This window comes from Ips typographus, linkage group LG1 (assembly GCF_016097725.1).
Source record: "Ips typographus isolate SLU linkage group LG1, UJ_Ityp_2.0, whole genome shotgun sequence".
Classification (NCBI taxonomy): Eukaryota; Metazoa; Arthropoda; class Insecta; order Coleoptera; family Curculionidae; genus Ips; species Ips typographus.
In genome coordinates, this window is record NC_138422.1 from 20,418,043 (window position 1) to 20,526,030 (window position 107,988).

The 107,988-nt window shown below is 34.0% G+C and overlaps 6 protein-coding genes and 1 long non-coding RNA gene across 9 annotated transcripts; 4 read left to right on the forward strand and 3 right to left on the reverse strand.

Moving 5' to 3' along the window:
• The first annotated feature begins 3,229 nt into the window (after positions 1–3,229).
• On the forward strand, positions 3,230–4,504 carry LOC145738655 (uncharacterized). Its single transcript, XR_014180833.1, has 2 exons — positions 3,230–3,670; positions 3,730–4,504. It is a non-coding gene; the product is annotated as an uncharacterized LOC145738655 (long non-coding RNA).
• Positions 4,505–6,935: 2,431 nt separating this feature from the next.
• Positions 6,936–8,706, forward strand: LOC145738641 (transcription initiation factor TFIID subunit 9B-like). The gene is made up of 2 exons (XM_081993548.1): positions 6,936–8,193; positions 8,250–8,706. Exons 1-2 carry the CDS (start codon positions 7,746–7,748, stop codon positions 8,498–8,500), a joined length of 699 nt encoding a protein of 232 aa, XP_081849674.1. The 5' UTR covers positions 6,936–7,745; the 3' UTR covers positions 8,501–8,706.
• A 310-nt stretch (positions 8,707–9,016) lies between these two features.
• Nthl1 (Nth-like DNA glycosylase 1) lies at positions 9,017–10,287 on the forward strand. Its single transcript, XM_081993536.1, has 4 exons — positions 9,017–9,516; positions 9,569–9,739; positions 9,791–9,950; positions 10,004–10,287. Exons 1-4 carry the CDS (start codon positions 9,070–9,072, stop codon positions 10,243–10,245), a joined length of 1,020 nt encoding a protein of 339 aa, XP_081849662.1. The 5' UTR covers positions 9,017–9,069; the 3' UTR covers positions 10,246–10,287.
• Positions 10,288–13,492: 3,205 nt separating this feature from the next.
• vito (nucleolar protein viriato) lies at positions 13,493–14,427 on the reverse strand. The gene is made up of 2 exons (XM_081993562.1): positions 14,259–14,427; positions 13,493–14,161 (listed from the first exon to the last, which is right to left on the reverse strand). Exons 1-2 carry the CDS (start codon positions 14,342–14,344, stop codon positions 13,567–13,569), a joined length of 681 nt encoding a protein of 226 aa, XP_081849688.1. The 5' UTR covers positions 14,345–14,427; the 3' UTR covers positions 13,493–13,566.
• A 234-nt stretch (positions 14,428–14,661) lies between these two features.
• Positions 14,662–103,197, forward strand: Hel89B (histone acetyltransferase 1). Of its 2 annotated transcripts, XM_081993493.1 has the most exons (23): positions 14,662–14,819; positions 23,390–23,488; positions 23,547–23,791; positions 44,754–44,897; positions 44,955–45,127; positions 45,181–45,373; positions 45,441–45,613; positions 59,789–60,110; positions 60,165–60,265; positions 60,323–60,646; positions 73,770–73,998; positions 74,053–74,265; positions 74,320–74,700; positions 78,168–78,548; positions 82,073–82,515; positions 84,809–85,154; positions 85,211–85,438; positions 85,498–85,963; positions 90,074–90,227; positions 90,495–90,928; positions 95,644–95,865; positions 95,923–96,180; positions 101,069–103,197. In XM_081993493.1, exons 2-22 carry the CDS (start codon positions 23,475–23,477, stop codon positions 96,173–96,175), a joined length of 5,439 nt encoding a protein of 1,812 aa, XP_081849619.1. In that variant the 5' UTR covers positions 14,662–14,819; positions 23,390–23,474; the 3' UTR covers positions 96,176–96,180; positions 101,069–103,197. The 2 variants fall into 2 exon arrangements, with proteins under 2 accessions (XP_081849619.1, XP_081849629.1); XM_081993503.1 differs by lacking the exons at positions 14,662–14,819; positions 23,390–23,488; positions 23,547–23,791; ... (2 more) ...; positions 45,181–45,373; positions 45,441–45,613 and adding an exon at positions 50,946–51,198.
• LOC145738625 (uncharacterized) lies at positions 25,022–33,065 on the reverse strand. 2 transcript variants are annotated; one of them, XM_081993523.1, is made up of 7 exons: positions 27,419–33,065; positions 27,184–27,364; positions 26,798–27,122; positions 26,302–26,622; positions 26,085–26,243; positions 25,872–26,031; positions 25,022–25,818 (listed from the first exon to the last, which is right to left on the reverse strand). In XM_081993523.1, exons 1-6 carry the CDS (start codon positions 27,536–27,538, stop codon positions 25,899–25,901), a joined length of 1,239 nt encoding a protein of 412 aa, XP_081849649.1. In that variant the 5' UTR covers positions 27,539–33,065; the 3' UTR covers positions 25,022–25,818; positions 25,872–25,898. The 2 variants fall into 2 exon arrangements, with proteins under 2 accessions (XP_081849649.1, XP_081849641.1); XM_081993515.1 differs by having other exon boundaries at positions 25,022–26,031; positions 27,419–33,062.
• LOC145738650 (uncharacterized) lies at positions 49,082–52,081 on the reverse strand. Its single transcript, XM_081993576.1, has 3 exons — positions 51,553–52,081; positions 49,391–49,446; positions 49,082–49,329 (listed from the first exon to the last, which is right to left on the reverse strand). Exons 1-3 carry the CDS (start codon positions 51,856–51,858, stop codon positions 49,308–49,310), a joined length of 384 nt encoding a protein of 127 aa, XP_081849702.1. The 5' UTR covers positions 51,859–52,081; the 3' UTR covers positions 49,082–49,307.
• Positions 103,198–107,988: the final 4,791 nt, after the last annotated feature.

Sequence of the window (107,988 nt, forward strand, 5' to 3'; positions counted from 1 at the left end):
CTTTTAAATTATGTTTAATCTTTGTGGTTATTACCCAGCTCTCCCAACCATACCTGACAACTTGCAATATACACTCGTTGTAGACTTTTGTCAAGTCATTGAGATATTCATGCTGAAGATGTTCTTTAATCTGCCGTAGGTCGCTCATCTCAGTCTAATTCTCCTATCAATCTCCATTTCTTGGTTTTGTTTGCCCGGTGTTATAGCTTGACCAGGGTATAAATGTATGTTTCCGTTTCTTTTATTGTGCTGTCATAAATCGGTATTGTTTCTTCTGCATCTGGTGTAATTGTAATAAACTGAATCTTTGTGTAATTCATGTGGAATCCTACTTTTGCAGGTGCTCCTCTTTTGGTGTTTATTTTGTTGGATGATTCATAAAGTCTTATCGACATTGAAGGCCTATAGATGTTTTCAATAAGGTTTATATAACGTTAATCCACTCCAGCGTTTTACAATGATTTTATTATTATATAAGTAAAAGTGAATATATTGGAGACATGGATAAAACTTTGAAAACATGTACAGGGTGAGAGTCAAATAATATTGATTATTTCCTTCCTATCAATTTTGACCAATCGCTATCAAGAATTAGTATAACAAATGTAAATTTTAAGTGGAAAAATCACTTGACAACTGTCAACTTAGCTGTCAGCAGTTTTTCCGGAAAAAAAAATCGAAAAAATTTCACACTCCTCACAGCAACATAAAGAAGAGTGTTACCCTTTATAGCTTGAAAGTTATTGTTCTTATTAATTATTGTTCTTATTGTTTTAATTAAAATGAAATGTTTATTTAACTCAGGAAATAATCTTACCAAATATCCTTCGTGCATCTAATTTTTCCTGTGGAAAAATTGGAATACTCGTTTCTAAGTAATTTGTTTTAACAAATAGCATGAGCGAGAGTGGTTTTAAAAATCATCCGAGTCGAAGACGAGAAAAATTTCCGGAAAAATTAAATGCACTAGGGATATTACCCCCGAAAAATTCCGATTACTCGGTTGATCAATCATAAAATAAAGATCAATTATAAAAAAGCTCTGTGCTTCAGTGGTAAAGACTATCTTATACAAACTTATTCTTCTTTACGTGCCGTTTCTAGAAGGTTGGCTATCATCATGGCGATTGACATTCTATTAAAGTACAGTGATGATACCAGATTGTCACGTTAAGGGGTAGCTCAGAGGGATGATGAATACACAAAGATCCACAGAAACCCAATTTATTTAGATTAAGTGTATACAGCTACAATGTTCCTCACTCCAACCATGGAAAGGATCATGACGGAGGCGGTTTGTAGGGTATCTGATATGTGCACGGAAAGCGTACGTTTTATTGGGGATGAATGTAACCCTAGACTTGTGTCCCAGGGCATTCACCACACTGAATAAAGCGTTATGTTTACTGAAAAAAGAGAGATAAGTCGATGCGGCTGCTTTTGCTGCACGCCCGTGCTATTTCCTTTTTTCAGGTTGATTCCCGGGTTGCTGCACTTGGTCACCAACTGCTCCACGTTTCGTTACACAGAAGGCATACCCAGACTAACCCAGAGATCAGTGATTTAGGCGAGCTACGGCGCATCTTTTATACTCGTCAGCAACCTCATTATGCTAACCTTGCTAACTATGGTGGTTACTGAGTGTGAACCGTAACTACTAACACGGGTGTGACAATAATGTCATACACATATGACGTGTGTACAACTTAACCATGTATGGAATATCTTCAGTTTAAAATTAGTAGATAATTTTGTCGGAAAACCCTCAAACACGACAATTGTTATATTGTAGACTGTGCTTCTTATAAATAAGCTACGATCATAAACTTAAGATTTTCAAATTAAAAAACGTTTACTTTTTATTTCATTTTTGAATTTTGATTTGACTTTTAGGTAGCTTTCATGTATCCTCAATACCTAGTTGTCGAGAAAGAGAAGAGAGTAATTCATTACAAGAAATGCTCAAACTGACCATCTTCAGTAATAATACAGAAGAGATTTTTGGGGATATTTGCGTAATTTCTTTTCTGGAGCATTACATATCTCTTCAAGATTGGGAGATCGACTTCTGTACGCTTTGCTCTTTAAAGTAACCCCATAAAAAATCCAGCATACTTAAGCCCGGGGATCTGGACTATCATATATCGATCCTCTCCTCCCAATCCATTTATACCTGAAAGAACGTAAAGTTGCAACGGCTATAATTGCCGTTTGATACAGTTTAGTGCGCACTCTATGAAGAGGTGTTGGTGGTCGATAGGTTCAAGCAACCAGGGCATTATAAATATAATCAATAATCGCATTATAAACCCGTTAATCGTGGACGGGGCTGAAATCAAACAAAAGAAAGTTGCAAAATACCTAGGTGTGAGGCTGGACGATCGACTTTCATTCCAGAACCACATCTCATACACTCTCAGTCGCACATTTTCCGCTCAACAAAAATTATACCCCTTAACCTGCCCAAAGTCTCATCTATCACCATTTAACAAACTGTTAATTTATTAAACTATAATTAGACCAGCTCTAACTTACGGAGCACCTATTTGGTGTTCAATATCTGACACGCAAAGAAAACGCTTGCAAGTTTTTCAAAATAGAATTCTTCGTGGCCTTTTGTCCGCCGGAAGATACAAGACACGCGAATACAAGACCTCCATGAGTTCACCGGAGTAGAATACATTTCTCAATACATTGACAGTTTATCGGAAACATTTTATAGATATGGAATAACTGGCTCCCGTCTAACGACAAATTTGACTGGAGTAAGGTTCAACCCGCAAAAACCTATTACGCATGGTCCACCATAAGACTTTCCTTATTCTACGAGCCTTGGCATCCACCATAAGGATTGTTAACTCACAAATGCAAAACAACCTAATAAAATTCGGAAGTTCATATATAAATATTTCAATATCTGTATAAACTTTTTGCATTCCTCGCTACTACCTTAGTTAACCGACCTTTCTCATAATCAACTTTTCTTTAACCAATCGAATTTTATGAAACGCGTGCTGCTGTACCTGATAACTTTTTAGCTGGTTTTTTGTATTTAATTTTCCAGCAATGAATAAAATCAAGATTTATACTCAATTAACTCATGTCAGTCAATACTCATAACGCATTAGTGATTCGAAATACCTCAAATGTCTGCATAAGGGTTGAAGACTTTTCCGCTCAGCGCTCTCTGAATGTATTGTATGCTTTTACTCTGGTCCAAAACATCGACCATCATGACTTAGTCATGAAGTGTTAGTAACTATAGTGCGCTCGGCGTATCACGTTACTTTAATTACACTATTGTACAAATAGCATAGATACATCTATAGTGCAATGTAACATCTGTAATTTGTAAATAAATATTTTTGAGTTGAGTTGAGTTGAGCAACCAGGGCGGATACGCCGAAGTTGATGAACAGATTGATGATGCCCTGGTTCGATTCTCGGTGCCAACCAACCTTTTTTTTATTTTATTTTATTGCAATCCTAACGTTTTGGTATGCGGTACGAGTTTAAGCAAAAAATAATCTAAACCCGAAATGCCTTGTCGGAAAACGTGTGAATTCGATCTTTTAAGCTAGAAGTTTGAACGACAATGGGTGTAATTTAAAGTGTGATTCCTACGCAGAATATTAGAAGGCTGAACAAAAGGACATTGTCGCTGTTTCAGGTTGAATTTACTTTATTAATTAATTTTAAGTATGTAGGGAAATGATGTGGGTATTTTAGCCAGCCGGTGTTAAGGCTAAATACTTAAGAGGACCTGATATCGATCGCCATTACTAAGAGGTACGCCGGATTGGCAAAATCCAGCACCCGTACTAAGGCAGCCGTTAGCTAATCCCTCTGACGACCTGCATCATTAGTCGTGAGGATATAAGGAAGGAGTAATATCGATAGATTGGCTGTTGATTAAGAAGCCCTAGAAACCCACTAATTTAAGTTAAGTGTACGTCTAAGGTTTTAAATTATATAGTACCCGTTGGTACGTGGACAATTACGTAAGTTGCTGTGATCTTGTAAGGGACTATAGGATAAGTAATTTTAGTGTCAGTGGTGAGTGTTAACTGTTTTTTTAAATAACACCTAGCCAATACATTTATATATACAGGGTGTCCCACGACAAAACACATCGATTGATATTGGAAAAAGTATAAATAGAACAGTTTTGAAAATTTGGCAGGATACTGATGTGGGCATGCCCAATCTAACTAAAATATTTTCAAGATGGTTGCACTTCCGTTTATACCGGAAGTCGATCACAACTCTCTTATTTTAAATAGAACACCCTATATATTATTACATATTTGGATTCCTCATAAAATTCTGACCAACTTTTGTGTATAATGCCCTATGCCTATCTCTAGCCGTTTTCGAAATATTTGATGTTTTTCCAAAAAAGTGACAGTTGAAACCCTCAACATATTTTTGTACTCTGTCAAAACCGTAATTCATTTTGCAATGAAACTTTGGGTTATTGTAAATAAAGGATCGTTTTATTAAACTGATGGTGCGTAATTTGTATACAGGGTCGTCAAAAAAAATCATAAACTTGCCACTAAAAAAAATGAAAAATTTTAAGTTTTTTAAATAGAACCCCACATTTTTTATGACGGAATCATTTTGAGCATTAAAAATTACTATACGTTTCAATTTACTTGCCTATACCTAAATCCAACCCATTTCGTTTTATTTGAGAATAAACATTTTTTAATTTTGCTGCACGGTTGGGATTATGTGGTGTTCTAGTTGGTCCTGCTTTTAACACACGGTGATATTGGAGACCTGCAGGGCATGTTAATAACACTAGTTTTGAGTGTTTTGACAACTGGAAATACGCCGTCGCGGTTACGTTATTCAAACCAAGATTACTTAAATCTGTTTATTATTTACGGAGAATGTGATAAAGTTGTGAGTAGAACAGGTGAGGTATTTGCCGCTCGTTATCCAGAAAAACGAAAGCCATCACCAAAAGCTGTCAAGCAAATAATTGAAAATTTTGAGAATACCGGATCTGTGAAGAGAAAAGCTATTAAAACAAAACCAATCCTTAATAATACAAATGTAGAAATTGCAATTTTGGGCTATTTTGTTGCAAATCCAACTTCGTCAATAAGACAAGTTTCCGTAGAATCAGGCATATCCAAAAGTTCAATTCAAAGGATCCTAAAGAAACATAAATTTCACCCTTTTTCATTTAAATTAGTGCAACACTTAAAAGAGGTTGAATTTCCAAAGAGAGTGGTTTTTAGTGAGTTTTTGCTGACTAGTCACTATGGAGAAGAATTGTTTTTGAATAATATTATTTAGAGCGACGAGGCCAAATTAGAGAGAGAAATTTTCAAGAAATCTGGAGTTTTTATAATAAAAAATGTTAATTCTCAAATAAAACGAAATGGGATGGATTTAGGTATAGGCAAGTAAATTGAAACGTATAGTAATTTTTAATGCTCAAAATGATTCCGTCATAAAAAATGTGGGTTTCTATTTAAAAAACTTGAAATTTTTTTTTTAAGATCCTTTATTTACAATAACCCAAAGTTTCATTGCAAAATGAATTACGGTTTTGGCAGAGTACAAAAATATGTTGAGTGTTGAAACTGTCACTTTTTTGGAAAAACATCAAATATTTCGAAAACGGCTAGAGATAGGCATAGGGCATTGTACACAAAAGTTGGTCAGAATTCTCATGTCGATTATATAATGAGAAAATTCGTAAAAAAGTTGGATTCTTAACAAGGATTGGGAAAAATTTGTCAATGAGTACAAAATTAATGTTGTATAATGCCATTGCGGTTCCACATTTGCAATTCTGCTCAACATTGCTGTTCAATTTACCCCAATACAAGATAAATCAATTGGAAATAATCCAAAACAGAGCAATGAGACTGCTTTTAAAATGTAATCATTATACTCCTGTGAAGTCTATGTTGAGTGTCCTAAATATGCTGTCTGTCAACCAAAGAATTATGTTTAGAGTTTATTTGTTTATTTTTAAATTAAAGAAACGTTTTTTACCTGACTATATCTGCGATAAGTTAACAGTTTTTGAAGATGTACACAATTATGGTACAAGAAATCGTACAGATTTTATACTGACAAACAGATGTAACACGAATCAGTTGCTCAACTCTGTGCTGTATAAAGGCTTAATAGAATTTAATAAACTACCTGTGATTATTAAAACCTGCGATAATTTGACACAGTTCAGGAGGCTTTTAAAAAAATTTATTATAGATAGGTTGTAGGATTTGTTCATTTTATTTAGTTTTAATTTGTGAGTGTGTGTTTTATTTTATTTTTACATTGCTTGTTTAGTTTTAGACATTAGTGTTCCCATTTAGATAAGACTCAAAACTTTTAGTTTATTCTTATAGTTAAGTGACCTTTTAATAACATGTATCTTTTGTAGCATTGATGCTAAATAAATACTTACTTACTTAAAAAGAATCCAAATATGTAATAATATATAGGGTGTTCTATTTAAAATAAGAAAGTTGTGATCGACTTCCGGTATAAACGGAAGTGCAACCATCTTGAAAATATTTTAGTTAGATTGGGCATGCCCACATCAGTATCCTGCCAAATTTTCAAAACTCTCCTATTTATACTTTTTCCAATATCAATCGATGTCTTTCGTCGTGGGACACCCTGTATATTTATATTTATATTTAATAAACTATTTAAATAAAAACGTTACAAAGTATTTAAGTAGGATCTTACAGCAACGCAGTAGCGTGGAGGTGTCCTATTCTGCTGGAACTATAAATCGTTTCAATTTGAAAATTGTTGATTCAGTTGTGGTGGAAGAAAATTTTGAAGAGATTACATTATTTACATTTGTATAAAACATATATCGTTTTAACAGAACAAATGAAAATGAGACACACTCTGTAAACATCTTATATTAAACAAAACACTAACGCCAAAATTCGTCTAAAGTATTTTATTAAGAGGTTATGGCACCGTCGTCCTTAAATCAAGCTTTTAAGTTAAGCGTAGTTCAGACTATGACTTTTTCACTCGTTTTTTCACATTCAAAACCAAACTCAACTTAAACCCAGCGTAAAATACGCCGATGCAAATGGAGGTTAGATAACTTAGAATTCCGGGTTATATACAAGTTTGGTAAAGGAAAAACCGAACATAAGAAAACCGTGTAACGGACAGAAAAACATTGATAATTGCATGCTTGAGACAAAGACAGGAAAACGAAAAAAAAACAAGTAAGGGAAAATTTTACTGCGATGTTGTCAAACGTTTCTTACGGTAATCAGTAATTGCGTGACTTTTGTCTTTAATAAGTAGTTTAAATAAATAAATTTGATTAATTGGTTTGATCTTAATCTTTTTAATAAAAACTATATTTTAGTTTGTAAAGTAAAATCGGTTAATCTTACATGATTTACTGATGTTTCGGTAGGTATGGCAACGTTGAGCTGAAAATGACACTATTGACACTTGACTTGACGTGCTTTGTTCCTTTGTTCTATAAAACGGCTGTCGACTTGAGATTTGAATCATTTTGTGTGAGCATGTGGTGTGGAGAACGTGTTTGTTTATTTTTACATTGTTCTGTGTTGATGTGCTTGCTTGTTGAGTTGTTGTATTAATCAATTATTTGTGTGATATATTAGTTTAAGGAGTTCATAAATTACTTAAATTTGTAACAAACCACATAAAGAACATCAGGTTCTTGAAGTTACTGTTAGTACACTCTAAAATTAGAATCAGCAAAAGAAACAATGGAAAACGCCGCCAATCAGTCCCAATCAAAGAATTTACCAAAAGACGGCCAGATCGTCCTGGCAATCATGAAAGAAATGGGTATAACCCAGTATGAACCAGAAACTGTAGTTCAACTCACAGAGTTTATGTACCGCTATGCCACTTCCATAATGCAAGAAGCCCGAATGTACGCCAACAACAACACGGATGACACCACTAAGAAGAGTTTAGGAGTAAACGAGATCAAATTGGCAATACAGCTCACAGCCGAATCAACTTTCACCACACCACCTCCAAGAGAAATAGTTTTTGAGTGTGCCTCAGTTAAAAACTCTTCAGCCCTGCCTACAGCAGAGCCCCACTTTGGGTTGAGGTTACCAGCAGCCCGTTACTGTTTATCGTCATGCAACTTTACACTTAAAAATGCTGCAAAAATGCCACCACCAAAACCAAGTTTCACGTCTGGTAAGTTTTTCATTTTATTTACAAATACAAGTTTTAATAGTATTTTTATTTTTTAGGTTCTGCTTTGAAAATGTCGACTAAATCAAATATCACTTTTGTCAGGAAGCAGACTCCAGTAGGAAGGCAGAATGTTGTAATACCGAAACCTAGAATGAAAATAGTTTCAAGGGCTGCACCCACAGTTTTAAAACCTAAAATTCAGATTACTCAAAATATTCAGTTGGTTTCTGTTTCCTCTGCTAGGCAAATGGGCCAGAACTTGAAGCGAAAAAGAAACGATGACGTTTATATGATGGATATTCATTAGTTTTAATTATTAATAATTTAATTTAGTTTTTTTTATGACTATATTTTATTTTTGGGATGTACATACAGTAATTTTGATTTTTTTAGTTAGTAGTATGATGTCTTTGTTTTCTTTCTTTTTGATATTGTTTCATACCTTTTGCTAGGGTCTTTAGTGATTTGTACGACTTGTACTGAATTAAACAAAATTAAATTTTTCAATCTATCTATATTTGTGCGTAAAAAATCTAAGATACAAAGGTTTTCTGCCAGGACAGAAGACGCAGATGCAACTCTGGAAAATTCTTGGACTTGTAACGACTTTCTCTTCCAGACCTATCCTTTTGGTCTACAGCGATGGGAGGGTAAAAAGCAGTAGTCTTGCTTGACCCATCTGTCTGAGGCCGTATTCCCTACCAAAGAATATTGGCGCGGTATTAACAGCACAACTCCAGCAGAAGTGAAGTAAATTGTAAAATGAATGAAAGGAAGAGAAGAAGAATCAATATTACGATTAATTCACGTATGACAAATGACAGATGGAAAAAGGGCGGGAACGCCGAGATCCCAGAACTTGTTGGTAGAAATGAAATGATTTGTTTATTACATAAATATACATTTAAATGTTTTGCCATGAGTAGAAATACAAGAAGCAGTACAAAGTCTGCCAAAACAGATTTTATTGATCCTAATAAAAATAAAAAGGAAGTCAAAACGTCAAAAATAGATATATCAAAATTTACAGCTGAAACCAAAAAGGTTTTGAAATCAACTAATCCCAAATCAAAGATTAAACAAGATCTCAGTGAAGACAGTCTAGAGCAAAGCACCGAGAAATGTAATAAAAGACCACATTTAAAAGTACAACATGAAGAAACAAGTTCCAAGTCAACTGAAGGTGCAGAAAAAAAATCAAAGCATTTACCCAACAATTTTGAGGAGGTTTTAAACAATTTGAGAGAAATGCGTAGCAAGTTTGATGCTCCAGTAGATGTTATGGGGTGTCATAAATGTTGTGATGAAACTGCTAGTCCAGAAGTAATTAATAAGGAATATTTTTATGTGTATGAATAATGCAACTAATATGTAGGTGAGAAGATATCAAACCTTGCTTGCTTTAATGTTAAGTAGTCAAACAAAAGACCAAGTTAACCATGCAGCAATGTTACGACTACGCGAACATGGCTGTACTATTGAAAACATTCTTTCCACCTCTGATGAAGATTTGGGCAAACTAATCATTCCAGTTAGCTTTTGGAAGGTTTGCTAAATGTCTGTTAGGTGAGTATTTATACTTGAAAGTTTGTTTTAGAGTAAGGTGAAGTATATTAAGAAAACCTCCCAGATACTACAAAATGTCTATAATGGTGATATACCTCACAGTGTTGAGGATTTATGTAAACTTCCAGGAGTTGGTCCTAAAATGGCCCATATTTGTATGAAGGTGGCTTGGGGTGAAGTGTCAGGCATTGGTAAAAGTTAAACTATTGTTTTAACCATATTTTTTTTTAAATTGGTTATCTAGGAGTGGACACACATGTTCATCGAATTTCAAACAGACTCGGGTGGGTAAAGACAAAAACACCTGAAGAAACCAGGAAGGCATTGGAAGAAGTGCTTCCATTTGAGTTGTGGAGTGAGCTGAATCTCCTACTTGTAGGTTTTGGGCAACAGATTTGTTTGGCAACTAAACCACAGTGCAAATCTTGTTTAAATAACAAATTATGCCCAGTTGGTATCAGTATTACTAAGTCAAATAAGTTGTAAACTTACTATTTTATCTTGAATATATTATTTTCTTATGTGGAATTTTATTATTTTCAAGCAGGTAAAACTAAATGTTTATTTAATCCATTTGTTTGAAACCTAGATTACAATATAGCACAGAGCGAATTTGACATTAACAAGACGTAATTTTGACAGTTGGTCAAAGTTTTAACAAAAATTGTATTGTCTGTTAATATTTAATTAATTTTTTTAATTAGGATTAATATGTGCTATATTTTAAAAATATTTTTTCTTTTTCTTCTCTTCTGGTGTAACCCAAAACTAGACGACCCCATGCACCAAACTGTTTTTTGTTAAGTCCAATTCAACTGAGGTAAACTCCCTTATTTGAGAACCTACAAAAAAGTATAACTAAGGAAAATTGTATAAAATTTCTTTTGCATTTATGAACCTGCTTAAGGAGTTACAAGGCAAAAAGTGACAGGTTGCACCAACCTGATTTTTTACTGAGAAGTAAGCTGTGTTACTTGAGGACCTACAAAGATGTGTAAATAACGAAAGTTGTAGAAAATGTCATTGTCTACGTGATTGTATTAAGGTGTTTTTTGCCCATATAAGAGCCTTCTTAATGAGACACAGGGCAAAAATGACAGAGGGTGCACCAAACTGTTTTTTTTTTTAACTAACTTCATTTCAACTGAGGTAAGCTGCGTTATTTGAAGTGCTACAAAAATGTGTAATAAAGTTGTAGGAAATTTCATCCTCTACAAGATTGTATTAAGGCATTTTTTGGCTCCTTAGAGCCTTCTTCAGGAGTTACAAGGCAAAAAGTGCACCAAACTGCTTTTTTAAAACTAACTCCAATTTTGCGTTATTTGGGGAGCTACAAAAATGTGTAAATAAGGAAATTTCATCCTCTACAGGACTGTACTAAGGTGTTTTGCCTTTATATAAGAGCTTAAGGAGTTACAAGGCAAAAAGTGGCAGAGGGTGCTTTTTTTTAAATAACCATTTCAACTGAAGTAAGCTGCATATTTGAGGAGCTACAAAAATGTGTAAAAAAGGAAAGTTGTAGGAAATTTCATCCTCTACAAGATTGTATTAAGGCATTTATGACCTTTAACGCCTTCTTCAGGAGTTACAAGGCAAAAAGTGACAGAGGGTGCACCAAACTGCTTTTTTTAAACTTACTTCATTTCAACTGAGGTGAGCTGCGTTATTTGAGGACCCACAAAAATGTGTAAATAAGGCAAGTTGTAGGAAATTTTATCCTCTACTAGACTGTATTAAGGTGTTTTTGCATTTAAGGGCTTTCCTAAGGAGTTACAAGGCAAAAAATGACAAAGTGCAGCAAAACTGCTTTTTTTAAACTAACTCCAATTTTGCATTATTTGGGCAACTACAAAAATGTGTAAATAAGGAAAGTTGAGGGAAATTTCATCCTCTACAAGATTGTGTTAAGGCATTTTTGCTCTTTAGAGCCTTCTTCAGGAGTTACAAAGCGAAAAGTGACAGAGGTTGCACCAAACTGTTTTTTTTAAACTATGTAACTTCATTTCAATAACTAAGGTAAGCTGCGTTTATTTAAGGTGCTACAAAAAATTGTAATAATAAAATGTTGTAGAAAGGTTCATCCTCTGCAAGATTGCGTTAGTGTTTTTGCATTTAAGGGCTTTCCTAAGGAGTTACAAGGCAAAAAGTAACAAAGTGCATCAAAACTGCTTTTTTTAAACTAACCAATTTTGCATTATTTGGGGAACTACAAAAATGTGTAAATAAGGAAAGTTGTGGGAAATTTCATCCTCTACAAGATTGTGTTAAGGCATTTTTGCTCTTTAGAGCCTTCTTCAGGAGTTACAAAGCGAAAAGTGACAGAGGGTGCACCAAACTGCTTCTTTTAAACTAGGTAACTTCTTTTCAATAACTGAGGTAAGCTGCGTTTATTTAAGGTGCTACAAAAAATTGTAAAAATAAAATGTTGTAGAAAGGTTCATCCTCTGCAAGATTGCGTTAGTGTTTTTGCATTTAAGGGCTTTCCTAAGGAGTTACAAGGCAAAAAGTAACAAAGTGCATCAAAACTGCTTTTTTTAAACTAACTCCAATTTTGCATTATTTGGGGAGCTACAAAAATGTGTAAATAAGAAAAGTTGTGGGAAATTTCATCCTCTACAAGATTGTGTTAAGGCATTTTTGCTCTTTAGAGACTTCTTCAGGAGTTACAAAGCGAAAAGTGACAGAGGGTGCACCAAATTGCTTCTTTTAAACTAGGTAACTCCTTTTCAATAACTGAGGTAAGCTGCGTTTATTCAAGGTGCTACAAAAAATTGTAAAAATAAAATGTTGTAGAAAGGTTCATCCTCTGCAAGATTGCGTTAGTGTTTTTGCATTTAAGGGCTTTCCTAAGGAGTTACAAGAAAAAAAGTGACAAAGTGCAGAAAAACTGCGTTTTTTAAACTAACTCCAATTTTGCGTTATTTGGGGAGCTACAAAAATGTGTAAATCAGAAAAGTTGTGGGAAATTTCATCCTCTACAAGATTGTGTTAAGGCATTTTTGCTCTTTAGAGCCTTCTTCAGGAGTTACAAAGCGAAAAGTGACAAAGGGTGCACCAAACTGCTTCTTTTAAACTAGGTAACTTCTTTTCAATAACTGAGGTAAGCTGCGTTTATTTAAGGTGCTACAAAAAATTGTAAATAAGGAATGTTGTAGAAAATTTCATCCTCTGCAAGATTGCGTTAGTGTTTTTGCATTTAAAAACTTTCTTAAGGAGTTACAAGGCAAAAAGTAACAAAGTGCATCAAAACTGCTTTTTTTAAACTAACTCAAACTTTGCATTATTTGGGGAGCTAAAAAAATGTGTAAATAAGGAAAGCTGTAGAAAACTTCATCTTCTACTCTACCGCTATATAATTCAAAAGACAAAATAATGACAACAAATTGGACAACCTTTTTTAAGAGAAAGAAGCTTTTATTTATTTTTACATTAGTGTTTTGCTGGTAAAACCAGGATTTTTCTTGCATACCTATTTGAGAAATGGTGCAAAATATAGCAACCTGTAAGAATATTAGAAATATGGATACATACAGGGTTTTTCATTGGAAATTCAAAAGGTGTGGTACTTATTATTATTTTTGGTTGATTTTGCAAATTTAAAAATATTTTAAAATCAGAGTTTTGATAACCTAACCTAGGCTACCTTGGATATTAATAAAAAAAGTGGACTGAACCCTTATCTAGATAGGTACTTCTATAGTATACCATCACCCTGTAAAATAGAAAAAATCTGTACAAATAAATGGTATTTTAATTAATATTTACATCATACACTCACATAACACAAGTAAAACTACTTTGTACTGCTTATTTACGAGTTTTATTAAAATGACCCTTTTTACTGAACTTTTGTTTAACAACTTCAATTTGCTTCTTGGCTCTCAATGATTTTTTCTTCTGTTTTTGCTGCTCAATTTTATTTTTCTTTTGAAACACTTTACTCTTTTGCATATTTTTTGTAGCACGTTTTTTCAGTTCCTTTTTCAGTTGTTTTTCAGATTCAAACTTTTTCACGATTTTTTTCTCAGTTTTCACTAAAGGCTTTCTCTTCAATTCCATTCCTGGCACCTCCTCTTGCTCTTCCCCCTCATTGCTGCTTTCATAATCTTCGGGTGGTTCTTCATACTTTGGCTGATTCGCTCCTATCCAGTTATTGTCTCTAGCTATAGCGTTGGCTGATAATTCAGTAACTTTCACAGTTACATCGTCTTCTTCATATTCATTGCTTGGTAGATACTTTTCCAATTCGGGAATGTCTCTATGGGATACAACTAGGTTTTTGTATGATTCCTTCGCTTCGGCTTTCAGGCGTTTACGTTCCTCTTTCAGTTCCTTCTCTAATTTTTCTTGAGCTTGCTTTTTGCGCTGGAGTTTTCTTTTGCGAAATCCAGTTAAGAAATCCCTGTTAAACAAAAAGTGAGGTTAAGGTTTCGGTTTGCTTTAAATCTCAGTTGAAATATACTTTTATGTAAACTAACAACAAACTATTGCATTTTTACCTTCGTTTAGCTTCATCAAACACCAAATTGATCTTATTAGAACGATTTTTTGATTTCCTAGCTTTTTTGACATTTGTAAACGCCATGCTTTTCTGTTCTGCTTTTGTTTACAAATTTAGCCACGTAGTTTGAAGCTAAAAGGCTTGTATTCATAAAGCAACTTTCACCCCAATAAAACCGTTCTAAAAAAATATTTTAAATTTTTTTATAAAAGGTTCATTAATAATTTATTCGGAAGTGAGTTTTTTTTTAAATTTTCTGCACGTTTAGTTGAAAATACTAGCCATTTACAAATTTTATGATCGCGAACGATCTTTTGACTTGTGACGTTTTCCCCGTCACAAATTAATTTCGACCAATCACAATTAGATGCTCGCATAAAGTCGGACTCAACGACATCATGGCTGTCAGTATAAATTTGTCCATTGCAAGATGAGCTTTCCCTCTGTGAAAAGTGAAATTAGAAGGGTTTGTTTATCAAATTCTATATTCGGAAGGGTGCGAATCAAAATCAAGCGATATAGAATGTTGCGTGACATTAATTAGGATCTATTACACAAGGTAAGTTTGTATTTGGACCTGAAATCTCTTGTATTTAATGTAAAAAACCTTCATTCAAATCTTAGTTTGGCAGGTTACGTATATACAACCATATTTTTATTAAATATGTTCAGATTATTTAATCATAGTACTAGCAGATAAGCACAGAATACATAAAGGTTTTTCCCCCTGGAATGGCAATTTTAGGAAGTCCCATTTTTGCTAAATTACAGAGATCAGAAATTTTAACTTCAAAAGTCAACATTTGTATACTTTTGTGGTGTATTTTGGTTAGCAAATAGGTATGATTGTTTTATATAAATTGGGGTCATTGGAATCCATCAATCTCAACCATATGTTCAGTTTCTTTACTGGCAACACAGTTTAAAAAACATGTACTTTATTTATTTCTCAGAATATTCACTACTTTGATTTCATATGTATCTACCACTACAACTTGAAAGGAAATTTAAGTAAAAGCACCTATTACTGCCCTACTTAGCTACTTTGGATTCTGTTTAATTATATTAGTCAATTAATTGCACTGAATACTTCTAATCCTTAATTAAACATTTGTTTCTTTCAAAGTTAATTAACCCAACAGCTTGCAAGTTGTTAAAAATTATTTTATTTAAAATAATACTTGAAAGTTATTGATATCTTAATTGAAATCAATAATCATCTGCTCCATCTAGAAGTTTTCTTGAAAGTTTTGTTAGAATGTGTCAGAAGAAACTAACAATGGAAGGTTTCTGTCACATTCTGTCTGTATACTTTTCTCTTGGTACTATCTATATACTCCCTTGGTTCATTTCAAGAATATGCACCCTGATGAAAAAGAAAACACTTTCTTTATCTTTATTTTTTTCTTAAAAAGCATGTGATATGATGATTTGAAGTTTTCTTGAAAGTTTTGTTAGAATGCGTCAGAAGAAGTTGACAATGGCAGGTTTCTGTCACATTCTGTATACTTTTCTCTTGGTACTGTCTATATAGGGTGGTTCAACTTGATTGTAGGATAATTCAAGAGTGGAAAATACATTAAAAATAAACTCCAAAGTGTCATATAAACTGTAGTCACAAAGTGCCCTCTAGTGGAGTTAGAGCACCTTAAAGCTGAGCCACTAAAACATCAAGTACATCATTGAAAAGGATTTTTTAAGCGCTTTCCAAAAATGCAAAAATTCAAGATGGCGGCCATAAGAATTTACAAAGTTATCATCCATATCTTGGAAACCAATGACGATAGATTTTTTCTAATTACGTCATCGTGTTTTACGTAAAAAAGTGTCTTAATAATGTCTTAGTTTCAAAACTCTCTTTGGCTTTGTTAAAGAGTTGTAAGCAATTGTTTAAAATGCAACCTCTGACGTTTTCCCAATTTTCCAGAACACGGAGAAAGATAATTTAATTTGGAAACCGGAAATAAGTTTCACATAAAATTCTCTAAAACTTTCCCCATTTGACTCTGTAGCTCTTACGGTTACCGAGATTCCAATACATGTAGAACCAATTTCGGACACACTGTTCAAAAACTCAAAAGTGGCTCATGTTTACAAAAACAAGGAGAGCAAAACACAAAGTCGCTGCCACTAATTTAATAGGTATATAACCCGTTTTAGCCTAATCCATCATCAGACCTAAAATATACAATACTGTTAACCAGGAACGGCTGCATTGACACAAAAAGGAACACTTAAAAACAAATTATGAAATAAAATAATTTTGTGGTAAGTCAACATAAAATGGTAAACAACTAAATTAAAATTAAGATTACAAGAGTAAATTAAATAAAAGACGTCCATTAATATTTTTTTTTACAGTAAATAAAACCTACCAATGTCGCAGACAAGACAATCACACAGTGTGGGAACGGATCCTATCAGACCGAACCGTCGACGAAAAACCAGGATTCCACAACAATAAATATACAAGTAGTGTAGTACAAGAGTATTAAAACATTTTAGCTGCTTGGCTGATAAATGCCTGAAGAAGTTGTGGGTTGATTCAGTAACAAAGGCGTGTGGTAATCATCTGTTAGGGATGACAGCATTTTGTTGAAGTTAAAAACAGCTTGATTATTTAAGCTGTTGTAATTCAGGCTTTTAACTGTTTTATTTATTTCTAAAGACTCCGAAAGGTCTTTTTGTTTGCCCTTATATGTGGAGGGGTTTGATGTTGTTATCCACTGAGAACTGATGGTTGGATTTGAGGATATGATTGGACAAATGTGATGCTGTATTATAAACTCTGTGGTCCTTGTACTTATCGATAAGTTTAGTGTGATCTTTCAACCGAACTTCAAAGCTGCGGCCAGTCTACCCTACGTAAATGTAGTCAACACAAGAGAGACAATAAACTCCTGCAGTGAAACTATGTAAGGGAATAGAATTTCTTTCTTCATCTCACTTTGACTTGCATGTCCTACTATAAGTCTGCCTTGTTTAAATCTCTGTTTCTATCTCTATCAAGTTACATAGTCTTCATTATAGAAACCTAATCTTTTGTTCTGCAAAGATGAGAAGCCAAATTGTTGTCACTTCTGAATGAAATTGTTAAGTTTAAAACAGAGAGAAGCCAGGAGTTTTTTGTCTCTCTTGTGTTGACTGCAATTCCATTTACATAGGACAGACTGGCCACAGCTTTGAAGTTCGGTTGAAAGCTCACACTAAACTTATCGATAAGTACAAGGACAAGGTTTTAAATACAGTATCACATTTTGCCAATCATATCCTCGAATTGAACCATCGGTTCTCGGTGGTTCTCAGTCATACCAACTTTAAACCCCTACACATATGCAATAAGGGCAAACGATTAAACCTTTTGGAGTCTTTAGAGATAAATAAAGCAGTTAAAAGCCTGAATTACAACTGCTCAAATAATCAAACTATTTTTAACTTCAACAAAATGCTGTCATCCCTAATTGATGATTACCACACGCCTTTGTTATTGAATCAACCCACAACTTCTTCAGATATTTATAAGCCAAGCACCTAAAATGTTTTAATACTCTGTATATTTATTGTTCTGGAATCCTGGTTTTCTGATAGGTCCCACACTGGGTATTTGTCTGCGACATTGGTAGGTTTTATTTAATGTAAAAACTAAAAAAAAAATATTAATGGACGTCTTTTATGATTGCAAATTTACTTAATTTACTCTTGTAAGATTTTTCACCATTATATGTTGACTTACCACACAATTATTTTAGTTTATAATTTGTTTTTTTTTAAGTGTTCCTTTTTGTGTCAATGCAGCACTTCCTGGTTAACACTATTGTATATTTTAGGTCTGATGATGGTTTAGGCCAAAACCTGTTATTAAATTATAGTGGCATGGACTTTGTGTTTGCTCTCCTAGGGTGTACAAACTGTAGGAATTAGTGGGCATTCCGGGGAATTAGTTAGCATTACTGAGCATTAAATTAGTATTTTGAAAACTATTAATAGAGTTGGGAATGTCTAAATAATATTATAAATAAAAAATTTATTATAAAATAATCTTTTTTATACATCCATCATTCAAATTTAAACATAAAGAAAATAAATAATGTTTGGTAATTTCAATGAAGTCAGTTGGTAAACAACAAAAAATTATAAATTTTGTAATTTTACTTACTAATTTACTTTACTTTTATACGTCAATAGAAAGCTCATTTTATTAACTATCCATTGACATATAAACGTTTCTACAAAGTGTTACAAATAATCTAGTTATTGATGATTGAAGGAAAAAATGAGTTAACTTTGACGCCCTCTAGCGGCTAAACCGTCATACTTATCAACCCCGTGTGGGATAGTTTTAGAAACCTAATTTCATTGGCTATCCATTGACGTATAAAACTCTACCAGAAAGGACAATTAGGCGGACCTGCTAGGTCTACTGTAATGCTTGGAAATTTCTTGAAAAACTGTTTTTGCAAGTGACAATTTTTGTAAGGGTCAAATTTGCCTGAAACACCGCCACTATCCTAACGGGTTTTGTGTTAAGTAAGTATAATAATAATAATAATATCGTTTATTTAGCTAGTCAAGCTATATACAAAAACGACAAAAGCAGTCACAATTATTACACCAACTGACTTCGCAAGCCAATAATAACAATATGTCCTTATACAATCAAGTCAATGTCAATACTTTAATAATACATATTCTCTTAAATGTTGTTTAAATTTATCTAGGTTTTCGCAAATTTTAATATTAACAGGTAGACAATTAAACTCATACAGACCTCTGCATAAAACAGTGCTGGCTAATGATTCCGTATTACATTTGTTAGTTAAAACAAAATCGTTTTTGTTCCTTGTGTTATAATTATGCACGTCACTAAAGTTAGTTGCTTTGCCACACAGGTAAGATGGTAATAATTTGTTTTTAATTTTATAAATAAACACAAATGTATTAAATACGGTTTTTTGTTTTACCGTTAAGAAATCTAACACATTTAACATGATTTTAATCGGCGTGTACCGGTTGCTTTTAAGAATTATACGCATTGCTCTATTTTGTATGGTCTGTAAATCATTTAAAATATATGCCGGCAAATTGTAAAAAAGTGTACTACAGAACTCTAAGTGTGGCGCCGCTATGCTGTTATACAATAATAACTTAGTGCTTACAGATAAATTTCTCCCAACCCTTGCTATAAAATTAACCTTTTTTGAAAATTTTCTTGTTATGTACAGTGCATGTTCGTAAAATGTCAAATTGGCGTCAAAGATCACTCCTAAATACTTAATTTGCTTATCATACGATATTTGTTGATTTCTTAAACTAATATGTACATTACTTATGTCTAGTTTAGACAGTAAATGTTGTTTTCCAAAAACACAAAATTTAGTTTTATTTACATTTACACTTAGACTATTACTACAAAGCCATTTGCTTAAACTGTTAATGTCATAATTTATATAATCTTGCAACTGACTTATGTTTGGTCCACAGATGTAAATCATGGTATCATCTGCAAATAGTTCGATTTTCGTGTACTTTACTGTCTTAACAATATCATTTATATATAAAAGAAAGAGAAATGGACCGAGAACAGTACCTTGTGGTACACCATTATTTATTACAATGCAATCAGATGTGCTATTTTTAAATTTTACAGTTTGTGTTCTATTATGCAGGTAAGATTGAAACCATTTTAATACAGTGCCTTTGAAACCCATTTTATTCATTTTCTTAATCAAAGTATCTCTATTTATCGTTTCAAATGCCCTTTTGAAATCCAAAAACACTGCTAGTACATAATTATTTTTGTCAATGCTCTTACGGAATTCGTCACAAATATTTATAATTACTGTCTCACATGAATGTCCCTGGCGAAAGCCTGATTGATTACTTACAAGTATGTTATTTTCACTAAAAAAGTTTTGGACTTGTTCTTTTACTACCATTTCTAATAGTTTTTCGTACACTGGTACTTTATTTATAGGTCTAAAATCAGAGCATAAATTCGAGTTTGTCACTTTGGGAATCGGCACAATTGTTGAGCATTTCCATAACTCCGGAAACACCCCACTTGAAAGTGATGCATTTATCACATCTAAAATCCTATTTGCAGCTACGTCCATGACATCCTTAAATACTTTGGTTGATATTCCATTTTCATCTCCTCCGACTTGTTTCATAAGTTTAATATGCTTTTTTAGGTCTGCCATAGAAATTTGTTTAAACACATCAATAGATGATTTATTTCCAGAAACAATCTCGGTTACATCTTCTAAATGTGCATTTGATGGGATTCCATTAATTATATCTGCAACACTGTTCACAAAGTATTTGTTAAATTGATTTGCTATACATGACCTATCTACAATTGCACCTCCCTCAAATTTTATTAAGTCTGGCAAAGACGGATTTTTTTCTGGAAGTAGAGTCTTCAAATGTTTCCAAAGTTCATACGCATTATGTTTATTGTTATCTATCTTGTTTATATAGAATTTGTTTTTTTCAATATTAATTTGTTTGATAATTTTATTTCTGATGAATTTATATTCATTCCAAGTATTGTTGCTTTTGCTTAAGATTGCTCTTTTATACAAAACGTCTCTATCTCTCATCATACTTTTAATATCATTAGTAGTAGTAAAGTAATGTACCTATAAAGTAAAGTAATGTAAAGTAATATACCTATTTCATATTTGTTAAATAAAGATATAATAAAAAGAAACTTTGTCAATATGGACATAACAGGCTATGTAGGTACCATACCACATTTATAATGTTTGTACAAAATGTTACACTGGCTATATACATTGTTAAAATCATATTACCCTAAATGAAAGTTGTAAAGTTTAGGTATTTTTACATATCCATGTAGTCATCCAGAGTAGGTATATGGTTCTAGGTTAATAAGTAATTTTCTCGGTAATTTTTTAGTTTTTTTGTTGCATTATGTTGGCCACTTAGTGCAAGCGGAAATCGACCTTAATGATTTTATTTCTACAGTTATGCTTTGGCTCTAGATTTGACAATCACTGTGCTAGGTTTGTGGTAAATATAAGGGCCGAACCTGATAAATTAAAAAAAAACTAAAAAAAAAATTGCGTAGTAACAGTCAAAGAAAACAGTAAGTTAGCTTTGGAAAAATTATTTTTTTAGTAAGTAATCTAATACAAACTTATCTTAATGTTGAACAGAGAATCAAAGTTATAAGAATAAGGAGTGTTTCATTTGAAAAACTAGACTTTCATCTGTCCTTTTTTAGAACTGATTCTTTGAGTCCATTTTTTGATTACCCTGTATCATATATTTTGACATTTTTCGGCACCCAACTCTTGGAACAAACTTTGTTTAACACGACAAAACACAAAAGCCAAGAAAAAAGTTTTCCACTACTAACATTATAAACATACCATTATTGATTGATTAGTAACTTGAGAAATAAGTTTTCTCTACCTTAAAATGGTCATTGTTGTTGACCTAGGACAAAAATAGAGTCTAATCTTTAGTTCTAGTCTGGCACACCCACAACAAAAAAGGAAATATTATTGACCTAGGTAAATAATAATGTCAATGTTTATTAAGACATATAAAATATACTTGACTTGACAGAGCATTCAGAAGCCCACAGAGGGTGCTGTACGCAGGTGTATTTACATCAAGGTATCTTTGAGGTTGCAGAAAACCAAACAAAATTGTGTAAACAAATCTAAGGTATAGTAACTGGAGGCAAACTCCGTAACGATGTAGGAAATAGAAAACGCATCGAGAGAGACAAGAAAGAAAAGGTTTTTCTACTGTTTTCTATCACATTCGGCTAAGTTCGTCAACAGAAAATGGGAAAATTATATGTCCCAAAAACATCGACTAATTTTTAGTAATAAATCTAGGGCTTTTACTGGTTTTGTCCTATTAAGGGTTAATGACAAGTATCAATGGCATTAATTTGAATAATTCTACGTTTTTTACTTTCTTTCTCAGTAATTAATCCTGGATTTCAAAGTATGTTTATGCCAGACTATAAAGGCTTTCAGGGCCGGTCAAAACTGAAATATGAAAGTTATCCGGGCTTATAAGCCGTGGTCCTTTGATAATCTCCGCCAACGTCAATTCCATTGAACCACAGCTTATAAGCCCGGATAACTATCATATTTCAGTTATGTTTATGTCATTATGAAATAGTTTGTTTCCTTGCCATTATTGTTGTTGGTTTTATTTATTATAGTTGTCTTTTCAATTTTTTGTTTTCTATTTACTATTAGGTTTCTTATTTTCTTGTTAGACCATTAATTTTGTTCTGTTGTAAACATGCTACCAATTTTTATGCATTTTGTTAAGCAAATAGAAGATAATCTTGACATACGGTCAATAAAAGCTTTTGTCCAAACCTTGGTTAATAATATACTATTGATATTAAATTTATTGGATTCAATTTACAATGTTACCATCGATTTACCACGTAAAACATGGTCCACGTTTAACAGAATCAGAACTCAACATGGCAGATGTGCCTACTCTTTACACAAATGGGGCAAGGAACCATCTCTTTGTGATTGCGGAGAAATCCAGACCATTAGATATATCACAGAAGAATGTACCATACGATCATATAATGGTAGACCAGAAGACTTCCTGATGGAAACCCCCAAGTCGATAGACTACATAAGTAGACTAGATGTTCGTTTGTAACCTTTGATAACACGTTTAATACTATTTTATGTTCTATGTTGTATTGAAATTCTATATTCTAGTAATGTTTTACATTTTTGAATGTGTCTAATAGCCATAAGATAAATAAATAAATAAATATATTAAATTAAAATTGTTTAGGAGACTGAAAATGTCAAATTTTACATAAAACGGTAAATATCACCTTACAAGTTTCAATGTGATATTTCTATTTGTTATCACATCGAAACTTATAAGGTGATATTTACCATTTTATGTTAAACGTATAAGGTAAGCTAATTTTTGTGGTGAGTCTTAGTTTTTTTTTGTCTCTGATTGGCCATCACTGCCAAAGTGACAAATAAAGAAGCAAAGGTCATATTTAAAACCTTTACCTGTTTGCAATTTTGCATATACAGGTTTTTTTAAAGGACTATAAATTAAAATACTGAAAACAAAATATTTTTCTTGTTTTAGTAATGTTCACATAACTCAAAAGCATGCTGCATCCGCTATTCATCAAATACATTGGGATTATAAAAGTTAGAGGAATTTATACGCAATGACTTCAAGCAGGTAAACTATTCATGAAACTAAAACTACTAGTTTAATGGAAATAAAACTAACATTGTAGATTAGATCGTTTGTTTGTTCTTCTTGAAACTGGAAGTTCGTCAGTCACTAGATCGGCAGCGGCAAAACAACTAGGCGAAGTACAACGGTTACATCCCCATGAACTCAATACTTTGCTGTCTCGCACAGCGACTTATCTGAAATCCACCAATTGGGAGACTAGAATTGCTGCCAGTGAAGCTGTTAGAGCAATTGTTAGTAATGTACCACCTTGGAATCCCACTGGAATACCTGACGTCAAGAAAGGTAAGTTGTTTGTTTCGCATGAAATGAATACAAAAACCCTTTGTTTAGAATGTTTTTTGACATTCTAATAATTTAGGTCGTATTTTTTTAAATAAAAAAATACTGCGGCGTTTAAATTTTAATACTCGGTAATCTGCGACTTTATCTACGTGCTTAATCAAACATTTTTACCACACAGAATGTTTGTATGTGAAGAATGTGGGATTTTTTATTTAAATAATGCATCAGATTTCAAAAATGTATGCTAGGTATTGTTTGCTAACAAATATTTTAAACGGTATTTTTTATGTTCTATGCAGTCTACAGTAATTATGGTTTTAAAGGAGTATAATTTCACTTGTTTGGTTGCCATACTAATTTTGCATAATGTAGAGGTTTTTATTTTGTATACCATTTGGTAACCCGATCTTCTAATAGTCTGACCTGTTGCATTTGCTGTGGGAAAACATAGAACTAAGTAGGTATACATGTGTGGAAAATCTAAAACTGGCCATAGGAAATCCATGTAACAGACGAAGAAACATTGCTAATTAATGCACGAGACAAGGATGGAAGACTAGTCAAAAAAATAAGGCCGCATTCGTTTTCAAGCTCCATGTAGCGAGCAGAGCGTTTTTGACGTCACGATGACGTAATTTGACAGTTGGTTAAATTATGCTTTTTGTTAAATTACGTCATCGTGACGTCAAAAACGCGCTGTTCGCTCCATGGAGCTTGAAAACGAATGAGGCCTAAGTTAGCCATGAATTTTGTCGCGGCGTTGTCATGTTGTCACTAGCTTACGTTTACCTAAACTCGTCGAATATAGTGATTAACCTGAAAATTCAAATGGTGTTTTTTGATGATGATGTCTGTTTATTTATGATTTCTGCTGTGTAAATCATACCGCCAACTGACCAATCACATTTGACCACTATTGCCAACCTAATTCACAATCACTCCTAGTTTTTAAATAGACTATACTTAATTATGCTAATATGACTATCTTGAGTCCAATCAAATCATTTTGATGGTTAGACATTTTTTTAATTAAATTAAGTTAAAAAAATACAAAAAACCGAGAAGCAAAGAAATTTTTTTAGCAGGAAATTTCTAAACCTCTAACCAGATAAACAAAAAACTAGATAAAATCCACAAAAGCTGAACTGTCCCAAAACAATCTAAACTGTTAAAAATCAGGGATAATGTTGTTACTGGATACTGAGTACAGGTTAAAGCAACAGGTTTCAATGAAGATAAAACAACAACTAACTTTATTAATAAGAATATAAACGGGGTCAGTGCATAGCACTTGACGCTAACACTAACAGATGGCGCCAAATACATTAATACATGTAAATATGGATTTCAAACTATTTATATTTACAACACCCCCACTAGTTTGAAATTCCAGGTTACAATTTACATATATGGTCGAGGGCACTAATGAGAGCAATGCACGTCATTGACGTTTAACGCGCCACGTTGCCAAATGTTTAGTTTCTTCATTAAAACCTGAACTTTACATAAATTTTGTTTTTATTTACTTCATATATAGAAGTTGAGGCAATTTTTAACAGATAATTTTGAATAACATTATTAGTCAATATTCAGGTTTATTTCCTAATCCTTTTGAAAATTGCTAAAACTATCGTGTGCTTCTAAAAGCAAAATCAAAAAAATTATTTAAATTTAATATTCTAATTAAAAGTTATTATCTTAGAACTAACAATTATTATACTACTTATGCAAATAAGTAATAATTAAAAAATATTTTAACTTGAATGTGCAATATAGCAATGTTAACAAGCAGATCTAATATCTAATTATTTTAGTTTAAAGTGCGTCTCTCTTTATTGAATCAGTGTCATCCCAAAAAAAATCCGTTTATGGTTTTCCTTCCTTGTAATAGGTCAAAGCAGTGTCTCAGGTCCATTTGTAAACAATAAAAGTTATGTAGATGTAAGTAACAAAAAAATCTGTTCTTTTTTACTTACGCATTTTTAACTCTTACATTTTTAAAATACATGTGCAATTTACTTAATAACCTAAAAATAGAAATATTATCCTCACTGCTTGAATCATCCTGTTGGTCGTCTACACATATAATCAGTGGTTGTATTTCTTCTTAGTCCATAACCTGCTCTCTATTGTACCATTTCATAATTTCTTCCTCTGTATGACGAATACTATTTTTCCATACGGCTGGTGTCACGGTTGTTAAAGCTTCCTTCCACATATTAAGAGCGTTATCAATAGATCTGAAACATCATGGCTGGTAATACTAGTCCTAGAGACTGTAGACAAATTTTACCTGCCATCCCTGCCAATATGCATATTATAGTAGTTTTTGGACACTCCCCATATCAGTTTAATTGCATTGAAAATGCAGTGATATGGGGGTAAACGAAGAATTGTATAACCATGTTGCTCTGCTATCTGGTCAATAAGGTATAGCTTCTGAGGTTTGTTCCTATAAATACTTAATTTAAGCAACTGAACAGGTGAATGAATGGTTATCAACATCTCACCGCTTTACCAGTCCTAATAATTCATTTTTAAAGGCATCTGGGTTAAAATTGACGTTCTCACTTCTTAACCATTCCTGTATACTTGCTTTATTCCAACTGCTGTTTGGAATTTTTTTGATTAATTGATTGTGGTAGGGTGCATTATCCAAAACAATAGCGGAAGGCTGGGTTAAACTTGGCATCAATTGTTCTTGAAACCATTTTAGAACATTTTCCTGGTTCATCTCACCATGATAATCCCCAGACTGGCTCTTTGAAGCAAATATGAGCTCAGCACCCGGAATAAATCCATTTTCATTACCCGCATGAAGAATAATGAATCTAAATGTTCCGGTAGCATTAGTTTCAACATCTAATACATAAATCATAATTTCCAAATGGGATTCTGACAAAAAGCATCAAGATTAGTATCATGCAAAATTAAAAACAAAAAGATAAGCATTTTCTAAAAAAATATACTTAAATTTTGACTTAAAGAGTTTTGCTTGTAGCTAACCTTTTGTCATCTACCCTGGTGCTCTTCACACTATGTTTGCTTTCATCCTGCCAGGAATGGCCTGGGGTCCCATTTTGGAATATCCATGTCTCATCTATAAAAACAAATTGATAGAGATTTTGTTGCTTTATTTCTACATACCTGCGTAAGAATTGAATTCTTTTAAAAGCTATATCAGGAAGTTCCATTAATCTTCTTCGGGGGCAATCTCTTAACCACTTAAACCCAATTTTATGTAGCACTTTACACAATGATTTTAATCCGCCAACAAAAATTTCTTTACTCCTTAACTTTTCATAAATACTTTCTCTGGTTATGTGTTCTTCTACAAAAAAGTGTTACCAAAACATTAATGAACAGGACATAAAATAAAAAAAACAACTTACTTTGTTCATACATCTCATATATGGAGTTGCGAATAGCTGCAACATCAATATTGGCAATGTCCGTAATAGACTTTGGCCTACCTGGACTTTTCTTTGGTGAACTTAATGGAATGCCTTGCTTGACTTTCTGTGATATAGCACTTACTGTAGAAACACCAAGCCCAAGTGCTTCAGCTACACGCTAAAAATACTGTTGGTAAACAAAAATACTCTATTGCAATAATTTTAGTTTTACTTCTCTCACAGCAGCCAAATGGATAAAAGGATCTCCGTGATCACGTTTACGTTCAAAAAATGATAATAAAGCAGCGACAAGCTGCTGGCTTTGTTTATTTAAAGCCATGTTTATTAACATCGAACACCAAAATAATAAGTAATATTAATCTGACACACACTAACGAACTAAATAACTATTAAACCGTAAAAACACTTGAATAATATGCGATATATCCACAAAATTCTCAAGTTTGTTAAAATTAGTTGTCTCTCTGTAAGCAGTTTTTAGTCAAATCATTTGTGCAAGTCATCAACAACAAAAACAAAAACAGCAAACAGTCAAGCAATCTGGCAACAACGCACACAAATCGTTAAACGCCGAGATCGAGAAAGTCAGGTTTGTATCAGAATTGCATTCATTTAATAAGCGCGTGTTAGAAAGAGAGCGCTACAGGTCGCAACTAATCGCTAAGAAATACGAATGCATTTTCAAAACGTCAAACTCTTTGTCAAATTTGTAGTGCTTATTACCTCCTAAAGCTTTTGTAAAAATGTCAGCAGGCATTTCATCCGTTTGCAAATACTGGACAGAAATTAACCCCTTTTCCACTACTTTCCTAACAAAATGATGACATACATCTATATGCTTAGAGCGTTTGTGGAAAACTGGATTTGATGAAAGCTTTAGAGCACTTTGGTTATCGCAATACAGTTTTACACATTCATAAAAACTTGTTAACTCACCTAAAAGATTTTTTAAGTAAATGGCCTACTTTGTGGTTTCTGACAAGGCCATGTACTCCGCCTCTGTACTGGAGAGTGCTACCGTTTTCTGTTTAGTACTTTCCCATGACACTAATGAGTTGGAAAGAGAAAAACAAAAACCTGTATATGACCTTTTGTCTGACTTATTACTACCCCAATCTGCGTCTACAAACCCTTGTAAAAATCCTGAACCCTTTTGAAATTTTAAGCCAGAATCCCTAGTTTTTTTTAAATACTTTAACAATCTTTTTGCGTATTCCCAATGAGAATTGTCATAACAGTTGTTAAATTGACTAAGGTTACTTACACTATAAGAAATGTCAGGTCTTGTCATTAAAGCTAGATACATTAGGCTGCCAATCGACTGTTGATATGGCGCAGAAATACAATATTCTGCCTTAATGAAGCTTAAATTCTTCTCCATTGGAGTATCCAAACTTGGACAACAATAAATCAATATATTGACTCTGATTTAAAGTCACAGTCTGTTTCTCTTTATCAAAACAAATGGTCATGCCTAATATTTGTTTTGCTTGCCCTAGATCCTTTAATTTAAAGTGCTTTCTTAACTCCAGGGTTAAATTAACTTTCTCAAGTATATCACTATAAAAAATAAAAAAGTCATCAACATATAAGGCTATTACAGTTACTGAATTATCTCTCAATCTTCTCAACACATCCTCTACCTTTTTATACCAGACACAGATTGCCTTATTTAACTTTAAAACTTTATCTTCCTTGCCTGTTTCAATGAATCCCTCTGGCTGTCGCATAAAAACACCATGCAAGAAAGGTGTGGTGACATCCAAGTGAGAAACATTCAAACCAATATCGACACTTTAAGCTATTAATAATCGAAGTATTGAGTGCCTAACCACAGGCGAAAAGGTTTCATTATAATCGATACCCGCTTGTTGAGTGAAACCTGTATTATTGCTAGCTTGCAATAAAAGACAAAGCACATTTCTAACTAAACAGGCTTTAATATCAAAGAATAAACATCCTCCATCTAACTTCCCAGTCCAGCCACTCCCGCGTATCCAATATCCCCCTGACATGACAACTGTCACTAGTGACATAAGTCACTAGTAGGAATGTGTGCTGAACTAACAACATATAATACATCCTTCCACTTTAAAATAAAACTAACTACAACAGAAAACCAATTTATAGATTTAAACGTGAAGGAGCCTTAATATGGCGACCACTTCTAGTTACTACTTTAGAATACGTGGTATTCACTGGACTAGATGTTGACTGAAAATGGTTATTATTATCACTAAGATTACAATGGCTTAATGATGTACTTGCTGGCACAACCTCTTCATCCAATGAAGTGTTTCTAGGATGGCTCCTAACAGCAATACTGGGAGACAGATCATCATCACCATTCAAAAGATCATAGCCAGGCTTACATTCATTTCTAGACTCTCTTAGATCAAACCTGTTTCGTCTTACAGTATTACCTGAGCCATCCTTTACAAAGATCATCGAGCACCTGCGCAGGTTCCCACCACTTATTGACATGATTATATATGTTAATGTTCTGGCCCTGTTTTAACACAGTTGCCTTCCTGGCTGTCTTATTATAATATGTTTTATTGATATCTGACCTATGCTGTAAGCTATTGCCTACCTCACTAAATAAAGATGGCTTCAGTAAGTCAGCTGAAATAGGCACTTTAGTTTTGCAAATTCGGCTCATTAAAAGCTGCCCAGGAGAACAATTAATAGACTTCAAAGGGGTATTTCTATATTGAAGCAAAGCATCAAAAATATCTTTACCTTCCTCTACACTTTTTTTAAGAAGCAACTTTTCTATGCCAACTGCCTTTTCCGCTAGCTCATTAGATTTTGGGTAGTTGGGAGAACGAGTAACAATTTCAAAATTCCAGTCTTTAGCAAATTCTTGCATGGTCATACTATTAAAGGGAATATTATCACATATCACTAAATCAGGGCATCCAAACTTTGAAAAGATAGATTTAAGTTTTAAAATGACCTGACTACTGGACTTATCTTTTAACAGAACCACCTCTAACCAGTTTGAATATGCGTCCATTAACACTAAGTATGGGTGTCCAGCATACGAGAAAATGTCAATTCCAACTCTTTCCCAGGGCCTTTCAGGCACAGGAAATGGATGTAAAAACTCTTTCACATTTTTTCTAGCATACTTTTCACAAATATGGCATTTTTTATAAAATCTTGAATTTGTTGGCTCATAGAAGGCCAATAAAAGATTCCCTGAGCTTAACTACTTTTTAACTAAACTTAACTTTTTCAATTCCTAAGTGTCCTTTATGTAATTTTTGTAGCATAGCTGGGCGTAAGGAATCAGGAACAACAATTTTGTTCTTAAAAAATAGAACATCATTGCAAACCAACAGCTCATCTTTAAGTTTATAGTAATTTCTAAGGTGACAAGGAATTTTATTCTTATCTGGCCAGCCAGACAACAATACAACATCATTCTCAGTGGCCTTCTTGAATTCATTTTTTTTAACTTCAGACATAGGCAAATTATTTATTAACATATGTACAACAAATTCCAATTCTGAGTCAGTCTTACCATCATTAGGTTTTATTAAAAACGCTCTAGACAAAGTGTCTGCAATATACAAGTATTTTCCAGGTTTGTATGTCACGTTTAAGTCATATTTCAATAAACGCAATAACATGCGCTGTAAATCTTTTTTGAAAATAGAAACAAGAGGCTTGTGATCACTGCAAATTTTGTCAACCCCATATATAAAATAATGAAACCTGTCACATGCAAATTGGATAGCTAAGGTCTCCTTCTCAATTTGAGCATATTTAACCTCGCTTTTATTCAAACTTCTAGACGCGAAAATTATAGGGTGCCCATTTTGAAGAAGACAGGCACCAAGTCCATCACAAGATGCATCAGTCTCTATTTCGATCGGAAGAGAAGGATTGAAAAAAGACAACACTGGAGAGTGTGTTAACAGATGCTTTAACTGATTCAGTGATTCAGTGTGCTTCCCAGTCCATGACCATACAACATCAAGACGTGTCAAATTTCTTAAAGGCGCGGTAACTTTTGACAAATTAGGGATAAATTTGCCCAAAAATTTTGCCATCCTTAATAATCTCAAAACATCACTTTTTTGTTTGGGCAGAGGCATATCAATAATTGCTTCAATATGCGACTCCTGTGGCTATATGCCATCTTTTGAAAAAATCTGCCCCATATATCTAACTTCATTCAATTTAAACTGCATTTTTGATTCATTAAACTTAACATTATATTTTGTAGCACGGTCTAAAACCAATGCCAAATTTGCATCATGCTCCTGCTCTGTAGCCCCAGTGACAATAATGTCATCAAAATAAATTCCGACACCCTCAATATCACCAAATAACTCATAATTTTTCCTCTGGAAAACCTCAGGCGCCGACCTTATTCCAAAAGGCATTCTTAAAAACTGATAGCGACCAAAAGGAGTTACGTGCAGTAATCAACACTATCCTCTGAAATTCTGACCTGAAAATAGCCATCCTTCATATCCACAACTGTAAAATATGACTTATTGCTCAGCCTACTAGCAATTTCATCAGCTGTTGGAATAAGAAAGTGTTCTCTTTGTATGACATCATTTAAATATTTGGGATCTAAGCATAATCTCAAATCAGAATTTTTCTTTTCAATTATAACAAGTGGGTTAAGCCACTCGGTTGGTTTTTCAACCTTTCTAATGATACCCAACTTTTCTAAACTCTCTAACTTATCTTTAACTCTAGAATGCAGGGCATGGGGAATTCTTCGAATAGGCTGTACATGAGGTACTGCATCTGCTTTTAAAATTATTCTATGACTTGTTGGAAACTGTCCAAGTCCCTCAAAAACATGCACATACAAACTCAAAATTTGATCTTTAGACATTAAAGAATCAACACGCCTAATTAGATCTAAAGCAAGACAACCTGGCAAGCCCAATAGAGGTGGTTGCCCTGGATTATTAACCACTACAAATTCAACTTTTGCATTTCAACAATCCATTGCAATTTTCCCTAAAGGCTTAATCTTAAAATTAGAATCTCCATAGGCTACTAGGGTTACATTTGTGTTTTGCAAATGATCTACACAACCTAACTTAACAAAGTGACTATGAGGCAAAACATTTACCTCGGCTCCAGAATCCAGCTTAAAACTAATCTCCTTACCCCTAATATTCAGTTTTTGCATCCACGAAGTTCCATTTGTTTAGAGATCTCTTTACCCTTGCCACTATTCACAGAACCTACTGCCTTTAGTTCACTCACAAAAAATTCATCACTTTCCTCAGAACCATCAGTCTCTGCTTTCACTTCGTGTACCTTTCTTGGCTTTCCACTTCTGGAGTCACTCTTCTGTTCTACCTGCACTGAATTCTGTACCTTTCTTTTACAGACAGATGCAAAGTGATTTTTCTTTTTACAAAATGCCCACTCCTTGCCATATGCGGGACATTTTCCTCTTGCATGTCTGAAACTGCAGAAATGACAGACATTGTATGTCAAAAACTTGCCTGCAGTGACATTTTGGGATTTCTCTCTCTTGAGTTCATTGACATTCATTTCATTTTGAAGAGCTTTTGACTGAGTCTTGCTCGATTCCACAGTCCTACAGAAATTTAAGGCCTTTTGGAGAGATAACTCAGGCTCTTTCAAAAGCCTTTCTTGTGTAGTTTTATCCAGCACTCCTATCACTATTCTGTCTCGAACCATATCATCCTGATCTGGATAACTTGTTGACTTGACTGCTTTTTTCAACTCAGTTACAAATGAGTCAAACACCTGTCCCTCCTTTTGAACAATACTATTGAATTTAAATCGTTCAAAAATTATATTCCTTTTTGGACAACAGTAGTCATCAAAACGCTGCAAAACCACATTAATCTTTTTCCTATCCACCTCAGATAATCCAAATGTGTTAAACAAATCCAGGCCGTCATCCCCTATGAGGTTAAGTAACACAGCTACTTGCTTTTCCTCGCCTTTTTCACTCAAATCCGTAGCAGCCAAAAACACCTCAAATTTCTGCTTAAACCGAGACCAATTGTCTGAAATATTACCTTCTAAATATAGAGGCTCTGGAGGTCTAAATACAGATTCTATTATTGCTTAATGCCAAGTACTTTCATTCACGTGGTGCTCCCTTGGGCCTTGAATGGTCCAAACCAATTGTGATCTTTATAATCACAACACCACACCTCAATAATCTTGACTCAACAGAACCAATTTCAGCTCTAGCCAGTTCATACACCTGACACCATGTATTATTGCTAGCTTGCAATAAAAGACAAAGCACATTTCTAAATAAACAGGCTTTAATATCAACGAATAAACATCCTCCATCTAACTTCCCAGTCCAGCCACTCCCGCGTATCCGACATCCCCCTGACATGACAACTGTCACCAGTAGGAATGTGTGCTGAACTAACAACATATAATACAAAACCTTTTGCAACTAACCTGGCACGGTAAGTTTTTCTGTTTTCACTATCAAGCTTCACTTTAAATACCCACTTACACTCTACGATGGTACTAGAATCCGGAGGATCCACCATCTCCCATGTGTCAGCCAGCGACTGCATCTCATCAAACATGGCCTGCTTCCAACTACTGCTGTCTGGCCTGGACAAAGCGTCTGCAACTGACACTGGCACATCCGCACAGATGCTATAGCTCTCAGCTTTAGGAGTGGTTGCTGGAACTTTACTGAGATAAGTGAAGTTTAAGTCTGTAAATCTCTTCTCCTTCTTTTGCCTCTCGGATCGCCTTAGGCACTGTTTATCATTGGTAGTCTGAATGGGTACATCAGGTATGTAATCCTCATCATCTAAAATGTTACCTGTCACTTCAGGCTCCTCCTCTTTATTTAGCATTGAGTCATCTTCAATGTGGGTAATACTCTCAACCCCCACACTTGATCTGGTTCTTCTGTTTCATAGAAGGAAATTTTATTAAGTTTTTTTGAGTTAAGATCTTCGTAAAAAACAACATCTCTGGCAACAGTTACAACATTACTGGTAGGATTATAGATTCTATATCCCTTGATATTTTCAGAATATCTCATACAAATATTCTTACTGGACTTTTTATCAAACTTTAGTCGTTTCTGTTTAGGGACATGTACCATCACTTTAGTACCAAAAATCCTTAGTCCTGAAACGTCTGGTTGTCTTCCATGCCACATCTCAAAAGGTGTTTTGTTTCCTAGACCACTTGTAATACCTATTTGTAATACCTATTTCTTAAATAATTTGACGTATTTACTGCTTCAGCCCAAAAACATTTTGGCAAGCCAGCATCAAATAGCAGACATCTTGCCTTTTCAACAATTGTTCGATTTAGTCTTTCTGCAAGGCCATTCTGCTGTGGAGTATAAGCATTACTAGCCTGATAAATTATGCCATAATGATTCAAAAAATCTTCAGAATCAATGCTGCAAAACTCACCACCTTGGTCAGTACGAAAGATTTAAATTTTCTTGTTCTATATGTTGGTTTGTTTTTTATTTTTGTTTTTGTTGTCCCAACAAACCTTTTTTGTGTGAGACAGAAGACCCAATAAACAAAGAAAAAGTGATTTAAATTGTTTACAAAATTTTAAAGCTTCATTTTTTGCACTCAAAAGGTATACAAATGGCATTCTGCTATAGTCATTAACAAAAAGCAACAAATATTTTGTTCCACCAATGGATGTAACTTCCATGGGACCACAAATGTCACCATGAATCACTTCAAGAACATTAGTATTTTTTGTGATTGAGCTAGTAAAAGAAAGCCTTGTTTGCTTTCCTTCACAACACAAAATGCTAGGTTAAGCCTTTAACACAATCTTTCATCTTATTTAAATCATTAATGTTTAAATGTGCAAATCGCCTATGCCAGATTTCATAATTATCACAAGTGGTTAAGTTACATACCTCTTGCTTTAAATTAAGCTTGTAAACTCCATCTGCCAAGTTAGCAGTTGCCACCAAGTTCTTCTGGCCATTGTATATTGAACATCCATCATTATTGAACACAACTTGATTACTTGTGGCAATTAACTGGCTTACTGACAGGTGATTTGTGCTTAAACCTGGAAGACAGAGTACATTTTTGACTGTTATTGGGACACTCTTACCTTTACACGAGGTTGTAATGTCAATATCGCCTACAAAACTGACTGGAAGTTTTTGATGATTGGCTACAACAATTTCTGTTATGATAGGCTCTCTGATATTTCTGACCTAATCCTTGTTTGGACTCATGTGCTTACTTGCACCAGAATCCAAATAAAAATCGTATTTATTGTAATTCCCACTTAAAAACACAGCACTGAAAGCATATCTTTGATCGGTTTTTGGAATTTTTTATCTTTAAACTGCTTGGGACATTTTGACATAAAATGTCCAGTTTGTGTACAACGAAAACAGGTGATTTCTTTCATATTTTTTATTTTCTGTCTGTCATTATCATTGAGATTTTTGACAACGCGTCCTACAGCTCCACCTCCCGGTTTACCTCCGAAGTTCGCATGTTTTGTTGCGAGAGCATTCGATCTCTCACCGCTGGTGTGGCCCTCTGTCTGCATGTCCAGCAACTTGACTTTTACCGAGTCAGCCGTTATGGCTGAGACATTTTCAAAACGAGGTAGCCAACTCGGGTTGCTCTGCAACGTACTGCCCAAGAACTTAACAGTATTCCTTACTTCTAGATTGTGATCAGCTTTGCACACAAGATTTGAATTCTAAACATTAACTTTCGCTCTACTTGTCCCAAAGATCAGGGCATTTGTTTCTTTGGTATTAACTGCTAGCTTGTTCTTAGCAAACCACCTGTTGGCGCGCTGGGCCAAACTCGCTGCATCGTTCTTAACGGTATTTAGGCATTTTCTTGATATCAAAAAACTGGTGTCATCAACGTAGTTCGTCAAGGTAACTTCAGACTGAGACTGCAGCAGGTCTTCAATGTCATAAATGTAAATTAAAAATAGGAAAGGGCCCAGTATATTTCGTTGAGGAACTGCATGATTGATTTTGATTGACATTGACAAACTTTTGCTATGATTTAAAACCAGCAGATATGACTTGAGTTCTGTTAGACAAATATGATTGAATCAGTTTTAAAGAAGTTCCTGTTAACTCACAATTAATTAGTTTTTGTATCAAAATACCATGATTCAACACGTCTAACAAGTCATGAATTTCCAGAAATTCCATTAACGTGGCGAATATTACTCTCTTAAATACTTTCGAAAAAGAATGGTTTATCCTTAAAATAGACCTAGTGTAGGACATAATTCAACAAGTTTGAACTCAAAAAGTTGTCTACTAAAAGCCAGTAACACACAAGTAAACCTCAGTAGAAACTACGTCCCTCTACACAAAAGGCTACTCGAACTAACAAGTGACGTCAGCATCTCCATTTTAATTTTCAATCGATATATAAAGCGACCTCTGTCAACCGGGGCGGGCGGTACCACCTGTACGCCATAGTTCACTTGGTTTTCTCGTTTTCCCCTTTTTTGAATTGTGGTGGCGCGTAGATAGATGTCGCCACAGCGTCTGGTCTGTCGATTTGTTTGTCCCAAAAGCCCATCGCGACCTTCGCAGGGTCATAACAACCTTAAACGACCTAAGGGACGGTTCGGGGGGGCAACGACCATCAGTACCCCAACCCTGGTCAATCTTGGGGTCTTATATTTATTTTAATTTTACCTTTAACTCCCATATAAACTGCTCTTCAAAAAGAATGGGACAGCAAAATTTTTGCTCTTTTTTGAGCGGTTGCTTCTTCAAATTGATTTACTTGATTCTAATAATTTTTTTGAGGATTAAAAAGTATTTTCTTCATCTTTCTTTTGACCTAAATGATCTTTTTGAAAGGTGCCACGGATCCGAGTATACAGGGTGTGACTGAGGTGTAGTCAAAAAATAAAAAATTTGTTCTAACGCCATTTCTAGCAAAAACAATTTTTACGTTTTACAATAGCCTTAATCGAGTCTTGCGGTCAATATCTCTAAACGTTTTCGCCAGTTTGGCGATTAAAGGCCGTTTACAAAATTTATTGCAAAATTTTTAAAATGTGGTTACTTTTGATTCTCTTGTTTAAAATTAAACAATTTCTTTAGATCGTTTGTAGAAGAAGAGCGGTATTAGCAAGTTTACACTTAGAACTACCCAATTTAAGTAAAAAACATACACTGCGGGATACAGGGTGACCCAAAAAAAAATTTGAAAAGAAAATCATATGTTTTACCATAAATCTTAGCATGTTCAGTCATTTTAATGGAAAATAATGATATTGGATAGAGAAGCACACTATTTGTTTAGTAACCCAATTCATATCTCTAGACGTTTTCGCCAGTTTGGCGATTAAGGGGCGTTTCCGATATTTACTAATTAAAAAAAAAAAAAATGGTTCTTTTTAATTATCTAGTTTTAAATTCGAAATTATTGAATTTAAAACAAGATTAGCAAAATTACATTTCAATTCACCCATTTTAGGTGAACATTTATAAACCGCGAACCTTTATAAACAGAGTGGGTTAAAAAATCATACAAAAGATAAATCAAATGTTTTACCATACAAATAAAACATGTATCTTTATTCGGTAAATTTAATGGAAAATAATGGTTTTTAATTTAAAAAAAACCAAGTCCACAACATTCATATCCGATGACTTTGCGGGCTACAAACCCATTTGTTCTTAATACCTTGTCGGTCCCCCAGCAGTTTGTTGCAACTCCGCAGCAGTTTTTACTTAAATTGGGTAGTTTTAAGTGTAATTTTTCTAATCTCGTATTTCATTCGAAAAAGATCTAAAGAAATAAATTGTTAAATTTAAAACAAGGGAATTAAAAATAACCACATTTAAAAAAAAATCAATACATATTGTAAACGGCCCTTAATCGCCAAACTAGCGAAAACGTCTAGAGATATGAATTGGATTACTAAACAAATAGTGTGCTTCTCTATCCAATATCATTATTTTCCATTAAAATGACTGAACATGCTAAGATTTATGATAAAACATATGATTTTCTTTTCAAATTTTTTTTTGGGTCACCCTGTATCTCGCAGTGTATGTTTTTTACTTAAATTGGGTAGTTTTAAGTGTAAACTTGCTAATCCCGCTCTTCTTCCACAAAAGATCTAAAGAAATTGTTTAATTTTAAACAAGAGAATCAAAAGTAACCATATTTTAAAAATTTTGCAATAAATTTTGTAAACGGCTTTTAATCGCCAAACTGGCGAAAACGTTTAGAGATATTGACCGCAAGACTCGATTAAGGCTATTCTAAAACGTAAAAATTTTTTTTGCGAGAAATAGCGTTAGACCGAATTTTTCATTTTTTGACTACACCTACCTCAGTCACACTCTGTATACTCGAATCCGTGGCACCTTTCAAAAAGATCATTTAGGTCAAAAGAAAGAGGAAGAAAATACCTTTTAATCCTCAAAAAAATTATTAGAATCAAGTAAATCAATTTGAAGAAGCAGCCGCTCAAAAAAGAGCAAAAATTTTGCTGTCCCATTCTTTTTGACGAGCAGTTTATTAAAGTTTTAAATTTTTTATTTTCTAACTTTTAATTTTTAAGTGTCTCACATTTTAATTTGTAAAATAAGTATATTGTTTTAATGTGGAAGTCGTGGAAGTCTTGTGAGTGTCACTCAATGTGTTTTGGGGCCGATTGCGTGATGGTCTCCGGTTGGTTGGTCTCGATCTGACGAGTAAGTGGTTTTTAAATTTTTTTCCCTTTACCAACTTTACAACAGCAAGCACACCCCCTTTTTAAGCTGTCTCTTTCTCGGCAGATTAGAGTGCTGATGATGGCCTAAAAGGTCGAAACCGGTCCACTAAGGATTTAATAAACTAGTTGCACGAAGTATACCTACGTTTTTCTGAGACTCCCTGTGTTTTATGTCTTTGTTTTGCGCATGGAATTATCTATGTTTCTCTGTCAGTTACACGGATTTCCTATGGCCAATTTTAGATTTTCCACACCTGTATAAAGTGTCCCCAAAAATGTGTGGAAAAATGCTATCACAGTGTTCTTGAGGCATAAATATGTATCTAACTCAACTTACCTTAGTTTACAAGTGGATAATGAATGAGATACAGAGTGTCAAAAATACAATTTAGTTTCAGTTAATAATTTTCGTAATAATTAGCGTATAGCTTCAAAATTCGGATAGAGGAAATTTTGTGGCATGAATAATCAAAATCTAATTTAATTTTTATTTTCAACAATCCTGAATTATAGTTCTTGTCCTTTTTTGAATATGTGAATAACAAAATTTTTTTAATAATTAGTCTTCGTAACACACTTTCATTTTTTAAAAGAGTCATCATTTGTCAGCTGAATTTTAGTTAAGCAAATGTTTAAATTTAACTAATGGTTTAATAACCTTTAAAGTAATGTAGTATAATGTTTTAATGACAGCTCCAGTGTTAGACATATGCGACAATTTATAATATTTAGCATTTTGCTTATACTTTATCGAGCGGGATACATTTTATAAACAGTTAAATAGGCTAATAGGCATGCATCCGTCATATAAACATGATTTTACATTATGTGTCAAATAACACGCTTAAAAAACTGTTATATTATGCTCTGCGCAAGACAAAAGGGTAATAATTAAAAATAACTATTAATGTAACGGGATTATTATTGGATTTATAATAGTCGTGGATTCGGCTGTCGTATCGTCACCTAGCAATGTCCAAGACGGTATTAAATCGTTTAAAATGCGAAAACAAAATCAACAAAATTGTATGTCATTTAATTTTTGTTGTCCGCATTAAAATCTTTGATGTTAAAAGTGGCCTTTCTAATTGGAATTGGAGGAGCCTGCCGAACCAATGAACTAAGCAAGATGACCACGGAAGATGTTGACGTTTTAGAGGACAAGCTGATTGTTACTATTCCCGACTCCAAAACCCACAAGAAACGGACGCTCGCGATAGTATCTGAGGGCCTGTCAATCCTGTGCTTTTATTTAAAAAGTATGCAATGTTAAGGTCAGCCCATGTTACTCACCGAAGATTGTTTCTATCATATAGAAAAGGAAAATGTACAGTACAGCCCTGCGGCATTCATTAAGTAACTACGTCAAAAAATGTATCTTGCACTTGAAAATCTTAATGTGTATACTGGTCACTGCGTTAGAAGATCTTCGGAAAATTTTCTTGTTAATGCTGGAGGGGATATATTGGATTTACAAGAACTTGGTGGATGGGAATCAACGAAGATTGCTAGAGGGTATCTAGAAGAAAGTGTGTCCAAGAAAGTTTCCATTGCTCGCAAAATTCAAATCGGCGATGTCTCCGGCATTGGATTAAGCCCTAGGAAACCGGATGACATGGAAAGGAATGCATACTCGGCCATTAATCAGCCTTCAGAAGACATAAATATGATCGTGGACTCCAAAGGCAGTGGACTATCCGTTAAGTTTGAAAACTGTCAAAACATCGTTTTGAATATTCATGAAAAGTCGTTGTAATATGAATGTGATGTGATGTTGAACCTGTTGTCCTTCGTAACTAACGTATTATTAGTAACTAAGGTTTTATGAAGGAATTAGTACATTTATGATGTTGATAATTATTAATTACGATTGCGCTGCCTAACGTTAGTATTTAGTTCTCTTCATTTTGACATCAATCAACGCAATGTGTTGCATTTGATTTTTTTGATTGTAACGCTAAAATAGTAGGTCTTTGTAAAAGCGCCAGCTGTCGACGAAAGGAAACAACTTTAGACAATAATTTATAGTGTATTTCGTGAACAGAGCTGCTTTTTCAATGGTGCCAAACTCAATCCTCTACAACAAAAGGTTTCGAACTTCGAGCAAAAAGAATCAGGAGGTAGCAAATACCCCGTTTGTGCATTAAGCGACCGAGACGGAAGTAGCCATCATTGTCCCCCACATTCACATACTGCGCAATTGAATGAAACTTCCGAAGTTAGTCGTAAAACAGTTTTGTTTATACCTATTTGGTGGTATGTGAAGTTAGCTAAAAACCACAAAGATTTGTTGTTTTTGTTTGTTTTGCTTTTCGGTCCAATAAAGGTTAATTTTTGCAAACAAATTAGTCGAATTATTATTGACGAGTGGATTTGTCAATAATGGGCAACAGCAGATTGATTATCGTTACTGATTTTCTGACAGTTTACGGCCGCCATACTGAACGATTTTTGTCCCCCTCTTTGATTGCTATTGCTCCTTTCTGCTATATTTTTTTATTCATTGGTTTCGAAGTTATTGGCGTTTCGCCAAAGCTCGCAGCGCCAGTTGAACTAAAGCCGGACGACCCGTTCCTAACTTCTTTATGAATAATATTTTAAACATAGTTATTACATTATGTTCCGTACTAGCGTTGCACTAGTTTCCCCCAAGATGTTAACAATTATACTTAGGTAAACAAGACTGGTAAATCAGGAGTATAAATTCAGCTTGGAATCACGTACAACTCACCAAACTTTGAGGTCCTCCCAACGGGGATATCACTGATCTCTGGGTTAGTCTGGGTACGCTTCTTGCGTAACGAAAAGCATTAGGTGTCCAAGTGCCACACCGGAGAATCAGCCCTAGCAAAGGAAATAGTGTGGGCGTGCAGCAATAGTTGCAGTACCTACTTACCTTCCTTTGCTAGTACCACAGCGTCTTTACCGGCCCGGTGAATGCCCTCGGACAATAGTCTAGTCGCTATGCCGTCTTGGCAATCTGGGGGTAAAAACATTGTACTGTTGCCTTAAATTTCCAAAATAAAGTGGGTTACCTGTGGAATCCTGAGTTTTCTTCCCTCTGAGCTACCCTTTAACGTGACACTGTCGTTTCATATTTATGAAACCAGTGCTAAATTCCTAACCAAAATCAATGTAAACAAAGGGAGAAATGACAGCTGGAATGCCCCAAAATGTTTTCAAAACTGATCACCAGAGGCAGTATCTCTTATCTTGAAACGCCAATAGTAGTTTCTTTTAAGCAAATTTTGACTTACCCTCACCACTTACTTCAAGAGGTAAAGAAAAAAGGTTTAAACCAAAGTTCTATCTGTTAAACGTAGCTTGCAAGTATTTTCCAAATGCTATTGTATATGAAATTTTAGAGGTCTACCACTTTTTTGAATTATATAATAACTTGTTAGTACGCTTTCTTGTGTGGACATTTTCCGAAATTCGATTCTTTCGAACCCTTTTTTATTAATGATCGACCGATATGAAATTTTGGGCCGATACCGATAATCGGCCAATACCGGTAATTCTCCAGCTGTTTTCTTTTCTACTCCAGAAAAATGTTTTTTTCTGTGGTTTTTACCATCAGCACACATAATTTTTTGGAGAACCTAAAGAGTTTGCAAGAGAAGGTTTTAGCTCCATGGAAGCAAGTATTTATAGGCTGGAACAGCTAAAAGTTTAACCTTTTTACATGATAATCTATGACCATGGCATTACTGCGCTGATCGTTTCGTCGCCATTGCACTGTTGTGTTTTGAGTGACGCTTGTGCTTGACTGTTCTTTACCTCTGTGACTGTCTAAAGTCTAGAAAATTCTTGATTTTTAAGTGTGTTTGTAATGGAAAATATGTTTTTGTTTCTTAATTTAAGTTTGTAAAATTGTTTTGATATTTGACTTGACTTGTAAAATTGCTCTTGGCATGTACCTACTTCATTAATAAATATTATTTGATTGATTGACAGCTTATTTATTTATATACACAATTCCATTGTCACTATTTTTGAAATTAGACTTTTTTGTATAAATGCTAATGGTATAAACAAAAAGACAGACTTAAAGTAAATATGGGCGACATCTGTCAAAGTCAGGGGTTCTGGAATGGTCTAAAAAAGATATAATGATGATGATGATTGAATGTATGTCATATTAATTTATACATTTTTTGTATTGTTTTTTTTTACTTTTTGAATTTTACTTTTGTTTTATTAATATAAATTTCTTATTTTAACCTTTAAAAATTGATTTTCAATTACATATATTACTTTTTTACCATACAATAATTATAAAAACTATAAACAGCATCCAGGCCGATATTTTATACGTACAGGGTGTCCCAATAAGCCGTGGATGCGGCTGTTTCTCGGAAACTATACGTAGTATGGCTACAAGATTTTTTTTTATTAGTAAATGTGGCCAAGAGAAAATACTGAAAATAATTTTCAGCTTTCTAAATCCCCCGCTAAGGGGCGTTTCGATATCACTAAAATGAAAAATGTCCAAAAACTCTGAAAATTGAAATGGAAAGGTATACTAAAATCTCTTAAAAGTAATCCCCTATTCTCTACGAAGAATTTTCCTATTTAACTTTTTTTTCTATCTCTTCAAATTAAGCGGTGGGAGTAGACCAAAGTTTGCATTGAAAGAAATGAAATGTCTCGAAACTTCGTTTTTGCGGCATTTTAGAGAACATTTTCTGTCCTGTTGAGTGTCCCAAAACAATGTTCCATTTAGTTGTCGGTCTTTTCGATAGAGGGCGTTTTTACAAAAATATCTAAGATCAAAAATCAAATGCAATGGTATAGCTTCCTACTACTTATTCCATAAGCAATCAGATTATCTATCGATGTGAAAAAAATATATATTTTTTTTTGTTGTCTGAATCAAAACGGAATTGCGTGTTCTAATGACTGCCATAATAACCAAACCCTATGCAACCTATAGCATTCTAATTTGATTAATAATGTAATGTTATCCTTAACGATTTTTCAATAATATCTCGTGTTACAAAAGAGATGAGTACTGCAGTTTTCACACAACGATAGATAATTTGATTGCTTATGGAATAGGTAATAGGAAGCTATACCATTGCATTTGATTTTTTCGAGATATCTATGATGAAAGTGCAATTTTTGTAAAAACGCCCTCTATCGAAAGACCGAAAACTAAATGGAACATTGTTTTGGGACCCTTTACAGGACAGTAAATGCTCTTTAAAATGCCGCAAAAACAAAGTCTCTACAACTAGCCCTTTTCGAGATATTTCATTTATTTCAAAGCAGCCTTTGGACTACTCCCACCACTTTATTTGAAGAGATAGAAAAAAAAAGTTAAATAGGAAAGTTCTTCGTAGAGAATAGGGGATTACTTTTATGAGATTTTTACTATACCTTTCCATTTCAATTTTCAGAGTTTTTGAATATTTTTCGTTTTAGTGGTATCGAAACGCCCTTTAGCGGTGGAAAGGTAAAAATTATTTTCAGTATTTTCTTTTGGCCACATTTACTAATAAAAAAAAAATCTTGTAGCCATATTACGTATAGTTTACGAGGACCAGCCGCGTGCACGGCTTATTGGGACATACAGTGAACATTGAAAAATGTATTCACAAGGCATGATTAAAATTTCAGATCCAAAAAACTATCCCTGCAGTATTGTCTATAATTTAAATCTGCCTTCACCTTGATACTTCTAATAAGAAAGACTACATCTGTAACAAATAAAAACTCAACTTTGGCCGCGGTCATAATCTTACTTTTTTCAGCCCTTTATACGTGAATAACTATTAATTGACTGAAAGTTTGTTAAAGCACAATAATTTAATAATATTAAATTGATCTTTTAGAAGAGATGGATTGTTCAGGAGTGGCATGTGCTGGAGGACGCCTTAGGTTTGATCAGTTTGATATATCTCGTGTATTGGCCAACAGTTCGCATTTAATGGCATCAGAAGGCAAAGAGTTCGATCTTGAAGACGATTCAGCATTAGGTAAAGTTCATTAATGTCTCAAATTGCTGAGATCGTAAATGTAAATTATTGATACAGGCTTAGACTCGAAAGAAAAAATGGCTAGGCAAAGACAGTTACTAAACTGTAAACTAGGTTTAGATGTGGCAGCTAAGTTTGGTATGGACACTTCTTCTTTATTTTCTAATGATGATTTGATTGCAAATATGGAAAAACCGGAATGTGCGGATCGAGTATGCAGTAATTTGAAGGTTTGTGTTATAGAATTTCATCCAGTTTGGCTAGATTTAAAGTATATTTGTAGAGACCAATCGAAGAAGTAATAGGAAGTGAAGGTTTAAGCTGTAGAGAAATGAATAGAGCTAAACGAAAAGCCAGACAGGCAGGAAATAAACAAAAATCACGCGATACTGACGATAACAATACACACAATGGTATGGATGATGTGGAGAAGAAAATCAAAATCGAGGTTAAGGAAGAGAGTACATCGTCGTGTGGTACAGCTATTATTGCTTTATATTATTTTGTATTTTTTATCAATGTATTAATATATAACTATTACAGAAATGGAAACTGGTGATAGTGATTGGCCCCTGGATTGGTTTTGTGACCAACTAACTCAAGATCTTTTCAACTCCAGTTGGGAAACCAGGCATGGAGCGGCAACTGCGCTACGAGAAATTCTGAGCCTTCATGGTAGGGGCGCTGGAAGAGCTGCATACTTACCATCTTCGCAGGTATTTAAGTTTTGCACTACACCATTTTTACATGCTAGTAGCAAATTGTCATATCGATTTTGGTATTCAGAATAAGGCACATTAATATCTATCTATCTATCAATGCAAACCAAGCGCGCCAAAACGACAAATTTCGGTTCAAGTGTCTTGTGAGATTCACAAGGCAAGTTTCAATTCGGCCGCGTTTGATGCTTGTGATGTCTTTTTTAGTGTGTTTATTAATTCTCTATTTGCTTGTTTCTCATTTATTATTGAAGGTAAAAGATGAGTCAACACTAAATGGTGTCAGAGTGCACAAGATCCACTCAGTTGACAGCAGTAGCCTAATTCTTGAAAGCAGGGAACGGAATTCTCAAGAGAAGTATTGGTAGAATGTGACAGAAAAAGCTGACAATGACGGGTTCCTGTCACATTCTACAGAGTTTTCTCTTGACAATTCCACTCATGTACAAAAAATGCCATATATACGTCATCAAAACACGGTTTGCTATCGGCTAATAAGGAAGGAAGAGAGTTTGCTAGCGGATAAAAAAATCGGATAAATTTTGCTGTTGATTTCATCGTTTCCACGGATTTTCACTACACTTTTATTGTTGCAATGTCTCACCTTGAGATTTTTGCTGGCACTGTCAATTTTGATGTTTGTTCGTTTTGTTTTGGTTATGGCTCGCTTCGGATAGAATTCTACTGCATAAAATCAAAAGAACCAGAAAAATGTATTTCTGCACAAGGCAGTCGCAGTCTTATTATATTATTAATTATATTCATGGAATTGTCTTATCAAATACCATTCGAGCTCAGATTTTGAACAGGATAATTTTTCCGCTTGTCTTCTCATACTTTCTTTATGGTACAAAACTCGACCTGTTTGGCAAAATCACTCGAGCTGCGCTCTCGTGATTTAGTTACAACAGGTCTCGTGCTGTTACACCAAAAAGAAAGTGTTCTAAGACAAGCACAAAAATTATCCGGCTAAATCTGAGCTCTTGTGGTATTGCCCCCGACAATTCCACTCATGTACAAAAAATGCCATATATACGTCATCAAAACACGGTTTGCTATCGGCTAATAAGGAAGGAAGAGAGTTTGCTAGCGGATAAAAAAATCGGATAAATTTTGCTGTTGATTTCATCGTTTCCACGGATTTTCACTACACTTCTATTGTTGCAATGTCTCACCTTGAGATTTTTGCTGGCACTGTCAATTTTGATTTTTGTTCGTATTGTTTTGGTTATGGCTCGCTTCGGATAGAGTTCTACTGCAGAAAATCAAAAGAACCAGAAAAATGTATTTCTGCCAGTATAAGAAAGTCGCAGTCTTATTATATTATTGATTATATTCATGGAATTGTCTTATCAAATACCATTCGAGCTCAGATTTTGAACAGGATAATTTTTCCGCTTGTCTTCTCATACTTTCTTTATGGTACAAAACTCGACCTGTTTGGCAAAATCACCTGAGCTGCGCTCTCGTGATTTAGTTACAACAGGTCTCGCGTAGTTACACCAAAAACAAAGTGTTCTAAGTCAAGCATAAAAATTATCCGGCTAAATCTGAGCTCTTATGGTATTGCCCCCGATAACTCCCTTCCCTCATTTGAAGAATACGCACCCAGGACATATTAATTAAAGTATGATTAGACAAAGAAAAGTTTCAGATATAATATGTAAGTAGCGTAGGGAGGACCCACTTTTTTAAGATTTTCGTAGATGTAAGGAGGTTTTCTGTAGTATCTAAAAGTGCGCCTGGCTATCAAAAGCTATTTTTATAAGTACAAGTATCACTCAGTCGTCTCCACAATAAAATTGTTATGGAGGCGACTGAGTGTTACTGTTACCCCTGTATTTGTACAGCTCCACTGAGTGAGAATGGACTACTACTTTAATCTATTTTTATAAGGTTTAGGAGTCTTTTAAAGGCTTCTGACAATTTTTAGGAGTTTTCAATAGGATTTAGGAGCATCTAGCCATTTTAAACGATTTTTTAAGGGTTATGACAATTGAAAAGAAAAGGCTTCTGATAATTATTTTTAGGAGGTTTTCGTTAGTATTTGAAAGCGTTTGGTTATTACAACCGATTTTTCGAAGGTTTAGCACAATTAAAGAAGCCTCTGACATCTGACAATTTTTGGGAGGTTTTTGCTAGTATTTATAGGCTTCGGGTCCTTATAAATGATTATTCTAAGATTTAGGACATTTGTACAGGGTGGCCTAATTTGTTTCTTTTTATATAGAAATCCCAGAAATATCAAGAAATTTAAAAATAAAAAAAGGCGTTGTCGGGGTATTTTTTCAACCGGTGAAAACCGGAACTTAATAATCACTACACCTATATTTTCTTCTTCTCAATCTTTAAGGATTCTTTCTCGGATTTGTTGCAAATATTTTGTTCTGCAAATTAAACTTATTTGTGGATATAAAAATATACGGAGATTTTTGTCTAGTCTTGAATTGGTAAAAGTCAACATCATCAATTTTGAACTATTTTTCTGCTAATAAATTATTAAATTGAGTTTTTTACCAATTCTTCTTCACCCATTTTTGGTGACACCTTATACAGTTGCAAATTTTTTTATTAGTAAGAGAATCAAAACGTTACAAAAATTATTCAAGTATAAAACATAGGTTACGATGCAGAGACAACAAAGAATTGATAGTGAATTAATAGTTACTATGTTTATTTCGCATGTCCAATCCGGATTTACATAGAATTATTTTAAAATCATGTTTGAAATAAACGCCTTGAAATCCTCCAAATTACGAGGATTGGATTGTGATTTCTTAATCCAAACTGTGAAATAAACGTCCAAAATTTGGATTAATTTTAGTTCGGTCTAACTTCCCCTATTAAATGACATGACATTGAAAGTTTTGACGTAAATCAAGTCAGTGTCATTTGTTTAAATTTTGTTTATAGTTCATGCTTCCTCTAAAGATGAATAAAAAAAATAAGAAAATTAATATGAATGAATTTTAAAATTCCAACCTCAAAAATGGCATTTTTTTATTTAAAAAAACGTTTAATAATTTGTTACGATTTAGATACAATCTTAATCCTCTAAAATCATAGGAAATAAACTGTCACCTGTTATGGACTAAGGTTAAATCCTGATTGAAATAAACAAAGTAAGTGTCAAAGTTGGGAAGGGTTACGAATTCGCTGAGTAGCAATTCTAGCCGTCGGAATGTGCCTCGTGACGTAGGAGCTGTTTTCGCGTGATGATACGTTTTTGTCCTATTTTTAATACTAAATAATTATTTTTTTAGCTTTGACTTTTCGTTTTTGAGATTCCGACAATTTCAATTTTTCAAATTCGGACCTGAACTTTTTATTTCGTGTTTTAGTAGCTAAAGACCTCCGAAAACTAATGATGTACCAAACTTGTCAAAAAATTATGCCCAGTGTATAAGTTAGGTACTTCAAGTTTTTAAATTAAACATTTGCTGCTGTCATAATGAAAAACCAAAATTTGTTTGATACAATTTATTAATTATATACTGTTTTAACGGTTTCCCACCCTTTGGATAAAGGCCTCCTTTCAAATTTGGTTTCGTTCGTCCTCTAACAAGAATGGTTTCGTTCGTCCTCTAACAACAATTGGTTTTTTTCGGTATTGCCGAACTCGATACCAATCATTGCCTGCGGCCTTTTTCATCTGGACGCACCATCCTGCTGGGGTTATTCTCCAACACTTCTATTCCCAAGGTCTCCAAATTCTAGCGAGTATAAATAATTTGTAAAAAAAACATACAAATGAATATTTATAGTTGAACAAACCTTGAAGGAGCCTTATCATTTGTCCTTGGATCCTGTAGGCGTGAACTGCCACTGGCCTGTGGAAAAAAAAAAATTACAGTGGCTCGTTCAGTGAAATTCATTTTTACATGTATTTTACAACACCGCATATATTTCATTTTAGTAATTTTACTGTAAATTTTCATTTAATGTGATGAAAATGGATGCTCGTCATTTTGTACTTAACACGTGCGGAAACCGTTTTTCCCACACATTAACTCTACTTTGCGTCGTTCGGACAACTGCGGTGTCGTGCGGGAAAGTACCACTTTCCGTACTTGTTAGCTAAATAACTAATACAGCCCTCTGACGAACAAATATGGCAAACTACAATAATTCGATAATCGAGTTCAATATTGTCAAAATATAGAAGAGTTTGTTTAATTAGTTTGTAAAAATAGAGATTTTTCTAAAAACAAATTAAACTTGTAATAGCTCATTTTAAAGAAAAAAAACTGTCTTTTTAGTGACGCAAAAACAAATTATACCTTCATTTAAAAATAATACACTGTTACTTGAAAAACAATGACTATAAATAAATTTTATAAAAAACAAAAATTTTTATTTTTATTTTTAAATTTTATATTTAAAAATATGACACTAAACGTATCGCTTTTGATCTTTTTGTGAATAAACATTTGTATAAATAACTATTTCTGGGGTAGATATCACTGTGAATTATATTAAGTACTCCGGGTATCTCAAAAACTACAAATGCTGGAACAAAACTGTCTCCAGTTTACTGTCCTACTTTTGTATGAAACAAACGATGGTGCAAACAAAACTTTTGTGATCCTCTTGGTTTTCGAGGTACAGGGTGATTTTGAAAACTTTGCATTTTGGGACCCACTCGTAGTTTTCACCAGCGTTTTTGACCTATCGGAAAGATAAAAACGGGTTTCTTTAGAGAAATTTCCGTAGATTCAGTGGCGTACTCAGTTTTTTTTTCTGTAGACGATATTTTCAGAGTTAAATGAGTCAAACTCCGTTTTTTTTTAATGGAACCTTCTGTATATTTTTTGATAAATAAATTGCCAATTTTTAGAGCTTTCTAATAATCTATACAGGGTGTTATAAATTCGATGCATAAGCATTGCTATCTCAGAAACTATAGTTGATAGTTTTAGTTAAATGGAGGCAAAGTTGCGCATTTTATTGCTTAATAATTTGGTAAAAAAAATTTAAAAAAATTTTAATTACATCCGGAGATATCCGATAAAAACCGAAAGTCAAATTTCTATTTTATTTTTTTACCACTGTGTCGTTAATATAAATAGGCACAATATTCGGATTTTGGCGTTTTACGGATGACCGGCTACAGTTAAATACCAACATATATAGGTTGTTAGAAAGCTCTAAAGAAGGGTGATTTATTTATCAAAAAATATACAGGGGGTTCCATTGGTGTTCATAACTGTAAAAATATTAACTTTAGAAAAAAAATTGAGCACGCCACTGGATTTTACGGCAAATTCTGTACAGAAACCCGTTTTTATCTTTCCGATAAGTTAAAAAATTGCGGTAAAAAATAGTGTTTAAAATCATTGTGTAGTTCGAAAACCAAGAAAGCCATTAAAGTTCTGTTTGCACCATCGTTTGTTTCACAAAAAAGTAAGACGGTAAACCGGAAACAGTTTTGTTCCAGCATTTGTACTTTTTGAGATACCCGAAAAAAGCGTCGAAAAATGGACACCCTGTAGAGTGAAAATAAACAAGTCTAGAAGCAAAAAGTGAAAAAAAAAACGTAAACAACGAAAGAAAATATGCAAACATCTATGTTCACGATAAAGGTAATAAAATCATTATTTTTTGTATTTTACACCAATCAAAATTCTAATTTTAAGCTAATGCTGTATAAGTACAACACCATCTTAATATATAATTTATTGTAGGCCCTGCCTTAAGTTATGACCTAAAACTATAATAATTTTGACAGTCAATCAAATATCACATTTAATTACCGAAACGTTTTTTGCCGGTGACTGTGGCAAAAGTCGCTGAACAGAGTATGTTAATGCATTCCAAAAAATCGAAAACTTTGACATTATGACCATTTAATCATGCTCAATTATAATTTGAAATAAATAAAGTATGCCGAGGCTATTAAAAAACTACACAAATAAGTAATTATAACTACAACATACCTTGAATTCTGCATTGCTTGACGACGCGGACATGGAGTCCCTGCTACTACTAGGAATTTCCTCGTACTGATTGTTGATAAACAGTGTGCGTCTTCTGAGATTGCTGATTCGCTGATATCGCCTGCGGTTCTTAGGTAATCGTGGAGTATATAACTCCTCATTTTTTTTCGCTGACTCGGTCTTGCCGTCCTCGGTCTTGGGGCCTTGCGGCTCCTCGGTCTTGGGGCCTTGCGGCTCTTCGGTCTTGGGGCCTTGCGGCTCCTCGGTCTGAGCGGTCTTAGTGTTGTCGACTGAATCGTTAGACATTTTGTCAATCGTTAGACAACTTGTCAAGAGGAAGGAAGAACTAAAACTGAGGTCTGACGCTCTGCACTATAAGGTTTGCTTCTGCAGCAATCCGTCATGAAGATCCGACTGTTGACGCATGCTCTATGCGTTCATCGCGTTCAGGCGACCAATCGGATTGGTCTACATCACCGCTACTCTCCGCTACTCTCCGCTTGCCCGTAGCGTAGGTATAATGTTTCAGGCCTTTCCTACTTTTCTTTGGCAGGTAGTAGTACCTTACTAAAACAAAAACATGACAAAGACAAAAGGCATTTATTTCAAAACATTTGAGTAAAACACAAAGTTTGAAACAGGTCTGATACTATTCTAGAAACTTCTGAAAACTGGTTTGGTTAAAACTTTAATAAATAGCTCTGATAATGTCCATAAGGTTATTGTTTTGTTATTTCCATAACCACCTCAAACACAAAATAGATATTTTGCAATTAATGAACAGGCTTGTTATCATGCTTGGCAAACAAAACGAATCCATGATCAACAGTCAGGAGCAATCAGACAAAAGCGGATTGTTTTCTTCTAAAATATACTTCAACATAAGTTTTTGATTATTTGAGTGAGATAAAACAACTGGTAATATCAGTTTTGAGCAAAACTCATTAAATCCTATTGAAAATCAAGCCAAAATCGAGATAATCCAAGTAACGTTAAATAAATTCAGCAAAAAACATGATTTGAAAACCTCCTAAATGACAGTTGCAGAGCGTTTTTTGAGATATCACTCATGTTTTAATTGCTTTAAGTTTGGTATTTTTTACGCAAAACGCATCAGAAAATACGAAAAGTTTTGTGTGTAAATCATCTTTGTCAGTATTTTTGAAATCTGACATTTGTTGTGTAGGTAGTAAAGTAACCTTAAAATCTAGGGACGCGTTGCACTTTTTCCATAAACAAACTTTACTTCACTTAAGCTGTGATAAATACCATCAAAAATGAAGTATTGACAGTTAAAACGCAATGAGAAACACAATTATTTCAGTTAGTATTTTCGAAATCTGGTAATTACAGCGCGGAAATTTGCTTTATTGTCAGTAAATTGACCATAAAATGCAGGAACGAATAGAATTTTTTCATAAACAACTATTAGTTAAATATAAACAACTCAAACTGTGATACATCTTTCTAAAAATGAAGGGCATTTAGAAATGCAATGAAATGCCATTTCAGTTAGTATTTTCGGAATCTGAGCGTTACGGCACTCAAATTTGCTGTGTAACCAGTAAAGTGGCCATAAAATCCAGACGCGTACAGTATTTTTTCATAAACTAACCTTACTTTACTGAAACTGTGATAAATACCATCATAAAGGAAGTATTGACAGTTAAAACGCAATGAGAAACACAATTATTTCAGTTAGTATTTTCGAAATCTGGTAGTTTCAGCCCTGAAATTTGCTTTCTAGTCAGTAAATTGATCATAAAATGCAGGAACGTATAAAAAAATTTTCATAAACAACTCTTAGTTAAATATAAACAACTCACATTGTGATAAATCCTTTTGAAAATGAAGGAAAGTTAGAATTGAGTGTTCCAGAGACGTACTGTATTTTCTCAATAAACAAACCTCAATTTTTCTCAAACAGTGGCCGCATGCATAAGAACAAATCGATTAGGAATCGAAAAATCGGATTTTGAGTTCGATGAGCAAAATGACGTTTAAGTAATGCTTTTTCGATGAGTAATCGATTTGTTTCAGTGCATTCATAAGAAAATTGTCTAGCGATTGCTAATCGATGTGTTCTTATGAATGCGGCCAGTGGTTAATACCATCAAAAATTAAAGATTGTCAGTTGAAATGTAATAAAACCCAATTTCAGTCAGTATATTAGAAGTCTGCGAGCTACAGCCCTTAAATTTGCTGTATATCCAGTAAATAAAATGCTGAAACGTATAGTCAAACTGTGATAAATCCTTTCGAAAATGAAAGAAACTCAGAAATGCATTCAAACGCCATTTCAGTCAGTAGTTTTGAAACCTGGGGGTTACTACCGACATAGACCTTCTATACACATAAAAGCTGAATAAGCTTTTTGGTATCTTGTATAGTTTTAAAAATATTTGCTCTAGAAAGTCGCGGTTAGTCGCGTGGCGTCTGTGAGGCTTACAGACATTTAAGAGCGGATATCTCGAAAACCATAAAATATATCGAAAAACTTGACTGAGTGAAACTTGTAGCAAATCTAATCAATTTTTATTCTGTGGTCATTACGGTAGATCACACAGTTTTCGAGATTAAACAAAAAACCTGAAAGTGAGACTTTTAAAACCACTTATCCATCCGTCTGGCGGGGACTGTTTACCTCCAAAGTCCAGACAAATTTCCCTCTATACCTTTTCGTTGACTATTAGCAACATTTAAAATTCGTTTACAAGTTGATAGCCGTCGAAAATAAGCTCTATGAGTTTTATTTAAAAAGTTTTTCAATTAAATCAACGTATAGTCGCAAATACGTAAAGGGAAACTTTTGTTTTAAAAAATATTGAACCATTTTTTTTTTATCAATAGTAGTGTCCATCGAGTAATTAGGCGTGATATGAAATTAACAAACAAGGTTACTTATTTGATAACGTATTGTTGTTAGTTGTTGTTGTATGATGGTAATCTTAGATAAAATACGTATCCCGTAACATAGCTGTATGGACACAGGTAAAATTAAAATGCCCTTTTTTGCCGATAAACATGCCAATCATAAATCAGCCGACAGTTAAGGAGGGCATAACAACTAATGACGTCATAAAATTAATCGTTAAAAAGATGGTTTTACTATTCCTTTGGTAAGAACGCAATTTAAGTTGGTGACGCGATTGTAACAGACTGCAGTGAGCGATTGTTTTATGGAGGTAATATAACTTTTGGCGCTGACCTGAAAACCGACTGTCGGCTAAAATTTGAGTCACGTAAAAATATATATTTCGCATAAAATTAAATATACCAGGTGTCTTAAAAGTCTGGAATATTGCAAATATCTCGAAAACTACCGATTTCATTTTTCTCAAAGTTTGCATATTGTTATAGCATAGTATAAAAAATATACTATAATAGACAGTTTTCGGAAACGCACAGACAAACGATCGGCAACCATATAACTTAAACGATATTTCACAAATTTCAAAATAGTTTTCGTTCCGGTTTTTTAGAACGATAGCCGCTAACGTTACGAGACGATAAGCACTGGTAAGCAAGGTTAAAAACAAATATCGAAACAACCTTAAACTTTATTTTTAATAAATTTTTTATTTAAACAAATTGGTCCAAATGGTTAATGAAAATATTGTTTTGTCTCAATCCTCTGATTCAGATAGTGATCTGGATAATTTTTATTACTGAAAGTTTTAAATCCAAGTTGGAATAAGAATAGGACTGAATTGTATGCAATATTTGATTTAGAAAACGCATTTGAAGAAGAATGTAAAAGGTATATTCGCTTTAAAAAAAGGTGATAATCCAAGACTGGCTCAAACACTGAGAATCCCCAATAATTATCGACAGCTACTACACATCAAAGTACAGCCCATTGCATTCTCTTACGGAGACTTGCTTACCCAAGCACACTGATTTGAAACGCTTGTTTGGCAGATCAGCACCAGCTTTATCAAAAATAATTGATTAAGTAGGAAACCACACATAATAATTTTAGACATTTATTATCAAACTTAACAAACCTGCAATGGCTTAATCTGGAAAGGTTTAGACTTTATGCCGACGCAGTTTAAGCAAAAGGAGCACCAATTCCAAATTGTTTTGGTTTTATTGATGGTTTTCACCAGTGGTTTCGCAAAAATTTCAATGTATGTCCGCTCATTTGGATGCATCTACATAGGGATTGTCGGTGTTTTTGAAAATTGGTTATTTTTGAACCCCTCCTGTATTTCATTTTCTATTAAAGTTATCAAAAAAGGAAAAACGGTTCCCGGTAGAAGTTTTCATGTAGGATCCAATGCCGTAGTCAGTTTTTTCCTATTACGTTTAGTTTCTGACATGACAGGAAGTTACATTTTTTTAAATGGAACACCTTACATATTTTTACGTCATTTAATTCTGTTGATTTTTACCTGTTCAACGGTGTATACAACATATAAGTTTGTAGAGGTTAATCCTGTTATTTTAAAAAAAGACGTCTGCTAAGCAAAATAAATGCCAAGATCTAAAATATCAAACTTAAACTATCGGAAAATGCAGGGTGTCCCGTGAGGTAAGGGAAAAAATTTCACTACATGTTTTTTAGGTGTCGTAAAAAAATGGGTTCGTAAATGCTTCCTTGCCAAGATATGATTTTTTTAAATTTATTAGTGTTACTGTGTCGGAAACTTTATTTAACAAAAAAATTACTATTACTGTGGAAAAAACTGTTTACAATACTTGTTCAAAGTGTCCACCTTCACATTGTAAGCGTAGTTTAGCCTTTTTAATGATGTGGAAGGAATCCAAATATGTAAAAATATACAGGGTTTCTTAAAAAAAAAAGACATTTCTGCCCCGCACTTACGACACACTTTTATGTTGTAAAATTATATCGTGATACATACAACGTTCATATGCATTTTTTTTAAATCAATATCAATATATCAATATGGGACTTTGTTACACTATTACGCCACCTTGTATGTAGTGTTTAAATTCATGGATGCAGATAAAACTTGCAGCTCAACTTACTTTTAGGTAACTGACTACTTTCTGAAATGGTAAATTGGTAAATTTGGTCATGGTAATGGTAAATTTATCAATTTATTTTACTCCATTTTATTACTTTGAAAGATGGTAATTCAAGGGATACAGTGTGTAAAAAATAGCCGTTTTTGCTGAAATTTGGTTTAGTTAAGTTTCAAGTGACAGAAACTAATTTGAATTTCAACTAAATCACTCTCTATGTATTATTTCATTTTTGAGTACTCCGTTTTTGATCTATAATTTATTTTGCTTAAATAAAAAGTTTTTGAGGAAAATGTTTCTGGTAAAATACTTGGTCGATTTTCCAAAACTTTAGCGACATTTTGTACAGTAACTGCTTACTTACAGGATAATGAGGTTTAATAAAAATTTAATTTCTCCAAAACCGCTTGAAGTCCATATATATCACAAAATCTTAATCTTCAGAAATTCCAATTTATTATGCTCATTGTTCAGAATTACATGTGTAATGTAAATAAATAGTGTAGTAGGTAGCGTCGATATGGACTTGACAGTGATTTTGTAAAGGTATAGATGCAGCTATACTATACCTATATCTCTTAATGGCAGGCTGTTAGGGAAATGCCCAACATACTTTTTTCTACCCCTCTCTTTCTACGTTGTGGAGTTGCGTTCTATCCATCTCTTACCGTACCCCGGTCTTCGCGTTCACGTACGAACAAAGAAAAGACATAGGCATTGTTTACATTTTTACACCATCTGTGGCATTCTGACCCTGGCCATTAATAGATTTACATATTCCAATTATGAATGTAAGACCACATAAGACTAACCAAAGAGTAAAGACGGCAACAAACATTTTTTTCAATTGATGAGGATGCCGAATATTTTGCATTTTTGACCATTCGAAAACTTTATTAAAGATATCATAAATTCTTCTAAATAATTAATACAACACCTTCGAATTACAAAACACTCAAATTGAATGGTAAAGGAAACTTACTGTGTTCGGTTGTAGTAAGATGAAACAAATACCTATATATAACATACAGTGTGTCCCAAATTGGTTCCACATGTATTGGGATATCTGTAACCGTAAGAGCTACAGAGTCGGTTAAATGGGGGAAAGTTTTAGAGAATTTTATGTGAAACTTATTTCCGGTTTCCAAATTAAATTATCTCCGTTTTCCGAAAAATTGGGAAAACGTCAGAGGCTGCATTTTATACACTCTTTAACAAAGCCAAAGAGAGTTTTGAAACTAAGACATTATTAAGGCACTTTTTTACGTAGAACACGATGACGTAATTAGAAAAAATCTATCGTCACTGGTTTCCGAGATATGGATGATAACTTTGTAAATTCTTATGGTCGCCTTCAAGATGGCGTCCTCCATATCTCGGAAACCAATGACGATAGATTTTTCTAATTACGTCATCGTGTTCTACGTAAAAAAGTGCCTTAATAATGTCTTAGTTTCAAAACTCTCTTTGGCTTTGTTAAAGAGTGTTTAAAAGGCAGCCTCTGACGGTTTTCCCAATTTTCCGGAAAACGGAGAAAGATAATTTAATTTGGAAACCGGAAATAGGTTTCACATAAAATTCTCTAAAACTTTCCCCATTAAATCGACTCTGTAGCTCTTACCGTTTTCGAGATCCCAATACATCTAGAAGCAATTTGGAACACACTGTATATATGACATATACAGTGCGTTTTTTTTAACGCGCAACATAGGATTTCACGTGTTAAATTTTTAAGCACATGTCAGACCATGTTATTTTAGAACTACAAGTATAAAACTTGACGGGTGGCTGTTTCGTACCCTGAAGCTTAAGTAAGTTTACCAATTCGGCCTATAAAGTGATGAAAAACTTGCAAAAAATCATTATTTTTCGAAAAGATTTTATCTTTCCATACTCCCTGTATGTATAGTATGATAGGTGCTTGTTGTTTTTGATACTGGCACGGCAGGTAGTAGGTAAAATTTGGCGTAGAAAGTAAAACAGGGTGATCAATAACTTTATATCAAGAAAATTAAGAACAAAAGAAGTATTTTTATAAATGAATTGTTCAAAGTGACCTCCGTATGAAGCCAACCAGTATCCCAAATAATCATAAAATGCCCTTTTGACGTTCAAAAGATGTCGGGTCGTGATGCAGTCAAAATATCTCTTTCTACCTGCTACCTGCCCTGTCAGTATGAAAAACAACAAAAAACAACCATGCATACAGGGAGTATAAAACAGGAAAATCTTTTCGAAAAAAAAATGATTTTTTGCCAGTTTTCAATTACTTTTTAGACCAAATTGGTAGACTTACTTAAGCTTCAGGGTACTAAAAACACACCCGTCAAGTTTTAGACCTGTAGTTACAAAATAACATGGTCTAACAGGGGCTTAAAAATGTAACAGGTAAAATCCTATGTTGCGCGTTAAAAAAAACGCACTGTATTAGCACCGTATTGGTATACAGTGCGTTTTTTTTAACTCGCAACATAGGATTTCACGTGTTAATTTTTTAAGCAAATGTCAGACCATGTTATTTTAGAACTACAAGTATAAAACTTGACGGGTGGCTGTTTCGTACCCTGTAAGTTTACCAATTCGGCCTAAAAAGTCATTAAAAACTTGCAAAAAATAATCTTTTTCTAATTATGACATATAAAGTGACACTTTTCAAAACTGATTAGAGTGACAAAACGTTTTACTTTATGTAACTAGTTACATAAAGTGATACTTTATGTAACTAGTTATGAAATGTTCATTTCATCACTCCCTGTTTTTATGCATTTCCGTAGAAACATATGGGCGACATCCATCATAACATGTCGTTGTCACTGTTTATACAAGGTGCTATGAAAGTGAATATTTGTGTTAAATCACTTTAAAAGATAGTTTTTACCGGTTTTTGGTCAAAATTAGAAAAAATGATGTATGCAACACGTTTCGAAAATGTCTTATTGTGTAACTCATTCAAATTGTAGGACCTCGCTGCGCTCGCCCTACAAATATTCATGCGTTACACAAAATCGATCTTTTCGTAACTGGTTACATAAATAGCTATTTTGCAAGTTTTTAATCACTTTTTAGGCCGAATTGGTAAACGTTTTATACTTGTTGTTCCAAAATAACATGGTCTGACATGTGCTTAAAAATTTAACACGTGAAATCCTATGTTGCGCGTTAAAAAAAACTCCCTGTAGGTATATACTTTTACAAAATCACTGGTACTTGGATACTAAATTTTTACGATTTTCTTTTTTAGATGGAAACGTATCATCAAATTTGGTTAGAGGATATGTCGATTCGGCTGTTGTGTGTCTTGGCGCTAGACAGATTTGGCGACTTTGTATCAGACGCTGTGGTCGCACCAGTACGAGAAACAGGTGCGCAAGCCTTATGCGCTGTTATAAAACTAATGGACTCTGGTTGTTGCAAAAAAGTTTTGGATGTTCTCATTAAATTACTGGGCCATCAAGACTGGGAGGCGAGGCATGGCGGTTTGTTGGGGTTAAAGTATTTGTTTGCAGTGAGGGACGACTTAATTGATGAATTACTACCTAAAGCTTTCCCATATATTTTACAAGGTCAGTTAAAATGACTTAACACTATTTTTTTTTTAATTGTTTAAATTGGTACAGGATTATCCGATGATGTGGATGATGTGAGTGCTGTAGCAGCATCTTCGCTAATTCCAGTAGCGGCAAAATTAACTGAACTAGTTTTGGGTTCTGTTCCGCAAGTGAGTAGTCTTGCTGGTTAAAGTGTTAGTTATAGGCAACTAAATATTTGTTTTTAGGTCATTACAAAATTATGGGATTTGCTCTCTGAACAAGATGAATTAGCGGCTGCATGCAATAGTTTTATGGGGCTTTTGGCTGCCGTTCTAAATTTGCCGCAAGTTCAGTCTCTCTTACCCATTCAACCCTTAAATGACGTGGTTCCGCGCTTGTGGCCTTTTTTGTCGCATGGTACGTCTTCGGTAAGGAAAGCGACATTGGCAACCTTGAGGACACTCACTGAAAAACCGGTTGATGGTTCTGTGTTGATGTGGGACGCGCAACTGCTACAGGATGCAATGCGTCACGTTTTTCAGAGAGTTTTGGTGGAGCCTATTGTCGAAGTGAGTAAATTGTATGATATTGTTGTTCTGAAACATGTTGGTTGGTTATCAAGCTTTTATAGCCACTTTGATGAGTTATAATATGGTGAAACTTCGTCAGTAGACTGGGATTGATTTTCAATAAACCAAAATCTTATACAGTATAATTACAAATGTGTCCCAAATTTGATTACCTACTGTTCTCGCGGAGTGAGTTTACCCGTGCGTCACGAAGGCTACGTCATTTATAATCATATGAATCAAATCAAGTTTTCGTCAACAAACTTGTTGTGTTCATATTATAGAAAAGGGCGTGTCTAAAGCTTCGTTACGTTTAAAATTTTGCGTGTATTGTTAGTCAGAAAGTACAGATCTTTGGCTGCAAATTTGCACTAAAACAACCTTATACCAAAGCAAATCAAAAATATCTTGACCGAAATAACATTTTTTATTTATGAGAAGTCTCCGTTTGGATCATAGAATTCCGTCTAAATTTGAAACCTAATTTATTTACCAAAATTCGCAGTGATGTATCACCAATATGTAGTATTTCTTTAACTTTAAGCTCTTGATTTAGGTTCTGGCTGGTTACATGTTTCTCTAAAATAAATACAACAAATTAAAAATTCAATAAGACATTCTGAGTGATGCTGTAGTATCTCATATCTCATTTTCAGGTTGCAATCCACTTATTTTATTTTAAACCCGCTGGAAAACATTTTAGACGCTTATTTTATTTTTTCTATGACTTTATTATTAATATGTTTGAAGACATTTTTATGAAAAATCTATAATGCAACCCAAAAATCTCAGTCTCTGGAAACAATGAAATGTTAATAGATGTTTATTACAAAAGTAGATATATTTTACTATTATTAACATACTATCGTTGTACATATCATATAATGTATTTCGAACATCCATTTTAATGCTTTCAGATTTACGTTTTCTAGGTGAGGAAATCATAAGATTACTTGCTTGCTTTTTGCGAATCGAATAAACAGTTTTGCGGGAAATTTTCAAAGCAGCTGCAACCTTCTAGTATCAAAAAAAAATACATCAGTAAGAATATGTAAGGTCTTAAAATTTCTTATTTTCTTCCTGAACAGATGATAAAGCTTCTAAATGTCCTCCATTGGTTTTTTCCAATTCACAATATTCACAAAGGTTAAAAATTAACTGCTGAGCAGGTCTGTGGAGAATTTTTCCAGGCATTTTCTAAAAAAATACTGTAATTGTAAGTAATTCCGAATTTACGAAAAACCAAATAGCTAAATAAAAACCATAATAGACACTCCCACTTTTTTTTCAAAATAAATTAGTAATTGTGCCAATTTTGGTTAAATCGTAACAGCCGACATAAAAAAAAATAATAATATTATGAAAGTACTTACAGAATGTTAAAAGCGTAGAAAAATAGCTTAAAAGAACTGTGGTGGTGTGGTAAATAGGAAACTTTATAAATGATTAACAACACAAAGAAACGGAAAATAATTAATAGTAAACAAATCAAATAAATTTCGATGGTTTTCAAACTGACAATGACTGAAATAGAAGCGCTAATCAGTAAATGTTTTTTTTTGGAAGACATTCACTTAGATATTTACCCTTTCTGAAAATGAACACTAGACAAGGATGAAGTCAATAATGCATGTCTACTTCTAAATCAAAGGGAGATGACGCACGGGTAAACTCAGTCCGCGAGAACAGTATCTACATTTCGGCGTTTCTGAAACAGTTACTGCTACAAAAAAGGTTACATTTTGGAGAGTCTAATCCTAATTTTAGATCCGGCTTCAAATTAGTGAGCGGACTTATGGTTTTTGAGATATCGTAGAAAAACGCGAATTGACTGATTTTCTTTTTGGTTCATAACTGCTCAGTGACATTATTGGGACACTTTTTTAGCTTGCATAAAAAAGCAATGTTGTATTTGGTTTTAACTTTGATTTTTTTCCTATGGAGGCTATTTTGAATTTTTTGAAAGACAGGGAAACTTCCGTTAAATCGACACTTAACAAGCTGTAGCGCTTTTCTAGCGGATTTCCTCGGTTACGTTGCCTCGGGCGCCACCTTCGTTATTTATAGTGGCTGAAGGTCCACTTTACGGTGCCTGGGTAGCGTTTAGACAGCTGAAGAAAGTTCCAGGGGGTTCGGGAAATAAACAAAATTAAAACAACTGTTTTCACTAAACGTACTGTATTGCGGCTCTCTGTACTTACAGCATATACTTACGGTAACGGTTACCCAATGAAACGAATGCTACCTTGTTCGGTGGTTCGGGGAAAGCGTGTAACGGTAAAGAAAACTAGCTACGGACCCTTCAGTACTGTTTAGCCTGACTACTGTAGATTATGACTGTCTGGGACACGGTGCAAGTACGGCGGTACGGTACGGTTATGTAGAACTGGCTACTCGGCGCCGGAGTTTGTTCCAAAAACCCAAAGAGGCTCAATTACGTGACCAGCGGTGTTCCCGTCACTCGACCTAATCTCTATATGCCGCCCCGATTCTCCGGGGTTCGAGAAACAGAGCCTCCGTTGCACACTGTTTCCCCAGAATCATGCAACAGAGGTTTCAAGTCTCGTGACGTTGCCAGTCACACAGCCGCTAATCCCTCCAGTACCCCAAACCCGTTCACTACTCCGTTTCCCCGGGGCCAAGTAAACGAGCTACATGATTCACCGTTCCTGTCTGCTACACCGTTTTGCCGGTGTCAAACAAACAGGAACAGGACCAGAAGGATTACCTAACTGTTTTCAAAATAAAGTAACTGTAGCCGGCGCCGTCTTACCAGAAATACCCTCAAACGGAAAACCACGGAAAGATATTGTAAATGCCCCAAACGGAAATCCCCGGAAAAATACTGAAAATGCCCCAATTTACAGTTTGTTAAAATAACTACAGTTAACGGTACGGGTTTAAAACAGCAAAGAGAACAAATACCGGACGGTCGGTATGTGCCTATTTTTTACTTACAGATACGCGGAGATAAGAGATATCAACGGCACGGAACGACTAGGCTGGTTGGTTTAGATCTTTTATTGATCGAAAAATCTCCGTTTTCCGGTGCGCGACCGTCTTTTATACACAAAACCAACGTTGGGGGCTGTTAGTGGCGGTACCCACTCCCAGCGCCCACCGAACCATTTGGAACGGCTCCGGACGGCCCCGACAACATCGACGCCACGACGGCCGCGGTCAAGCACCCAGCAGTAGAGGTCACGCGTATCCAAGAAATAAAATTAACGAAAATTAGTAACTCCGTTACAAAGCACAGGGTAGCCTAATTTGCTTGTTTTCTTGTGACTGGCAAATTTAGAATTTTCGGCATTTTGGTTCTTATAATAACTTCACCTAACTCGTTATAATGAGAGTTTGGTGAAAATACCTTTTACGTAATCAAGACACTTTTTACATAAATTACTATTCTGTAAATATTACTTTTTAGCTTTTGCATTATAAACTAAACTTATTTATTATTATACTTTTTTAAAAGTTAGTAGATTATTGAGTAGACTGATAGTTAAGGATGACGAACTAAAGATGAGAAAGAAAGACATAAAAAAGGGTTAGATATGTAGGTATTATAACAATCTTTCGTTCATTATTATTAATAATAATTGGCATCTTTTGCAAACACTTGGAATTTGGTTGAATATTTGAACTCAAATTTAAGCAATGCAAAAAATTGTCATTGCACTGGTAGTTACGGCAGCTTAACGTTTTAGCGAGTATGTGATAGATTAATGTTAAAAAAGTCTATATTGAAAATACTAGGTGCGCACAATTTATCCGCAATTGTATGTGTATTATGGGTCATTTTAAAAGGAAAAAATATTTCTGGTAAAGTAAAAATAAAGTATGACTTGTATTAAGATAAAGAAGTTTAGTTAATAACTGAAAAAAAAAAATAGTAACTCAAATAGTTATTTGTATACCTAGGCTGTGAATAGCTATTTATATTGTAAGGGAATGACCCAGGCAAGGGTATAACCCGATTCGCGGGGTTATTGGTCGAGTCACGGAATCACTTCAAAAGCACGTAAGAAGTGAGTACGTGAAACCCTTGCCTGGGTCATTCCCTTACAATATAACCAGTTACGAAAAGTGCGATTTTGTGTAACGAATGAATGTTTGCAGGACGAGCAAAGCGAGTTCCTGCAATTTGAATGAGTTACACAATTAGACATTTTCGAAACGTGTTTTATACATGATTTTTTCTAATTTTGGATGGTAAATAGTTAAAAGTGGTATAGTTTATACGAAGTCAGTTGGGACAGGTCAAAATACGGGGTTCGATCAACACACCACATAAAACATTAGAAAAAACGAGCAAATTTGTATGTGATTGTTCCCCGTGGTAATTAATTTAACAAGAGTCAACGTGGACTTGACGAGTAGCTGTCACAAATAATTTTAGGCGTAAGCACCGTAATACCGTTTAATTGGTCACCCCACAGTTCTTATTGGTCGGCGGCTTAAAATCTATTTTTAGTTTCTTCCTATGCTTTCTTAAGACAATCCTATTGTGATCCTATCTTCCGCACAGGTGGCAAAGGCAGTTTATATTTTGCATTGCAGTAAGCGATTAATAAGCGTTTATACTCAGAGTCCCTCAATATGTTTTTATTTTCACGCCGCCCATGCTCAACAAAGACGCCGACTATTTTGGTTTTTTCAGTTTGTTTCAACTGACTTCGTATACAGGGTAATTCAAATTCGACCCTCACCATTGGGATCTCGGAAACTATAAGAGATACGAGAAAGTTTAAATTGGGGCAAAGTTGCGCAATTCAAAGCTCAACCAAATGCCGTTTTAAAAATTTCGATTTTCCGAGTACTTCCGAAGATATCCGGAAAAAACTGAAAATTTTATTTTTTGTTTTTATTTATTTCTAACCTTATTTGAAGAGATATCCCAAAACTAAAAGCATCTTTTTATTGCCACTTTTTCCTAGCTATTCAATGACGGATTCAAATTTGCCACACGACGTTTCGTTTTTTGACAGTCATCATCAACTTTCTTTTTTCTTATGGGCGCCATATTGGATTTTTAGCCCACCAAATAGTACGTTTTATTCTGATTTTAATGATGTATAATAACTTATGATTTGCTTGATAAATGACAAAATAATTCAATAAAAACTAATTTTACTTTAGTTATTGGCTTTGAGTTAATGGGTCGTTTTGTGAAATGTCATTATTTGACAGTACTTATCAAACACGATATGTCGGGCGATCATTAGAGCAAATCAATCATAGTTAAAAATGTATCTAGAAAAGAAACCCCCACAGAAAATGTTATTATTATACAAGCATTGCTGAACTATTTAGGTTAATCAGAAAAAGAGATTTGTCAGCATTATCTCTAACTTAAACAGCTCATTTATGTTTCTAAGAGAAATATCATCATTTAAGGAACTTTATTTTTTGCCAAATTTAAATTTTTTATAATGTTAAGTGCAAGTTTATAGTTATTTATACAGCAAGTGACTTAAACCATTTTTTATTCATTCATATTTATTCGAGTGATTAAACCGGTTTAAGTCACGTGTTTTATACAGTATTTTATTAAATTTCTACTTCTTATATTAAAAAAAAAACTAAAATTACAGTTCTATTAAATTTGAACCCCGCCCCGTAGATGTAACAATGATGTTTGTTTGTTTACATCCTGTAAATAGGCGAATGTCATTCAGAGTGATTTAATAGTTATTTATACAGCAAGTGACTTAAACCATTTTTTATTCACGAAAAGAACAACTAATCCACAAGCGTAGCGAGTGGCCTAAGCTCTTCGAGAGAATAAACCGGTTTAAGTCACGTGTACACCTTTATGACTAAGTATGTTCAGGCCAATTCCGTGTGACAAGTACTACCAAGTAATCTTCATAAAACGTCTCATTAATTCAAAGCTAACTAAGGTAAAATTAGTTTTTATTGAATAATTTTGTTATTTATGAAGCAAATCATAAGTTATTATACATCACTAAAATCAGAATAAAACGTACTATTTGGTGGGCTAAAAATCCAATATGGCGCCCATAAGAAAAAAGAAAGTTGATGATGACTGACAAAAAACGAAACGTCGTGTGGCAAATTTGAATCCATCATAGAATAGCTAGGAAAAAGTGGCAATGAAAAGATGTTTTTAGTTTTGTGATATCTCTTCAAATAAGGTTAGAAATAAATAAAAACAAAAAATCTAATTTTCAGTTTTTTTCGGATATCTATGGAAGTACTCGGAAAATCAAAATTTTTAAAACAGCATTTGGTTGAGCTTTAAATTGCGCAACTTTGCCCTAATTTAAACTTTCTCGTATCTCTTATGGTTTCTGAGATCCCAATGGTGAGGGTCGAATTTGAATTACCCTGTATACTATACAAACTAAGTAAATTATAGTTTCACATCCAAGATCTATGCCGACCTCCCAATCCCCCACCAGTTGTTCCAAATGAAATATCCATGGTGACTTGTGCGTGTATTGTTAATATATCAAAATTTTGCCACGTCAAATATTGTTTATGCTGTAAACATTGAGAGGAGAAATTTTGCGACAGATATTTAATGGTGCGAGATTCAGAATTAGAATTTTTTATATCGAAGAGACTGCAAGAAAAGCTGTGCTGACTCTCATTCCCGAAAGATCTAAGTCGCTGTACGATACAGCTTACGAAAAATTTGAAATGTGGCTTTAAGGAATGCACACATTGACGCGAATTGATTCGCCGCGATAACGAAGCGAATATTTCGCGACACAAGCGGTAGAAAAATTCGTCTCTCCTATCACATTTGCGCGAATATTTCGCGACACGTAGGAAGTCAAAATTTGTGGGTACACTTGCGCAAAAATTTCATAAGACATATTTTTTTATTGATCATATAGAATGATGGATTCTTCAAGCTCTGAAGAAGAAGCAATAGTATTATTGGCTGCTTTAGAAGATGAGGAAGGTGAAAAGTAAGGCATTCTAACAATTTTTTATTAAATATAATATTGTGGGAACTTTAAATTCAGTAGCGCCTTAACATTTACAGGACAGGAAAATGTTTAACGTCAATTGAGTAATAAAAAGTAACATTTTGTGCTAAAGTTGGTGTTTTTTTTTTAGAAAAAAGTTCTGGACACCTGATATAAACTTGGAAAGACAAGAAAAAGGCGAATTTCATACACTCATGCCACAACTGCGACTAGATAAAAAGCGTTTTTATAAATATTTCAGAATGGACATTGCTTGTTTTGTCCGAGGTCTTACGGCCGAGGACAACAATCTTGAGGACGAAAAAATTATTTCACGGCTGAGGTGTACACAAAATTTTTTGTTCGAACGATATTTATTTAGAAATTCTTAATTTTTGATAAATAAAATGAGAAGGGTCTAGCAATCACGGTGACGTTTATCGTTAAGTTTGCTGGTTATGCATTGTTGATGTGACGTTAAATAATAGACTGACTCTTGTCACAAATATTTTCCATTTTTTCATTTACGCAAAAACGAAATTGGGAGACGAAGATTGCTGTACTGATATGGATGGGTGTACTTTTTCCCTGTATTTTTTTTTCGGACGTAGGGCCGTAAAAGTGCATTTTACGGCCGCTAAACTGTACGTGAAGTGAGTAGGTACTTCATGTCCGTTTGAACAAAATAGCTATTTATGTAACCAGTTACGAAAAGATCGATTTTGTGTAACGAATGAATGTTTGTAGGGCGAGCGCAGCGAGGTCCTACAATTTGAGTGAGTTACACAATAAGACATTTTCGAAACGTGTTGCATACATAATTTTTTCTAATTTTGACCAAAAAGTGGTAAAAACCATCTTTTAAAGTGATTTAACACAAATATTCACTTTCATAGCACCTTGTATAAACAGTGACAACGACATGTTATGATGGATATCGCCCATATGTTTCTACGGAAATGCATAAAAACAGGGAGTGATGAAATGAACTTTTCATAACTAGTTACATAAAGTGATACTTTATGTAACTAGTTACATAAAGTAAAACATTTTGTCACTCTAATCAGTTTTGAAAAGTGTCACTTTATATGCCATAATTAGAAAAAAGTAATTTTTACCAAACTCTCATAATAATGAAGTTACAGGGACTTGTCCAAAATGTCGACAATAAACAGTTTGTCAGCTACAAAAAAACAAAATAAGATATCGAATTTCTGTTTACGCCAACAAACGCCTTTTTGATATTTAAATTAATGGTTCCAGTTTCTATATAAAAAAGAACCAAGCAAATTAGACCACCTTGTACAGTGTGTTGTACCTTGTACGATGCGTACCGTCCGTTCCGATACCGATTAGTGGACGCGTACCTTTATGATGCATTTTTCGCTTCCAAATCTCAACGAAAAGTTACCCTTTACTGAGGAGTTTACTTTATCGCGCGTTGCTAAGGGTAGCGAGCGATAAAAAAAATTTCGCTTGCTGACCAGAGCAACGGCCACAATGCATGCCATTGTTGAAAATGTCAGTGTCACCAGTTTGATGTCAGTATTGAATTGTGTATAGTTTTGATCCTGTTTTTGAGTACCTACGCAGTAAGTTGTATTAGATATTTAGCGATGTTTGTAGAAAAAATGTATTACGCGCACAATGTGACTTTTATACTCTCGAATGATTGCTGCGCTCCACTTTGTATCGCGCAGCAAACATCATCATCATTCTCAGAGCATAAAAGTCATGGTTTGCGCGCTTAATACATAAATAACTATTTCAGTCCACCGTGTATTAACAACCTTTTTTAATGGACGAAAACGAACGCAAAATCGTTCATTAATGAGTCCCATTAATGAATGATTTTTCAACTGTTTTACTTTAATGCACGCTTTTATCATAAGCAACCAAATACGCTTATAGGGTTTTATCCTCATAGAAACATCACCGATCTGTGAAAATAGCGAATTTATCTGAATGTAATTTCGTCTTGCATACCCAATTTATGCGTAGTTTATTCAGTTTTTTTTTTCAATTTTTGCATACAAAATTATGCCTCAATTGCGACTACCAACTTACTCGTTAAGTTTATCGTCTTTAAAACAGGTTCCATTGTTATTAACATTTCTTAGAACTGATTGTAGTTTTTTCATTATCTTTATTATGCACACTACTTATGCTTTACTTATTTCATTCTGCATGACTATCTCATTGCATTGCATACAACTTATGCCTCAACCAAACTTTTAGTCATATACCATAAATTAATCTCCCTTTTATAAGTAACTTAAATATCCGATCCTCGTCGCCAATGTCGTGTTCTGGTTTTAACGGGTTCGTAATAAACAATTTACACAATTTTATCTGAAATATTGCGTACAGGAATGGTACAGGGTGACCGAAAACAGGCAATTACCATAATTTTCATACACATTCATCGTTTTCGAGTTATTTAGCAAAAACTGGTTAGATGAAACAAATTTTTATATCAGTGGGAATTATGGTTTGAAATTTAATCACCCTGTAACTCAATTATTTTTGGTAGTTCAGGGTGGTTCAACCACTTAAAAAACTTGTTTTGAGCTCCTCTTTCCAGCGGTGTAAAATCTTAAGGCTGTTTCTAACTGTATAATTCCAGGGATCGGTAATCCACGAACTGAATTTTTTTCTAGTGAATTTCTCACAAGAGGAAAAACCTCCTCTGTAATGGAACATTTTGAAAATCTGTATCTTCTCTGAAATTCATCTGCACCTGGATTTTCTGCAACGATCATACCGCTAACCGGAATACACCAATTCGGTATGTCGCTGCGGACAAGAGGGGCACCACCGGATAAATTGTCATAACCGCCAGCTTTTGTTCTGTTCGAGGTGTGGACATATGAATGTACAGTCAAGGCATTGTAAATGCTGTTGTACCGCCGGTTACCGAGACGTAATCAAATTACGCAAAATATTGATTGCGACCGTCTAGATTAAGATTTACTGCCCGAAGCAGGGTCCTGATTGGTCAAGGGTTGTTTCGGCGATCAGCGCTCAATTCTTAAGTTCATGAAGTTTCTCTGACTGAAAATGTACCAAGCTAGATGCCGAGGAAAATATGCTGTTTATATACCGGATTAGTAAGATTAGATTTTTTTTAGAATGTTTTCCAGGGTGTGTTTTAAAAAAATGAAAATAAGTTTTTTCTAATTTTGGCATATAAAGTGACACTTTTCAAAACTGATTAGAGTGACAAAACGTTTTACTTTATGTAACTAGTTATGAAAAGTTCATTTCATCACTCCCTGTTTTTATGTATTTCCGTAGAAACATATGGGCGACATCCATCATAACATGTCGTTGTCACTGTTTATACAAGGTGCTATGAAAGTGAATATTTGTGTTAAATCACTTTAAAAGATGGTTTTTACCGCTTTTTGGTCAAAATTAGAAAAAATTATGTATGCAACACGTTTCGAAAATGTCTTATTGTGTAACTCATTCAAATTGTAGGACCTCGCTGCGCTCGCCCTACAAACATTCATTCGTTACAGAAAATCGATCTTTTCGTAACTGGTTACATAAATAGCTATTTTTTTTTTCGTAAGCTGTGTAACAAAGTTACACTCTGTTATTTATGTTTTTTTTTTGTGTAACCGCAGCTTATTTTCAAAACCGTATAACAGGGTGGAATAAGCTTTTTCCAAGTTTCCGCGCCATCTTTTCCTTCCGTTTAGGCAATGAGACTTTTACCAGTAAACTACGAAAACCGTACAGTACCGTAGTACTACAAAAGTAAAGTGCTGCTCTGTTATCGTTTGTTCGTTTTCCCTTGTTTGAAAACCGCTTCTTTGCACACTCCGTCTTTGCTTTCCGTGTTTAATTAGTTTTGCTACTTAACATAAAGTTTTTTTTCTGTGTTTAAGAGTTTTGATTGGTAAATTGGTAAATTGATTACCAATTTACCGTCAAGCTTGCCTTATTGAGTGGAAAACATTACCCTGATTTTCTCCACTGACTCTTCACACACAAACGGATTAAAAATTCAACTTTTAACACGCTACTGAACTATTAAAAATAGGATTTTAAGGCACTAGTGCTTTAAAAAAGCGTTTTAAAGCACTGGCAAAAGTAAACAAATAATTATATGCTATTTGGTACTATTGTCGGGACTTACTTACTTACATATCATAAATAGCTATTCAAATTTCAGAAGCCTATACATAGAATCATGTTTGAAAACCAAATACCTCCAGAATCATTATGAAAGTACGAAAAAAGCCAATTGTCTCTTAAACGATTTGCTTGGCCAATCAAGTTGCCAGATGCCTCAAAAACCTTTTTTGAATCAATTGTTTTGGAAAAGACGGATGTCTTTAAATATTTACTAATTTCTAAGATTTATTGTAACCTGTCCAAATACTTTGACTGCATCACGACCCGACATCTTTTGAACGTCAAAAGGGCATTTTATGATTTTTTGGGATACTGTTTGGCTTCATTCGGAGGTCACTTTGAACAATTCATTTATAAAAATACTTCTTTTGTTCTTAACTTTCTTGATATAAAGTTAATATTCGCATTTTGATCATCCTGTTTTACTTTCTATGCCAAATTTTACCTGCTACCTGCCGAAAGATAAAATCTTTTCGAAAAAAGATGATTTTTTGCAAGTTTTTAATTACTTTTTAGGCCGAATTGGTAACTTACTTATGCTTCAGGATACGAAGCAGCCACCCGTCAAGTTTTATACTTGTAGTTCCAAAATAACATGGTCTGACATATACTTAAAAATTTACCTTCATATGTTGCACGTTAAAAAAAACGCACTGTATATAATATGTTTATGCCAAAATCTTGTAAAGGGCTAAATTAAGTTCAAAACGACCATATTAAAATTTGTTACTCAAATCAATATTTCTTTCTTGAAAAGAAAAACAAAACCCATCAATAATTATTAAAGATTTGTGATATTTTTGCAACCACTAATTTGATTTCATTTTAGTAAATTATAATATGATTATGGATGCATTGTTGACAAAACAGAAAGCAGTACGCATTCAATTATTTATTTCAATATTTTTATTACTACTATGGATGTAAAATCTTCTGTTAACATTGAAATTTTACTGCGCAACTTGGATTTTGAATTGGAATTATACCGTGAAATCGATTTTTTTGTTTTCAAACTTGTAGTTCACATCGCAGAGATACAGAGAAGGTTGGTTTAAAAACACTACGTTTCACTTTTAAATAAACCGGTAAAGCACAGTGCGTAAAGTAAAGTAAGTAAGTAGTAAATTATGAAAGTGAAAGTGCCGAAAATCAGGTATAAAGGTTGTTGTCCTAGAAAAAGCTTGAAAGTGTTTTATGGTTATTTGGCAAAAAGTGCCCCACCCGAAGGAGAGGTAGTAACCATAAAATGCATAAAAGCTGTTTATTTAGGGCAACAGGTCGGAATGCAATTTTCTAAACTTTCATATGCATGAATAGTTATTTATATACCTAGGCCGTGAAATGGTATTTTTTCGGCCGAAAGAAAGTTTACCAATAAAATCTTGAGACCGCAGGTCGAAGGATTTTTTCCAAAGATTATTTCCTAAAAACACACATTTTTCAACGTTTACTTTATTAACTTATTTTCAATTTCTTGGTCAATTTCCACATTATTAGAATAGCCAAAGGGTGACATTTAAAATCGCGAAGAAGAGCGGCGCTAATATTTTAATTTATTGGATTATTTAATGAAAACTACGTTGTACTGATTTATTTATTGTTAATATTGAAGGGAATAACTTAAATTATATATGTGTCTAAACCCCGTTTTGGTTAATATCAAGTTTTCTTCAAAAAAACATACCTATTTGAAGTAGCTAGGTGGTGTTTAATCACTGTTAAATTTTAGCAGCTAGGGATTTAATCAGTATAAAACGGCTCCCATTGGTCAAACTAGAAAAGTTCCTTGAATTTTATTGGTTGCTAGTACAATGAAGGAAATAATCTACAATTTGTCATTTAAAATTAAGAATCAACATTTCTTCACCTTAAGAGCCAAAGTATAAGGCTTAGAACTAAAAAACACAACGAAACATAAGCAATAACGGAGTCTATGAATTCGTTTTACTTCTTTAAATGCTATTGTTGAAATATCTCAAAAATATTGACCCATAAATTGGTTTAGTTATAAACATTACTGATATTTATTTTAGGTCAGAGTCGTGGCTGAGAAAGTTTGGGAAAACTTGGTTAAAAACTCTGGTCTTGTGGAACTCTTGCACGCGGCTTGTCCTTTCATAAATGTATGGTTATTCCTTACAATGCAACCGACTAAAATTCCCTACGATACAAATTTTTTCATTCACGCAAGAAGTCATAAAAAGAACAGTAGTTTAAACAGTTTTGATCATACTGTAGGACATCCTAAGTACTTTATTGGAGGTAAATAATTGTCGTTTTTATATTTTATGGAATTAGTGATTCAGTTCTATGTAGGTAGTGAAACGACACCGTTAGCAGCTAGGGAGGCAAACGCTGTTCCTGTAAGGTGTATGGTTGCCCGAATGTTGGGACTCCTATCCTGCTTTATAGTCAGACCCGCGCCTGGAATAGATTACAGCCAAGGAGTTGAAAAACCCGTAGATTGCTATGAAAAAGTGCTACTAGTCCATCTTAACACTAAGTCAGCCTTGCAAAGACTAGTCACAGGTAAATTAACTTTTTATTCTTCACTTTCTGCAGCTACATTGATTGGTTTGAAAGGTTTGGTTATTTCTGAATGGGCCAAACTGAATACTGAGATCGAAGACTGTCCGCTGCAACTAAAGCAGCGTCTCCACCAAAGCCAAGAAGAAGTGATTTATTTTGATGAAATTGCGCATAGTTTTACAAAATTAGCACAAGAGACTCGTGATTTCTTGGCCACATTGAGACACTATAAAGTACCTGTAGATGTGGCTAGTGATCAGCCTTTGACACTGCCTTTAATAGAGCAAGTCACCGGAAACGAGACTGAACGAATTCTAGTCAATTTTAAGCTGAAAGCTAAAATTTTGGAAAGCTTACAGGAGAGAAGAAGGTCTATTCAAAGCAGCGTTTTGGCTACTGCAAGCGAGCAGAGGACTATCACTATTAGTGCGAAAGGTAAATATTGTATATTATAATTTTTTTAACAATATTGTTCTCGTAACCTGCTTTGTGTTAAAACACGTTACCTACGACCTCAGTGTAAATAGCTATTTACGCATAGTTTTCCGTTACGTAATGAACCTCTTTACGCACAGTTGTAAAAAAACGCACAGCTGTAAAAAAAGCGCACAGTTTTATGATCGGCCACAAACTATCGCTCTAATGCTGGGAAAAATTGAAGAAGTAATATTACTGAAAGTTTTCCCTTTCTCCTTAATAACTGTAATGCCACAATAAATAATTATTTTAAGAACAACATTAATAATAATTATTTAAGTAACATGATTTGTGAATTTTTGTTTATTACGTTAATATTTTTTTCTTTAGTGGCATAATACTCCATTAGTACACATATGATGTCAATACGTTGAAAATATACTTTTTTAATGAAAAGTTACTCTGATTTATATGAATTGCGGAAACAGGACTTTCCATTTGGTCGTAGGTAAAGTATAGTACGTCACACGTGCTCTAAGGCATTTTACGTACTCATGGAATTACACACTCGCCGCTACGCGGCTTCGTTTGTAACTTTTTCCATATCGTGCGTAAAATGCTTCTTCTTGAAGTAATGCTTACACACCTTAGTTGATCAGAATTACAATAATATTACAGGGTGTGGCAAAAGTGTGACAGAGTTTCATAATCTTGTTATTTTTGGTTTTTTGATTCTGCAAATCTAATTTTCTTGCAAATATCTGCATGTGCGTGAATTATTATTAGTAGTTTTGCAATTATTCGCGACGTTCTCAAGAGTGTGTTATTCAAATTAGCTGCAAAACATAAATCTTTGTGACCAAGAACAGATTAAGTTTTTGTTTGTATACATAGAACAACCAAATTGGAAATTTTAAAGCATATTTTATTTTATTATTATTCATTCACTTGGAACACTATTATTTTGACACTATTCATTTTATTATTTTTTTTAAATGTCGTTAGTCACCAGCGCTGTGTCATACATTATTTTTATTTTTATTCATGCCAAATTTTGCATGCAAGCAAAAATTTCATAAATGTTTGCTTTTTACCTCAATCGAAACATGATATTTGAATCATCATTTTCAAATTAAATTTGCGGAAATAAATTTAAAACAGCATATTTGTGGAATATGTTTTTATTAACGAAATACAGGGTGGGACAGAATGGACGGGCGTTTTTATTAGTTTATTCGTTCGTCGTTTCGTTTTTATTTGTTTGCCATTTTTTATGAGCCGTCTTGGAGTTATTGGACCTTTTTTCTTTGAAAACTTGATTCCTGAATTGCGACGAAGAAGAATTAGCACATAAACCTTCGCACATTGGGCGAAGGTTTACGGTCTACGTTGATAAACCTAGAAATCGGCATGAGTTAAAAGAACCCATCACAGCCCAAGTTAGGGCAATAGATAACGATTTGTGTGAGAGGGTTCTGCGGAACTTTGAGGAACAACTACAACAGTGTATTACAGAGAACGGACGTCATCTGCCTGAAATTATTTCATTGTTAAATGACAACATTTAAGCTTTCATTTTGAATGATTAAATTTCTTTTAAGTCAAAAAACAGCCGAGATATTTTCATTTCAAAAACGCTCTTCCATTCTGCCCCACCATGTATTAAGAAGCTATTAAAACAAAAGAAACTTGTCTACATAATCTAATCTAACAGCAGAATAGCTAAATATTGATATAAAATAATATTGCTTAAAATTTAATGTAGATTCCAAAAATTAAATTAAAAAAAATAAAGTAAAGCTTTGCAAAAATTTAGACAATAGAATTTTGAACGTATGGTTGGGCGTTTTATACTCACGCCAAATGTCGAAAAAATGTCAGTTTTTTAGACTGAAAACTCTTTTTTCCAAGGGGAAAAGCTTAAAAATTACATTCAAATCCACGTTGCCAAAGCCAAAACTCTTGATTGAGGCATGTTGGCAATGAAAAACTTAAGAAGCTTGATTTGTGTGGTTTGAAAAACGTGGGCCACATTGATGAACTGAACTAGCTATGACGTTTAATGGCAGACTTATAGTCACGTGACAGCTGTCAAAACTCATTAAACAGTGCTGTGAAACTGTAAAATGTCCTGTATCTTTGATGAATCAGGCCGTAAATTGTTTTTTCTAATTTTGGCATATAAAGTGACACTTTTCAAAACTGATTGACAAAACGTTTTACTTTTCGTAACTAGTTACGAAAAGTATCACTTTATGTAACTAGTTATGAAAAGTTTATTTCATCACTCCCTGTTTTTATGCATTTCCGTAGAAACATATGGGCGACATACATCATAACATGTCGTTGTCACAGTTTATACAAGGTGCTATGAAAGTGAATATTTGTGTTAAATCACTTTAAAAGATGGTTTTTACCGCTTTTTGGTCAAAATTAGAAAAAATTATGTATGCGTTTCGAAAATGTCTTATTGTGTAACTCATTCAAATTGTAGGACCTCGCTGCGCTCGCCCTACAAACATTCACTCATTACACAAAATCGAACTTTTCGTAACTGGTTACATAAATAGCAATTTCGTAACTCTGTGGAGTTAAATTTACGACACTTTACAGCGTGACTTATAGTCAGGTGACACTTATAACTATTAAAACTCATTCAGCAGTGACATGAAACTATCAAATGCAAAATAGCTGTATAATGTATTTACACCTCAATAGAGCTCAAAATTCGACATTTGTGATGCTAAGTGTCACTTTGATATGTTTCTTACGTCACCTGACAGCTGTCAACTTTCAAAACTCGTTTAGCATCTTTAACATACAAGTAGAATACACAGATTAGCTGTATTTCTTTGATAAATCGCATTGAAAGTTGTATTAGTTGCTCCATAGAGTTAAATTTAACAGACACTTTAATATGTTTAACGTCAACTGACTGTTCTGTCAAAAATCACGCAGCTATGACGCGAAATTACCAATCCAAACTAGTTCTACCGCTTGGATAAATCATAGTGCACATTGTATTTATATTTTTACAGAGCGAAATTTGACAGTTGTGACGTTAAGTGACGTAAGTAGCAAAGTGTCTCTTAACATCAGAACTGACAAATTTGGGTCAATCGAGCTCTGACACAACTTACAGTGCAATTCCTCAAAGAAACACCTCTATTTGGCATTTTATACTTTCAGGTCACTGTGAGTGAGGTTTGACAGTTATGACAGCTATCTATCACGTGACGTAAGAAAAGTGTTGCTTAACGTCAGAACTGTCAAATTTGACTCCATGGAACTTTTTTGCTTTCTCCAAAGAGTACTTACAGTGTGGTTCCTCTAAGATAACACATTTACTTGGCATTTTATAACTTCCAGTAAATAAAACAACCTCATGCTTTAGGTTTTGTTTATATTAAAAGTAGAATAGACTGTAAAAATGACCAATGGCACCTGTAAACGGTATTAACGCAGTTTTTTTTATTAACTTGCAGCTGCCCTTTCTGGAGCTATAATAATGTTCAAAGCACTGCCAGATAAATTAAACCCAGTCATAAAACCGTTAATGGAGTCGATAAAATACGAATCGGAAGAAAACCTTCAACAGATCAGCGCGAATCGATTAGCGATTTTGCTGGACCATTGTCGTTTGCGGAACCCTTGTCCGAACGACAAAATTCTCACGAATCTCTGCACGTTTTTACGTTGCGATCCCGAATATACACCACGAATATTTCCCAGCAGTCAGGACAGTCAAAACGGAAGTGAAAACTGGAGAAATGATAACTATAACGGAATTTTAACTCTTATCAATCAGCAATTATTGGCGGAACGCGCCACTTTAAGGAGATCTAATAGTTCCGGTAGAGGCCCAGGTAAGCAAATGTTAATTTATTCTTGTGTATTTTTTCATATTATAGTTCAGCTTATTTTTACATTTCTGTAAAAACATTTACCTTGAGGTTGTTTGTCTCAGTGTTACTTGAGTGGATCATTAATATCCATTTGAGTGTCAAATGAGACATACAGAGAAATCCACATTTTCCACTGTTACATTTACTAAGTATGTTTAAAATGTAACAACTAAAAATATGGAACATTTAATTATTACAATATTTAAAACATTAAATTTCCATTTAGTGTACTTTTACAAAGGCTGTACATAAGTATTTTGATTTTCTCGACTACCACTCTAAAAAATATTTTTAAAAATTTAGAAATGAGCTTGCAGCAGAAATTTTTTTTATCTGTTTAATTTTCACTTTATTTTTATATAGGAGGTTGTCAAGAGAAGAAATGTGGTCATATTAGATATTTCTTGGTTTAAAATAAATTTCAAGTAAACGAAAGTTTTTTGATCTGATGTGTTTTAGACTCTACTTATATTTATTTCTTTTTTTAGAACAAATTTAGTTAAATAACTTTTCATTTTACGAGCAATTTTATGTAAAAACGTTACTTTGTTATTTATTTGAGTGTGCTGTGTTTTCAATAATTTTGAGAGTTAACAACTGGTCGTAGTCGTTTACTAATCGACGGATTCGTTTTTTGGGTTTTATTATTAGACAATATGGTTACCACCATTGTTAACCTGAGTGCTTGGTGGTTCAAGTTTGGTAAAGAAATATTTAGAAAGCGCCTCAAATAAGATGATTCTACATTTCTAAAACATTTTCGACTGACATATTGACCATTTATGTCGCATAATTTCGTAAATATCTGTTCAAAGTATCTATCTGTTATGAAAGTAAACTGCGCGCCACCTCAACCGGGACAGTGATTTTTTTTGGGTCATTTATAATACCTTGCCATTTCTAAACGAAACGACGGATTTTGATGCGGTTTGGGCCATCATTGAACTTAATTTATTAGTTTTTGGATGGTGGAAAAAACTCTGACTTAAATGCACCACCACTGTACTATACAGGGTGGAAAAGAAGCGCGTGCAAAAAAGTGAAATTTTCAAGTATAGTTGAAATTTTACCTTTTTGAGAATGACGTCATCCTGTTACATCTTTGTTTCTCGCATATCAAACATATGAAATGAACAATTTTAGCAAAAACTTTGTTGATTTGGCATCCTGTCTGTAACCTTTTTAAGAAAATGTTGGTCAGAAAAACCAAAATAACTACATTTATGAAGAACACAATAAGGGGTCAAATTAATGTATGCTAAAACAGAATTATTATACAGGGTGATTCCAAAGTTGGGGCTTTCCTTTCACATACGAATAGGGCTTCAAAAATTAAGTTTTTTTTTCCTTTGACGCTTTTTCGAAATATGAACAATAACGAAGATACAGGGTGTCAAACTTTTACTGAAAAACAAAACAAAATAAAAAATAACTTAAATTTAATTTTAACTAACTACAGGTTATTCCTTATCAACAGACATAAACAAAAACAAAAGATTTCAGCCGCCTTTGAACTAAGTTTTAATAATTTGCCATTTTAAATTAAAACAGCATTTAATTTTAGGCACGCATTAAGACGGTTTTTATTTTTTTTACTGGAAAACGGTGAGTTGTAGCAAAAAATAATAAAAGGGATTTTATTTTTAGAATTGAACAAGGAATCCAATAATAAATTTTATGTTGAAAAAAAAACCAGTAGGGTAATTTTTTTTTTTCGAAAATAATTATACGCGCGCCCCTGGTATACGCAAGAAAATTGTTGTTTCTTGGTAAATTTCCTTTCCACGTAGCTACTGACACCTACAAAATTTTATTTAATTACTTCAAGTGGTTTGGCCAAAATCATTAAATTTTTATTCTTTCAGTAAAACTTTGACACCCTGTATCTTCGTTATTGTTCATATTTTTTAAAAAGCGTCAAAGAAAAAAAAACCTAACTTTTTGAAGCCCTATTCGCAGGTGAAAGGAAAGCACCAACTTTGGAATCACTCTGTATAGGAATGGAAATTTTGCAAAAAGAATTATTGGACCAAATTGGAGAACATTTAAAAACTTTTAGGGCCATTTCTGCCTTGCAAATATGATGCAAACTATTGGTTTTAAATGGAAATAGACCAATCACTGTAATTAGCCACAGAAAACTATCTCAGACAGGAAAATCACTATCAGTCAGTAATCTTAGTAAAAGACAAAATATTTCCACAAAATGTGTGAATGAACAATAAGTGAACCTACTTCTTGATCAATGATATTCAAGTTTAGGTATTTCGGAACGCGCCATTTTTTCAAAGCATTTGCAGGTTAAAATTTGTGATCTAATTCAAGACATGCTTGTTTTTTCACCTGCTTGACGTCATTCTCGATGGGTAAAATTTTGACTTTACCACATCTTTTGGTCGTATACGAGGCGTATTATAGTACCCGATCAATAATTTGTTTTGGATTTGTTTTAACAAAAGGAAGTTTTGCTTATGTCAATATCTCGGGACGTTTTTGGCCGTTTCCCAATTAACATCCTGTGACTCAAGAAATATCAGTTTATCCACAAAATGCGACATAGCAGTGCTCAATCTCGAATTAAGGCAGTAGCTTTGAATTGTCATTTTAAGTCACGTGTGGGTCCCATATTATGTATTGCATAATTTTAAGGCAACTCAACTTGACCGATAAAACCATATAGGGTGTTTAGAGCCAGTTAAAGTGGAACAATAACTTGTGCAAACAATTTCAAGTTTCACTCACTGTCGCTGGACACCCTGTAAGGTCTTACCAAATATGGGGCTTGTCCTGAAAAGTACTCACTGTATGGTCTAGTCACACTGTATGGCCTTATTGGCTTTAAAAACATAATATTGGATCTACACCCAACTAAAATGACACATAAAACGTTTCTGCCATAACTTAATTCGAGCTTGAGCACTGTAACTTCGTCTTTTACGGATAAATCAATATTTCTTGAGACATGGGACATTAACGCCCCAAAACGTCCCAAGATATTGACCTAAATAACACTTCTTTATGTTAAAACAAAACCAAAAAAAAAATTATCGGTCTATAGGAGGCTACTTGACAATTTCACTTTTTTGCACGCACTTCTTTCACACCCTGTATAAGGTAGTTAGAGAACATTATAGCAAACGTTTGTTTTATCAGTAAAAAGCCAATAAACCAAGCCGAATGACAGTTTAAACCGCATTAAAATCTGTTGATTCGTTTCGAAATGGCAAGGTTTTAAAAATGACCCAAAAAAATCACTATCCACAAGTGTTTTTGATTTGAAACGAACTGGGTGTATATGATTTAAATCTGGCTACGTTACGTAATTCAAGCGCCGATTATATTACAGGAAAGTTTGTTTACATATTTCTGATCACATATTTAATTAAGTATATTTTTCTTAGATGAATTGATAAAAAATACAAAAAGTAGTTAGTATTACATACTTTTTAAATTTGGATTTCAAATAGGGTAAAAACTATTTTTAGGTCGACCTCCAGTTAATGAAATGAACGTCGATGATCTCAAAGACGACGAACCGCAAAGAATCAACAAAATTCAAAGAAGGGGAGCCATGTATGCTTTAACTGAGATTATACTCTATTTTGGTGCAGAGCTGCCTCAAAAACTTCCCAAATTATGGGAGTTGATCGTCGGCCAATTGGCCAAAACTGTGGATCTCGTTAATTTCGCGCCGGCTTCTGGCAAAGACAAGGAAGCTGAGCAACTGGTGTGGGATTTACAAGTATTAGAAGTCGCTGCACCGAGTGTGCACGAACAACTACTTCCCGAGCTGATTGACAATACATTGGAGAGGCTTTGTGTTCTATTGTCTCATCCTTATAGAGCTGTTAGGCATTTGAGTTCCCGATGTTTGGCTGTGTTTGCTAATATTGATTCAGTTAAAGTGATGGAGCTGGTAGTTAGTAAGGTAAGTTTTTTAATAATATTTTATCTATCCTTTATTAAACAGAGTAGTACTTTTGGAGACCAAAATAAGATCTAGATTTTTTTTTCTAAAAGAGAAATTGTGTTAATAATGTTGCATACTTTTTTTTATTTCGTTAAACGACGACGTTTAAGTTTAAGTGATTAATATTAGTTCGCTTAGAACTAAGTGCATATGACAATTTAGTAAGGGTGTTATTTGACACGTGATATCAAAGGACGTTAATATAACATGTAACGCCAATTTGATTTGTGTTTTGTTCACTGTTTTTGACAAAAAAAACTGGCGTGCAAACGTCATGTAATAAACTGTCATATCATGCACTTACCGCCATTTGTATTGTCACATTCTGAACCACGCTTGACTTAAGCCTGGCTCAAAGTACGACGGTGCAAATTGGGTTAGTTTTTAGTGGATTGAGATAAATCACTTAAAACCACAGTTTTTGTTAATATCTTGAAAGGGAAGAAGAAGCTACCTGTTGCAATATTTTTTACTCATACTATACTATTAGTTATACTATTAGGTGTGATTGCTGACATTTAATTGTTTTGAGATAGACGGTAAAATAGTATATTTCTACAAAAAAGTTGTTAGTCATGAAGATAACTTTCATTTATAATTATTTTCAGGCTTATTATTATTGTATTTGAAATTAGGGGGATGTCCTTTGTTTGCGGAAAATTTACAAAACTGAAAATATTTTTTTTGGGATACATTAGGCCCGATTTTATTATAAAACATTTTTTTCCAAGCTGTATGACAAACCATTTTGTCAAAAAAAGACAGTCTGTTATTTATAGGCATTGTACAGGGTGTTCCAATAAGCCATGCACGCCGCTGATGAATGTGACCACGAGAAAATGCTGTAAATAATTTTCAGATTTCTAAATCCACCGCCAGGGGGCGTTTCAATACCACTAAAATGAAAACTGTCCCTAAGCATTAAAAATTTAAATGGAAGGGTGCAGCAAAAATGCGATGAACTTAATTGCTTGTTCTCGACGTATAATTTTTCTATTTAACTTTTTTTCTATCTCTTCATATGAAGTGATGGAGATGGTCCAAAGGTTGCTTTGGACACTTCGTTTTTGCGACATTTTAAAGAGCTTTTTTTGTCCATTAAAATATCACGACACAGATTTTCAATTTAATTTTCGGTCTTTCCTGTACAAGGAGTTTTTCCAAAATTTACGGTTTTATCCTAGATATCTCAAAAAAATAAATCAAATGCAATGATATTGCTTTTTATTTTCTATTCCCTAAAGAATCTGATTATCTACCGTGATGTAAAAACTGCAGTACTCTATCTCTTGTGTAACAAGATATCAGAGAAAAACCGCTTAAAAAGACCTTTCTATGGTTGTAAAGATTACTCTTCTGACTAAATAAGATTAATGGATAGAGTGGTTATAATGTACCAGGGTTTCTCTATAAGATGTTAGTTTATTAAGGGCTGTGTACATAAACTCAAAAAACAAACAAAAATGCTTCGAATGGAAACGGAGTTGCTTGCATCAATTACTGCTATTATAACCAGCCATTTTGAAACGTATAATAACTTTATGTAGTTAATAAAGCAATATTTACACCTGTTAAAAGTCCTTTTTTAACGATTTTTCAAAGATATCTTGTGTTACAGAAGAGATATAGTACTGCAGTTTCCACATAACGATAGATAATCGGATTCTTTATAGAATAGGTAATAGAAAGCATTTTTCGAGATATTTCATTTCTTTCAAAGCAAACTTGGGACTACTCCCACCACTTAATTTGAAGAGATAGAAAAAAAAGTTAAATAGGAAAATTCTTCTTAGAGAATGGGGGATTACTTTTATGAGATTTTTACTATAATTTTTCATTAAAATTTTCAGAGTTTTTGGACATTTTTTATTTTAGTGGTATCGAAACACCCCTAGCGGTGGATTTACAAAGCTGAAAATTATTTCCAGCATTTTCTCTTGGCCACATTTACTAATAAAAAAAAAATTTCGTAGCCATACTATGTATAGTTTTCGAGAAACAGCCGCGTGCACGGCTTATTGGGACACCCTGTACAACGCATATTGTACCAACCTTACAACTCCGAAATTCTTTTTAGGTTAGTGTTGCGTTGCTTCTATAGTATGGATACAAATACCTGCGTAAAAAATGGTCACTTTTTTTAATCGCATTTTTTCAGTAGTACCATAAACTTTAATACATTTGCTCAAAAATAATTTATCTTCAATCCTAATTATGATCATAATATGTATCTTTCGTTTTTTTTTTACAGGTGTTACCAAAGTTAGGGACAACAGACTGTGATATCGACAGACAGGGTGCAGTCGAAGCTATAGCTTGTATCGTAGACAGCTTGCGATTTAACATAATTCCTTACGTAGTATTATTAGTCGTACCACTACTCGGACGAATGTCCGATCAAAATATATCAGTCAGATTAATGGGAACTCATAGCTTTGCCACATTAGTGCAGCTTATGCCACTAGATGGTGGTGTTCCCGAACCTCCGTCTTTAAAAGACAGCACCTTAAACGCTGAAAGAAACAAGGAAAGGGAGTTTTTACAACAGTTACTGTCACCATCAACGATTCCCGACTACAAGATTCCTATTTCTATCGGTTTGTGGTTTGGCATTGAGGATTTGATTTGGTTATAATGGAAAATTTAATTGTAGCCGCCGAGCTTCGAAGTTATCAGCAAGCTGGTGTTAATTGGCTGGCATTTTTGAACAAGTACAAACTTCATGGGATATTATGCGACGATATGGGGCTGGGCAAAACGTTGCAGAGTATTTGCATTTTAGCTGGGGATCATTTTTATCGGGATCAACAGTACAAACAAACAAAGTCAGCTGATTGCGCTCCTTTGCCTTCTTTAGTGGTGTGCCCACCCACTTTAACAGGTTTGTTGCCTTACTAACTTATTTATTATGTAGCAAAATTAATGGTTTAATTTTTGCAGGTCATTGGGTGTATGAAGTAGAAAAATTTGTGAAACAAAAATATCTGAAACCCCTTCAGTATAATGGCAATCCTGTAGAAAGGGAGAAACTTAGGCGCAAATTTAAAAAGTATCATGTTATAGTCGCCTCCTATGACATTGTGCGCAAGGATAACAACTTCTTCTCAGGTGTTAAGTGGAACTATGTGATTCTAGATGAGGGTCATATTATTAAAAATGGAAAAACCCGTACCAGTTTGGCTATCAAAAATTTAGTGGCTAATCATAGGCTGATACTTAGTGGCACGCCCATTCAAAACAACGTCTTAGAACTGTGGAGTTTATTCGATTTTTTGATGCCTGGCTTTTTGGGTACCGAAAAGCAGTTTACGGCTCGCTATTCGCGACCTATACTGGCCAGTCGCGATCCGAAATGTTCTCCGAAAGATCAGGAAGCTGGGGTACTTGCGATGGAGGCTTTGCATCGGTAAGTAATATCAGTTTATTTTCTGATTACCAGTTAAAGAATTAACTTAGTAGTAGTACTAGTAGAATAAATGTGGAATTGAGAAGAGTGAATGAAGCAAATTACTTTCGAAACCTGGTGATGATAAGAAATGTTTTAAGCTACATTTACAATCACTTCCAAGTCCACTTCAAAGTTGACAGTTCTGACAGTCTATTTACTTACCATTTACAATGACAATAGGTATTTACGAAAATTATACCTGCTAATTCCACCGTTTACCAAAATCGGTGTAACTTTTAAGGATCTGGTTCATTACGGTTGAATGAATTTTAGAACGCGATTGGTATTCCTATTTCTGATATGTCTTTGACATCTAGCATCCAGATGTTCACTGTTGAAATGTTTTATAATATCGGCATACTCTCCCTCCATCTCGCAAACAATATATTCCAATATCCATTTTAATTTAACAGGTCAATCTCATAAGCTAGCTAAACTGTGGAACAAACCGACAAACCGTCAACCATAAACTAATTTTTGGGGTTATGATTCTAAATTTTAACGGAAAACCTGTCAAAAGTCACTTTTTTCTAATTTATCGGCGGAACTTAAATACCATCATTTAAAGTGTAATCGTCGTCGTATTCGTAATCTATAGAAAATTTAATACGAATTTTAAATGTAAAAGACAAAAATATTTATAAAATTTAAAATGTGGTAAACAAAACATCGATTTAACCTACAAATTGGTCATTTTGCGTGCATCTGCCAAGCAGCTTGAAGTATTTACAAGTGCACTTGGAAGTTAACTTGAAATTACTTTTTTCGACGACTGACTTTAGAAGAACCTCATGTACGCTTCCATTTAGAAGTAGAAAGTGATTATTTGCCGCGCGAGAGTAGAAAGTGAATCATTTTACATGATTGCAGCGTTCGGCTTTGCCTGAAGCTGCAATTTTCATGTGCAAGCGGCAAATATGTACTTTCCACTCTTAATATAGAAAATACTATTATCCTACGACTAGCACGGTAATGATTACATTACAGAGCACCTTTTGAGTTACGTAATGATCGATTTTACTACACTAGTGCGAGAAAGTCGAAAGATAGTTAGAGTTATAAATTACCAATTTTTGTGTTAATCGTAGATACAGTATTGTATGTACATTACCCGTGTGGTATGGCAAATTAATAGACTCGTGTGCCACCACAACTCGGTCTACGACTATAACTACTACAACTATAAAAATGCTCACATCACACTAGTAATGTAAATAACTATTAATGTAGAAATACTTGTTTATTCAGAAAAGAACTTTTTGTTGTGGCAGAACGCACAAATTCGTTAATTTGTTCCTTGTAATTTCTTTTTTGCTCTATATCCAACGTTTTTCTTCTTGATGAAACGTATTAAGACGGCGTATTTATCGATTTCCACTCATTCCTTCAGTTCTAAAGCTGCTTGTAACATGGAATATTTTGACCATAAGGACGAAGCAGAATATTCCGAATATTTTGCAAAATACATCAGAAACACTGTTTCTTCTGCAGCTTGAACTTGTATTTTGTTTTGCCATTCACAAAACTGACGATATTCTTTTTCATGCTACATTTGTCCGGAAGCAAGTTCCACCTTATAGTGTTGGCTGCAGCGAATATATCATTCGGAATATCAAAATATTGCAGGATTTTGATGCTGACTTTTTTTAATGCTAAAATGAAATGACTATGAAGCGTTGAATGTAATGGTGGGTTTATGCTCAATTAACATTTAAGATTTATATTCTATAGTTGGAATTATACTTTTTTGAAATGACGTCACTTTTTACATCTTTGTTTCTGGCATATGAACAATTTTAGAACAATTGACATAAACAATGTTAGCAAAAATGACACGTTGTTGATTTGGACATCCTGTTTAATTAAAAACGTTGTTATTTACTGTCACTTTGATTTAAATAGGTTTCATAGTTGTAAAAATCCCGCCCTACAAATGAACAAGCCCAAATGCTAATTCTGTAATGTTAATGTGCTGCTTTTTTTCGAGCACGACAAGAAATAGTTTCAAGATGGCATCTCGATTGATTATTCTAATGTATATGATATGGGGGATTTAAAAGTGAGTGCTACTATGCCGAATAAAAAAGGCTGGAATTTACGTCAATTCAAGCTGTTAACTCCCATTTCACTAACATTTCTAAGAAAATGTCGGTCAGTAAAACTAAAATAACTATTTTTGTAAAGAACACAATGAGAGATCAAATTAATGTATCCTAAAACAGAATTATGTAGAAATGAAAACTTTGCAAAATGAATTGCACCAAATTGGAGATCATTTAAAAACTTGCAAGCCATTTTTGTCTTGCAATCATTATGTAAAATATTGGTTTTAAATGGAATTAGGCATATTTTAAACAGCTTCAAAAAACTATGTCCAACAGAAAAATCAATAAATTTAGTAAAACGTCAAAAATGTTGTTTTAGTAATTATTTAATGTGCATTATTTTTAGCTCTAAAACTAGAGACAGAGACAAAAGATTTTTGACTTTGAGTGTTAATGAACAATGAGCGAACATACTTCTTGATCAATGATATTCAAGATTACTCATTTCGGAACGCGCAATTTTTTCAAAGCATTTGCAGGTTAATTTTGTGATCTAATTCAAGACCTGCGTGTTTTTTCATTATTTCATTCGTTTTGATGGGTAAAATTTTGACTATATCATTTAAGATTCAAGATTTTTCAGTATTTAGCCCGTTTATGCTGAAGCATAACGCACACCAGCCAAAATAAATTACTTGAATATCACATGATTTTGAAAAATGTTTGTTTTTTATCCTATAATCGGAGATATTTCACCTCTAATAAAACCAAAAGTTTACCGTCCCACTCCATAATAAAAAAATAGTACTTATATATTACTTAACAAATGAAAATCATAACAGAAAAGCAACTAATTATAAAATATAAGTAAAATACACTGGAACACTTGGGTTTATATTTGGAACAACGAAACAGAGGAAATACTGTTAAAATGGATTCTGTTTGGGCAAATCGGTTCCCAATAAATAAGTTGCACTTTGCTTTATCACTGCCATCTGTACTTGTCAGGCTTAACCTGTAAGCGAGTTGATGCGAAAAACTGTACTTTCTGCTAGTAGTACCAGTGTTTGCCAACAGATGGCAATGCTAAGAAAACGTCATTTGTCATGATTCCTCTTTGGAATGGAGGACGGGTGGCTCGAAAAAGCAGCAAAATATACCTAGTTACCGAAATGATTCAAAGGTTTTATTTTCACAATCAACCTCAAAATAATACAGTCCACTAATAATCCGTACGCAAAGTCCGACGGCTTTTCAGTTCTAGTGAAAACCACCGAGGAAAAGCGGATTGGGTTCGCAAAGTGCGCGCTGTGAGCCTCCAATCAGATTCTTAAATGAATGTATATGTAAATAGAACAAACTGCCCCAAAACATTTTGACAGCTCGATTCAACTGTTTTTTGTTTAAGCGTGTGATAAATCTTAAGTTAAAAAAAAAATCTTAAATATTAATCATAAATGGGTATTGGATGATTCAGTAAGAATAGTTTCACTTTCAACTTCATAAATCTTAAGTGAGCATAAACCCACCTTTACTCAATTACTGACGGCTGTCGTCTTGTCTCCTAGCATTGACTATTATAAAGCGCATAATGATCTCGTTCTATTGTTTTATTTGTTGTATTGTATTGGTTTTCAACACTCGAAATGTATGAATGAAGTCCAAATAACCAAAACTGGTCGTGAGGTCACCATTAACAAACGACTATTACTTACGTAAGTAAGCACAAAAAATTGCAAAAAATTATGAAAACTTTGTTTTTCCTGAATTTCCGATGTTATCCGATTTTTTTTTCCTTTTTAAAACTTTGCCTACCTTTAACCGACCTTGTGTTCCGTATAGGTAGATTACACGATCCCCATGCTGCTTTCACTCGAATTTCAGACATTCTGTACATTTTTTCTTATTAACTTGTTCTGCTTTCATTTAAATGTTTTGCTTGTGGTAGGGAACTTCAATTGTTTTAGCATATTATTCGATTTTTATTTCAGTATTTCTTAGTTTGTTTTTTCTTTGGTTTCAGACAAGTTTTGCCGTTTCTACTAAGAAGAATGAAAGAAGATGTCCTGGACGATTTGCCTCCTAAAATCACTCAAGATTACTACTGCGAGTTAAGCCCGCTGCAAGAGCAGTTATATGAAGACTTCGCCAAGTCTCAAGCCCATCAAACATTGCAGGTAAGTTTTATATTAATGTGATCATTGATTTCAATAAGTTTAACTTCAATAATGTGTCGTCCATGTTTTTCTCAAATGATAAACAAACTAAACAATTAATGTCTCAAATAATAATATCGCGCTTGCAAAGCAATTTAACAGAAATAAAAAAGTGACACCACTTCAACCATGTTCCCTATTAGTATTCTATTTTTTATTTTGACAGAATAATATATTTCTTCAATTGATATAACGGTCACTGAGGTTTTTGTTTTGTTTGTTTTCCAGGACTCAATATCCTCAGGTGCGACCGCCAGTTCAATTCAAGGCAACACTCACATATTCCAAGCCTTGCGTTATCTTCAAAATGTGTGCAACCATCCCAAACTTGTTTTGAACCCTGCTCATCCACAATATAAACAAATTATCCAACAGCTCCAACAAAATAATTCCAAATTGGAAGATATTAAACATTCGGCAAAGTTACCTGCTTTAAAGCAATTGCTGAACGATTGCGGTATTGGTATTGCTAGTGAAAATGGAATCTACAAAGAATCTGCCGAAATAGCAGTGAATCAGCATCGAGCGTTAATATTTTGTCAGCTTAAAGCAATGTTAGACATAATTGAGAACGACTTATTACAAAAGAATATGCCGAATGTGTCCTATTTGAGGTTGGATGGGTCGGTTCCACCTGTTATGCGACATTCAGTGGTAACCAGGTAAGTCATACTTTTTACATACAATTTTTATAATCAGTTAACATAAAGGAAAAATTCAAACAAAAATCGGATAACGCAACAATGTAATAACGGCAGTAAATGTTTTGAGTGTGACGTTTACTTCTTTATTTGTCACATCTACCTATTTACAGGTTTTATGACTGGGCAGTTAAGTCTCTTTGAGAATTATGAATTCCTTTTCTGAGGGAATTTACCTATTTAATTAAATTGTTGCGTCATCTTATCTTTGTTTAGGCGCATTTTTAAAGTCAACATTAATAAAGTTGTGATGAATGACGTCAGAGAATGGTTTTGTTGAAGTGATATTAAGCTGTGTTGGTAACATTTTTCTTGTTGACTTCAAAAACGGGATTTTGTGATTGATGACACTACTGACACAACTGATATTAATTTAAAGAACTACTATTCACATTTGGGGTTGTTAGGGTGTAACTTGTAAGAGTTTGGTTTGAATCCAAATTTATAATTAATTTAACGAATTTTCAAAGGTTTATAGAGAGGTTAGCAGCAATAGGGTTCCGTTTTATCAATAAACTGCAACATAATTCATATACATTTTTTGATGAAGATTCAAGCTATTCTGATGAGGATAAAAATTTAATAATTAATGTGTATAAAACACGCCAGCGCCACGTAAGAATTAATAATTATTTAGGAGTGGTGATAAGGTATTCCGACGACGATTTTCAAGTCTATTTAATTAACTTATTAAATATCTGTTCTGCTTCCTCAGGAAACAAATTTGGTACAGCTCTCCCGTTTCAATATCATTAATCTTTACGGTGACCGTCTCCACGTTTTAATAATGAGAAGTGAGAACAATCGACAAAGCCCATACAAAACTTATCTCTAGAATCCGGATTACGCCTTTTCTATGTTCCTTAATCGACGACCACAACAAACAACAACAAATGAACAAATGCCGGAAAGGCTAATACATAACCTCAAAAAAACGTACAGTGCAATTGGTCCAAATTGACTTCCAACATGAAATTAACACATCCATCAGCTCCGAGGCTTGGTGGAAAGTTGAGGCTATATTGTTAGTTTGATTTGGTACATAACTACGTTTTACGTTTATTAATTATTGTGTATCGACTTGTTTATTAACGTCATCACAATATATGTATGAAAAAAACAAACAGCTTTACAGGGTGTCTCTAAAAGGTCTTGACAACGCTCTAGCGTAGGTAGATTGCATCAAAATAAGTCGTAACTAACCACATTTGCCTTAGCCAATAAATTGATTGTAAGGGCGATAGAGAGGGTCAAAGATTGTAAAAAAGTGTATGTAAACGTGACGTAAAAATGTTTTATTTATGAAAGTAATCATCGATGGACTCAACCCACATAACGTAAAACTGCGTTTCAATGCATATAAATTGGAAAACTTAGTCTGAAATGTCGGAATTTGTAGTTTATTTACAAAAAATAAAGTTTTTTTGGTAATTTACAGGACTTTGAAAATGCGTAAATAAATTAAAATCGACAGTTTTGCCGCGTATATGACGTATACGGCTTTCAGCAGTTTTATTGGCTATGGCTGTCTGATAGTTGACAGAATCTTCCGCTGATTTATAACCTCAAATTCAAGTCACGAGTGAAGTCCGCAGAGTGCCATGTTACCAAATAACACGTTTCAAATCACCACACGATAACTTTTTTAGTTCACACAAAGCGGGCATAGTAAAAGCTGACGATAGAAGTAGCTCCTCGCACCTAATTGGTTGAAACCCGTCTACGTCATATCTAGCGGGCGTTTTAAATGTTACCATAAAATTTGAATTTTTTTATTTAATTCTTGTATGTTAGACTTAGTATTTTGAAAAATAATAAAATACTCTCTTTTTCGGTCCTAATCAAATATGAAATAAAAAAAATATGTGGGACCAGCCACATTTACCAAATATTATTAATCTTATGCACCCATTACTTCAATTGCATGTATTTACAGTAATAATGTGAATTAAAATCAATTTTAACTTTTATCTTTGACTGTCTTTATCGCCCTTGTTATCCTTATTAAAAAAGCTCATTTTATTTTGTTTCTTCCTAAATAATAGATGGTACTCAAATTCACTATGGCTAACAAGTTTAGTGTCGCCTGCAAATTTTGCATCCCTCGTCCCGTTCTGGAGATAATAGATTTAGTCGAATACGAATGTTTTCAACTAGTTACAGTTTTAGATTCGTAGGACTGCAAAATGTATTATGGCCAATAGAGATTATAAAACTTTTTAAAATTTTGAACCTATTTGAAGTTATAATCATTAATTATTCTCAGTCGTTTTGCATAGTTTTCAGTGTGTCCAAGATTCGATTCTCTACACAGGGATCCCGCGTTTTGTAAGTACTACTGCAAAGGTTAAATGAGGAATGTTTTAGAGATTTAATGGGCAAACCAACACCGTTTTGACATCATTACATTTTTGCTTGGTTCTGTAGTTATTTTCGAAAAATTTTCCAAAATATACTGAACAGCGTGTTCGGATTTAGTATGTTTTGACCGAAAAACCCCATTTCCCGGCTAGATAGGAAAAAACTAGTATACATGTCTAGAGCTCGATTTTTGAAAACAGATTTCGATAACTTGTCAGTTTGCTGCGCTAGAGGGCGTTTTTCGAATCTCGTCTATTTTGAAAACACCTCACAACTTTTTTGTTTATTAAAATATTGAAGTGTAACACAAAAACATTCTCAAGACACTCTTTCGATGTGATTTCAGTGGCGTGCTTAGTTTTTTGCTACCGTTTTCTCAATAATTGACATAACTTTCTGATTTTAAATGGAATTTATAATCGAATATAACTTTAAAAAATGTCTATTTTTAAACATTTACTACGATGTATGTCTATAATTATTCCTACAAATAACTGAACTATGAAGTTAACTTGCAATGAGTAACAGATATGGACCCAATAACAAGTTACCTTTTGAGTATTTTCACACACATTAAAGTATCTAACGACTAAAGAACTAATTTTTAAAGTAACGGTAGAAAATAATTAAGAATAAAATAAAGAAAAAAAATTTAAACTTTCACTTTAAAGTTAAAAACATAGTAATTTTAAACATTCAGTGTTGTTATAGAAACAAGAAGTAAATAAACGTCACTTTTGACAGCTGATGTCAAAACCTAAGTCAAAGCAACTTGAATAAAAACAAAAAGTTATAGCCAACTGTCATTTCAATTTAAAATAATAAAGTTAGGTAAATTTTTGAGAAATCGGAATATATTAGCAAAAAATCACATCTAAAAAGTGTTTTAAGAAGGTTTTTGTTGCAGTTTTTAAAATTGACGATACTTGAAAACGCCCTCTAGCGCCGCGAGTTGACAATATATCGAAATACGGTTTTTGTCATTGATCTTTTCTCAAAAATCGAGCTCTAGACATGTATACTAGTTTTTCCCTATCTAGCCGAGAAATGGGGTTTTCCTGTCAAAACATTCTAAATCAGGACACCCTGTATTATCTCTAATTTGAAACATTTTCGAATTTGGCTTGAACGTTATTAGAGCAACTTTTTAAGAACTATCTTCCTGTGAACTCCGTTTTCAATTCCGACGTTTCGGTTCTGAAATATCATTATCAACTTCATTTTTTTAAGGCCGCCATTTGGTTTTTAAATGTTTAGAAACTTAAAAAATACTTTATTTTTAATAATATTAATTTTTAAGTTGGCTTTGACTTTGGCAGCAGCCATTTGCAGTAAAAAGTAAAATATTGGTCAGTCAATGTCATTTTTTTTAGAACATGTCCAAAATAATTTTTAAAAATACATAAATAAATGGCTATTTATTTTCTAAAATATGATATTTTTGTTTATATGAAAAAAAGAGATGATACTTTACTTTTAGAAAAACTAACCAAATGGAGATCTAGTTTTCGCATTCTTTTTGGGATTAAGAAGTTTTTATGACAGATTAGGATTAAGTTCCGTTTTTAATAAGATTAGGTTTTCCGTTAGTGCATTTGCTTAGTTTTTTGTTTCTTTGTCCTTTAATAGTTCTGTATAACATACTTGTTTTTCATATGAACAAAAACTTCATATTTTATAAAATAAAACAAACATTTATTTAGATAGTTTTTGACTATTATTTTGGAAATGTTTTACAGAAAACGACTGACTAATTCAGCACTATTTTGCCTTTTACTGCAAATGGCCACCAAAATCATGTCAAAATTTTTGACAACATGTAATATACCATATCAAAGCAAAAAACGTGCGTTTTTAACTAGATAAAAAAAACAAAATGGCGTTTATAAGAAAAAAATAAGTTGATTTTTTCTGCACTACCCTTGTAACTAATCTTGTTTAACAGGACAAAACACAAAAACAAAGAAAAAATGGTTTTATATGTCAAATTCTATATAAAATGGTAAATGTCTGTGAAACGGACAAAACTTGTCGTATAGTTCAAAAAATAAACAATTTACAGGGTGTTTCATTTAAAATAAGCGAGTTGGTATAACTGGAAGTGCCACTTTGAAAATATTTAAGATAAACTGCCCTCATCGACTTCGTACGTATACTTTATAATACCAAATTTTCAGAATTATCCTCATTACGGTTTTCCATAATGCAGTTTTGGTGGACCACCCACTTAGACATAATTATTAACTAATTTAGTCTTTAGTCCTTTTCTGTTTTCGTGTATAATTTTCTTTATAATATTCCTATTCTTGTTTCAGATTCAATAACGATCCTTCAATAGATGTTCTCTTACTAACTACGCAAGTTGGTGGTTTAGGTTTAAACCTCACAGGTGCAGACACCGTAATTTTCGTTGAGCACGATTGGAATCCAATGAAAGATTTACAAGCCATGGACCGCGCGCACCGAATAGGTCAGAAGAAAGTTGTTAATGTATACCGCCTTATCACCAGATCAACACTAGAGGAAAAAATTATGGGGTATGGCATAAAAAACAAATAATTCCAGTTCATTTTTGTAACAAAGTCTTTGAATAGATTGCAGAAATTCAAAGTTCAAACCGCCAACACGGTTATTAGCGGAGAAAACAGTAAATTGGAAACGATGGGAACGGAACAGCTGTTAGATCTTTTTTCAAATAAACCAGGCAGCGGAAAAGACGGCTCTGGTGCATCGTCTGGATCGAGTAATGGGATCAAAGCCGTCCTGGATTCCTTGCCAGAATTGTGGGAGCACAAACAGTACGAGGACGAATATGATTTGACCCAGTTTATGTCTAAGTTACAATAGAACTGGTAAGTAAAACAAAAGTTTGATTTGTACGCAGTCAGAATAATCCAAGGGTGAACTCATCAATTGCGCCGAATTCAGCGACACGTGCCCTCCAAACTGCAGTAATTTATTCGGGACGGGGTAAGCTCGAATTGGGTCATCCCCGTGGTGACCTAGTTAGCGCAAAAGTAGATTACTGGGGCAACAGGATTCGGCGGCACATCCGTTTTGTTCCAGTTTCCTTTTTATTCTGTTTTCTATTGGCGCAAAGGAAAATTGCCAGCTGCGAAGTGAAGGCATTGTTTACAGTCTCAAAGGAAATATAAGTTTTTTTTTTCAAAGTAGGGTTGATATCAAACTTTCTCGGGAATGTAAAAAAACGTGGCTTGCGGGTTTTTGCATACTTTTCAAAGGAATGTTTGAAATAGCCTTTCACATGAAACATTTTATTCACGGACCGTCGACTTAAAGGAAATGTCCCGGAAAAGTTTATTCACGCATTAAATTATCAACGATTTTGGTGGCTATTTTAGATCAGGGGAAGCTCCAAATTTTGTATGATTTAATCAAAGCCTCCAGCGTATTTACCCAGCTATATCGAGTGAGTTTATTTGTTCGTCAATCGGTTTATTAAAAAACAGGTCCTAAAATACAATATGTTACTAAACACGGAGTACAGTATACCAGGGTATATCATAGGGTATTGATAGGAAATAAAATAACACGCGGCTCCGTCACACACAAATTAAATTCATCATCATCTGCTGTCAACGTGACAATAGTCATCACTTGCGATTGTTCGGTTTGGTACCAGACAATTTGACGGCTATTGCAGAAATCAAAGTAAATTGAGATTGAGAGTAAGGCAAAGTTTTCAAGCTTCATGGAGCGAGTAGAAAGTTTTTGACGTCACAATGGCGTAATTTTGACAGTTGGTCAAACTGTTCGCTCCATGTAGCGGGGAAACGAATGCGGCCTAAGTATCATAGTAATTGAGAGTAAAGGTACGAGTCCACTGGATACATTTGTATCGCAACAATGTTGTACAAGATGCTGGGAACATGTGTTTCCTGTGTACACGTGTATCGCCGCAACACAATTTTGGTTGCAAAACATGTTTTTTCGACTACTGACTTTGAAAGTACCTCATGTACGCTTCCATTTCAAAGCAGAAAGTGGTTATTTGCCGCACGTGTACAGAAAGGGAATCATTTTCTGTCCTAAAGCGTTTTCGCTTCCTACTAACAATCTACCCATCAACTTTTTCGGCGTTTTCATAACAACGCTTGACATACCTGTTTGAAATAAAGCCATTCCGTCAAAGTGATATATCGGTGACAATGAGTTCGAGCTACGAAAATGATGTGAATTATCCTTCTACTCCACCCTACAGCAGTCGTCGAAAAAATATTGTCTATATTTCGAGCCGAAAGTACTTTTGCCGCTTTTCCATGATTTTCATGTGCAAGCGGCAAATAACTACTAACTTTCCGCTCTTAATATAGAATATACTATTATTCGTTGTTTAGACAGGAAACATATTAGTTTCCAACATCTTGTACAACATTGTTGCGATACAAACGTATCCAGTGGACTCGTACCTTAACAATGTAATAGAAAGGTAAATCAAAATATTTAAGAATAACACTGTGGACTTCTACGTCGCCTAAGAACAATACATTCAAAACATTTTACTTTGATTTTTGCTATACAGGATAATTCAAATTTGACCCTCCCTATTGGGAACTCGAAAACTATAAGAGATACGAGCAAGTTGAAATTGTTGCAAAGTTGCGCATTTTAAAACTGAACCAAATGCGGTTTTAAATATTTAAATTTTTCCACTACTTCCGAAGATATCCTAAAAAAACTAAAATTTTGTGTTTGTTTTTTTATGTATTTCTAATCTTATTTAAAGAGATATCCCAACACTGAAAGCACATTTTTATTGGCACTTACTCACCTATACGATAATGGTTTCACATTAATTGACAGTACCTGTCAAACGCGATTATTCGGTCGACACTACTTTCAACTAATGGCTATTTATGTAACCAGTTACGAAAAGATCGATTTTGTGTAACGAATGAATGTTTGTAGGGCGAGCGCAGCGAGGTCCTACAATTTGAATGAGTTACACAATAAGACATTTTCGAAACGTGTTGCATACATAATTTTTTCTAATTTTGACCAAAAAGCTGTGAAAACCATCTTTTAAAGTGATTTAACACAAATATTCACTTTCATAGCACCTTGTATAAACAGTGACAACGACATGTTATGATGGATGTCGCCCATATGTTTCTACGGAAATGCATAAAAACAGGGAGTGATGAAATGAACTTTTCATAACTAGTTACATAAAGTGATACTTTTCGTAACTAGTTACGAAAAGTAAAACGTTTTGTCACTCTAATCAGTTTTGAAAAGTGTCACTTTATATGCCAAAATTAGAAAAAATTATTTTTTCAAATGAAAAACTTTGTTACTCACTTTCATCCTATTATTTTTATTTTCATATTCATTAGAAATTGAATAGGAGCACTTTAAGAGCAAATTAAGTAGTTTTAGGTTCCTAAGAAAAAGGTCATCATTTTGAAAACTTTATTTAATTTAATGTAAAATGTTATTTAGTGTTTAAAAGTGTAAATTAGATTAACCTTGACTTTTTAAAAACACCAAATTTCAGCACAAAGGAACCTTTTTCGTAGCCTACTATACTAACCGTCGCGATATTGCATTTAAGCCTGTCAAATTTTTTTCATGCAGAATACGAATGCGTTGTCTGGTTTGCTAAAGTTTTCAATACATGTCACCCTTAAAAAATGACATTTACACAAATGACGCTTTACGTCACATTTCTACCATTAACCTTAACTAATTAAGACAGTTGAAGAAATTTTTTGTAAAATTTATTTCCAAAAAAATATTCAATAAAAGTTACTCCTCATTGAGGTTCATACAAAGTAGAAATAATTTCACACTACTAACTCAAACCGTTTTCGAAACATTTGCTATAACTAGCCGAAAAAAAAAATCATCTATCCACATCCACGTCCTCTAGCTGTCAAACGGTGCATTTTATCCCGGTTTTGTCAACGTCGCGTGATAGCTCCACTCATTAGCTAGTCTATACGGAATGTTTCAAAAATCAAGTGTTATTTCTTTGGAAAAATGCACCGAAATTTTGCCCAAATGAAGGTTTTTCTAGCTTACTATACTGACCGCCGCCATATTAGATTTAAAAGAGTCAAGATGACCATTTTAACTAATATTGGCATGGAGAACACGAATCTGGTGTCCGTTTTGCTGTAACTGTCTGCCTGTAACTTTTTAACATTTTTAAAGACATGGCAGTCATGGCACCAGTGAAATTTTAGTCAAGTTTTAAGTAAACAATGTTATGTGCGGCTGTTGCCTACGGTTAATTTACAGTTGGCTTCCTTTCATATTATTAATTTACTAAATCTAAATTTGAATTTTTTTCGGAAGTAATCGGAAAATCGAAAATTTTAAAACGGCATTTGGTTCAGCTTTAAATTGCGCAACCCCAAGATTTTAGTATCTCTAATAGTTTCCGATATCCCAATGGTGGAGGTCGAATTTTAATTACCCTGTATACCAGGTTTCCAGAAAACCCTGGACATAGGAGATGAACATGGGAAATCAGTTTTTAATTTTTTGCGCCTGTACGGTTTATTTAATAGAGAAACGCTTTAGATAAAAATTGTAGAGCACATTTTCGGCTATCAACTTATATTTTTTTCAATACCGTAGGTTTGATCATTAAGACGCAAAACGGCTCTAAAATTCCGTAATTTAAAATTTGCTTCAAGCGGTCGTTAAGGAACATTCACTTGCCGCAAAGCTACCAATCTCTCAAAATTATAACAAATCGCCGTAATTAGGTCAAACCTACGGAGTTGAAAAAATTACAAGTTGATAGCCGAAACTGTGCTTTACAACTTTTATCTGAAGCATTTTCCATTAAATGAACCAACCGTACAGGCGCAAAAAATAAAATCTCCTGTGTCATGGGTAGGTAATGGGTGTTATTATCTATTCAATACTAAAAATGATAATAGTTGGCAACAGAATAACGTTTAATGGACAGTATTCGTATTGTCATATAGCTAATACTGAGCGTTTAGTTGCTGTGCAACATCTGGTGACATCTTTATTCAATTTTATGAGTTAGAAAGATGTCAGATGTCACCAGATATTGCACAACAACTATCATTTCTGGCATCCAGTTGACTATACTGGAATGAAGGTTTTGTTCTTTGGTTATCAAGCCCTATAGCCTCTCTGATGAGCAGTAATACGGCAAAACCGGTCAGAGGATTGGGATTGATAAACAAAAAACAAAACCTCACCATTTTCAACTGAGTGTTTAGTTATAATGTGACATCCGAAGATGTCATATTTAATATATGATAATTAAGTATCAAAAAAAAAAGTTTTCAGAAACAGAAGGGTACATATTTGGGTCCATCTATCCGTATAAATATGACGTGGTATAAATCAAGTGTAATAACTGGAATAAAAGGCAATTTAAATCTGAGTAGAGCGAAAATGATGCACAATGTTCTTATCATCATCTGGAGAGCAGTACGAGTTTGCCCAGCTGGAAAAACTTTTCCGGAAAATCGTTTGTTACCCGGACCGCGGAAATGTGGGTTAAAATGTCAAGGTTAACGGGCGCCGTACGTATGACCCATTTCAGGCACGAGCTGCAATCTCGTAGCCCGGGCCTTATTTGGATGCGCTTTCCGTAAAATTTTCGACACGTGCTTGCAAACTTTCTACATTGCTTTTTGTGCGAATTTAATGTCTGGAATCCTTTTTACTGATTTATCAATATCCTGTTTTCTATTTGAAATAAAATTTGATTGAACACGTTTATTTCAGATATCACAATCACGAAACGTAAAGCAATACCAGAGTGACTTTGATCAACCAAAGACGTATTTGTATCACTACTTTTAACTATATTATACATAATGTTGTGTATGTAGAGTATTTTGTGTATACAGTTATACTTAATTATTTGTTATTCATAATAATAGTAGCCATAAAAGTTGTGAAAACACTATTATTACATTATTACAACCCCCCGAATTTGGTGGTTGGAAAAAAACTACACTACCCACTATAGAACATTACAATTTGATCTAATTATTCATAAAGCTGAACGCACCATAACTTTCACCAGGTTCAAGATGTTTGTACAGGGTGGTCAAATATATTTTACAGGAAGAGGAAAACATGTTTGCATGTTTGAAATTAGTATGTTTGCTCCTGTGCAACTAAACTTATGGTATAGTTCTTCTTCTAGTGCCTATTTGTTTCGAATATTGGCGACCATCCTGGCTATGATGACCTTGTTGACTGCTGCTTTAAACAGTTCTGTGGTTGTTTTTGAATACCATGTTCTTAGGTTCTTGAGCCATGATGAAAAAGAAGGATTTTCCTGGCCCTCTCTTTCCAAACACTTTTCCTTGGAGGATGGATTTTAAGAGTTTGTATTTGTTGTCATTTCTCATTATATGTCCGAGATATTCCAGTTTTCTTCTCAAGTGTTTTCATCACCTCTTTTTCCTTCCCCATTCTTTCCAGTACTGTTTCGTTGGTCACTCTACCCATGATATTCTAAGGATCTTTCTGTATAGTCACATCTCAAAGGCTTCAAGCTTTCTTCTAATCTTAATTGAGGTTAAGGCTTTTGAAGAGCATAGACATTTTGATGAAGGCATCTCTTGCTTTTTCTATTCTACATCTGATCTCTTGTGAGTGGTCCCACTGTTCGTTTATTCTGGGTTCCCAGGTAGACAAGTTTGGATATCCGTTCTATTGGTATATTTTTAATAAATAATTGGTAATTTTCTTTCTTTTCTTTACGTATGACCATGAATTTCGTTTTGTTGATGTTCATTTTTAGCCCATATCTTTCACTTACTTCATTAGCTGTTGTAGACCTTCTATACTATCTGCAAATATGACGGCATCTGCATATCGGATATTATTCAGCATTTCACCGTTTACAAGAATTCCATTATCATCGTTTTCCAGAGCCTTTCTAAATATCTCTTCTGAATTCAGATTGAATATCAGAGGGGAGATGTTAAATGTTAACTGCCTCTGTTGTTTCATCTCCAGCGTTGATTTTTATGGTGGCTGTCTGGTTCCATTACAGATTTTTTATAATCCATTCCGGTGCCTTTCAGCACTTGTATCATCTTCTGGTGTTGGACTTTGTCAAACGCCTTTTGGTAGTCCACAAAGCAGGTATAAATGTCGCAATTCATGTCCCTCCACCGTTGTAATAATACTTGTATTCTGAACAGTGCTTCTCTTGTTCCAACTCCTTTCATGAAGCCAAATTGTGTGTCTAGATTGTATATAACAGACGAAAATGGGTTTTAATTGAATTATAAATGAAAACCTTTTAGTTTGCGGGTTCGACTTATTTGCAAATATAGTGACAAGACCGGAAAGTTGAATTTGCATAATGTTTCTTCAGTAATATGGCTTACAATACAATTTTTGCAAATGATTTGGGAAAGTGTATATTTGATTCAGATCAACCCAAAACTTTTCATTCTGAAGAAAAACATTAACGCAAACTTAATTTTTTTCAAACCTTTATTTATGTTTATCTTTGTCTTTTTCGGATTTCCAATAATTAGAACATAAATAATGTTTGAAAAAATTAACTTTACGTTTATGTTTTACAATTGTCATGTAGGCTGTTGTGATTATATAAACTACAGAGTAACTTAGTAAGCTGTAGAGCATAACTGTAAAAATGTTGAAACTTTATATTTGTTCGTTTTGAAAGGTTTGAATCTGTCATGTTTCGTGAATTTAAACTGGAAGTTATTATTTATTTTTATTACTAAAATCTTTACATAAATATTAGTATTCATTCCGTTGATTTCTAAGAAAACCTTTTGTGTGTATATGTTAATTTATTATCACCATATTATTTATGCTGTATGTTTTTTATTTTAACTTAATAAAACATGTTACTCCACAAAGTTTGGTTACTTCAGCGTCAAAAAGGCTACCCCCGCAGATTAGCATTAATGTAATGTGACATAATGACATAAAAGTAAATAAAGTATTAAACACGTATTTTTTTCAGTGCTTTACTATCCAATCCTTTATCCATTAACGGGTTTAATGCAGAGTGTTGGATGTCTAGCTGAATCCTTGATATACAGGGTGGTTTATCGAAAATGTACCGCAAGACATCACAGAGTGGGTAAGTATATTATACTACTCTGTAAACTAACTGTTTCTCAGTTGATTCATTGTTGAAAAAATGTACCTTTTGATAACGCGGGAAAGTGTTCATTTTCCGTGTGTTGTCTTTAACTGGTAGGTTTTCCCGTGAGCTGACAAATACTTGTTGTTTCTTGCACAAAAATTAAGAATTAAGTTACCATTCATTCAATATGGACTGAGTTTGGATATTGCTTTTATGTTATAAGCTCAAACCGCAGCTAAAATCGGTTAAAACACTCAAATGTCATAACACGACAACTGCTTGCAGGAATTATATACCTATTGTTTTGCAAATAGTAGTTTTTAAGAAAATAAAGAAAATTTATTTTTTTTAATAGAAAAGATAAAGTTGGTAAGGCTTGAGTTTTTTTATTATAGTTAGTTCTAGTAGGCTTGTCTTAATAGTATTACATGAGGCAGGTAGAGAACTGAATAAGATTACAAAAAGATGGGTTTCTATTTAAAAAAGTTGGCTTTGGTATTATAACTTTTTTTTTGGGTCGCATTTCTAAAATGCGTAGCTAAAAACACTGATTTTTAAAAAATTATATGCTATAGATTTGCCTCTCACTGTATCTATAGCATTCTATAGGTTGAACATGGCGACGTTACGAGTCAATGATACTCTCAGAGAGAGACAAGGCTGCATTTTAACTCTTCTTCTTTTCAATATAGTGAATACATTATTACGAAGATTCCTGAAGAGTGGCCGCAGGAAAATGAACAACCTACGGTACGCGGATGATACCCTGATAATAACGGGCAATAATTCATTAATACAATGCAGAGGCTAGATGAACCCAGGCAGACGGTACGGACTGTTGATGATTGTTGACCGTGGTAATAACAACACCCCTGATATTACAAATGTCGCTGATTGTTATCAAGTGGACAATCACTTCGAATTTCTTCAATCTGAAACTCACTCGTATCTGGAAGGACACTTCCATCACAATACTACCAAACTCAGGCTTTTAGAAAGTTCAATGAATTATGCAGCAGAGACACGGACAGTGAAAATGGCCGGCCGTCGCAGAATTGACGCTCTAGAAATGTGGTGCTTCAGAAGAATGCTCCGAATTCCATGGACAGCACACCGCACCAACGAATCAATTCTGAGACAACTGCGAATCAAACCCAGACACTTATGTCAACCAGCATTATTTAAAATACTTTGGACACACTGCCAGGAGATCAGAGGCATAAAGGAAAGCTGATCATAAAAGGAAAAGTAAATGGATGAAGACCAAGAGGACGTTCACCGTCACGAGGGTAGACCAAATAAAAAATCTGATAGGAGAGCTTGCAAGATGCAATACATCATGCCCAAGATAGAGAATCTTGAAAGCAGAAGTTATTACAACTTCAGTCAGGATGCGGGAAAGTATCTCTTTTCGCAACATATATTCAATAAGCATGTAATAATAGCTTTATCATACCGGGTGTAACATTTAACTTGAGACATCTCAATATCTTGAAAAATAAGCACTTTTCGAAAAAATGTTTAGTATCAAAGTTGTATTATTCCGCGGGGGAAATACATTGATGACAAAATTTGTATTCCTCTGCCCCTCCATGTGGGGGGAAGGGGGGTAACTTTCATTTTTTAAATGGCACCCCCAATTTTTTATTGCAGATTCAGATTCTGCGGCTAAAAACACGTGGAATTTGTTTAAAACATTTTTTACAAAAAAAAAACTTTTTTATTTATTTTTTTTATTTATTTTATTTTTTTCATTTTTTTATTTTATTTTTTTTTTGTTATTTATTACACCTATGTATCCTTAGCAACGACGGTTTTTTAAGCAGATTTTACCAAACAATCCGGTAAGCCATGAGCGAAAAAAAAACAAATTTAATTAAAAAATGTAAATTAAATTTTGTCGTTTATAGCGCCATCTATCGTTAATACAAAAAAATGTTTTAAACAAATTCCACGTGTTTTTAGCCGCAGAATCTGAATCTGCAATAAAAAATTGGGGGTGCCATTTAAAAAATCAAAGTTACCCCCCTTCCCCCCCACATGGAGGGGCAGAGGAACACAAATTTTGTCATCAATGTATTTCCCCCGCGGAATAATACAACTTTGATACTAAACATTTTTTCGAAAAGTGCTTATTTTTCGAGATATTGAGATGTCTCAAGTTAAATGTTACACCCGGTATAATAGCAATGATGACAGCTATATCAGGCCGAAACCTATCCCTCGGGCCATAGGCCCTTGGACTTTTCAGGACATTATGTTCTTTTTAACGCCCTTGGTATTTAAATAGCTATATTTACGCAGCTGCAATTAATGTTGGGTCTGCCACACTATACCCGTGTGAAAGAAACAATAAAAAACTCGTTTTGATACAGTACCGCACTGTTTTACCAAATGTGACATGACATTTTACAAAACTAGTCTTTTGGTGTTTCTTTCATACGAGTAGTGTGGCAGACCCAACATTTATGGCGACCGTGACAGGACTTGTTTGGGGAAGATTTTTTGATTGAGCTGTTGGCGTAAGTTTCAGTCTCAAATCTGCCAATTCTTATAAAACTGTATAACCATCAACACTCTTTTGAAAGCTCCAGAGCTTGATCGTGAGGCAATCCGAGTACGTATAGACATTGTCAGAGAAAAACTAGTAAACTTAGGAAATACAACAGTGAAATATTCAAGATGCTTTTGGCTGCTGACAGTAGTGAACAAGATTTAAGTATAGAAATAGAAAGTTGTTATGATTACATTCGGCGTGAGAAAGATTTAGCTATTCGGTGTGATAATTTGCTGCAGATACGACAACCTACGACAATGTTACTCAAATATCAGGTTCATCCAATGTTGCAAGTAATAGAAAGTTTAAGTTACCTACAATCTAGTTTAAGAAGTTTGACGGTACCTGATTCAGGCCACAATATCTGGAATTCGAGCCCTAGAAGAGAGAATTACAGCAGAATTATTGAAAGTTTAAAGTCACGTTTTGGAAGAGAAGACCTCCAGATAGAAGTGTACGTAAGGGAGGTGTTTCGTCTCGTATTAAGCAACGCAACTACAAAGACCAAAATTGTTAGTTTTTCTGAATTATATGATGGGATTGAAACTCAACTAAGATCTTTAGAGACCTTGGGAATAGTTTAAGAAAAGTAATCAGCCATTCTCTTTCCATTGATAAGAGTCATGTATACCAGATGAGGAGTTGCTCAGAGTGTGGCATCGTTTTTCAATGAATCAATGTTTTGACGCAAAAGAAGGGGCAACAGCTGATGGTAAACTAGAAGGTAAATCTTTGTATGTTCGAATGAAGAGCGCTCTTATGCAGCTTCTTCAGAGAGAGGTTGAGAATGAGCAGAGAGTGTCACTTGCATCAGAGGGTTTTGGTCTGACGAGACAAAAATCAAATAGGCCTGATATATCGAGTACTGACTTTAGAAAGGCAAAAATGGATGGTGGTAATATAGCAAAGCTGCAGGGTTACTGAACAGTTCTGAAGCAAAATGCGTTTTTTGTAATGGACCTCATATAACCGCCCAGTGCCAAAAAGTTAGTTCTATGACTTTGGTTGATAGGAAGAGGATTTTGTCTGACAAGAAGGCATGTAAGTCGATGCAGAGGGTACATAAAGTGTTTAATTTGTCAAAGACGCCATACAAATTTAATGTGTCCCCAGTTAAAATCGAATCAAATGAATCAAAATCAGGAAGAGATTGACAAGAAAAATAATGAAAGTGAGGTTCAAAATGTGAGTGTTACCCAACAATAGTGCATTTAGCTGGTAACAAGAGTTGCAGAGTGCGAGTTTTGATAGACACTGGGTCACAGAGAAGTTATATCTTAAAATCCACTGCAGAAAAGGTTGGTTTTACTATAAAAGGAAAAGAGAATCTCATTCATTGTTTGTTTGGAGGAACTACAGTGGAACAATCTCGTCAATGTTTTGAAGTAAACTTGATTCCTGGTGATTTTCATTGTCGATTTGATGCCCTTGACCAAACTACAATTTGCAATACTGTGACACCAATTTTCAATGGATCATGGACAAAAAAAACTGAGAAGTTTGGGTATAGAAATATGCAATATTAATGATGCTGCGCCCATTGAAGTGTTGATCGGTTCGGATATAGCAGGAAAATGATAATACTATAAGCAACTTGTGGAATTTGGACATTATAGGCATTACAGAAGAGAGTCAAAGAAAATCGAGACAACAACAAGAAACTACTTATAAATTTTTCATGGAGACAATTAGCATTGATAAAAATGGTCGCTACAAAGTGAGGCTGCCCTGGCTTGAGGCACATCCGACATTGCTCAGAAACGTTTACGTACTTAAAGTTAAGGGAGAATAATTTACAAGAGTATGATACAATTTTTAAAGAGTGGCTACAGCTTGACATTATTGAATTGAGAAAGAGTGATGAATTTTGTAACAATACACAGAGTGGACACTTACCAGTGACCAGTGATCAAAGGGAGCTCCGCTACGACTAAGATTAGACCGGTTTTTGACGCAGGAGCGAAGCAAGGAGGATACCCTTTACTTAACCAGTGTTTGGAG

Bases quoted from the DNA above. Each gene is read 5' to 3' on its own strand.
- Hel89B (XM_081993493.1), top strand. The intron at 45,374-45,440 runs GTACAGCTATTA...TAACTATTACAG, and splicing joins AGAGAGTACATCGTCGTGTG to AAATGGAAACTGGTGATAGT. The intron at 45,614-59,788 runs GTATTTAAGTTT...TTTCTTTTTTAG, and splicing joins CATACTTACCATCTTCGCAG to ATGGAAACGTATCATCAAAT.
- LOC145738650 (XM_081993576.1), bottom strand. From the start codon at position 51,858: ATGTCTAACGATTCAGTCGACAACACTAAGACCGCTCAGACCGAGGAG. The intron at 49,447-51,552 runs GTATGTTGTAGT...TTTTTTCCACAG, and splicing joins CAAGCAATGCAGAATTCAAG to GCCAGTGGCAGTTCACGCCT. The intron at 49,330-49,390 runs GTTTGTTCAACT...TATACTCGCTAG, and splicing joins AATGATAAGGCTCCTTCAAG to AATTTGGAGACCTTGGGAAT.
- LOC145738641 (XM_081993548.1), top strand. From the start codon at position 7,746: ATGGAAAACGCCGCCAATCAGTCCCAATCAAAGAATTTACCAAAAGAC. The intron at 8,194-8,249 runs GTAAGTTTTTCA...TTTATTTTTTAG, and splicing joins AAAACCAAGTTTCACGTCTG to GTTCTGCTTTGAAAATGTCG.
- LOC145738625 (XM_081993523.1), bottom strand. From the start codon at position 27,538: ATGTTAATAAACATGGCTTTAAATAAACAAAGCCAGCAGCTTGTCGCT. The intron at 27,365-27,418 runs GTAAAACTAAAA...CAGTATTTTTAG, and splicing joins ATTTGGCTGCTGTGAGAGAA to CGTGTAGCTGAAGCACTTGG. The intron at 26,623-26,797 runs GTTAGCTACAAG...CGGAACATTTAG, and splicing joins ACCAGGGTAGATGACAAAAG to ATTCATTATTCTTCATGCGG.
- vito (XM_081993562.1), bottom strand. From the start codon at position 14,344: ATGGCGTTTACAAATGTCAAAAAAGCTAGGAAATCAAAAAATCGTTCT. The intron at 14,162-14,258 runs GTAAAAATGCAA...TTTGTTTAACAG, and splicing joins TTTGATGAAGCTAAACGAAG to GGATTTCTTAACTGGATTTC.
- Nthl1 (XM_081993536.1), top strand. From the start codon at position 9,070: ATGATTTGTTTATTACATAAATATACATTTAAATGTTTTGCCATGAGT. The intron at 9,517-9,568 runs GTAATTAATAAG...ACTAATATGTAG, and splicing joins ATGAAACTGCTAGTCCAGAA to GTGAGAAGATATCAAACCTT. The intron at 9,740-9,790 runs GTTTGCTAAATG...AGTTTGTTTTAG, and splicing joins TTCCAGTTAGCTTTTGGAAG to AGTAAGGTGAAGTATATTAA.